This window comes from Chiroxiphia lanceolata, chromosome 10 (genome assembly GCF_009829145.1).
Source record: "Chiroxiphia lanceolata isolate bChiLan1 chromosome 10, bChiLan1.pri, whole genome shotgun sequence".
In the NCBI taxonomy this organism is placed as follows: domain Eukaryota; kingdom Metazoa; phylum Chordata; class Aves; order Passeriformes; family Pipridae; genus Chiroxiphia; species Chiroxiphia lanceolata.
The window spans coordinates 12,406,143-12,521,274 of NC_045646.1; the positions used below are offsets into that span (position 1 = coordinate 12,406,143).

Here is a 115,132-nt window from a genome sequence, read left to right on the forward strand (position 1 = left end):
TGCCTAACATCACGACACAGACAACAACAAGACCACCCACATCACCACCTGGGACGACCTCAGGTACTGCCCTGGGTCTCTTGAGTCAGAATGTTGGGTTTTTCAGGAAGGGTGGACAAGCTGCATGCAACAAAACGCCCATGCTGACACTGCCCATTTCTTCCTCTGTCTCTTCATAGGTCCACTTCCTTCTACACCCTCAACCCCACTGCCTAACATCACGACTCAGACAACAACAAGACCACCCACAACACCACCGGGGACGACCTCAGGTACTGCTACTATTGGTAGCACCTCACTGGTCTGGTGTGCCAGGCCTCGGGTGAAGAGACTCTTTGGGACGGGGACACTGAGGAATCCCTGTCCTACAGTTCTTTTGCCATGGTGTGGTGGTGTTTGGGAAGGGTGCAACATTCCCATTTGAGAACAGATCCCCTTACAAAACACGCCTTCTCCACCTCTGGTTCACTCTCTTTCATTCATCAGCTCCTACACCCTCGCCCCCCTTGCCAGACACTACAACACTGCCTCCACATACAACAACCTCACCGGCACCTGGGACAAGCACAGGTACGGTTGTCTCCCATCCATGTTTTTTACTGGCTGTGCTAAGCCTTTCCCCTTGGCTGGCCGCCCTCACCTGGCCACGGGCATACCATGGGCGTGTATGCGGCTGTACGTGAGCACTGTGTGACAGTGGGAAAAGGTGGCCCCACCTTCACTGTACAACCTCTGCTTTCCTTTCTGCACCACATCCAGCTCCCCCGACAGACTGCAATTTCACCTGCACATTCGACAAGGACTTCTGTGGCTGGGTCCAGGCAGACTACAGCAGCATTGACTGGATAAGGAACAAAGGTCCAACGCCCACACCAAATACCGGCCCCTCCTCTGACCACACAACTGGAGGTAAGAACAGCAATCAGGACACAGGTTGGGGAGTGTCCCTGGGAAGATACCCCTAAACTTCTGCTAACAGCAAACGCAGGCCACATCTTTCCTGGTCTTGATCCAGAGAAATTTAAAGCAGTGTCTCCCAGAGACGGAGGCTTCCTTTGGGAAGATTTCCAGCCCTGGGAATCAGTCTGTGGTAGCCGCAGGGCAGGCCAGGGCCTGCCATGCGGGGGAGAAAGTAATGCAGAGCTTGATGAGCCGTTTGTCTCTGGGGAACAGGAATGGGTCTATCTCTCTGTTAGACAGAGAGGCTGGCTTCTCCAAACAACAAGGTGAGGACTGAGTCTCCAAAGCTGCAGAGCCGCGCAAGGGCTGTGGCAATGCTTTGGAGGTGGTGCCGTTGCTCAAGCCAAGGCATGCAGCTGCCGTGGCCCAGAGAGCACCTTTGTAGGGGCACTCGGGTCCAGGGAAGCTTGTGGCTCGTGAAGGACCTGTGTTTACTCCCCCCTCCTTTTGCCTGCCTGAAACTGCAGCTTCGGCACTCCCAGGACTGGGCTTGGGTTGTCCCTGGCTGCTTTGTCTAGATTCGATGTGTGTGTGACAGTGTGGCCCATGCTTGGTTTCAGACGGCTACTACATCTACCTGCAAGGGACTGATGATGCTCTCTCCGGGTTTGTGGCTGTCCTGGTCGGTCCGGGGTGCAGCTGGGAAGGAACGCACTGCTTCCGCTTCTGGTACCACATGTACGGAAACTCTGAAATGGCCCTGCGGGTGTACGTGGCAAAGGACTCTGAGCAAGTGGAGGTGTGGAATCAAGAAGGGAACCATGGGGACATGTGGCATTTGGGAGAGGTGACGGTGCACATCACAGGAAATACGCAGGTAAGGGCACAGGCTCTCACTGCCACCTAAGAGGAACCGTCCTTTCTAACGGCGCTTCACACGTGCGGCCAGAGCTAATGCTGGGAACAATTCCTTCCCTTAGATTTTGCTGGAGGGACAGTGGGGCGAAGACGCCCGGAGCAACGTAGCATTGGATGATCTGTCCATTGAAAAGGGATCCTGTGCAGGTACAAGGCTTGGCTTGGGAAAGGGCAGCTTGAGACATGTCACCAACTGAGCTGGCAGGCTGTGCTAGAGGCAGGAGCACAGGTTGTCTCTGCAGTGCCCTGTAGGGCACTGATGCCCCTGTGCCCAAGCCGGCTTTCTCCTGGGAGACTGGAGCACTGGCAATGCCTGTTTTAGTTCGTGTGTTACAAGGCCCACAGATAGGACATTGACCGTGGGACTGAAGTGCCTTACTTGCTTTTGTCACCCAGCTGTGCTGCTGGCTGAGCCCTTGGGTGGGAGGGTTCTTCCTGAGATGACACGCTTCACTGTCTCTTCTGGGCATGCCTGGTAATGGAGTTGGGTGCTTCAGAAGGGTGAAGGATGCAGCTGCCTGCAAGAAAACTCCCATGTTGGTGCACATCTCCTCTAACTGTCCCTTCTGCTAGGTGAACCAACAGCAACACCCACGATCCCACAGCCAGGTACTACAACGCAGACAACATTAAGACCACCAACAACACCATCGGGGACGACCTCAGGTACTGCCCTGGGTCTCTTGAGTCAGAATGTTGGGTTTTTCGGGAAGGGTGGACCAGCTGCATGCAACAAAACGCCCCTGCTGACACTGCCCATTTCTTCCTCTGTCTCTTCATAGGTCCACTTCCTTCTACACCCTCAACCCCACTGCCTAACATCACGACTCAGACAACAACAAGACCACCCACAACACCACCGGGGACGTCCTCAGGTACTGCCCTGGGTCTCTTGAGTCAGAATGTTTTTCGGGAAGGGTGGACAAGCTGCATGCAACAAAACACCCCTGCTGACACTGCCCATTTCTTCCTCTGTCTCTTCATAGGTCCACTTCCTTCTACACCCTCAACCCCACTGCCTAATATCACGACGCAGACAACAACAAGACCACCCACATCACCACCTGGGACGTCCTCAGGTACTGCCCTGGGTCTCTTGAATCAGAATGTTGGGTTTTTCGGGAAGGGTGGACAAGCTGCATGCAACAAAACACCCCTGCTGACACTGCCCATTTCTTCCTCTGTCTCTTCATAGGTCCACTTCCTTCTACACCCTCAACCCCACTGCCTAACATCACGACGCAGACAACAACAAGACCACCCACATCACCACCTGGGACGACCTCAGGTACTGCCCTGGGTCTCTTGAGTCAGAATGTTGGGTTTTTCAGGAAGGGTGGACAAGCTGCATGCAACAAAACGCCCATGCTGACACTGCCCATTTCTTCCTCTGTCTCTTCATAGGTCCACTTCCTTCTACACCCTCAACCCCACTGCCTAACATCACGACTCAGACAACAACAAGACCACCCACAACACCACCGGGGACGACCTCAGGTACTGCTACTATTGGTAGCACCTCACTGGTCTGGTGTGCCAGGCCTCGGGTGAAGAGACTCTTTGGGACGGGGACACTGAGGAATCCCTGTCCTACAGTTCTTTTGCCATGGTGTGGTGGTGTTTGGGAAGGGTGCAACATTCCCATTTGAGAACAGATCCCCTTACAAAACACGCCTTCTCCACCTCTGGTTCACTCTCTTTCATTCATCAGCTCCTACACCCTCGCCCCCCTTGCCAGACACTACAACACTGCCTCCACATACAACAACCTCACCGGCACCTGGGACAAGCACAGGTACGGTGGTCTCCCATCCATGTTTTTTACTGGCTGTGCTAAGCCTTTCCCCTTGGCTGGCCGCCCTCACCTGGCCACGGGCATACCATGGGCGTGTATGCGGCTGTACGTGAGCACTGTGTGACAGTGGGAAAAGGTGGCCCCACCTTCACTGTACAACCTCTGCTTTCCTTTCTGCACCACATCCAGCTCCCCCGACAGACTGCAATTTCACCTGCACATTCGACAAGGACTTCTGTGGCTGGGTCCAGGCAGACTACAGCAGCATTGACTGGATAAGGAACAAAGGTCCAACGCCCACACCAAATACCGGCCCCTCCTCTGACCACACAACTGGAGGTAAGAACAGCAATCAGGACACAGGTTGGGGAGTGTCCCTGGGAAGATACCCCTAAACTTCTGCTAACAGCAAACGCAGGCCACATCTTTCCTGGTCTTGATCCAGAGAAATTTAAAGCAGTGTCTCCCAGCAACGGAGGCTTCCTTTGGGAAGATTTCCAGCCCTGGGAATCAGTCTGTGGTAGCCGCAGGGCAGGCCAGGGCCTGCCATGCGGGGGAGAAAGTAATGCAGAGCTTGATGAGCCGTTTGTCTCTGGGGAACAGGAATGGGTCTATCTCTCTGTTAGACAGAGAGGCTGGCTTCTCCAAACAACAAGGTGAGGACTGAGTCTCCAAAGCTGCAGAGCCGCGCAAGGGCTGTGGCAATGCTTTGGAGGTGGTGCCGTTGCTCAAGCCAAGGCATGCAGCTGCCGTGGCCCAGAGAGCACCTTTGTAGGGGCACTCGGGTCCAGGGAAGCTTGTGGCTCGTGAAGGACCTGTGTTTACTCCCCCCTCCTTTTGCCTGCCTGAAACTGCAGCTTCGGCACTCCCAGGACTGGGCTTGGGTTGTCCCTGGCTGCTTTGTCTAGATTCGATGTGTGTGTGACAGTGTGGCCCATGCTTGGTTTCAGACGGCTACTACATCTACCTGCAAGGGACTGATGATGCTCTCTCCGGGTTTGTGGCTGTCCTGGTCGGTCCGGTGTGCAGCTGGGAAGGAACGCACTGCTTCCGCTTCTGGTACCACATGTACGGAAACTCTGAAATGGCCCTGCGGGTGTACGTGGCAAAGGACTCTGAGCAAGTGGAGGTGTGGAATCAAGAAGGGAACCATGGGGACATGTGGCATTTGGGAGAGGTGACGGTGCACATCACAGGAAATACGCAGGTAAGGGCACAGGCTCTCACTGCCACCTAAGAGGAACCGTCCTTTCTAACTGGCGCTTCACACGTGCGGCCAGAGCTAATGCTGGGAACAATTCCTTCCCTTAGATTTTGCTGGAGGGACAGTGGGGCGAAGACGCCCGGAGCAACGTAGCATTGGATGATCTGTCCATTGAAAAGGGATCCTGTGCAGGTACAAGGCTTGGCTTGGGAAAGGGCAGCTTGAGACATGTCACCAACTGAGCTGGCAGGCTGTGCTAGAGGCAGGAGCACAGGTTGTCTCTGCAGTGCCCTGTAGGGCACTGATGCCCCTGTGCCCAAGCCGGCTTTCTCCTGGGAGACTGGAGCACTGGCAATGCCTGTTTTAGTTCGTGTGTTACAAGGCCCACAGACAGGACATTGACCGTGGGACTGAAGTGCCTTACTTGCTTTTGTCACCCAGCTGTGCTGCTGGCTGAGCCCTTGGGTGGGAGGGTTCTTCCTGAGATGACACGCTTCACTGTCTCTTCTGGGCATGCCTGGTAATGGAGTTGAGTGCTTCAGAAGGGTGAAGGATGCAGCTGCCTGCAAGAAAACTCCCATGTTGGTGCACATCTCCTCTAACTGTCCCTTCTGCTAGGTGAACCAACAGCAACACCCACGATCCCACAGCCAGGCACTACAACGCAGACAACATTAAGACCAACAACAACACCACCAGGGACGACCTCAGGTACTGCCCTGGGTCTCTTGAGTCAGAATGTTGGGTTTTTCGGGAAGGGTGGACCAGCTGCATGCAACAAAACGCCCCTGCTGACACTGCCCATTTCTTCCTCTGTCTCTTCATAGGTCCACTTCCTTCTACACCCTCAACCCCACTGCCTAACATCACGACGCAGACAACAACAAGACCACCAACAACACCACCTGGGACAACCTCAGGTACTGCCCTGGGTCTCTTGAGTCAGAATGTTGGGTTTTTCGGGAAGGGTGGACAAGCTGCATGCAACAAAACGCCCCTGCTGACACTGCCCATTTCTTCCTCTGTCTCTTCATAGGTCCACTTCCTTCTACACCCTCAACCCCACTGCCTAACATCACGACGCAGACAACAACAAGACCACCCACAACACCACCGGGGACGTCCTCAGGTACTGCTATGATTGGTAGCATTCTGAGTCATCTTCAAAACCCGCGCTGGCTACTAGTTGCATTTACGTTTGAGTGCTGTTATTTGCCTTATGTCTGTCTCCCTCCATAATAAGGCACGCATTCTAAGTTGGTGTGGGTCATGTGTGCTTCTGCAATGAACGTGTTTGAGTAGGTTTGAACAGCATGCCTGGGAAAATGAATCCTATTTTGACAGAGATGTTTAATGACTCTATCTCTTTGTAAAAGCAGTAGACCAGTCCTGGGGCCACAGTCCTTTGTAGGCTGGGGAGAAGAGACAGCAGGAGGTGCTCAACTTAACTTGCCCTCTGGTCTTTCCACTGTCAGAGACCTGTGTGGTGGAAGGAGACCCTCACTACCACACATTCGACAAGCAGCTACACAACTTCATGGGCACCTGCACCTACACCCTCTCCAAGCTGTGTGAGAGCAACAGCTCCCTGCCCTACTTCAATGTGGAAGCAGCCAACGAGCACAGGAGAGGCAACACTCGTGTGTCCTACGTCCGATACGTGGATGTCGATGTGGCTGACCAGCGGATAAGGCTGGGGCAGGGTGGAGTGGTGACGGTAAGCTCGAGGGGACAGCCTGTGGGGCTGTGCAAGAGGAAAGAGCTGTGCCAAATGGGTTACTTCAATCCTGTCTTGCTTCCTGTCCCTCCAGGTGAATGGAGTGGCAGAGATCCTGCCTTGCAGCCCATCCGCAGGTGTGCAGGTCTTGTCCAGTGGGTTCTACACTATGGTCATGACAGACTTTGGCTTGAGAGTGAAGTTTGATGGGGTCCATCGGGTGGAGGTGACACTTCCAAGCACCTTTGGGCAGAAGGTTTGTGGCATGTGTGGGAACTACAACGGGATGGCAGCAGATGACTTCCTGAACCCGGAAGGGATGCTGGAGCCAGACTCTACCAGCCTGGGCAACAGCTGGGAGGTGTCCAAAAACAGCAGGTGGGTGTGCCTCCCCAGCAGGTCTGGGGACACATCAGGCAAGGGGAGGAGGAGGCACCAGGAGAAGCCCAGAGATGACCCAGGGGCCCTTCTCCCTGTCTTTCCACAGCTGCTCAGCCGGACCGCTCCCCACCCCAGCCTGCAATGACACGGACGAGCAGGTGGTCGCCAGCAACCGCTTCTGTGGGCTCCTCATTGACACCAGTGGCCCCTTTCAGATCTGCCACGCTGTGCTGAGCCCCAGCAGTTACTTTGAGACCTGCTCGTATGACCTGTGTGAGCTGGGGCTGGACCAGGAGACCCTGTGCAAGAGCTTACAGTCCTATGCGGATGCCTGTCAGGCACTTGGGGTCCAGATACCCGTGTGGAGGAACACAACCTTCTGCCGTAAGTCCACATGTGGTAGCACAGATCGTTACTCTCAGGAAAACGCAGGACAGGAAGGAAAAAGTGAGGCGGAGAAATATTCTCACTGTGAGCTGAGGGGATTTACAGGCAGTTGTCTGCATTAGAGGTACCATCACATTTGCTGTTTCATTTGATCGGGTAGGACTGAGAACACACATGGAGCCAAGTAGACCAGCGGGAAAACAGAGACCGTTACTTTTTCAAAGGGGAAAATACCTCAAAAGAAGTGTTGAGTTATGTTCTGCAAGTAATTGCCACGTCTTCTGTTTCTGCAGCGATCACCTGTCCGGCCAACAGTCACTATGAGCCCTGTGCTGCTGCCTGCCCTGCCACCTGTGTTGACCCAGTGGCTCCTGACACCTGCAGCCTGCCGTGCGTGGAGGGCTGTGTGTGTGACAGTGGGTACCTGCTCTACCACGACCAATGTGTGCCCAGCCAGCAGTGTGGGTGTTGGCACAACGGGCAGCACTACCCCGTGGGCTCTGAGTTCTGGACGGACAACAGCTGCTCCTCCAAGTGCACGTGTCCCGCACGGGGAAGCAAAGTCCAGTGTTTCGAAGCCTCATGCCCTGCGGGCCAGTACTGCGGGGTGCAGGGTGGGAAACCCGTGTGCCTCGAACACTCCTACGGCATCTGTCACGTCCACGGGGACCCTCACTACAACACCTTTGACAAGGTGACGCACAACTTCATGGGCAACTGCACCTACACCCTGGCCAAAGTGTGCTCCAACACCACCTCCCTGCCCTACTTCAATGTGGAGGCCAAGAACGAGCATCGTGGCAACAGCAGGGTGTCCTATGTGCGCGAAGTGCTGGTTGAGGTGTACGGACAGCGCATTGCCATCCTCAAGCAGGAGAAGAGCCAAGTGCTGGTAGGCAGCGGGGCTGGCACGGGCGTGGTGTGGGTGCAAGGCAGGGCTGGCTGTTCTTGGCAGGGCCTGGCATGTACCAGCTGCCTCCACTGTTCCAGGCCTGGGGGGGTTCCCCTGAAGCCACTGGGTTCCTCTGTTTTTCCCTTCCAGAGGGGTTGGAGGAGGAAGAGGCAACCGGGGAATGTGCTCTCTGTTGAGCAGAGGCCCCTGCAGAGCGCAGGACACAGACACGGCTCTGTGGGCCCCAGGGGTGTGGGGTGTGAGGGTATCCAAGGCAACTGTTTGCCGTGCCTGGCCTGGCAGCTGCTTTCCCCAGGCGGGAGACCCCGGGGAGGCCAGGGACAAGTCCAGGGCCCATGGTGCTGTGTCTGCCCTAGGTGAACGGCGTGCGCCAGACCCTGCCGGTGAGGGCAGCGGGAGGTGCGATCACAGTGAGCAAGAGCGGCCGCTACGTCGTCCTGGAGACAGACTTCAGCCTCACAGTGTCCTATGACACTGACCACTCGGTGGAGGTGAAGGTGCCCACCACCTACTTCAACCTGACCTGTGGCATGTGCGGGAACTTCAACAACAGGAGAGACGACGAATACATGATGCCCAACGGGCAGCAAGCCGCAGACTCCAATGCGCTGGGGGAGAGCTGGCAGGTCCCAGACAGTGACCCCTCTTGCGGTGTCCCCGTCCCCTCCCCACTCTGCAGTGCAGAGGAGGAGGAGCTCTACAAGTCGGACCACTTCTGTGGCATACTGACCAGCAGGCCCAGCTCTTTTGAGACGTGCCACAGTGTGATCAACCCCCAGAGCTACTTTGACACCTGCCTCTACGACCTTTGTGCCCTGAATGGTGGCCAGGAGTTTCTGTGTGCTGCTCTGGAGGCCTACGCTGACGCGTGCCAGGCAGCCGGCGTGACTCTTCTGCCCTGGAGGAATGCTACCTTCTGCCGTGAGTACCTGCCTTGCCGTTGCCAGAAGGGAAATGTGCCGCTCCCCTTGCCCAAAATCTCTGGCCAAAGACAGTCTTTGGTCTTCCCCCTCCCAGAAGGCCTTCCTTGCTTGAAGTCTTGCTGGTCCTGATTGTCCCCTCCCCATTGCAGCCCTGAAGTGTCCTTCCAACAGCTCCTATGACCCTTGCATGACCGGCTGTCCTGCCACCTGTGTTGACCGACAAGCCCCACAGAACTGCTCCAAGCCCTGCGTGGAGGGCTGTGCGTGTACCTCTGGCTTCCTCCTCAGCGGAGACACCTGTGTGCCCGAGGCCCAGTGTGGCTGCCTCTTTGAGGACAACTACTACAGCGTGAGTGAAACCCCTGCCCTGGTTTGCACCCCTCCCAGGGACTCCTTTCCCTCAATTTTCCTGCATCCTACACTGATGTTTGGCATTTCCCTGCCTGCAGGAAGGCGAGTACTCCGTGAACGAGAATTGCACTCGCCGGTGCCGGTGTGAAGCCAACGGCCAGATGGTTTGCTCTGCCTTGTCCTGTGGCGAGGAGGAGGTCTGCAAGATCCAGAACGGCCAGAGGGACTGTTACCCAGCCAGCACTGCGCTCTGCCACATCTACGGTGACCCGCATTACAGCACCTTTGATGGGAAGCTTCACCACTTCCAGGGCTCCTGCAACTACACCGTTGTGACAGGCTGTGACAACTCCTCCATCGGGTTCAGTGTCACCACCCGCAACGAACATCGTGGCAGCCAGAGCTGGACAGCTCTGAACTCTGTGGCACTGTCCCTGGAAGGCCTCCACGTTGCACTGCGCGAGCGCAAGGCCGTCTACGTAAGCCCCTCACTTTTACACCTGGGAACCACAGATGCACTAAGCACCCCTAAATACCACTCTGTCCTCAGGGAGAGCTTGCTATTCCCTCCGCCTGCTGTGTGCTTGCAGAAGAGCCTGGCAAGGCTCTGAGTGAGGCAGATGTGGCTGCTCGTGCAGCCGCAAATTTTTGGCTGGTGTCCTGACTTTTGGGTGGGCCGTGTGTAGAGCTGCTGGTGTCCTCATAGGCCTGGGCAGGGTTTCTCATGCCATCAGTGCTTCCGACTCACTGGGCCCTGGCACCACCCCAGTGAGGAACAGGGACCTCTCAGCAGAGGGCACCTCTTTATGCTTCCCTCTTTCCCCCTACTCCAGGTCAACGGTGCTCTGGTCTCCCTGCCTGCTTCTCCTGCCCCCGGTGTGACCATTTCCCTGAGCGGCTCCTACGTGCATGTTTCCACCAAGCTGGGCCTGCAGCTGCAGTTCGACGGGGACCACGAGCTCCTCGTGAAGGTGTCTGAGAAGCACAAGGGCAAGCTCTGTGGGCTGTGTGGGACGTACACTGGGAGCCAGCAGGACGACTTCATGCGCCCCGATGGAGTTGTCGTGCCTGACTTCAATGACTTTGGAGCCAGCTGGATGGTGCCGGATGATGAGTGGCTGTGAGTCCCTGATCTGTCCTGCAGATGGAGGACAAGAGGGACTTTGGGAGAGGGGAGCTATGAGGGCCATCAGGAGGAAGGGTTGGTGATGGCAGGCATGGGCCTAGGGAGAAGAGGCAGTTTCTTGACCTCCGGGAGAGTGGTCCAGGGCCTGGGCATGACACTTTTCCCAAGTTGTTGGGATCGCAACAGCCTGAGGCATTTTCTCTCTGTCCACCTGATTCCAGGGGTGGGACTGGTGACTGTGGGCCATGCGTTCCACCCTTGCAAGCGACGCCGTTGGTGCCTGTCTTAGGGGGGGATCTGGGCTCCGGAAGCTGAGGTTTTGTCTGGGGAGTAGGTGAGGAAATGGTGTGGCTGCGGTGAGCTCAGGGCTGTCTGTCTGCTGTGTAGGTGTGACCCAGCCATCGGCCCACCTGTGTCCTGCTCCCCTGCCGAGGAGGAGGCAGCTAACGAGCAGTGTTCAATCCTCACGCATCTGGGTGGCCCGTTCCAGCCATGCCATGCAGTTCTGTCACCCCAGACCTACTTTGAGAGCTGTGTCTATGACCAGTGTGCCACGGGCAACAGCACGGAGCAGCTCTGCAATGACCTGGGGGCCTATGCCACAGGCTGTGCGGAGGCAGGCATTGCCCTGGGAGACTGGAGTGCTGGCACTGTCTGTGGTAAGTCTTCTGTCCATCTCCTTTGATTTCCCTGACTCTCTCCCTGATTCAAGGAATGGGGAAGCTGTGCTGCAGGTTTCCCCACCTGTCACCTCACTGGCCTGGTGTGCCAGGCCTCGGGTGAAGAGACTCTTTGGGACGGGGACACTGTGGAATCCCTGTCCTACAGTTCTTTTGCCATGGTGTGGTGGTGTTTGGGAAGGGTGCACCATTCCCATTTTGGAACATATCCCCTTACAAAACACACCTTCTCCACCTCTGGTTCACTCTCTTTCATTCATCAGCTCCTACACCCTCGCCCCCCTTGCCAGACACTACAACACTGCTTCCACATACAACAACCTCACCGGCACCTGGGACAAGCACAGGTACGGTTGTCTCCCATCCATGTTTTTTACTGGCTGTGCTAAGCCTTTCCCCTTGGCTGGCCGCCCTCACCTGGCCACGGGCATACCATGGGTGTGTATGCGGCTGTACGTGAGCACTGTGTGACAGTGGGAAAGGTGGCCCCACCTTCACTCTAACACTCTAACGCTCTAACACTCACGTTTTACTTAACTGGTCTGGTACTTGGCTTGCTGCACATCTCCTCTAACTGTCTGTTGCCCTAGGTCCATCAACACCAACATCCACGATTCCCTTGCCGGGCACTACAACGCAGCCTGCCCACACAACATCACCAACAACACCAATACCCAGCTCAGGTACTGTTGTTTCCCATCTTGTTCTCTTACTGGCTCTCAGAACTTTCCTATTTTCTGAATTGAAGTGTCAGAGCTAAGTGACAGAGTTTTTATACTGGAGGGTCAGAGTTTTCCTTGCTCCCCCAGTTACACTTGCATAATATTTCTTTATGTGTGGGACTCCTTCTGAGTTCTGACTACGTACACTCTCCTCTAGGTCTCTTTTGCCAGCCTTTTTGGTAAGAGTAGACCAGCCATCTAATAGTTATCTCACATACTCTTTATTTCCATGTCCATATTACTCTTTTCTATGGCAGGTTTTCACCTATTATACATATGTTATTTTTTGTATATTTTGAAATTTAATTTAGTTTCCAAATTTTATTTTTGGGGTGTGATATAAGCCAATTGTATTTTCCTGTCAAAGTCTGATTCAGTGCAATTAGTGTTAGTTTAATATTTAGGATATATACTAAAATACCCCTTGATAAATTTTAATTGTTTCTTTCCTCCAATTTTAAGCAGTTATATCTGCATATGTCAGCTTGTTAAATACAGGGGAGTCCTAGCTCACCTAATCAGTTTAGATTTCTTCTGCTTTTTTTGTTGGTAACTGTTAAGTATGTCATTCTGGGAGCATTAATACTTTCTGTGTAAGGAGTTAAGCTTCACATGTAGACAACAACCATAAGTGTAGCTACATTTTAACATGCCATTGAAAAACAAAGAGGAAAGGATCTCAAATTTCTTTATCTTTTTTTGTTATTGGGAAGCACCATGAAGAACCTTCAATCTCAACTCTGTTAAGAGTTGATGGGAATTTTTTTTTCTTCAAAATGGGAATTTCTTATTAACATTCAAAATCTTCTCCACATTACACACTTCAATGAATGCACAGTGTACTTCCATTTGTACATATTATCACTGGCTAGTTAACTTTGATATTTTTTAAAAATGTGTAAAGGATATCTTGTGTATGCAATGTTCAGTATAAGTTCCATAAATGATGTGAGTACAGAAACCCAGACAGCTGGTAGTGCAGCTATTCTGGCTAACCAACACTGTAAAGATCTTATGGAAATTCTTCCTATTTAGTCAGAAATAGCCTTTCAGATATCAACACTAAAAACTCACTGCTACAGTTTGTATAATGATGTCTTAACAGCAGTGCCTTTTTTTTTATTTCATATCAAAGCCTTTTGCTCACATTTGTTCCTCAACCTCTAGCATAGATTTCTGATACACAAGAGTATAGTTTCTTTTATGGGTCCAAAGATAGAAGACTGGGTTGGCCTTTGGAGTGCTGTTGCTGTCAATATTATATCAGAGCAACAAATACAAAGTAAAACAAAGTGGAAACCAAGCAACTGCAAAAGTCTGATGAAGATTCAGAGGGAATTAGTCTGTCTTTTTGTCTTCACAGACCGTGCTTCCTGCAGTGCCTCTGGAGATCCACATTATAACACTTTTGACCACAGAGTCCATAATTTCATGGGAAATTGCACTTACACCCTCTCCAAAGTGTGCAATGTCTCTGAGAAGCTTCCATACTTCGATGTGTCCACAACAAATGAGCACAGAGGAGCCAACACCAAAGTCTCTTATGTGAAGTCAGTGCAAGTGGAAGTCTATGACAACCAGATTTCTCTACTGAAAAACAAGAAAGTGAATGTAAGAAAAGACTTGATTAAAAGAGATATATAACATATTTGTAACTGACATACAAATAATAAAATATTTCCTCTGTAGAGTTTATAGGAGACTTTCTCTTTTTATTAATGACATGTACCTCTTTTAATGAGATCTCCAACAAACTTGCTCAGATTAAATGTTCTTTAATTATTTCCAGTTCCTTTGTGCACAAGATCATATCTTTCAGTAATCTGTACAAGCTGCTGGTAGTTGTAGGAGTCCCAGCAGTCATGCACTAACTTTTACAATTTACTGTACAGGTGAATGGTCGCAGAATGAACCTGCCTGTATTTATTGAGAAGAAAATCAGTATTCAAAGCAGTGGTGGATATGTTCTCTTGGAAACTGACTTTGGACTGTGGGTGAGATATGATGGAAACCACTATGCAGAAGTCTCCGTGCCCTCTAATTACAGTCATCTGCTCTGTGGCCTCTGTGGTAAGTTGTAGACTTAGTCATTTTTTAGTGAGTTGTGGAGGCCAGTGATTACTTCAGGTTTTTTTTTAGGATGTCTTAGTTGTTCTACACAAAACTAGTCCCTGTCAAATGGACTAGAATTTACAGCACTGAAAAAAACTTGCTAGACTTTTTCAGTTTCTAAGAGGAACCTTAAAATTTCCTGGTAACATACTATCCATTTGGAATGTTGTGAGGTATAATTAAAAATAACATTTTTAGCCAAATAAAAAAGCTGCCTTAAGTTCTACAGTTTAAAATTAAGGAGAGTCATTTTTTGCATGGAGCTATTAAAGAATTCTACAAATACATTTTTATGTTATTTACATTCTGATGTATTTGTCTTTTGTTCGGTGTGGAAATGATATACCATTTCATTCTGTGAATTATAAAAACCTGAGGCTCTTTGCTCAGCAGAGAGAAATCTTTAACAGCTTACTGTCAGCATCCTCAAGTTTTCCTGCTTCTCTTTTTCTGTGCTCTTAGAAGGCATTTATACAACCTGAATGATCATGTTTAAACAATCAAAACAATGAGAAAAGAAGGAAAAGAAGAAACATTAGACTACTACGTTTCTGATTATTCTTTGGTTTGGATCATCTAGAACTTCCTAGTTCTATTATCTCTCCATAGGTTTTTCATGCTTTCAATGCAGGAAATCTACCTAAGAATATAGTGGTGCAAATAGCACTGTGTAATTTTTAGTCCAACATTCTACACGTAGGAAACAAGAAAATGAGCTGGGATTTTTTTTTTAAGCTAAGAAGTTCTTTCTTGGATGCAATGTAATCTGGTTACACAGGAGCTTGCAGACTTCCTGCTTCAAGTCCACAAGTGTCTGAACAGCAGCTCAGTCAAAGCCTAAAACACAATTCTGCTCTTCTTATTTTGCCCAGTACACATTGTTGTTGCTGATATACTCTCCCTATAATATTTTACTTTATTTTACAGCCTAAAACCTAGTATTGTTCTACAGGTTTGAACTTCATGTTTTCCATAAATCTCCTTTTACCTTCACAGGTAATTATAATGGTGATCCAAATGATGACAATATAAAACCCAATGGTGATATTGCCAGTAGTTCCACTGATCTTGGAGAAAGCTGGCTTGTGCCTGAGAATAACACCATGTATGTATAATAATTTAATCACATGGCATTTGTTAACCAAACTCTTTAAAATCAAATAGCCATCCACTTGCTTGCTGGCTTTATCATCTGGTACCATTCCACATCTTCCAGCTGCCCATTAGAAGTAGGGAGCTGTACCTTTATGTAAGCCAGAGAATGATAAGAGGGTTATGTCCTTTAAGTCTTGTTTTCCAAAGCAGGAACTGTCTGTTGAGTGTGAGGGAGGATGGGACTTCAGTCCAGTTCCCTAATTGGAAACCATAACTGAGGATTTGGATTCCATAACTGTTTCTTTTCAGCTAAGAATAAGCCTGTGAATAGCCCAGAAGGGATCAAAAAAATGAGCCCATTCAGTGAGAGGGCTGACATCAGCTTTTCAAAGAAGCTGGATAAAGTCTTGTGACTGACATAAAGTACACTGTGTTGTGCAGGGTTGTCATGTGTCAATCTTACACTGAAAATCTTATAGTAAATTATGAGAAACACACATTTGATTCTGCTTGCTTTCCCCAGATGCTCCAGTGGTGGGACAGAAGAGCAGTGTGATTCTGTGTTGGAGAGTGAAGCAAAGAAGAACACAGCATGTGGCATGATCACAGACCCAACAGGTAATATGCTGGTAGTTTTCTGTGAGCCATATGATGGACCATGTTACAGTTTGTCTTGTCCCTTCTTTATAGTCTGTTTTCCTGAGCTCACACTGGAAGCATATAAAACCTCCAGTGTAAATGGCCAATGTAAAACTCATAGGTGCTCGGTCAGGATATGTCATCTGTTCAGACAGTGCCCATGTGTCCATGAAGGTTATCTCAGGACATGTTCAGGGAGCTGCTCTTTTCTTTATAGTGACTTGCACTCTGCTTGCTAAAAGAGTAGTTCAGAGGGCACTGTCAGTGTATGTATTACAGATACTTTAACGAAAATTCTGTACATGTTCCTTGCATTGGACAGTCCCTGTAGTTGTCTAGAATTAGTGGTTTTCCTAGGCAGCAACACTTAGTTTATGTAAGCTGTGTAGTATCAATTTTGCAAAAAGAAGAAAACCTGATCCAGAGGGCTCACTCTGATTCTGCCTTGTGCGTCCATTTCAAGTACTGGTTTAATTTACTAAACAAACTTAGCCTGGAGCACTCACAGTACATTTGCTGTGACAAAAAAATAGATGGTGGTTATGATCTTATCATTCCAGTTGTTTTTTTCTATCCTTCTATATATTTTTTTTTATTTACACAGGAATCTTCAAGGACTGTCATACCAAAGTGCCTCCAGAGAATTTCTTTGAAAATTGTGTTTATGACATGTGTTTCACTGGTGGACAGGCAATATCTTTATGCTACGGACTACAGGCCTATGCTGAGTCATGTATCAATGCTGGCATATGCATAGAGTGGAGGAATGCTACTCTTTGCCGTGAGTGTTGTGATATAAACATCTATTCTGGATTTTAACTTCATTGTCCTCTACCCTCTTCATGCACGTTATTTCATTTTATGTAATGTTCTGAGTATGGACAAGATAAAAGAGAATCATGTGTAGTGATTTATCACAGAATCTAGCCAGAAACAATTTTTCTGTGTTTTTTTAGATGACAGAAACAGAGAAATGCTTCTAGATTTCTGTAAATTGTAATGTTATCCCTGGGGACAATGCTTTGAGTGATAGAAACCCAATTCTACCATGAGCAGCAGGGGTGTGAAAATATAATATATTTTCCTCAAGTGTTCTCAGTGAAAGACAGAGTGTCATTTTTAGTTCTATTTTAAAATACATGGCAGATGTTCAAATAGTAACAACAGTAATGGGGACATATCAGCTGGTATGGGTAGAGATTTTTCTATTCCCTTTATGGAGTGACTTTCTGCCTTCAAACCAGCAGAAAAAGGTTTACTGAACCAAACACAATTGATCGTTGTGTATGATGACATCAGACCTATCCTTGACACGGGCCTGCCTCATTTTGTTGTGAGGTGAAGTGCAAGGGTGGCCTACGTGTCTTGCCCACCTTTATTGAAAGCCACCCATCTCACATAGAAAGAGAATCCTTTGTACGCAGCACTGTCCTGTGTCAGGCTTTCTAACAGCAATTTTGTGTATTTTCAGGAGCAAACAGTGAAAGCATCAGGAAAACTTTTGCCACAATTTTGCCCTTTAGAGTGATCTTATTTTTCCTCTTTATCTAGCAATGTCCTGTCCTGGAGGCAGCATCTACAAGAGCTGTGGTACTAGGTGTCCCTCTACCTGTTTGAACATGTCAGCAGCTGATTCCTGCAGTTCTTTACCAGTGGAAGGTTGCTTCTGTAAGGAAGGTTATGTTTTGAGTGGAGATAAATGTGTGCCGGAAAGCAGCTGTGGTTGTGTTGATAAAAAGAACCAGTATCACCAGGCAAGTTACCTCAAGCATTTAAGTAAATAAATAAATAAAGTAAAAAAAGGCAGAGGGGGAGAATCTCATTCCTTATCATTGTGAGAGAAAAAGCATGTTAATAACACTACACAATTAATATTTACACCACTAATAATTTCAAAATAGAATTACTTTGCCAGTCTTCTTGATACATGAGCTGCGTGGCTACAATTGCCCAAATGATCACATATCATGCACATTCAAATATTGATAACTTTATTTCCTTACAGTTTTACATTCTTATTTATCTTATAGTATATAATTCTACACACTTTTTTCCACTCAGCTGGATGAAAGCTGGTTCACCCATTATCCCTGCACTGAACGCTGCACCTGCAAGGCTAATAACACCATTGAATGCACATCCTGGGAGTGTGGAGTCCAAGAGGAATGCAGTATTCAGGATGGTGTGCTGGGCTGTCATTCCAATGGTAAGTCCTGCCTGAAAATCATTCCAATGTCAGTTCTATAATTAGATCCTCTTCTCCTTCTAACTTCATTATAAATGTCTCTTCCCATGTGATAGTAAAGAAGTCCCAACTGACTGCTGCCATTGCTAAGAGTTGGAAATATGATGTTCTGTCTTGCAAGCACAAAGGCCCTTCCTTTGTAGTGAATATCAGCAAAAACTGATGATGCCCAAAAGTTTGCAAGGTCACTTGGGTTCTGTTTGTCCTGATCATGAAAATTCATGTCCCACATCACCAGTACTGCAAGCTATAAATATGAGAATAATTGAAAATTGCATTTCTGTGGGTCTGGGTTATGATGAGTGCACTATATATTGATATATACAGATGCAATTTTATTCACTTTTACACCCATATTTATACAGATAATTCTATATCTTTGCATAGATAATTAGAAAAGCTCTGTATTACTCTCAAATACCATAAATTGTAGCTGCAAAAGCATATAGAAATATATACAAAAGTTCATTTGATGCCAGTTTGTCATTTTGTATGTAATTTGCAAATTAAATTTAGGAGGTGCTCTCTAGAAATTTCTTATTTTCAAATAAATGTCATTGGCATGAACCTGAGATGCCTCTGTGAAAGTTTGCTCAAATAATATTTCTCAGGATTAGGTTGTTACACTTATGCAAACTCCTTTATCAGCTGACTCCATGATTAAGTCCAGTACAAAGTTCTTAGATATTTTTTTTCACATTCAGGTCAAGCAACATGTCAAGTGGTAGGAGATCCCCATTATTTCACTTTTGATGGAATGAAGTACACTTTCATGGGAACCTGCACCTACACTTTGGTTGAGGTTGTCAACACTTCCACCAATGTCATTCCTATAACCATACTGGGCAAGAATGAAGACAGAGGACTGAGAGGGGCCACATACCTGAAAGAAGTCTATATAGATGTGCATGATGTACGAATCACCCTTCAGAAAAACCAAGGAATCCTGGTAGGTGGTGGTGCTCTTTACTCTGGCAAGAAGTATCTTAAAATTAGCTCACTTACAGTAGCTGTAGGAAAAAGGATCTTCATGTTTCCTAAGGAATATGTATGCATATGCTTAATACTTGTGGGCACCTCCATTAAGTGGATATCACAAGCAGATATAATTTCTCAGCAGTTCCCAAGGCTTCTGGTTTGGGTTTACTGTTTTATTGGTCATATCTTGGAGATGGAGCCCAGAGCCTCCAGATTGGAGAACTGTTGCTTGAATTAAAGTATGGGACTCCCGACTTCAACAGTTCTTGTCAAGCCAATCACCTATAGTGAGCTAACAAGAGCAGAGGAAAGGCAAGTCATACTGTATCAGTTTAGAATAACATGTGGATCCATGGCAGTCCTGGAGGCAGGGAGTCTACCCTAAGGGTGAGTAAGAGCTTGCTTACTACCAGTGATCTTTTCAGCTCCCTGTTCAAGACACAGGATATGAGTCCTGCCCATCTCTCCTCAGCTAAAAGGCTTATTTCTGCAACCCGTAGTTGGAATATGCAATGGTGGAAGTGTAAACAGCTAAAACTGTCACAGAGAAATCTTCAGCACTGCTAGAACTATAGATTGTGAGCAGAAAAGCTTTCATGGAACAATGTCCATACTGACAAAATGACATGTCTCTCCAGCTGAACAATGAGAGAGTTTACACCCCAGTGGAGAACCGACTGCAAGGCGTGTCCATTGGAAATGTTGGCAGATTTATAGTCGTGGAAACTGACTTTGGTGTGATAGTGAAATACGACGGCAATCACCATCTGGAAATCACCCTCCCACAATCTTATTTCTCACAGGTAAGATTTAGTGTGCAAACATCTGGCTCTTCAAAACTACTGCTTTCTGCATTTACTTCTAATTCCTTTTATTCTTGCGTTTTGCTATTGCACCTTTCTTTGTAGTTGTATTGTAACATATGACAATTTTTTCCTTTGTATTTTTTTCTCTTCACAACAATTTCCTTGTGTTCTGAGGGGGTAGTTAAAGAAAATTACCTGTCTAGAGGAATACATCTAACTTAGAGAAATAAATACCTTGAAGCCTTAGGGAATCACAGATTTACTGCAATATCTGTTTTATTTCTCCATGGGTGCAGTTGGAATGTCTAACATGTCTAGTACAAGATTGGTTGTTGATTTGGTCACATTATTTCATAGGCAATGAATAAGAAGTTATTGGGAAAGTTGATGTGAACAGGTCATGCTTAGCATATGGTTCTTTTTTGTTTGCAGGTGCATGGCATGTGTGGTAATCTCAATGATAATCGTGAAGATGATCTGTCCTTGCCCAATGGAACAGTCGTCAGTGCCACACAGTTTGGAAATAGCTGGAAAGTGGAGATAGACAGTGATAAGGGGTAACTTTTAATGTCTTTTCATACCTTCCAGAAAACAGTCAATTGTTTTCAGTTGTTTTGATTGTCTGCTACTTTATAACATGTAAGCAGCGTGTGTAAGACTTTTCTCTTCTTGAATTTGAAGCCCAAAAAAAGGCCATCCCCACAGGAAACTGCTGCACAGGCCAGAGGGAACTCACAGCCGTTCTATCAATCAACATACACACTTGGGGAATTAGTCTTTGGGGCACTCCATAGTGTGTACACAGCCTCTGTCTATTTTACACTTATAACACCCAGAGCCAGATGATGGTGCTGGGGAATGGTGAGGGCCAGCTGCTCCCTAGGTGGCAGGAAGTCATATTTGATAACACAGCTGAGAAAACAGTGGCCTCAGGCCCGCAGTGGAAGCTGGAGACAGCCTGGCTCAGTCCGGATCACCACACGAATTTGCAGTGATGAGACAGATCCAAGATCAAGCTGTGCATCAATCCTCTAGTCAGGGTCAAGTTTAGTGAGAGTAACAAGTGTCAGACACAGCATGGTGGTTGTCAGGCAGGTCTAATTCTGCTAGTCTTTCACTCAGGCAGAAGGAAGACTGTAGTCTCTAGCCTTTTCTACCTCACAGTAGAAAAAACTTTTCAATTTTCATGTCTTCAGCATGCCTTTGGAACTTAGGTGCCTGTGTCTGTGCCTTCTTGCAGTTGCTTACCAGACTTAAGAGAAGATGATAACCCCCCTTGCACTGCTGAAAATAAACAAGTCATTGAAAGCCAGTGTAACGTCCTAAAATCAGACAAATTCAAAGTATGCCATAATCTAGTCAACCCTGAAGACTTTGTAGAGATCTGCATCTATGACATGTGCCAGTATGATGGCATGAAGTCTGCTCTCTGTGACATAGTTCAAGCCTATGTGGAGACCTGCAAGAACCATGGAATCACCATTAAATGGAGGAATAACACATTCTGTCGTAAGTGCACAAGCAAGGGAAAAAACTGAAACTTGGATGGCTGATAGTATGAAAACAAATAAGCAGAATTATGTGAACAAGTTATGTCAAAGGAAAATAAATCCAAATTCTCACAAAACACAATTCTACTACTATGATTCCATTGCTGTCCTGAATTGTGTTCAGGTTCATATAAACCCACTGATAACTCAGGACTAGGCAAGCTATGGATACTAATGTGGAGTTAGAATGGTTTTAGTAGCCACATGAGTGCCAGGAGATATTGCAGTGAGCCTAAAATGGAGAAATAATAGAACCAGAAGACTAAAAGAAAGTTGGATACTGTGATAGGACACAGGGCTCAATGACACTCACTGTGATTTGAATGAAAACTGTCAGTTTACCCAGTTGTTTATTACAGGCCATATTCTCGGATTAATTTCCAGGGTATGTGCCTCACTCCACCAATTCAACAAAGCTACAAACTAATTATGCAAAAATAAATAAAGATCAGGTGGTGGGGGGTTTATTTGTGGGGGATTTTTCACAATTTAGTATCATATTGTGGGATTATCACATAATGTTGTGGAGGACCAAACAATTAACTGGTTAAAAAACAAGCCAGATGAATGTTGAATAGGTCTATCAGAAATCCCTAGTTGCCTCTTTGCCACAAGTAGAGGAAAATACTAGACTAACAAACCTTTTGTCATGTTAGCCCATTTCTTGAACTGCCCCCTTATGTGTCCCTAGTCACTGGCAGAAATGTGGTATGGAGCTGGATCAATCTGCAGTCTGAAAGTGCAGTATCTTGCATGTGTTTATGTCTGTGGTTAAGCTAAATTTACACCTGGTTTGCATCAATGGAGGGTGGAACATTCTAAGATATTTGCCCTTAAGATTTACATTTCCAGAAGTGCCCAAAGAGGCATTTGCAGCATAACTGGAACACTGAACCTGAATGATTTAGTGCCAGGTGCCACCAGTTCAGGCATACCTGTAATAAAACTGCATGAGCAGCTCCGGAAAGGGTTCTTTGCTTTGTTTCAGTTTGTTTGGGTTTTTTTGAGTAAAATACAAAAATAAAAATTGGTTGATCATCAAAAGCAGCTATTAAAAGGTAACTCCATACTACCATTTCATAGGCCAATGTGTAGCTTTCAGTGTTTGCAGTGCACTTTGTAAATATATTTAATAACACTGCTCCTATTCTCCCACACAGCATTGTCCTGCCCATCCCGGAGCCATTACAAAGACTGTGTCTCTGCCTGCCCATCAACATGCAATGACATTTTTGCCTCTTCCCTTTGTGACAAGACAGAAGAGTGTACAGAGGGATGTGAGTGTGATGATAATTATGTGCTCAGTAATGGCAACTGTGTACCTCTGAGCAGTTGTGGCTGCAGGGATGATGACAACAATTACTACAGTGTAAGTAGTTTGTAGAGCAAATCTGTGGCTTCAAAATCTGTGGCTTTTCTGCAGAAAGTTGGTCTCCTGACAATCTTAATATGAGAAAGAGAGAGAGAAAGATCAAAGTCTTCAGGGTCTACCTCTTAAATACCTCTCATCTGATGAGTAAAAGCTTCAGGCTTGGGTATTAGGAGATGCAGAAGCTTGCTTTGTACTTTGCACCTGAGGCCAAAACTCAGGCATATTTGAAAACAGTCAGTTGATCAGAGATATACAGGCAGTCTCTCCTATCCTGTGTTCAAATTCTCATGTCAAAGACAATAAGATAAATGGACTGAGATCCCCACTCCCACACTCTTGGTGAGACTACGCTTGGATTGAGCCTTTGTGGAATCACCAACTGGACAGGCTGCACCTAACCTGTCCCCACACCCTTAGGTATTGAACTCTTATTGCATTGCAAAGCTGAACACCTTGATAACATCTTATCACCATAACTTGTGTTTAGGCTGGGGAGACATGGATAACTCCACACTGCGCCAGAAGATGCCAGTGTCAGAAGAACGGTGTCATCAGTTGTAACAGCTATAGCTGTGATTCTAGAGAAACCTGTGTGATCAAAAATGGAAAATACAAGTGCCAGCCAACAGGTACGTGCAAGCAAGTCTTCATTTGGTGTTTCATGAGGGTTGGAGAAGAAGGGAGAATGTGTGTGTCCATTCTTTCTTCCATGGCAACTCCAGACTTTCAAGGGGAAAGAAGGAAACTCTGACCATGTTATTGACACATTATTGAATATAAAAAGCCTCAGTTCTCATAATAAAAGGTTCCAGCTCCATACAGAGAATTGGTAGAGGGAAATGGATACTCGGGTATGAAAATTTACTTATATCTAGAATTCTAGTTCGATCTGACTAGTTTAAATAAATAAATAAATTTAAGAAAAAATTCACTGCAAGTTGATTTGAGAACAGGAAAAAAAAACAAAACAAAACAAAATCCAAGACAGAGTAGATCTGAACAGATACATAATAGGCCAGTCAGACAACTTTGTACTTTTGTTCAATATTGCTTTGGCTAAGCAAAGTTAATCCCATATTCTCTAGGTAAGTTGGGTTGTTTGGGAGACAGCTTATTGCCTAATGCCTCTGCACTTCAGTTTTGAAGAATAGTATGTCATCAGTCATAGTGTATTGAGTATCAGCACAAAAGCATAATGCAAATCCAGTGTCCCCCTGCTACATTTTGGCAAAATACCAGAGCAGAGGCACCCCAGCAGTCTTAAGGATAGCCTTGCTCCTGGTATAATGGTTTACTCACTCTGTGCTCAGTGGTCAAGGAGAACACAGAGATGATAGTCACTGCATCTGATTGTTAGGTCTGGTGAACCAAATCATCCATTTTAGTAACCTCAGAGGAAATCAGTGACAGCAGTGAGCAAGCCAAAGTTAGACATTGCTTTTCAATTTTGTAGCAATGCACGGCTGAGGTTTATGAAATCAACATCTCTGAGAGCCCACTGCAAGCTATGCTGTGTGGTAGCAGTGGGCCAATATGCACAACTTAGTCTCTATAATGTCTATAAACTCTAATGTTCTGCTTCAGCTCATCTGGCTCACAGTGGTTCTCAGCAGAGGAATGAGTTTCTCTGCCTATCTCTCTATTTCAGTGTTCATTCACTAGGGTGATGCCTGAGCACCCACCTTTACTTTCAGACCTGCATGCTAGCAGCAATAATTTTTACCTAGCATTTTGAACCAATCTATGCATGGGATCTGACACACGCACATTTAAACTGGAGAGTAAAGAAGCTCTTCCTTTTTAGGTTTTGGAAAATGCCAGATCCTGGGCGACCCACACTACATCACCTTCGACGGTCTGGTGCACCACTTCCAAGGGAAATACACGTATATTTTGGCTCAGACCATCCCTGACCTACCTGATACTCTCACGCAGTTCAGCATTGAAGGCACTAACTCTCCTTTATTCCTATTTCGACACCTTACCTACCTGAAAGAGATTCTCATCAATGTTTACAACCACACAGTGCGATTCAGGCAGAACAAGCAGGTTCTGGTAAGTTTCTCCCTGACAGCAGAGCATGGAGAAAGACTCTCCCTTGGAGTAAAACACCTCTGGGTAATAAATGTTTGTTTTGAAGAATTAAAGTACCAAAGTACTAAACTGTATTATTACAGCAGTGCTATGAGACAACCACAAATGAGATTTTCTGTTGTGTTGAGTCTTTTTTGCTCCATAGCTATGAAGGATATGATTCTACTTCAAACAAATAAATGTATAAATAGAGTTTTGGGAATAAAACACCAAATATCCCAAGGCTTAAAATAAAGCCACACAAATTTTTATCAGTGGTAGGGAAAAGTGTGAATTATGCTAGGATAATTTAATTTCCTTCCCTTTTATTGGTGTGTAAGAATATACATAGCCCCTATATTCGCTTTAGCTCAATAATAGAAATCTCTTATGATGATATGAAAGTACTGTGTCCAGATCACTTTCCTCAATATATGATTTTGTTAACTTTAAAAAATTAAATACTGAGTTTTTTACTGGTTAAATTATCTGATACATTTATCATGAAAAGCAAGAAATGTTGATATGTAGCATTGACCTGTACTGAAGCCAGATTTTAATTTGGCCTACATATAATGAATTTTATTTCCCTGTTAGTTGGATGGTGTCCGTGTGAGACCCCCTCTTCGACCTCATGACGGTATTCATATATATCAGAGGATAACAAGAATTTACCTAGAGACAGATTTTGGCTTATATGTGAGCTTTGATGGCAATGAAAATGCAGGTAAGTGCTGAAATGTGCTGTCTCAAAAAATGTCATTCCAAAGTTAATCCTGATTTACAACAGCACATAGCTATTTTATTTCCAAGTGTATGGTGAAAGGGTCAGGCAGTTTATTTACATGACCCTCATTCTCAACCCTAAAATTCCAATTGCAGAAAGAAACAGTCTGCTGTAGGAATTCTGTTTCTCAGTGGTCAAGTAGATTGTCAGTGAAGGGCAAAAAGTGGGTGATGCATTCAATTTGTTGCAAAGCAGTAAGCAACATGCACTAAGAGCATTTGGGCAATGATGTTGTGTTATATAATAACATATTATAAGAAATTACTGCAAGAAATTCTTTTTTTCATGGTCCATGTTGCAGAGCACAGAAACAGTCCTGTGACTACATGTATGAACATGTATGTTCAGGGCTGTGCTCACATGCTACATGTGAAGCCCATGTCATGTTACGAACTTCAATGTGAGTCATAAAATGTGGCACTTGGTATTGTTTTCCACTTCTTCCTACACTCAGAGACAATGATTTCTGTGTAACAGCTTCTTTTTTCTTCTGACCTTCCCTAGATATAAAGCTGGCCAACACCTATGGAAGCAGAGTGGAAGGCTTGTGTGGTGACTTTGATGGGAGATATAGAAATGACTTCACAAATCCAGATGGTGTTTGGGTGAAGAACGTGAATGTATTTGGTGAAAGTTGGAAAGTTCCTTTAAAAAGAAGCTCTCGTTTCAGGTACTTGATTTTCTACTTAATATCCATGGCAAGTACTGCCTCTAGAAGTGAGTGAATTAAGCCACAGTTAACCTCCAGGAATAATTACACTGTCTTATTTCTGGTTTTTCTTCTTCCCTTTGTTTGCATGTAGGGACTTTTCCTGCTCATCACTAAGGTGAGCTATCAGTGCCCTTCTATCTAGCCAAAAGAGGCCTGAATTACTGCATTACTGTGGTTCAGTATCCCTCTTTGGAGTCACAGCCATTACAACTGCTGGGGCAGAGGAATAAAAAACATCTTTGCCAAGCTCACAGTTGCTGGCAAAAATAAGTACATGCTATACCAGATGGGCCTGAGCAAGTGTAAATCCTGATTTAATGTCAGTCCTTCCCCTGGAACAGGGGTTTATTTCAGCTGTATCCTTCTGACTAATGTTCCAATTTTGTTGAATAGATTGGATGGAGGCGTTCTGTGTCATGCAGAATTTCCAAAGAGAGAACTACAGACATCCCTTTTAATTTAAATACCATAAATCTCTGAGATCATGGGAAGTGTTCCAGCGTGTCTTTGATTTGCTACATCTATGTCCTTCCCATTCAGGATAAATCATGAGAGATAAATAAGCTTACATTTACACTATGTGGCAGAAGTATTCCTGCAGTGTTACTTAGAGATTAGTACCATGAATACTGGATGTACACAGAACACTGATGGTTTCATAATGACTTCATTTATAGACGAGATGTCAACTCAGGAAACGAGTCTGAGGAGGAGCCAGATCCAGGACTTTTCCAAGGTTGCAACGAAAATCAGCTGGAGCAGCAAAATGCAACTTCAAGATGCCAAATCCTGACTGACTTGAATGGTCCTTTTGCAAAGTGTCATTCTACAGTCCTACCGGATTTCTATTTCACGTAAGTGTTTACTGCAGACAGTTGTTCTCCCCATTTGCAAAATCATTTTGGTGATAGTTTCTGACAAGAACTTTGCATCTTCGGTTTCCAGGGCATTAATAGGAGCTGAGGATAATAAGTGTCTTTGGGCCCAGTGATTCCATTATTGATATATTTACATCCCCTTATTTATTTTTACATAAATGTGATGGCCTTTCTTTCATCTATTTAGAGTTTACTTCTCTCTTAGCTATATATATATATAAAAATATATATATTTGCACACAGATAAAGCAGCAGTGTTAAGCATTATACCTGTAGCCCGGGATTTCCAGTGTGCATACAGTTCTCATCTACATTCAGTGAGAATTTAGCACCTAGGTCTATTGGCTTCCTTTAAGCAATTCTAGCTTCATAAAATCTATATCATGCTGTAGCCAAAAGCTGAAGCTGTCAGTGATGCTTCTTGAATTTTTCATGGAGAAGTACAAAAACCAGAGTAGTGAAGAGTAACTAACGCGGTATCTTTAAGAAAGTTCCCTCTGCTGTGTTTCAGGGTTGCTCTGCCTCCTACCTATACAATTCCTACATACTAAATTTTGAGCTGTATTCATCCCCACATTCATCATTCATCCGTCATTAGTCACAAATATGCCAAGTAGCTGCCAGTTTTCTTTAGTTACATGCTTGTACCTAGTGTTTAAAGACAGACAATGCCCATCTCTTATCTGTGAGAAGAATATTACAGTATCTTAAGCCAAATAAAGTGGATCACTGTGTATATGCTGATTCTTAACATAACTTTTCTCCTCACTCTAGAATTTGGTTGGGCAGCCTGTTCTAACTGCCTAGCGGTGCCCTGATCTTACCGAGGCACTGCATATTTTCAGATTCCATTCATCTTGGGTCTCAGTGCCTCTGAAAATCAGGCCACAGATATTCAAATGATGAGCAAAACTGAGAAAATAGCACTGGCAAACAAACACTGGGTAAAACATCATTCTGTGTCAATATTCAAGGCACACAGACATGGGGAGGGTACCCATGTATTGAAAGAAGTGTGTAGGCCAGCTGTAAGACTTAGCAGTGCTAAAAAGTGCTCTACAAGCAAGATGTAGCTCAAAACAGAAGCAGATAGCAAAGAATAATTGATTGTGTTAAGTCAGGTAACAGTTTATTGCTCGTTCCAAGGGAGGTCTAGATTGCACATTAGGAAAATTTTTAATTTAGGGACATGGTTTAGTGGTGGACCTGGCAGTGCTAGGTTAAAGGTTGGACCTGATGATCTTAGAGGTCTTTTCTAGACTTAATGATCTATGATTCTATATGAACACCTCACAGATTAGCAGCAGCTGCACAACAAATGACCTGATCTTCCAATTATGTGTCTGGGGTGCTTTTTATTCCTCTGTTTCCTATCAGGCAGATACTGGAACACAGAACTAACTCAGAGTCAGGCAGAAAAGCAAATGAAAATAAGCAATAACAAATGTACTGGAAATTAATGTTTTCTCATGTTGCACATAGGAGCTGCCTGTTTGATATGTGTGTGCAAGGAGATGAGGTCACTACCTTGTGTCGCAGTCTGGAGGAATATGTGCTGGCCTGTCAGCAGCAAGGAGTCAGTATGGATGGCTGGAGACAACAGACAGTTTGTGGTAAGCATGGGAAGAAATGGGAAGTATGGATTCTGCCTACAGGACTCTCAAAATATCAGGTTTAAGGCTTTTCCTAGACATACCATGTATCAAAACTTCTCAGGGAGTAAAAACATGTTGATTCTCACTTTGCTCAGCCTTCACAGTTTAACATGCACATTTGCCTTTCTGGCCTCTCTTCTGTGTCCTATGCTGACTTTCACATTTAGCCTCCAGCTTACAAAGTCACTTTGGAAATCAGAGCTGTCAGCTCCCTGTCATCAGAAGTTCTGTGAGAGAAAAAATGTCCCTCGTCCCAGTGGGACAAAAAAAAAAAAAATTTGGAGACCATCACAAGCTAGAAATCTGAAGGAAAAACAATTAGTTTCAATCTCCTTTAAAATCTACAAAATATACTATCTTTTTTGCCTGAAATTTCAAGATTAAAAAAAAGATTCAACTGAAACCACTAAATTTTTCAGACTAAAAAATGCTGAAATAAAACTTATAATCATCTCAAACTTTTTTTTTTACTAAATTTTTTGGAGGTTGGGAGATTAATCAAACCATATTTTCCCTGTGTTTCCTATGACTCTGTATTTCTGGTGAAACACAGTTCCTAAAGTTGTGAAACAGGCCTGGCACTTGCAAGGATGGCTACCCTGAATGTGTGGGAAGCTGTTTTGAGATCAGTGTATATCAGGAATGAGAGCACATTATACAAGTAGCTTAGATGATGCATTTCCTGACTTTGGAGTGCTTTACTTACAACTTCAGCACTATCATATGTGTATGCACATCTCTGTGTATGTATATTCATCATACATAATTATATGATCCTACAAAGTTATGCCTTCTGGATCTGAAAGAGAATTCTATATTTAAGTAATGCACAGCATCCTGGTATAACTGGACTGTCCTTATTTTTATAGGTATATCATGTCCTGCCAACAGCAACTACAGCTCATGCACGTCTGCATGCCCAGCATCCTGCAACGACCTGACCAGCCCTTCTGAGTGTGAATCACCTTGTGTGGAAGGCTGTGAATGTCTCCCTGGCTATGTTCTTAGTGGTTTTGACTGTGTGCCTTACAAAGAGTGTGGCTGCACCTACCTGAACAAATACTATGAGGTACATACAGTCTCTCTGTGGCTCAGACAGCTCCTGCAGCACTAAACAGTATTTTCTTCCATTAGTTGTTTTAACAATCTCCCCGTAATGCTCAGCATGTAATTTTGCATTAGAAACAAAGAGCAATTGTTTAATAAAATTCTGGTTTCTGGAGAAAGGGAAGAGAGAGGAGATCCCTTGGTCTCCCTCTGAAACTCTGTCTGCCAGAATACTCAAGGCAGGCACTTGGAGAAAGTATATGATTGCACTCTGACCTCCATGTTAATGCCTCAGCTTTATTAGGCTAAATAATAGCCTCATAGCCACTAAAGTTTACAACATACCAGTTACAGAGAAATTCTGTGGGTCACTGTGGTCCCAGTCATCTCAGTGAAGAGTGATATAGGCAGTGTTGAGAGACTGTACAGCTGGGGAGGACATGAAGAGAGCCCTGAGCAAGGCTGGATCTGAGGAGAATCCTTCATTGTCGTTGCAGGATAGAACAACTTCATTATCTCATATATTTCTGCATTAACACTAGAGATTTGGTACAGAAACGGCCTAAACCAGTAAACATTTTTTTATTGGAGGAGGGAGACACTATTAGCAGGAGGCACTTTTAATTAATACGGTAGATAGCATTTCCACATTGCCTTGGAGGTATGATGTGATGCATGTGCCACTCTTATCTCCAGCAACAGCTAGATACTGTTGGTTGCATATGTAGCCCACCTGGGACTAGGATCTCATACCACAAACTCTTCTTTTGCCTTCTTTCTTCGGCCATCCTCTAGTTTCAAAGAGCTGGATTAGCAAACTGCTTATTTTATTTGTACAAACTAATTAATAAAAAAATCTGCCCTGTTGCTATTCATCAGGAAAGCGTTGGAGAGACTATAATGGGACCCCGTGCTCTATTCATGCTTTTTTCCATCTGATTTTATTTGATATTCTTAAGTCTCACTGCTGTCTTCCAGATTGGAGAAATATTCACCACTGATGACTGCTCTCAGACATGCCAGTGCACAGAAAGCTCCACTGTTTTCTGCTCTGACAAAGCATGTGGGTCTGATGAAATCTGTGGCATCTCCAACTACACTCGTGGATGCTACAGGAGTGAGTCAACCACTATCATATTTTCTTTGATGCTATGAAGTCTTGACTTATTTTATAAGACATCACTGGGTTGGGGATAGTTTCAAGGGAGTGTGTACAGAAGAAAAGCATGTAGGGGATCTTGCTCTGATGTTTCATTGCAGAAACAGAGTTTCCTTCCATTATTCCTGTTGTCAGATACAAGTAACTGCCTTAGAAAATACAGGGGATGTGCAGCATTAGGAGTCAGTGTAACCTAAGCAAGAACAGTTCTCTGTGTTGAATTATCTGAGAATCAAGTATTTCCCCTTCCTTTTCACTAGGTGGACCATGTATGCCAAACCCTTGTCAGAATGATGGTGTTTGCTCTGAAACTACCAATGACACCTCTCTCCTCTTCTATTGTGAATGTTCAGAGCTGTACACAGGACCAACGTGTGAGGCTGAAAACATAGGTAATAAAACTATTTTGGATTTCCCTGTCTGCACTACTCACACCACTTTCAAAAATGGATGTTATTATGGAGAAAACTGAGCTTGGTCTTCATTTTCATTATGTAAATTAGTAACCCAGTGTGTGAGAGCCTGTGGTCATCCAAGCAGAAAGAATTGTCAGATGCCCAGTGGAGAGGTGCCAGAAATCATGACAGCAGGGCTCTGTAGAGCATACAGGATCGGGGTCTGACACCACTCCAGAAAGCCACATTCATCAGAGAACACAGTGTAAACCAAACACATAGGCAAGGATTGAGAAATAAAAATCTGTTCATAGTATGGTCAGCTTTCAGTGACAGGGCTCTTATTTCTTCTTCAGCTGAAGACCCTGACACAGAGGATCCCAAGGACTATACGTATGCCATCGTCATCGGAGTCGTGGCAGGTGTAATTGTTATTGTCATTCTCATCTCATCTACAGTGTACTTGTACAGGTAAGGCTTTTTCCCAGCTTTGCTACATTCAAAAGAGTCAAAACACATACACCCCTTTTAGCACCTGTAAACCTCAAAACTCCCATCAGTCAAATACCTGCAAGGACCAGAAAGGAACCACAGCACTTGGGATCTCTTTTGACCATTGTTTGACTTCTCACTATAGATAAGAACAGAAATTAAAATTGGTTGTTCTTTTTTTTTTTTTTTCATTGTACAGGAGAAAGAGAAATGTGGATACACATACAGTAACAAGGGATTCTTCTTTGAAGTGGTCCAGGGATGAACTGGATGCCAGAGTACACGAGCAAGATTATGGCTGCATCGTGAACAGTGCATTTGATCAAAATGAATCCCAAAATACACAGCTATAGTTAACAATATTTTTCCAATTCATTTATCATACTTTCTGCTCTTGTATTTTAATTATATTTCTACTACTTTGAGAAGAAATAACAATAAATTTATCATTGCATTTGTTGAAAACCTTTGAAATTGTGAATTTAAAATATCTCTCGGATCTCATTTGTAGACCCAAACTGGAATATGCTCTAACTGACATGAGAGACTGTGTTGTCTTCAAAGGCTGTTTGAAAAACACAAAGTCCAGACAGAATTTGACAGCCCAAGTGTGCTGCACACCATTACCTACTCACCCCTGAGAGATGTACAAAACTGATGTGGTAAACTGTGGTAGATGTGTAGACTGATGTGGTCAGAATTCAAACTGAAAGAGAGTATGTTTATATTAGATATTAGGAAGTAGGTTTAGATTATATTTAAGAAAGAGATTCTTTACTGTGAGGGTGATAAGGCACTGGAAGAGGTTGCCCAGAGAAGTTGTGGCTGCCTCATCCCTGGAAGTGTTCAAGGCCAGGTTGGATAAAGCTCTGAGCAACCCGATCTGGTGAAAGGTGTCCCTCCCCACAGCAGGGGGTTTGAAACTGGATGATCTTTAAAGTCTTTTCCAACCCAAACCATTTTATCATTCTATGAACTAATTATAGCATCCCAGGCAGGTCTTCATGAGATCATCCTACCCAAGTCCTTCCATGGGACACAGGAAAGGACTGACGTGGACACAGTTCTTACTCCTTTTCTGGCAAGGCATATCCAACTGGGGAGAGAAATAATAAAGAAGACACTGAGCTCACCTCAGGACAGACATAGTAAAACAAATAACCCCCATTGTCCCCCTTGGGAGTGCTGGACTGAAAGAAGTGATTGTTTGAAGAAGTGCCTCCTTGCTATTAGGGTGGAAGGGATAAGGGGGAAAAGAAATAGGGTTGTAATCAGTCCCTGTGGGGGATAAGCAAGACCATAACTTCACAAAAACTTTCTGAAGAATGAGGTCCTGTCATAAACTCTCCTTGGGGGTCTTTGCCAAAATGGTAAATGTGAGAGTAGATTTGCATCTGCTCAGCCCCAGACCACGCTAAGGACCCCCCTACATCAGGAGAGCAAAGGCATTTGCAACAAGGTCTGGTAACATGCCATGTGTGAGACACCCACCCCATAACAGACCAGTCACAAAGCTCAGGGACTGAAGCACTGCCTGAGCCTTGTACAAGGCCAGAATGAATTTCCAGTGCTATGAGTGAAGCTTTGAGACATAAGTACTACAAAAGTTTTACTGATGTTTTTCCAGTTCACTGCAGGTTACCTTCTGATTGTTTAGGAATATATATAGTGCTTGAAGCTCAGTGTGCAGCTGCAGTGCGAGAGGCAAAGGGCCCTGAACTGGTGCCAGCCTTTTACATAACAAAGGGTACAGGGACCTGTGGCACCAGCCAGGTAAACAGACACTCAGAGACACAGCAGGAGCCAGGGACAGCAGACTTTCACACTTAGACTGTGAGGGTATAAAAACCGAAGGGTTTCTTTTTCTGGGGTCCCTCCTTGAAGGCACCCAGCTCAAGCTGCTCTTTTGTTGTTGCAATTTATTTTAAGGGTCCGGGTGTCTGAGACTCTGCTAGGGGAAACCTTGTCTGACTGTGTGAGTGTGGGGTGTACAGGGAGTCGAGCAGGGCACCCATTGGCTCACTGGGGCCACCTGCCCCAATGGGCAGTCCCAGCTCAGGTGGTGTGAGTGTGCCTGCCAGAGGGGCTCCTGGGTGGTCAGACAGGAGGGTTTCCTTAACAATCATTACAGTGAGGAACAGTGTGGGCCTCCTGTTGTTTCTGCCATAATGCCGGTTATTATTTACTTACCCTTTCTCCTTTCCTTTTTATCCATAAACTCATGTGTATTGTTAGCCAGAGAAGTATTTGTAGTCTCCATGGTGAGTTAGGTTATTCTGGTCCATTCAAGGACACACCAGCCTGCTCATGTGGCCTGTTCATACACACAGGCCACAGTTATTTTGGAGAGTGTGTGAATAGAACGGGCCTTTCAACCTCATTACATAATGAAAATGAATCAACGAGAGAGACCTACTTGTGCACAAATGAACTGTCAACCCTATGATGGAATTTTACTGTGATTATAATGCCATCTGTCCTGCCTCTTCAGCGGCAGCTTCCTATTGCACTGTGTGCCTGCTACAGCACGATTCTGTGACTGCTGAGCAGTGCTGACCACACTCACCTCCCCTTGCACTGGTGGGAGCACAGGCCAGTCCCTGCCCTGCCAGGCTCCCCCAGGCAACAGAACCCTGCTGTGCCCAGGTAAAGCAGATTTCTGGGTTTCTACATATATGTATATATTTTGGTCAATACCACAAGAATGGCCCTGGCTTTCCACTGCAAAGCTTTGCAAATAGTTCAGACTTGAAGTAGGGGGTGATACAGAAAGAACTGCCACTCAGTGATCCACTAAATTAACTAATCCATGTCACTAGAAGCCAGAAAGTCGACAAATCTCCCACTGCTCTCATCTTTTAAATAAACCAGCTTGCTCACCTAACTTTTTAAATGCCAGGCTTTAAATACACTGCTGAGTTCAACTCACCCAGAAGACAGTTTTAGTGTTAGTGAACCTTCTTTTTTAGCACACTGTGCAGGCAACAGCCAAGGAGATGGCCGTACAGGATCAGGATCCCTCTTGGAGCAAGACTCTTGCTGAGCACAATCATCAGATTCCGCTGATGTCCCGAAAGAAATGCCTGGGCTGCGTCAAAAAATAAAAATGCATCCTAAAAATCTCTTTGCCATAAAACGACTACATTCTGAGCTCCATCGCTGTTGTTTCTCCTGATAGTGAAGAATTGGAACGGCAGCATACCCTTTCCCTTTCGGAAGGTTTCCTGGTGACGGATGCTCACTCACCGCAAGGCCGCGTAGAATCGGAACCCCTTCGCGGCTGCAGAAGACGGCAAGGCGGCGGTGGCCCGTCTTGGTCGGGAACAGGACCAAATTTTCCACCCAGCGAGCGGATTAGCCAACACCCTCGGGAGTGGAGCCTCGGGAGGGGCGGGACGGGGAGGGGGGGCTCCGGGATAGCCCTGGCAGTGATCCCGGCAGGATCTGCGCAAGCGCCTTCTCCTCGCTATTTATAGCGTGTCAGCGGGTCAGGAGCCTGGTCGTGACAGCAGCGGGACGGGCGGTGCGGTGAGCTGGGGGATGCGAGCGGGCGTCTGCCAGCAGGATGCGGCCCCGTCGGGGGCTGGCGGCAGGCGCGGCTCTGGCAAGAGGCCGGAGGTGCCCCGGAGCCTGGGGATGGGCTGGGCACCGCAGGCACCCCCGGGGAGCTGCGTCCCGCCAGCGGAGCGGGCCCGGCCGCGGCACAAGCCGAGCCCCGAAGGGAGCGCGGGCGGGACGGGAGCGCAGGGACCGGGCGGCGGCGGGGGGAGACGGAGCCGGGGACGGCGGCGGAGGAGCCGACCTCATCCTCTGGGAGGGAGGGGCGGCCCTTCCGTGCCTTGCCCTGCGCCAGCGGGAGGGAGCGGCTGCCCCGAGCCGGGTCCGGCGCGGAGGGGCCGCCGCTCCGGCAGCTCATGCCCTCGGTGCCCGGCACTAACGCCCTCCGTGCCTGCCGTCCCGGCAGGTGCCTCTGCACACCCCACACCTCCCCGCTCCGCTGGGCCCTGCGCTGAGCCAGACCAGCTGCACCGCCGTGTCCTGACCAAAGGCTCCAGGGATGGCGTATGGCAAGCAGCACCCCGAGCCTGGCGACCTGATCGAGATCAAGCGACAACTTTACCAGCACTGGGCCCTCTACTTGGGGGATGGATATGTCCTCAACGTGACACCTGTAGGTAAGGCTGGTGCAGCCTGGCAGGGTGTAGAGGGGATCTTAATGTGCTTCAAGAGCTCTGTCTCCCTCTGTGGGCTGGTGGTGGATCCACCCTGTGTGTGGAGATAGATGGCCTTTCAACAAGCAGCCAGAAACCCATCTGAGGTCTTGGAGGGGCCGAACAGGTTCTGCCTGGCTTATCTCCTTCCTGCCTTTCCCAGATGAAGGGGCCCCATCCCTGTTGGTGAGCACTGCCTCAATATTTACAAGAAAGGCCAAGGTGAAGAAGCAGCTCCTGAAAGAGGTGGTGGGAAATAATGACTGGGAGGTCAACAACAAGTATGACCGCTCCCGCACTCCCCTCCCAGTGAAGGAGATCATCGAGCGTGCTGAGAGCTACGTTGACATGGAGGTGACCTATGATGTGCTCGGCAAAAACTGTGAGCACTTTGTGACAATGCTCCGCTACGGCGAGAGTGTCTCTGACCAGGTAAGTAACATGAGATAAGCCCCTGTGTGCCTCACACAGCACCTCCTTGCTGCTCCCTGTGAGCCCCTGGACTGGGACACAGCCCACAGACTGCCTGGGGACAGCCAAGTCCCAGGTGTGGGGTCCAAACCAGCACTGCCTCTGACCTCACCAGACACCCTGGAGCAGGAAGGTCACTGTGATCTGTCTGCACCCTGGCAGTGCCCTCTTAACTGAATGCCACAGCCTAAGGCTAAAACCCAGGCTGTAACCTCTTCTGCTTATGGAACAGATGTTTCTCATTCTTTTAATTGCCCTGATTATCCCTGCCTGCTTTTCATTAGCATGCCTGGGGGTAAATATTGCTTACCATGATTCTAGCCTATGTTTTCCTTTCCCTTTACAGGCCAAGATAGCAATTGGTAGCATGCTGGCAGTAGGAGCTGCTGCTGTTGTCTCCACTGTCTTGGTGGGCTTGCTCAGGGGCAAATCCAGAGAGAAGGAGTACTGACGGCTTGTCAGGAAGAGCTCAGAGCAAGGCAGGGAGCCTCTGGGCATGGAGGGTCACTGCCCAGCCTCTGCCAAAACTGCCATTGGGCCTACTAACAACAGCCACTCTGAAATAACCGAATCAAAGCCTTAATAAAATCTATAAAACCACCAAAATAATATTACCATAAAATCCTCTTCTATGCATTTGAGTGTAGCTTTGTGTGTGAGTTAAATACTTCAGCCTTCCTTCTCCTGTCCCCTTAGAAAGAGTAAGTTGAGCATCACCATTCAATGTGACCCCAGCAGCACCAGCCTGTTTGCCATATCTGCTTGTTTTTTCATTGCTTATGATGATGTTTTGGTAGTTTGGGAGCACTTGCAAGCAAAGTATCCCTTCCTTCCCTGCCACTTCCCCTCCAGTGCTTTGCTGAGGACTGGTGCAGGCTTTCCACCCACATCCTCTTTTTCTCAGCTGACTCCTGTGGGCTCTTTCTGTGTATAAGGGATTTTAACCTTAACTTTCTGACAAAATAAAATAAAAGTATTGCTGAGCGTATACTATGTGTCCTCCAGCTGAGGGCCTGTGTAAGTGGAAAACCCCTGGTTCCCAGGCCTACCAAAGGGCAAGCAAGGCATGTAAAGTGTCTTAGAGCTGGTGCCTGTAGTGCCTAAACTGAGCAGCTCCTGGGAGGGTGGGAGGTAGGAAGGAAGGGCAGGTGTTGCAGGCTCTGTGATGGTGTTTTGCTCATTTTTTACCTGCCTGGAAAGTGCCCCTTTCTCTGGCTCCTAGTATCACCCCACCCCCCCCAGTCTGGGTAAGTCTGATCCAAAAAAAACACAGCTGGCTCTCTCTCAGTCAGTTGTTTGTTCCACCAAAATTTCCCTCGTCACCCCTGTAAGCCCAGGGATTGTCAGCATTGGACCTGAGCAAGCTTACTAGATGATTTTTAAGGACCCTTCCAACCAACCCATTCTGTGGTACTATTCTTTGAACCACAGAAGCACTGAGGTTTAGAGAAAGACCACAGGAGATGGCAAGGGCAGCCAGGAGCCTTTGTCTCCCAGATCTGGGACCATTGTCTCTTCAGTGACCACAAGTGGGTTTTAAGCAGTTCATAGTCAGCACATCAATTTTTTCCCCAACCAGCAGAAAGGCAAAGCTGGGATCCCTGCAGTGCTGGGGGTGATGTCTGTGCAGAATGAGCTGTGAGGCACCTATTGCTCATCTCCCAGTGTCCTGAGCCCTGCTGTTTCCTTGTCACAAAGCTGATGTGTGAATTATCTGAGAAGAAAGCTTCTGGGAAAGTCTGGTTTGCTTCTGTTTACCTGGAGTATCTGGCCTAAGTGTTCCCTGCAGCCCACCTGCAAGAAATAGACTCCTGTGTTGCTTTTATTTCAGGCAAATGCCTGGCCTGTAAGGAGAGAGGAGAGCAAAACAGCTGTCTCTAAGAGGCTTGCTGGTTTTATTTGCTCTTAACATCTTGTCAAGGTTTAACCCCAGCCAGCAACTAAGCTCATTCCCCTACCAGCAGGACTTGAAGTCAAAAAACTTCCTATGCACACAAGCAAAGTAAAACAAGGACTTAATTCACTAGTTTTTTTCAGTGTCAGTTTTTTAATGTTTGAAATAACAAAGGTAAAACTTCTGGTCGTATTTTGTACTGTTGTCTTATTACCTTTAAATAAAGTTCTTATTTTTCATACAGGAAAACATATTCTCATAAAAGTGAAACTGAAACTCCTTTTTTGATTCCTGCAGTTGCCATGGAGTAGAGTCAAGGCTGTTAATTTACAAACAGTCAAGAGATTAATCCTTACCTGTGCTCCAGGACACAGCCAGCCTGCCCCTAAATGGGTGGGTTTGTGTAGGGATTTCATGTATCTGAATCTGTTGCAAACCACCTTCCCCACATCCCTCCCTCTTTCCTGGGCTCTACCTCCTCCCTCCCAATGGCACAGGGAGATGGGGAATGGGGGTTATGGTCAGCTCATCACGGATTGTTTCTGCCACTGCTTCCTCCTCAGGGAGAGGAGTCCTTCCCCTGCTCCAGTGTGGGGTCCCTCTCATGGGAGACAGTCCTTCATGAGTTTCTCCAAAGTGAGTCCTTCCCACAGGCTACAGTTCTTCACAAACTGCTCCAACATGGGTCACTTTTCCATGAGGTGCAGTCCTTCAGGAACAGGCTGCTCCAGCGTGGGCTCTTCCCTCCACGGGTCCCTGCCAGGAGCCTGCTCCAGCATGGGCTTCCCACGGGGTCACAGACTTCTTTCTGGTCATCCATCTGCTCTGGCATAGGTCTCCTCCATGGGCTGCAGGGGGATCTCTACTCAACTGCAGACCTCCATGAGCTGCAGGGGGACAGCCTGTGTCACCATGGTCTTCCCCACAGGCTGCAGGGCAATCTCAGCTCTGCTGGGGATCTCAGCTCTGGCACCTGGAGCACCTCATTCCCTCCTTCTGCACTGACCTTGTTGTCTGCAGAGTTATTCCTCTTACATATTCTCATTCCTCTTCTCTTTGAGCTCAATTACATCTGTGCAATAACTTATTTTTCCTTCTTAAACACATTATCACAGAGGCACTACTACCATCCCTGATTGGCTTGGCCTTGGCCAGGGGTGGGTCCATCCCAAAACTGGCTGGCATTGGATCTGTCAGACACAGGGGAAGCTCCAAGCAGCTTCTCACAGAAGCCACTCCTATAGCCCCCCTCTGCTACCAAAACCTGGCCATGCAACACAAAGGGCTGCCCAATCAGCACCGGATCAGCAAATTCATTCCCAAGTTGGCTTCTGCTCCATATGCTTAACTGAAGAGCCAGCTAAATACATGACATGGAAAGGAAGTGCACATTTTGTTTGTGATTACCTGCATGTCACTGTGCACAGTATCAATACCAGCAAAGAAGAGGAAGAGGCAGATTGCAGCTGGAGGGCCAGGAGGACTGAAAATACATCTAGGGACAGAAGAGTAATTGTGACTCTGGGAAGGAGGGGGGTTGGTGCCCAAAGTCTGCAAGTGTACTGTGAGCAGCCCCAAATACTAATGCTGTACAACTGCCTCCAAGTCAAATCCCTTCCTTTTCTCCCTGCTGCTAAAAGAAGAGCTGGGGAATCAAAACTGCAGGAGCTACTTCCCAGCAGCCTGTTGCAAAGCTCACCATCTACACTTTTTTCTTGCACAAGTGATTTGGCACATTCTGATTCCTATATGGCCACAGAAAAACTGTGCAGCATATCATCTTACGCAGAGCTTTTTGAAATGGAGAAGTAGGAGCTCACACAGAACAATTATTTTACATGCCAGAAACTGCTATGGGGACAGAAAAATGCATAGCATCCCTTTCCTAGCAGCCTCTCCAGCCAGGGTTATTTTGAGGCAGGAACAGGCATCTGCAGAGTATATGTTGCTTCAGCTCTACTCACAGTTTGTATAGATGGAATTCCAGAAGGGCTTTCCCTTGGAAAAGACACAGGGCCACAGTGATGCAGCTGATAGAAGAGAGTGGTCACAGCTGTAATGTCTTTGTAACTGAGGACTGTGCTCTGGGCACATACTGGTGATACATAATGATAATTTCTCCTTAACTACTGTCTTGGTTTACTGACAATATGTTTTAGGAGGTGGGACCTCTGATCAAGTCAAACCCTCTCCTTATTTATTTCCCTCCCTCTCAATCACTGATTTTTTTTGAAACCACGAGGTGTCGCAGTGAAGTAGGAAAATTAATAACAGTTTTACTAAAAACTGAGAACAAAACAGAACAAAACAAAAAACGCCCCAAACAAATAGCAGAAAAAAACATGACCTAAACCACCCTCTCAGTTCTGTGCTACCGAGACGGCAGCGCCGTCCCGACTGAGGTCACGCGATCGCGATGTACCCGGAGCAGAGCCGTGGCTGAGCGAGCGGGCGACACGTGAAGTTCACAGAGGGGAGCTCTCACGAGTGCGGCTGCAGCCGCAGCCGTCGAGGGCCAGCAGTTCTCAGGGCAGGGCAGTCGCCGTGGCAACGGGAGAGCTCCCGTCCAACACGGGAAGCACGAAGCTGGAGCGCGGAACAGCTCCGAGAGCAGGCGACCGGGCACCACCCACAACATACAATATGGAAAGGGAGATTCCCGGATTCCTGTCAACACGGTTACCACAGTGAAGGGGAGAGCCCCTGCCCAGCAAGGGAACCGCGACCCTGGAACGTGGGGCAGGTCTGGAGGCAAGCAACCCAAATCCCTCTGAGGTACAGCCCCAGGAACCATGGAGCGAGTTCGGGACGTGCTAACAAGTTTTATTCCCCTAAGTTCTCCTGACATTTCCTACAGGGACCCCTCATCCCTCCCTGCCCCCGGCCTGCATTGAGAGAGGGGGGATGTGTCCCTTGCGCTTTCCAAGACTATATGATCATATGAAAAAGTTAAAAAAAAATTGCTACGTTTAACTAACCTATAAAAACTACCCTCCTTCACCTGCCTGAGACATTCACTCATTTTTCAAGTTGGTTTTTTTTTGTCCCAACAGAGGGAAGCAGCTGCTCTCCCAAAGCCCCAGTTTTACAGCAAGTCCTGCTCCTGTGCCTCCATCACCCAGCTAGAAAGGACTCAGCCTCCTCTAATTCCCTTTATTCTTTTGGAAGAGTTAAAGTTATGTCATGGGATTTTTTTCCCCAGCTCTGGAGTCCCTACAACCAATCTACCCTCTGACAGGAATTACAGCTTTTCACATCTTTGTTAAACTTGAAGCCCAGTGTGACCTTTCTCCCCACTAAGTGATACCACAAAGGATAAAACTCTGTGGTGAGCACAGCGTATGATAAGCAATGGGTATGCAGCACTTACCCAAAACAGCAGAGTGGAACCAACAAACTGAATCAGGACAGGTGTTTAACCACAGTTGAGCAACCAAAACATCTCAACCTTCCCTGCTCAAAACCTAAAACATAAACCCAAGCAGCTCCCATACTGCAAGTTTAGTGCTGCAGGTGGTTTCTGCTTTCAGGTCCTGGGTTTAGGCTCTATAAGAAGAATAGAAAACAGGTCAAATTCCATAGACAAACTTTTTTTTCCTTAAGATACTGCAGAGCCACTTTACTACCCTTCATCTACAGTGGCTTGTTTCCTTTGTTTCATTCTGTAGCTACGATTTTTATACCCAGCTTAAGCTGCTGTTGCTTTTTCATTACTAATTTGCTCAGCGGTCCTGGGAATCAAGCACATTTCTACACAAACAGATAATTATCTTCACATACATTTCATTAAACAGCATTATTACTGGCTCCTCCATACCTGTTTTCAGCTTATGAATAAACATTTTTTTAAGTAATGGCAAGCAAGTCTATTCTGTGGTCACTGTTATATTCTGCCCTTTCATGTGACTCTACTCCTGTACCTGTTCCAGAAATGCCAGCTACCATAAGCAAAGACCTCCTAACACCACAAAAAACCTCCCAGCATTGGAGTTTGAGGATGAAAACCAATTCAAACTCCTTCTGTATTTTATACAGTTACTGGGGAATGAAGTTTGGTTTATCAGCAACTTTGAGAGAAGTGCACTCCCAACCACAACCCTTCACATCGACCTTCGAGCAGGCAGCAACATCCCATGACTGCACCCAGCAAACCCACCTGATCAACTCTGGCACACACTGGATGTTGGGAATATTTGGGAGGTGAAGGCCATGCGGAGGCCATGGATACCTCCTGCTCTGACAGTGATATCACTGCGTGGACCATTTTCAAAGCCTGGACTGTAAGGAGAGATGAGAGCAAAACAGCTGTCTGTAAAGAGGCTTGCTGGTTTTGTCTGCTCTTCACATGCTGTCAAGGTTTAACCCCAGCCAGCAACTAAGCACCAGGCAGCTGCTCAGTCTCTCCCCTACCAGTTGGACTGGGGAGAAAACTGGAAGGGCTGAAGTGAAAAAACTTGTGAGTTGCGAGAAACACAATTTAGCAGGTAAACCAAAAGCCACGCATGCAAGCAAAGTAAAACGAGGAATTATTTCATTGTGTTTTTTCAACATCAGTTTTTCAATGTTTGAAATAGCAAAGCCAAGACCTCTAGTCATGTTTTGTAGTGCCCTTTGTTATTACATTTAAATAAAGATCTTGTTTTTAATACAAGAAAACATATTTTCTTAAAACCGAAACTGAAATCCTTTCTTGATTCCTGGAAATGTAATCGTAACTTCTTTAACAGATAAACTAATTAGGAGGTTGTACAGCAATCTGTGAGCTTTAACCTTTCTGTACTCAGAGAATTGCAAGGGAGTGCTGTGTGAGGACAGCACATGCACCTCTTGCATCTCCAATTCATCCTGTAAAGGACAAGAACACTGGAATTACTTTATCTGGTGAACTTTCTTTTAGTTCTTGAAAGCTGTAGCATTTCACTGAATGCAGGGGTTTGCACCTGTACTGTGCTTGTCTGTGCAGTCAACCTTAAGGTGATTATTATGGGTTACCATTCCATCAAGTCTGGTGGTGCATTAGCAGGATTTGGTTGAACATTGCCTGAACCCCAAAGCGGGTGTGTGAGGAGGAGCAGCAGAATCCATCACTTGCTGTATTCAGTTATTTTTGAGCCTTTGTAGCAGATGTTAGCAAGACCTGAGTGTTACGACCTACCCCAGAAAAAGGGGAGGGGGGTAACCCAGGTTCTTATCAATAATTCCCTTGGGGTGGATTAGAGTGAAATGACACTGAATAATCGGTGTCTGAAAACATATATAGGAAAGGTTTATTTTAACAATTTTGTATCAACAGATGCGCTAGCATTTTGGGTGTTATCATATAACAATGTGACATAGAGATAATCTTTGGGGTGGGGAGAAAATGCATAGGGGAGAGAAAGACAGGATAGAAAAGATGAGAGTGGAAAAAACATATATAGTCACTGCCCACTGGATCCAGCGATGCAACTTAGTAATCCTGAAAGCACATCACACTTTCCCTCTTCACCTCTATAAGCCCAGTGATTGCTGGCATTAGGCCTGAGCAAGCTAACTAGGTGATTTTAGAGATTGTAGGACAACTTTTACAAAGCAAGCAACTGCATGTTTATTATTATAGCGTTATATTATTATGTTATATGTAATTGACTGGTTAGATTATCATAAATATTAAAATACTGTAATAGATTAAAAATTGTGTAAGGAATGTGTAAGAAAAAGTCACTTGCCCCTATTTCTGAGGGGGGAAACCAAAAGGATAATCCTGTGTGATTGTGTATGTCAGGATTTTAAAAGCCTCTAGACAGAATTTTACAGCCACACGAGATGGAGTGTACCCATCAGCCAACTTGGGAAATGCTGCTGACAAAGGCACTGGGCAGCCCCTCGTCCCAGCACTCCACAGGCTGAAAGAGAGGAGATTAACAAGAGCAGGAGAGGAGCTCCTATGTACCCACAGTCATTGGTGCCACCACCACACCTGCCCACGCAGTAACTGATGGAGGGAGAATCAGGAAAACACAAGCCTTGCATGTAGCTGATCCCGTGGTGGAGCACAGCCAGCTTAGCATTTGAGGGTACCTCAGAGCAGGGACTTGTGTTGGCCCTGGAGAAGGCAGTGGCTGTTTCCAGAGGACACTGTACATGGAGAGGGGTTAGGGCAGAGTACACAGAGCAAAATGAGGATGAAGTTTTGAAAGAGACTGTAATGGAAAAGGAAATGCTGTCACTTTATTGCAGACAGTGTTTTCCCGTCGGTACCGGGGGCCACAGAGAGGGAGCAGGATGTGAACATTGGCAGCACCTCCTGTGGCTGCAGCTTGGCTTTTCCCGGCGTTTTCTTCTTCACGGTGTATGGGGACAGAAAGACACAGAAATTGTTGAAACAGTACAGCAGCTCCCAAGCCAGGCTTTAATCAGCAGCCAGGGGTTCTTGTTCTGCAAGACAACGTCCTGCGGAGTGACAGGGCACAGAGTCAGCGCTGTGGAGGGGAGTACTAGGAAGCACCACTGGAACGTAGAGGCTCCCTGCAGGGTGGCAGTGCACGCCATCCTGGGTGGCAGGACCACAATTCCCACTCAACGGGTGGTTTTGGCAACACTCTCGGGAGCGGAGACCCGAAGGGAGGGGCGGGAAAGGACGGGACGGTTCCCAGGCAGAGGCGGCAGTGACCCCGGGAACGATCATGCCCTTCTCACCTCCCCGGGGCGTGCCCAGCCAATTTCCATTTAGAGCGGACCGGCAGCGCGGTGGCGGCAGCAGCGGGACAGGGCGAGGGTGAGCGGGGCGATGTGAAAGGGCAGAGAGCGGAGCTCGGAGGATGCGAGCGGGCATCTGCCAGCAGGATGCGGCCCCGTCGGGGGCTGGCGGCAGGCGCGGCTCTGGCAAGAGGCCGGAGGTGCCCCGGAGCCTGGGGATGGGCTGGGCACCGCGGGCACCCCCGGGGAGCTGCGTCCCGCCAGCGGAGCGGGCCCGGCCGCGGCACAAGCCGAGCCCCGAAGGGAGCGCGGGCGGGACGGGAGCGCAGGGACCGGGCGGCGGCGGAGTCGGGAACGGCGGCGGGGGAGCCGACCTCATCCTCTGGGAGGGAGGGGCGGCCCTTCCGTGCCTTGTCCTGCGCCAGCGGGAGGGAGCGGCCGCCCCGAGCCGGGTCCGGCGCGGAGGGGCCGCCGCTCCGGCAGCTCATGCCCTCGGTGCCCGGCACTAACGCCCTCCGTGCCTGCCGTCCCGGCAGGTGCCTCTGCACACCCCACACCTCCCCGCTCCGCTGGGCCCTGCGCTGAGCCAGACCAGCTGCACCGCCGTGTCCTGACCAAAGGCTCCTAGGATGTCACGCCGCAGGCATCAACCCAAGCCTGGGGACCTGATCGAGATCAAGCGACCACTTTACCAGCACTGGGCCCTCTACTTGGGGAATGGATATGTTATTCATGTGACGGCTGAAGGTAAGGCTGGTGCAACCTGGCAGGGTGCAGAGGGTGGTGCTTCAGGAGCCCTGTCTCCCTCTGTGGGCTGGTGGTGGACCCACCTTGTGCGTGTAGATGGCTTTTCCAGGAGCAGCCAGAAAGCCATCTGAGGTCTTGGAGGGGTCGGACAGGTTCTGCCTGGCTTGTCTCCTTCTTGCTTTCCCCCAGATGAAAGCATCCCACCCCTGTCAGCTGGCAGTGTGACAATATTGACCAAAAAGGCCAAGGCGAAGAAGCAGCTCCTGGAGGAAGTGGTGGGAAATAATGACTGGGAGGTCAACAACAAGTATGACCGCTCCCGCACTCCCCTCCCAGTGGAGGAGATCATCCGGCGTGCGAAGGGTTGCATTGACAAGGAGGTGACCTATGATTTGCTTGAGAGCAACTGTGAGCACTTTGTGACATGGCTCCGCTATGGTGAAGCAGACTGCAGTCAGGTAAGTAACATGAGATAAGCCCCTGTGTGCCTCACACAGCACCTCCTTGCTGCTCCCTGTGAGCCCCTGGACAGGGACACAGCCCACAGACTGCCTGGGGACAGCCAAGTCCCAGGTGTGGGGTCCAAACCAGCACTGCCTCTGGCCTCACCAGAGACCCTGGAGCAGGAGGGTCACTGTGGTCTGTCTGCACCCTGGCAGTGCCTTCTTACTGAATGACACAGCCTAAGGGTAAAACCCTGGGTGTTACCCCTTCTGGAACAGATGTCCCTCATTCTTTTAATTGCCCTTATTATCCCTACCTGCTCTTTGTTAGCATGCTTGAGGGTAAATATAATTGCTTCTTTTGATTCCAGCCTGTATTTTCCTTTCACTTTACAGGTCAGGAGAGCAATTCGACGTGGGAGCTCTTTCGCTGGGAAGGTGTTCACGGTTTTACTTGTTGGTGGTGCAGCTGTGGCTGCTGCTCCTGCTGGTCCTGTTGCTGTTGTTGTTGCTGCTGGTGGTGCTGCTTTGGCTGACAGAATTCTGAAGGCCTTTTTCTGATAGGCATTCAGGAAAAAGAGGAAGAGCTACTAATAGGCCATTTGAAAGACCTCCAAGCAAGGCAGGGAGCCCCTGGCTGTGGGTGGTCATTCCCCAGTATTTGCTGCACCTGATACCAAAGCCTACAAGCAACTTTGCTACCCTTCCTGCGATAATTAATAATTAAAATGTAGTCTAAAGAAACTCATGTTGACCTAAATTCCTCTACTATCTGAGTATAGTCTTGTGTGCAAGTGCAACAATTCAGCCTTGCTTCTCTCTTCCTTTACATTAAGAAATAACAAGTCAAGAGTGTAAGGGGATGGCCAGCAACATTAACCTATTTCCCACATTTGCTTTTATGGGATGATTTTATGCCTGGGATAATTTTTGTGACAGTCTGAGAGCACTTGAAAGAAAATTTTCTGTTCTCCCCCCCCCAAACCTCCAGTGTTTTGCTGAGCAGTTCTCTGATTTGGACAGGATGGTGTTCTGTTCACTTTTTCCCTACCTGGAAAGTACCCCTTTCCCTGGCTATTCTAACTCCCTTTGGGAGCAACAGACCCCCAAATCTGGGGAGGTCTGACAAAAAAACCCAGCTGGCTCCTTCTCAGACAGCTGTTTGTTCCACTGTGACATCACACTTTCCCTCTTCACCTCTATAAGCTCAGTGATTATTGGCATTAGGCCTGAGCAAGCTTCCTAGATGATTTTTAAGGTCCCTTTCAATCGACCCATTCTATGGTTCTACTCTTTGGGCTGCCAAAACAGTGGAGCTTAGAGAAAGACCACTGGAGATGGCAAGGGCAGCCAGGACCCTTTGTCCCCCAGATCCAGGACCATTGTCTCTTCGATGACCACAAGTGGTTTTAAGCAGTTCATAGTCAGCACATCAATTTTTCGCCAGCCAGTAGAAAGGCAAAGCTGGGATCCTTGCAGTGCTGGGGGTGATGTCTGTGCAGAATGAGCTGTGAGGCACCTATTGCTCATTTCCAAATGTCCTGAGCCCTGCTGTTTCCTTGTCACAAAGCTGATGTGTGGATTGTCTGAGAATAAAATTCTTTTGGAAAAGTCTGGTTTGCTTCTGTTTACCTGGAGTATCTGGCCTAAGTGTTCCCTACAGCCCACCTGCAAGAAATAGACTCCTGTGTTGCTTTTACTTCAGGCAAGTGCCTGGCCTGTAAGGAGAGATGAGAGCTAAACAGCTTCTGTAAGAGGCTTGCTGGTTTTGTCTGCTCTTCACATCTTGGCGTGTTTTAATCCAGCCAGCAACTAAGGACCAGAGAGCCACTCGCTCACTCTCTTACCAGTAGGACTGGGGAGAGAACCAGAAGAGCTGAAGTGAAAAAACTTGTGGGTTGAAACAAACATGGCTCAGGAACTAAATCAAAAGCCACACACACAAGCAAAGCAAAACAAGGATTAAGTCACCAGTTTTTTCAGTGTCAGTTTTTTAAGGTTTGAAACAACAAAGCCAAGACTTCAGGTTGTGTTTTGTAAAGCCCCTTGTTATTACATTCGAATAAAGTTCTTTCTTTTAACACAGGAAAACATATTCTCTTAAAACTGAAACTGAAAGTCCTTTCTTGATTCCTGGAAATGTAATTGAAACTGTTTTCCTGTTTAAACTATTTAAGTGGTTTTACAGCAATCCCTGAGCTTTAAGCTTTCTGTATTCAGAACATTGTCTGCAACACCTGGCAAGGGAGCACTGTGTGAGAGCAGCACATGCACCTCTCCCATGTCTGATTCAGCCTGGAAAGGGCAAGAATACTGCCATTACTTCAGCTGGTGTATTTTCTTGTACTTCTTGGAAGCTGTAGCATTTCACTGAATGCAAGGGTTTGCTCCTGTACCGTGATTATCTGTGCAGTCAGGCTCAGGTTGATTTTTATTTGGTTCCCTTTCCATCAAGCCTGGTGAGTGCACTGACAGGATTTGGTTGAACACTGCCTGAACCACGAGGTGAGTGTGTGAGGAGGAGCAGCAGAATCCATCACTTGCCATAGAGTTGGTTTTGCTCAAGATGACCTCAGAGCTGGAAGATCCTAAGAATATTCAGTGTGGGAATATTCACGCACTGTGCTTGCTTTGGGCTGTTTTCTGTCTGCCTTGAGAAGTGGAGTTCCTGCAGGAGATGACAATGTTGCAAAAAAGACTTAAAACCCATCCTTCAGAGGCCTGGGCTTCCCGGTGTGGGGGGAAGAGGGATAAGGGGCTTGGAGATTCTAAGAAAACTTTTACAAAGCAAGCTACTGCATTGTAAAATTATATTATGATAACATGTTTATTATTATAGTATTATATTATTATGTTTTATGTAATTGACTGGCTAGATTATCATAAATATTAAAATAATGTAATAGATTAAAAATTGTGTAAGGAATGTGTAAGAAAGTCTCTTGCCTCTATTTCTGAGGTGGAAAACCAAAAAGATAATCCTGTGTGATTGTGTATGTTAGGATTTTAAAAGCCTCTAGACAGGATTTTACAGCCACACGAGATGGAGTGTACCCATGGGCCAACTTGGGAAATGCTGCTGACAAAGGCACTGGGCAGCCCCTCGTCCCAGCACTCCACAGGCTGAAAGAGAGGAGATTAACAAGAGCAGGAGAGGAGCTCCTATGTACCCACAGTCAGTGGTGCCACCACAGCACCTACCCATGCAGTAACCAATGCAGGGAGAATCAGGAAAACACAAGCCTTGCATGTAGCTGATCCCGTGGTGGAGCACAGCCAGCTTAGCACTTGAGGGTATCTCGGAGCAGGGACTTGTGTTGGCCCTGGAGAAGGCAGCAGCTGTTTCCAGAAGACACTGTACATGGAGAGGGGTTAGGGCAGAGTACACAGAGTAAAATTAGGATGAAGTTTTGAAAGAGACTGTAATGGAAAAGGAAATGCTGTCACTTTATTGCAGACAGTGTTTTCCCCTCGGTACTGGGGGCCACAGAGAGGGAGCCAGGTGTGAACATCAGCAGCACCTCCTGTGGCTGCAGCTTGGCTTGTCCTGGCATTTTCTCCTCCGTGGTGTGTGTGGACAGAAAGACACAGAAATTGTTGAAACAGTACAGCAGCTCCCAAGCCAGGCTTTAATCAGCAGCCAGAGATTCTTGTTCTGCAGTCAATGCTGTTGCCTTCACTGGAAGGGAGGACAACTCGGACGTAGAGGCTCCCTGCAGGGCGGCAGTGCACGCCATCCTGGGTGGCAGGACCACAATTCCCACCCAACGGGTGGTTTTGGCAACACCCTCGGGAGCGGAGCCCCGAATGGAGGGGCGGGACGGTTCCTGGGCAGAGGTGGCAGTGACGCCAGGAAGGACCCTGTCTTTATCGCCTGCCCGGGGCGTGCCTGGCCCATCACCCTTTCGAGCGGGTCGGCAGCGCGGTGGCGGCAGCAGCGGGACAGGGCGAGGGTGAGCGGGGCGATGTGAAAGGGCAGAGAGCGGAGCTCGGAGGATGCGAGCGGGCATCTGCCAGCAGGTTGCGGCCCCGTCGGGGGCTGGCGGCAGGCGCGGCTCTGGCAAGAGGCCGGGGGTGCCCCGGAGCCTGGGGATGGGCTGGGCACCGCGGGCACCCCCGGGGAGCTGCGTCCCGCCAGCGGAGTGGGATCGGTCGCGACACAATTCGAGCCCCGAAGGGAGCGCGGGCGGGACGGGAGCGCAGGGACCGGGCGGCGGCGGCGGGGGGAGACGGAGCCGGGGACGGCGGCGGGGGAGCCGACCTCATCCTCTGGGAGGGAGCGGCGGCCCTTCCGTGCTTTGTCCTGCACCAGCGGGCGGGAGCGGCCGCCCCGAGCCGGGTCCGGCACGGAGGGGCCGCCGCTCCGGCAGCTCATGCCCTCGGTGCCCGGCACTAACGCCCTCCGTGCCTGCCGTCCCGGCAGGTGCCTCTGCACACCCCACACCTCCCCGCTCCACTGGGCCCTGCGCTGAGCCAGACCAGCTGTAACTCCGTGTCCTGACCGAAGGCTCCTAGGATGGCGAGTGGCAAACGGGACCCCGAGCCTGGCGACCTGATCGAGATCAAGCGACAACTTTACCAGCACTGGGCCCTCTACTTGGGGGATGGGTATGTCATCCACGTGACGTCCGAAGGTAAGGCTAGTGTAGCCTGGCAGGGTGCAGAGGGGGTGCTGGGTCAACTTGGGAACCCTGTCTCCCTCTTTGAGCTGGTGGTTAACCAAAACTGTGCCTGTAGATGGCTTTTCCAGGAACAGCGAGAAACCCATCTGAGGTCTTGGAGGGGCCAGATAAGTTCTGCCTGGCTTATCTCCTTCCTGCTTTCCCCCAGATGAAAGCATCCCACCCTTGTCAGCTGGCAGTGTGACAATATTGACCAAAAAGGCCAAGGTGAAGAAGCAGCTCCTGGAGGAAGTGGTGGGAACTGATGACTGGGAGGTCAACAACAAGTATGACCACTCTCGCACCCCCCTCCCAGTGGAGGAGATCATTGAGCATGCTGAGAGCTACATTGACAAGGAGGTGACCTATCGTTTGCTTCGTGGAAACTGTGAACACTTTGTGACAATGCTCCGCTATGGCAAGGGGGACTCCAAACAGGTAAGTAACATGAGATAAGCCCCTGTGTGCCTCACACAGCACCTCCTTGCTGCTCCCTGTGAGCCCCTGGACAGGGACACAGCCCACAGACTGCCTGGGGACAACTAAGTCCCAGGTGTGGGGTCCAAACCTCTGCTGCCTCTGGCCTCACCAGAGACCCTGGAGCAGGAGGGTCACTGTGGTCTGTCTGCACCCTGACAGTGCCCTCTTACTGAATGACACAGCCTAAGGCTAAAACCCTGGGTGTTACCCCTTCTGCTTACGGGGCAAATATCCCTCATTCTTTTAATTGCCCTTATTATCCCTACCTGCTTTTCATTAGCATGCCGGGGGGGGGAAATATAATTGCTTCTTTTGTTTCCAGCCTGTGTTTTCCTCTCACTTTACAGGTCAAGAGAGCAATTAAACAGATGATCGTGTCCGCTGGCGAAATGGTCGCTTCTGCAGTTGTCGTTGGTGCGGCTGTGGCTGCTGTCGTTGCTGTTGCTCCTGTTGGTGCTGCTGTTGGTGCTGTTGTTGCTCCTGCTTCAGGTGCTGCTGTTGCTGGTATTACTTTGGGTGTCAAAGTTGTGAAGGCCTTGTCAAAGGCATTTGGGAAAAAGAGAAAGAGCAACTGATGGACCATTTTTAAGACCTGCAAGCAAGGCAGGGAGCCCCTGGCTGTGGATGGTCATTGCCCACACCTGATACCAAAGACTACCAGCAACTTTGCTGCCCTTCCTGCGATACTTAATAATTACAAACAAACTCATGTTGACCTAAGTTCCTCTCCTATCTATCTGAGTATAGTCTTGTGTGCAGTGAGTTTTAAGCAGTTCATAGTCAGCTCATCAATCTTTTCCCCAACCAGCAGAAAGGCAAAGCCGGGGGCACTGCAGTGCTGGGGGTGATGTCTGTGGAGAATGAGCTGTGAGGCACCTATTGCTTATCTCCCAATGTCCTGAGCCCTGCTATTTCCTTGTCACAAAGCTGATGTGTGGATTGTCTGAGAATAAAATTCTTTTGGAAAAGTCTGGTTTGCTTCTGTTTACCTGGAGTATCTGACCTAAGTGTTTGGAAGCCTGTTCCCTACAGCCCACCTGTAAGAAATAGACTCCTGTGTTGCTTTTATTTCAGGCAAATGCCTGGCCTGTAAGGAGAGATGAGAGCAAAACAGCTGTCTGTAAGAGGCTTGCTGGTTTTATCTGCTCTTCACATCTTGTCAAGGTTTAACCCCAGCCAACAACTAAGCTCACTCCCCTACCAGCAGGACTTGAAGTCAAAAAACTTCCTATGCACACAAGCAAAGTAAAACAAGGACTTAATTCACTAGTTTTTTTCAGTGTCAGTTTTTTAATGTTTGAAATAACAAAGGTAAAACTTCTGGTCGTATTTTGTACTGTTGTCTTATTACCTTTAAATAAAGTTCTTATTTTTCATACAGGAAAACATATTCTCATAAAAGTGAAACTGAAACTCCTTTTTTGATTCCTGCAGTTGCCATGGAGTAGAGTCAAGGCTGTTAATTTACAAACAGTCAAGAGATTAATCCTTACCTGTGCTCCAGGACACAGCCAGCCTGCCCCTAAATGGGTGGGTTTGTGTAGGGATTTCATGTATCTGAATCTGTTGCACACCAGAGGATGAAAACATGGGCTATTGAGTGTAAGATGGGGAAGCCCCAGCACTGTGCAGTCCCACATGTGACTGCAGGGTCTCACCTAGTGCCCATCACTGTGATTGCAGGTGGGACTAATCTCATCCCTGCTCTTTGCTGCAAGGTCTTTTGCATTTGTTTGAGGCCAGTTGGGATCTGCCTGCAGCATTCTTTGCCATTTTTGGTACCAGCCCACGGGACCCTTCAGGGATTAATCATTACTGCAATATCCAAGACACAACCCAGCACAGTCTCTAGCCTGGTCAATTGTAGGACAAAAGGGAAACGGTCGTTTCAAAATCACTGCCAAGCAGTGCTGACCCATGCTGTGAGCTGGGCAGCGTGCTCCTCCCAGGCAGCTGCACTACAGCTCCCTCTCTAAAGGCTTAAGGGTTGTGATCTGAATCATCCCCAAGGCTGCATAAAATGGATTTGACTAGCATACATTGAGTCTTAAGGGAAAAAAAAAAGGCTTGAGGGTTTATGCTATGACAGGAGGAGAGCATGGCTGCAGGTAGGGCTAGAAAGACCCAACCCCTGTTTGCTCTAGGGAATGGTTGGTAAATAGATGCACTCACCTCTGTAAAAAAAGGTATACAAAAGGTGACCAAGAGCACCAGCCACACATAAACTCTCCAGATCACAGGAGTGCAAAGAGACTGTTGGAAAAGTCATGGAGAGCCATTAGATTTAAATCCCTTGCCAAGATGTGCATCTATTCCTAATGATTTCAGAAGATGTCTACCAAGTGGCAAGCATGGAGGAGGCACTTGAAGGTGACATCAATTCTTTGCCACAGAGATCTGGGAAGTTTTGATGCCAGATTCCCCATGGCATGGATCTGCCTATCTTACTTAGGCTACTGCTGAAAGTTGCAGGTCAGGTGCCTGGGGCAGAACCTGGAGCCCAATTACTTTTGGGCAGCCACAGCTGATGCACATGTGTGCTTCCCCTCCCTCTGTGCTGGCCCTAGTGCCAGGCCTCCACCCAAATGCATCCTGTGCATGAAGGCCAGAGAGGAGCCGCAGGGCTTGGCCATTCCCAGCCTGGGCAGCACAGCTGGCAGCAGCTGTCTGTCTGCACCATGCCCTGGATGAGTGCCTGGCAGGGCTGAGGAGGCCCAGGCCTGTGTGAGCTCATGGTGCTCCAGGGGGACGTGAGAGGAGGCAACAGCAATCCCTGCTCACTCACTTCTCCAGCCAACAAGTCTCCTCCAACATGCAAATCCACAATCCACCTTATTGTGCTTCTTTTTTTCTGTGAGGAAGAAAAGCTCAGCAAGCTGCAAGTGCTTTTTTTTTTCTCCTGGTTGCTGCTCAGTCTTTAAAGGAGAGGAGGACAGCCTCACTACTCACGTTCTTGTCAGCAGGTTTTAAGAGAAGTTTGAAAGGCTGTGGTGGGCTGGCCCTGGCTGAATGCCAGGTACCCACCAAAACCTCTCCATCATTCCCCTCTGGAACTAGACAAGGGAGAGAAAATATAACAAAAGGCTCATGAGTTAAGGACAGGGAGAGATCACTCACCAATTTACAATCATGGACAAAACAGACTTGACTTGCCAAAATTAGCTGAATTTATTACCAAACAAAATCAGAGTAGGATAATAAGAAGCAAAACAAATCTTAAAACCACCTTCCCCACATCCCTCCCTCTTTCCTGGGCTCTACCTCCTCCCTCCCAATGGCACAGGGAGATGGGGAATGGGGGTTATGGTCAGCTCATCACGGATTGTTTCTGCCACTGCTTCCTCCTCAGGGAGAGGAGTCCTTCCCCTGCTCCAGTGTGGGGTCCCTCTCATGGGAGACAGTCCTTCATGAGTTTCTCCAAAGTGAGTCCTTCCCACAGGCTACAGTTCTTCACAAACTGCTCCAACATGGGTCACTTTTCCATGAGGTGCAGTCCTTCAGGAACAGGCTGCTCCAGCGTGGGCTCTTCCCTCCACGGGTCCCTGCCAGGAGCCTGCTCCAGCATGGGCTTCCCACGGGGTCACAGGCTTCTTTCTGGTCATCCATCTGCTCTGGCATAGGTCTCCTCCATGGGCTGCAGGTGGATCTCTACTCAACTGCAGACTTCCATGAGCTGCAGGGGGACAGCCTGTGTCACCATGGTCTTCCCCACAGGCTGCAGGGCAATCTCAGCTCTGCTGGGGATCTCAGCTCTAGCACCTGGAGCACCTCATTCCCTCCTTCTGCACTGACCTTGTTGTCTGCAGAGTTATTCCTCTCACATATTCTCATTCCTCTTCTCTTTGAGCTCAATTACATCTGTGCAATAACTTATTTTTCCTTCTTAAACACATTATCACAGAGGCACTACTACCATCCCTGATTAGCTTGGCCTTGGCCAGGGGTGGGTCCATCCCAAAACTGGCTGATATTGGATCTGTCAGACACAGGGGAAGCTCCAAGCAGCTTCTCACAGAAGCCACTCCTATAGCCCCCCTCTGCTACCAAAACCTGGCCATGCAACACAAAGGGCTGCCCAATCAGCACCGGATCAGCAAATTCATTCCCAAGTTGGCTTCTGCTCCATATGCTTAACTGAAGAGCCAGCTAAATACATGACACAGAAAGGAAGTGCACATTTTGTTTGTGATTACCTGCATGTCACTGTGCACAGTATCAATACCAGCAAGGAAGAGGAAGAGGCAGATTGCAGCTGGAGGGCCAGGAGGACTGAAAATACATCTAGGGACAGAAGAGTAATTGTGACTCTGGGAAGGAGGGGGGTCGGTGACCAAAGTCTGCAAGTGTGCTGTAAGCAGCCCTAAATACTAATGCTGTACAACTGCCTCCAAGTCAGTTCGAGGGATAGCGACTCTCGCTAGCAAAGCGGTCACTTCTGCAGTTCACACTAGTGCAACTGTGGCTGTGAGTGCTGCTGGTGCTGGTCCTGTTGCTGCTGCTGTTACTTCTGCTGGTGCTGCACTGACTGACAGAACAGTCAAGACCTTTTTCTCTTCGGCATTTGGGAAAAAGAGAAAGAGCAACTGATGGGCCATTTCAAAGACCTCCAAGCAAGGCAGGGAGCCCCTGGCTGTGGGTGGTCATTGCCCAGTATTTGCCACACCTGATACCAAAGATTACCAGCAACTTTGCTGCCCTTCCTGAGATAATTCATAATTACGAACAAACTCCTGTTGCCCTAAATTCCTCTCCTATCTATCTGAGTATAGTCTTGTGTGCAAGTGCAACAATTCAGCCTTGCTTCTCTCTTCCTTTACATTAAGAAATAACAAGAGTGGAAGGTGATTGCCAGCAGCACTAGCCTGGTTGCCACATTTACTTTTATTTCATTGCCTGCGATGATTTTTGTGGCAATCTGGGAGCACCTGAAAGCAAATTATCCCTTCCTTCCCTCCACCCTGTCTCCAGTGTTTTGCTGAGGACTGGTGCAGGCTTTCTATCCAACCATCCTGTTTTTATCAGCTACAGAATGGGGGTTGTTCCTGTGAATATCTGATTTTCAACTTAACTTCCTGAAAAAGTAAAATAAAAGTATTGCTTAGGGTTTACTATGTGTCCTTCAGCTGAGGGCCTGTGTGGGTGGAAAACTACCAGTTCCCAGGCCTGCAAAGGGGCAGACAAGGTATGTGCAGTGTCTTGGAGCCTGTGCTGCCTGCGGGATCTAAAGTGAGCAGCTCCTGGGAGGGTGGAGGTACGAAGGAAGGGCAGGTAATGTAGGCTGTATCCCTCAGTGTTTTCAAGTAGTGATCTGATTTGGACAGGATGGTGTTCTGTTTATTTTTTCCCTGCCTGGAAAGTACCCCTTTCCCTGGCTCCTCTGACTCCTTTTGGGAGCAACAGACCCCCAAATCTGGGAAGGTCTGACAAAAAACCCAGTTGGCTCCTTCTCAGACAGCTGTTTGTTCCACTGTGACATCACACTTTCCCTCTTCACCTCTATAAGCCCACTGATTGTTGGCATTAGGCCTGAGCAAGCTTACTAGATGATTTTTAAGGACACTTCCAACCAACCCATTCTGTGGTACTACTCTTTGGGCTGCCAAAACACTGGAGCTTAGAGAAAGACCACTGGAGATGGCAAGGGCAGCCAGGAACCTTTGTCCCCCAGATCTGGAACCATTGTCTCTTCAGTGACCACAAGTGGATTTCAAGCAGTTCATAGTCAGCACATCGATCTTTCCCCAACCAGCAGAAAGGCAAAGCTGGGATCCCTGCAGTGCTGGGGGTGATGTCTGTGGAGAATGAGCTGTGAGGCACCTATTGCTCATCTCCCAATGTCCTGAGCCCTGCTATTTCCTTGTCACAAAGCTGATGTGTGGATTGTCTGAGAATAAAATTCTTTTGGAAAAGTCTGGTTTGCTTCTGTTTACCTGGAGTATCTGACCTAAGTGTTTGGAAGCCTGTTCCCTACAGCCCACCTGTAAGAAATAGACTCCTGTGTTGCTTTAATTTCAGGCAAGTGCCTGGCCTGTAAGGAGAGATGAGAGCAAAACAGCTGTCTCTAAGAGGCTTGCTGGTTCGGTTCTATCTGCTCTTCACATCTTCTTGAGGTTTAATCCCAGCAAACAACTAAGGACCAGAGAGCCACTTGCTCACTCCTAACCCCATGGAGAGGGGTTAGGGCAGAGTACACAGAGCAAAATTAGGATGAAGTTTTGAAAGAGGCTGTAATGGAAAAGGAAATGCTGCCACTTTATTGCAGACAGTGTTTTCCCCTCGGTACTGGGGGCCACAGAGAGGGAGCAGGGTGTGAACATTGGCAGCACCTCCTGTGGCTGCAACTTGGCTTGTCCTGGCATTTTCTTCTCCACGGTGTATGTGGACGGAAGGACATAGAAATTGGTGAAACAGTACAGCAGCTCCCAAGCCAAGCTTTAATCAGCAGCCAGAGGTTCTTGTTCTGCAGTCAGTGCTGTTGCCCTTCACTGGAAGGGAGGACCACTCGGACGTAGAGGCTCCCTGCAGGGTGGCGGTGCACGCCATCCTGGGTGGCAGGACCACAATTCCCACCCAACGGGTGGTTTTTGGCAACACCCTCGGGAGCGGAGCCCCGAACGGAGGGGGCGGGACAGGACGGGACGGTTCCCAGGCAGAGGCGGCAGTGACGCCAGGAAGGACTCTGCCCTTCTGGCATCCGCGGGGCGTGCCCGGCCCGTTTCCCTTTCGAGCGGACCGGCAGCGCGGTGGCGGCAGCAGCGGGACAGGGGCGAGGGTGAGCGGGGCGATGTGAAAGGGCAGAGAGCGGAGCTCGGGGGATGCGAGCGGGCATCTGCCAGCAGGATGCGGCCCCGTCGGGGGCTGGCGGCAGGCGCGGCTCTGGCAAGAGGCCGGAGGTGCCCCGGAGCCTGGGGACGGGCTGGGCACCGCGGGCACCCCCGGGGACCAGAGTCCCGCCAGCGGAGCGGAATCGGCCGCGGCACAAGCCGAGCCCCAAAGGGAGCGCGGGCGGGACGGGAGCGCAGGGACCGGGCGGCGGCGGCGGGGGGAGCCGGGGACGGCGGCGGAGGAGCCGACCTCATTCTCTGGGAGGGAGCGGCGGCCCTTCCGTGCCTTGTCCTGCGCCAGCGGGCGGGAGCGGCCGCCCCGAGCTGGGTCCGGCACGGAGGGGCCGCCGCTCCGGCAGCTCATGCCCTCGGTGCCCGGCACTAACGCCCTCCGTGCCTGCCGTCCCGGCAGGTGCCTCTGCACACCCCACACCTCCCCGCTCCGCTGGGCCCTGCGCTGAGCCAGACCAGCTGCACCGTCGTGTCCTGACCGAAGGCTCCTGGGATGGCGTGTGGCAAGCGGGACCCCGAGCCTGGCGACCTGATCGAGATCAAGCGACCACTTTACCAGCACTGGGCCCTCTACTTGGGGGATGGGTATGTCATCCACCTGACGTCTGCAGGTAAGTCTGGTGCAACCTGGCAGGGTGCAGAGGAGGTGCTGTGGTGCCCCAGGAGCGCTGTTTCCCTCTGTGAGCTGGTGGTTGACCAAAACTGTGTATGTAGATGGCCTTTCCAAGAGCAGTCAGAAACCCATTTGAGGTCTTGGAGGGTCCAGATAGGTTCTACCTGTCTTATCTCCTTCCTGCCTTTCCCAGATGAAGGGATGCGATGCCTGTCAGCCAGTAGTGACGCAACATTGAGCAAAAAGGCCAAGGTGAAGAAGCAGCTCCTGAAGGAGGTGGTGGGAACTGATGACTGGGAGGTCAACAACAAGTATGACCGCTCCCGCACTCCCCTCCCAGTGAAGGAGATCATCAAGCGTGCTGAGAGCTACGTTGGCAAGGAGATGACCTATAATGTGCTCTGTGAAAACTGTGAGCACTTTGTGACAATGCTCCGCTATGGTGAGGGGGTCTCTGACCAGGTAAGTAACATGAGATAAGCCCCTGTGTGCCTCACACAGCACCTCCTTGCTGCTCCCTGTGAGCCCCTGGGCTGGGACACAGCCCACAGACTGCCTGGGGACAGCCAAGTCCCAGGTGTGGGGTCCAAACCAGCACTGCCTCTGGCCTCCCCGGAGACCCTGAAGCAGGAGAGTCACTGTGGTCTGTCTGCACCCTGGCAGTGCCCTCTTACTGAATGACACAGCCTAAGGGTAAAAACCTGGGTGTTAGCCGTTCTATTTATGGGGTAGATATCTGTCATTCATTTAATTGCCCTGATTATCCCTGCCTGCTCTTTATTATCATGCTTGAGGGTAAATATAATTGCTTCTTTTGTTTCCAGCCTGTGTTTTCCTTTCCCTTTACAGGCCAGTATTGGAATTCAAGAGATGATGGATTTCAGTCGTGAAGTGTTCACTTATCTATTTGTCGGTGGTGCAGCTCTGGTTTTGACTAGTATTGGTGTTAGTCCTGTTGCTGCTATTGTTGCTGCTACTGTTGGTGCTACTGCTGTTACTGGTTTCCTTAAGCTGTTTTTAAGGTCTTCTTCTAGACAGTCCTGGAATGAGAAAAAGAGCAACTGATGGGCCATTTGTAGGACCTCCAGGCAAGGCAGAGAGCCCCTGGCTATGGGTGGTCATTGCCCAGTATTTGCCAAAGACTTTAGTTTTTGGCAAACTGATACCAAAGACTACCAGCAACTTTGCTGCCCTTCCTGAGATAATTAATAATTACAGGAAAATCTAAACAAACAAACTCATGTTGACCTAAATTCCTCTTCTATCTGAGTATAGTTTTGTGTGCAAGTGCAACAATTCAGCCTTGCTTCTCTCTTCCATTCCATTAAGAAATAACAAGTCAAGAGCGGAAGGTGAATACCAGCAGCACTAGCCTGGTTGCCACATTTGCTTTTATTTCAATGCCTGCGATGATTTTTGTGGCAATCTGGGAGCACCTGAAAGCAAATTATCCCTTCCTTCCCTCCGTCTTGCCTCCAGTGTTTTGCTGAGGACTGGTGCAGGCTTTCTATCCAACCATCCTGTTTTTATCAGCTGAATCCTGTGGTCTGTTCCTGTGAATATCTGATTTTAACGTTTCCTTTCCGAAAAAGTAAAATAAAAGTATTGCTTAGGGTTTACTATGTGTCCTCCACCTGAGGGCTAGTTCCCAGGCCTGCAAAAGGGCAGACAAGGTATGTGCAGTGTCTTGGAGCCTGTGCTGCCTGCGGGATCTAAAGTGAGCAGCTCCTGGGAGGGTGGAGGTACGAAGGAAGGGCAGGTAATGTAGGCTGTATCCCTCAGTGTTTTCAAGTAGTGATCTGATTTGGACAGGATGGTGTTCTGTTCATTTTTTCCCTGCCTGGAAAGTACCCCTTTCCCTGGCTCCTCTGACTCCCTTTGGGAGCAACAGACCCCCAAATCTGGGGAGGTCTGACAAAAAAACCCAGTTGGCTCCTTCTCAGACAGCTGTTTGTTCCACTGTGACATCACACTTTCCCTCTTCACCTCTATAAGCTCAGTGATTGTTGGCATTAGGCCTGAGCAAGCTTACTAGATGATTTTTAAGGACACTTCCAACCAACCCATTCTATGGTTCTACTCTTTGGGCTGCCAAAACACTGGAGCTTAGAGAAAGACCACTGGAGATGGCAAGGGCAGCCAGGACCCTTTGTCCCCCAGAGCTGGAACCATTGTCTCTTCAGTGACCACAAGTGGGTTTTAAGCAGTTCATAGTCAGCACATCAATCTTTTCCCCACCCAGCAGAAAGGCAAAGCTGGGATCCCTGGGGGTGATGTCTGTGGAGAATGAGCTGTGAGGCACCTATTGCTCATCTCCCAATGTCCTGAGCCCTGCTGTTTCCTTGTCACAAAGCTGATGTGTGGATTGTCTGAGAATAAAACTCTTTTGGGAAAGTCTAGTTTATTGCTCTTTACTTGGAGTATCTGGCCTAAGTGTTTGGAAGCCTGTGACCTGTAAGGAGAGATGAGAGCAAAACAGCTGTCTCTAAGAGGCTTGCTGGTTTTATCTGCTCTTCACATCTTCTCGAGGTTTAATCCCAGCCAGCAACTAAGGACCAGAGAGCCACTCGCTCACTCCTCTACCAGAAGAACTGGGGAGAGAACCAGAAGAGCTGAAATGAAAAAATTTATGGGTTGAAACAAACATGGCTCAGGAACTAAATCAAAAGCCACGCACACAAGCAAAGCAAAGCAATTTTGAAATAACAAAGCCAAGAATTCTGGTTGTGTTTTGTAAAGCCTCTTGTTATTACATTCGAATAAAGTTCTTTCTTTTAACACAGGAAAACATATTCTCTTAAAACTGAAAGTCCTTTCTTGATTCCTGGAAATGTGATCAAAACTGCTTTCCTGGCTAAACTATCTAAGTGGTTTGACAGCAATCCCTGAGCTTTAAGCTTTCTGTATTCAGAACATTGTCTGCAACACCTGGCAACAGAGCACTGTGTGAGAGCAGCACAGGCACCTCTCCCATGTCTAATTCAGCCTGGAAAGGGCAAGAATACTGCCATTACTTCAGCTGGTGTATTTTCTTGTACTTCTTGGAAGCTGTAGCATTTCACTGAATGCAAGAGTTTGCACCTGTACTGTGCTTATCTGTGCAGTCAGGCTGAGATTGATTATTATTTGGTTCCCTTTCCATCAAGCCTGGTGAGTGCACTGACAGGATTTGGTTGAACACTGCCTTAACCACGAGGTGAGTGTGTGAGGAGGAGCAGCAGAATCCATCACTTGCCATAGAGTTGGTTTTGCTCAAGATGACCTCAGAGCTGGAAGATCCTAAGAATATTCAGTGTGGGAATATTCATGCACTCTGCTTGCTTTGGGCTGTTTTCTGTCTGCCTTGAGAAGTGGAGTTCCTGCAGGAGATGACAATGTTGCAAAAAAGACTTAAAACCCATCCTTCAGAGGCCTGGGCTTCCTGGTGGGGGAGAAGAGGGATAAGAGGCTCAGAGATTGTAGGACAACTTTTACAAAGCAAGCTACTGCATTATAAAATTATGATAACATGTTTATTATTATAGCATTATATTATTATGCTTATGTAATTGACTGGCTAGATTATCATAAATATTAAAATAGTGTAATAGATTAAAAATTGTGTAAGGAATGTGTAAGAAAAAGTCACTTGCCCCTATTTCTGAGGGGGGAAAACCAAAAGGATAATCCTGTGTGATTGTGTATGTCAGGATTTTAAAAGCCTCTAGACAGGATTTTACAGCCACACGAGATGGAGTGTACCCATGGGCCAACTTGGGAAATGCTGCTGACAATGGCACTGGGCAGCCCCACGTCCCAGCACTCCATGGGCTGAAAGAGAGGAGACTAACAAGAGCAGGAGAGGAGCTCCTATGTACCCACAGTCATTGGTGCCACCACCACACCTACCCACGCAGTAACTGATGGAGGGAGAATCAGGAAAACACAAGCCTTGCATGTAGCTGAGCCCATGGTGGAGCACAGCCAGCTTAGCATTTGAGGGTACCTCAGAGCAGGGACTTGTGTTGGCCCTGGAGAAGGCAGTGGCTGTTTCCAGAGGACACTGTACATGGAGAGGGGTTAGGGCAGAGTACACAGAGCAAAATGAGGATGAAGTTTTGAAAGAGGCTGTAATGGAAAAGGAAATGCTACCACTTTATTGTAGACAGTGTTTTCCCCTCGGTACCGGGGGCCACAGAGAGGGAGCAGGGTGTGAACATTGGCAGCACCTCCTGTGGCTGCAACTTGGCTTGTCCTGGCATTTTCTTCTCCACGGTGTAAGTGGACGGAAGGACACAGAAATTGGTGAAACAATACAGCAGCTCCCAAGCCAAGCTTTAATCAGCAGCCAGAGGTTCTTGTTCTGCAGTCAGTGCTGTTGCCCTTCACTGGAAGGGAGGACCACTCGGACGTAGAGGCTCCCTGCAGGGTGGCGGTGCACGCCATCCTGGGTGGCAGGACCACAATTCCCACCCAACGGGTGGTTTTTGGCAACACCCTCGGGAGCGGAGCCCCGAACGGAGGGGCGGGACAGGACGGGACGGTTCCCAGGCAGAGGCGGCAGTGACGCCAGGAAGGACCCTGCCCTTCTGGCATCCCCGGGGCGTGCTCGGCCCGTTTCCCTTTCGAGCGGGTCGGCAGCGCGGTGGCGGCAGCAGCGGGACAGGGCGAGGGTGAGTGGGGCGATTTGAAAGGGCAGAGAGCGGAGCTCGGGGGATGCGAGCGGGCATCTGCCAGCAGGATGCGGCCCCGTCGGGGGCTGGCGGCAGGCGCGGCTCTGGCAAGAGGCCGGAGGTGCCCCGGAGCCTGGGGATGGGCTGGGCACCGCGGGCACCCCCGGGGAGCTGCGTCCCGCCAGCGGAGCGGAATCGGCCGCGGCACAAGCCGAGCCCCGAAGGGAGCGCGGGCGGGACGGGAGCGCAGGGACCGGGCGGCGGCGGCGGGGGGAGCGGGGAACGGCGGCGGAGGAGCCGACCTCATCCTGTGGGAGGGAGGGGCGGCCCTTCCGTGCCTTGTCCTGCGCCAGCGGGCGGGAGCGGCCGCCCCGAGCTGGGTCCGGCACGGAGGGGCCGTCGCTCCGGCAGCTCATGCCCTCGGTGCCCGGCACTAACGCCCTCCGTGCCTGCCGTCCCGGCAGGTGCCTCTGCACACCCCACACCTCCCCGCTCCGCTGGGCCCTGCGCTGAGCCAGACCAGCTGTAACTCCGTGTCCTGACCGAAGGCTCCTAGGATGTCACGCCGCAGGCACCAACCTGAGCCTGGGGACCTGATCAAGGTCAAGCGACCACTTTACCAGCACTGGGCCCTCTACTTGGGGGATGGATATGTCATCCACCTGACGTCTGCAGGTAAGGCTGGTGCAACCTGGCAGGGTGCAGAGGAGGTGCTGGGGTCCACCAGGAGCCCTGTCTCCCTCTGTGAGCTGGTGGTTGACCAAAACTGTGTATGTAGATGGCCTTTCCAAGAGCAGCCAGAAGCCCATTTGAGGTCTTGGAGGGTCCAGATAGGTTCTACCTGTCTTATCTCCTTCCTGCCTTTCCCAGATGAAGGGATGCGATGCCTGTCAGCCAGTAGTGACGCAACATTGAGCAAAAAGGCCAAGGTGAAGAAGCAGCTCCTGAAGGAGGTGGTGGGAACTGATGACTGGGAGGTCAACAACAAGTATGACCGCTCCCGCACTCCCCTCCCAGTGAAGGAGATCATCAAGCGTGCTGAGAGCTACATTGGCAAGGAGATGACCTATAATGTGCTCTGTGAAAACTGTGAGCACTTTGTGACAATGCTCCGCTATGGTGAGGGGGTCTCTGACCAGGTAAGTAACATGAGATAAGCCCCTGTGTGCCTCACACAGCACCTCCTTGCTGCTCCCTGTGAGCCCCTGGGCTGGGACACAGCCCACAGACTGCCTGGGGACAGCCAAGTCCCAGGTGTGGGGTCCAAACCAGCACTGCCTCTGGCCTCCCCGGAGACCCTGAAGCAGGAGAGTCACTGTGGTCTGTCTGCACCCTGGCAGTGCCCTCTTACTGAATGACACAGCCTAAGGGCAAAAAACCCTTCCATTTATGGGGTAGATGTCTCTCATTCTTTTAATTGCCCTGATTATCCCTGCCTGCTTTTCATTAGCATGCCTGGGGGTAAATATAATTGCTTCTTTTGTTTCCAGCCTGTGTTTTCCTTTCCCTTTACAGGCCAAGGTAGGAATTGGTAGCATGGTGGCACTAGGAACTGGTCTTGTTGTGTCCGCTGGTATTGCCTGTGCTGCCTTTGGCTTGTCCGGGGGCAAATCCAGAGAGAAGAAGTACTGACGGCTTGTCAGGAAGAGCTCAGAGCAAGGCAGGAAGCCTGTGGCTGTGGAGGGTCACTGCCCAGCCTCTGCCAAAACTGCCATTGGGCCTACTAACAACAGCCACTCTTGCCGAAATAACCGAATCAAAGCCTTAATAAAATCTAAAAAACCCAAAATAATATTACCATAAAATCCTCTTCTATGCATTTGAGTGTAGCTTTGTGTGCGAGTTAAATACTTCAGCCTTCCTTCTCCCATCCCTTTAGAAAGAGTAAGTTGAGCATCACCATTCAATGTGACCCCAGCAGCACCAGCCTGTTTGCCATATCTGCTTTTTTTTTCATTGCTTATGATGATGTTTTGGTAGTTTGGGAGCACTTGCAAGCAAAGTATCCCTTCCTTCCCTGCCACCTCCCCTCCAGTGCTTTGCTGAGGACTGGTGCAGGCTTTCCACCCACATCCTCTTTTTCTCAGCTGACTCCTGTGGGCTCTTTCTGTGTATAAGGGATTTTAACCTTAACTTTCTGACAAAATAAAATAAAAGTATTGCTGAGCGTATACTATGTGTCCTCCAGCTGAGGGCCTGTGTAAGTGGAAAACCCCTGGTTCCTAGGCCTACCAAAGGGCAAGCAAGGCATGTAAAGTGTCTTAGAGCTGGTGCCTGCAGTGCCTAAACTGAGCAGCTCCTGGGAGGATGGGAGGTAGGAAGGAAGGGCAGGTCTTATAGGCTGTATCCCTCAGTGTTTTCAAGGAGTGCTCTGATTTGGACATCATAGTGTTTTGCTTGAGTTTGCCTGCCTGGAGAGTGTCCCTCACAGAAAGAAACTTCTTTCTTTTTCTTTCTTTTCTCTTTCATCTCAACCTTCAGATTTTTTCCTTTGTTGGCACTGCAGTACAGACTGAACACATGTGAGGCTGGGCTGGGCGAAGACTCTATCATTTCATCATGAAAGTTATTTATCGGAGTCCTCTATTCTCACTCACAGACACACACACAGTCTCACATATTCCCCTCTAAGAAGATGATGGCTGACAAGATATGTCTGCCAGACCACAGCACAGCCCATTACCATTTAGTCTGGCATGTTAAGAAGACTTTAAACAGATTTATTTACCTTTGATCACCAGTAGCATCCCCTGTTACCAACACAGGCACACAAAATGAATCTGGAAGCGAGCAGCCCTATTATAAAGCACAATGAATCCAGGACCTGTTGTCCCTCTGGTCCTTCAAAGACTGTTCTGTGTCTAGCACATTATACCTTGTTCTCAGCCTGATCATAATTGGCTTATTAATTAATTAATACTTGAGAGACACCGTGAAATTGCTAAGCATCACTTAAAAGCAACAAACATTTATATCTTATTAAACATACCATAGGATATTTTGTAAGTAGAATTAAATTCCCTTACTGTCACCGCCTTACAGCATCCAGCTCAGCTGACAGTTAGGGTTATAATACATTTAAAAATGTGAACATTTAAGAAAGAGTAATTATGCAAATAGGCAAATGACATGCATGCAGACAGCAATGGTTCCTCCTCGCGTTTTGGCTAATCAACAGCATATTCCCAGCTGGGTGCACATTGGACACATCTACAGAAAGAGTTTTACATTGTTATACCTTACAGAGCTTTTTTTAATTACATGAATTTATTCTGTTATATGCATCCAGGTTTGTTCTGCCACTTATTTGAGCAGACACTGCCTGTAAGGGTACCTTGGTGGAAATCACTCTGGCACTGCTGTGAGCTGCCTGCCTTTTGGTGGGCTCCAAGCCTCTTCAACATGCACCTATTCAGTGGGGCCTCCCTGAAGCACTGGAGGAGGGCCAAGAAGACATTTTACTATGTGCCTGTGGTTGGTCCCACTGGAGGAGTATTTTATTTGTTGATACTCATTAATTTCATCTCATTAATTTGCATCGGATAGTAATTTTCTCTCTGTCCTTTGAGGAGGTATTGGGAATGTGATTCTTCTCCTCTTGCAATGAATTCCTTCTTTCATTCATTATGGCATGATTATCTCTGTGGTGCTGAAATATCTGATGTATTAACAACTACTAATGAAACCTGGGGGTTGATATGGGGTGTCTGACTTGTCCTGGCATCTGCAAAAGATTAACATTTTGAGCTTGGCATCACATGCAGTGCAGAGCTGAAGTCTCTTATTGTATTACAGTAATATGAATTAAATAGTATAATTCTGAATATAGTCAACTTTAATGTTTACATAGAGGTTATTCATTTAGGATTTCCAGGATCTTTAGGCTTGGAACTGAGATGTAGCCTGACGGGGTTTGAAGGAGTCCCTAAAGACATATGAGTGTTGTAGCTCTGATCATGGATTTTGCTTCACGTCATTTACAGAACATAGGTGAGATTTGATAAGCACCTAAGTCAGCAACGCTTAATTCCAACAGAAGGAGCATTATCCTAACATTTACATGATTAAAGGTTTATTGACTAGATTAAGAATATTTATTGAACTGTGCTGAGAATGACATAATTGAAAATCCCTGTGAACATTCTCCTAACACCCTCAGGGTAATTAAGAGCACTCAGGATGCTGCTGACTTCTGTTTGCCTTGAATTAGCAGTGACCTCTGTGGCTACCCCTACCACAACAGTGGCCAGGTGCCTTCCCCAGAGGGAAGGAGCTGAGCAGGAAGCAGGGACACCCATTGCACTCTGCCTCCCCAAACACACCAAATGTCTCTCTTGAGCAAAAGGTTGAAGGAGAAAAGATGACAAGATAGTTAAATGTAGAGAACCAGAACCCCTCCAGGCTAGGACATGGCAGCAAGAAGAGCAGCCCCTTTCCTTCTCATGTCTCCTCCCACCCATGGTATGGTATGTTTCTCTGAACATTAAGTATGAGGAGCTTGGGTCAACTTTTGTCCCTGAACCAAGGTCATGCCTTGCAGTGGCTTGATGTTTAGGGCTAACACTAACTTCTGTGCTCATACACTGCCTGCTTGAACTCAAGTGATGCAAGATCAGAATCCAAAAAATAAAAAAAATACATATTCAGTGTATCTGAGTATTTTCACTTTCTACTCCTGACAGTACATTAATCCTACTTGTTTTTAATGTGGATAAGAAATGCACATTACACAATGGCAGTGTTCAAAAGCCCAAGACAACTGTGAATTATTCAACCCACAGTTTTTCTACCTCCTGCTGCAAACTACTCTAATAAATAGTGAACAACTTGCTATCAGAACAGATAGAGACATCTCCCTGTCAAGGAACCCGCACAGGACCTTGGCGTGTCCAAGTCCAGTGCTGCACCTGGGAGCATCCCTTCATTTACAAAGCAGCTTACATCAATCAGGACAGCATCGCAGAGGAGAGAGAACTTTTTTCCATCTAAAAGAAGCGCTTCTCCAGGGACTAAGCAAAAAGATTCCAGATTTTTGCAACCTGTAGAAATATAAAAAAAAAAATTACCTTTACTTGTGCACGTGTCCTGGGCAGTCAAATTAAGTTTCAAGGCACACACAACATCACTGATCTTCTACGCTGCATTATTTGAAATCAGTCCTTCTTAGAAATAATACTGGCTGAAAAACAACAGCACACAGATCAGCCCTTTGAACATCTCTCTCCGAGTGGTTTTCTTCAGTTTCATTTTCCTAGTGTCCTTAAAACACTTTGACCAAGAAAACCTATGCAAGGCCTTTATATCTCCCATCACCCTAGCAATTGCTCACCTCAGTGTCTTTTGGGGGGCAAAAGTAGCTGTAACTCCTATTTTATGGGCAAGGAACTGAGTCTGGCAAAGAAAGCACATACCTCGATGGGAGTCATATGTCTAGACACCTTAAAAATCACTCACAAGCTTCTTGACAAGCTTGTGGAAGCAACCTATAGCAGAGCCGGGAAGCAGGTCTCAGAAGGCCAGACTTGTTATCTAGGTGCTCGTTAGTGAAATCCAGGCTGTTCTTGACTTTTAACACAAATTACTGGGTTCACCTGCATCATTACAGATGCTGCAGATACAGATGCATCATTACTACACCATACAGGCTGTGCCTGCACTTTTTGCTGCCCAGCCACCTCACCTCCCTCTGCCCCATTCTTCCTTTGCTGTGCAATTCCAGATACATTTCAACATGTTATTTCATTCTACAGGCTGGTGAGGAAAATGAGATGCAGATGACTCACCCTTGCTCTTGGTGCAGATGGTAACCTGAACTTTGTTATGCTCCTCAGTGTGGTTGTGCAGCTTGGTTGGCTGCTGTGGATGGGAAAGCAATTGCAGTATTGAGACACCAGTACTCAAGTGAAGCAGGAGGTTACAATTCAGTGGTCACACTAACAGCACAGAAACTGAACTTCACTGAGTTGTCCAGTGAGGTTTCACATCACTTGTTAGAAGTCAGGATGTGAGTTCATTGAGTTAATGTAGAACAAGCTGCTGTGGGAACATGGACCTAATTTTCTGTTTTATTCCAATTCACGCCACTATATCTTCTTGGACCTTCAAAAGGCAGTTCCTGTTTCATGCCACAGTCAGCTCCCTTAACTGCAGCATTGCTATCTGCAGTCCCTTAATAGAGGGCTTATTTGTGCTCAACAATTTTCCCCTCACTTGGAGAACATCAACAGGACAACCAAGTTATGAAGACTAAGATTACAAAAATGCCATTGCAATAAGAAATACAGAAATTCTAATTTAGCTGGGTGTCTGTGCTTTGCCAGTTATTGCCATCTAATTCACACAATTAAATATCCTGAGATGAAGTCAATTGTCATTGCAAGGCCATTAGAGAGAATGCTTTATCCTGATTTAAAAATTGCAATTGCAAAATGATTGACATGAACACTGAGTACAAAGGTACACTTGCATCTCTGAGCACTAGTTCAGCATGGGAGTGCTAGTCATCCTACAGATGTTAGAGATACAAAAATGTGATGTGCAGCCACCACACCTGTGCAGGCAAAAGTCCCAGTTATTCACAAAGCCCTTTCTGTGACCAGTGAGAGGCAGCAATACAAATGTTCCTGGACAGCACTTCACCTTCTCAAGGAACCTTTCAAAGGGCTGAATCTTGCCCTTTTCCAGTAATTTAATGCATGAACAATGATTTTAGCAGTTAGTTTGGAAGCAATGTGAACTGTGCCTGGCTCTGAAGCAGCATGGGATTAAGACAAAGAGGTCAGCGAACCTCAGAGCTGCCACCCCTTCACCCTCACCACCACCTCTATCACATCACACCATCTGCATGAACTGCGGTTCTCAGTGCTGACCTCTAACTCTTATCCTCAGTTTATTTTTACTTTTACATTTTAACAGTACAGAAGAACATGATGTCTAATATCCACACCCAGGAGACTAAACTGTTGCCTGCCAGACTCCTATCATTCCTTTCCATCTCTACTTTCATTCACATAGTTTCACTTTCTTTCCCCTGTTATATCCTTTCTCCGTGTGATTTTTGCCTTCACTGGGTATTTTTAAAGCAAGTTCAGAAATCAAGGAAATGTTTTCCAACTTCTCAGCATGAACATTCTGCAATGTCAACCGGAAGCACCAGGAAGGTCATCTAGCTGCATGAGGATCATTTTGCTGCCAAGACCTGTTACTTGGCAAACCTTAGGAGGACTAAATCCTCCTGAAACTACAGTAGGAGGCAGACTCACTGATAAAGTACCCCTTCATAAAGTCCTACAAACCCCAGGTATCAGTATTCAGTCTTCTTTAATTCTTGGAATGTCAAGACCCCCAGGTATGAGTCTTAACTCTTCTATAGAAATACATCTGCAGTAATACGGCAGAATACACAGCAACTAAAAATAACCAGAAAGAACATATAAATAACTATTTGTGTCTGTGACAGGTGGAATTGCTGGCAGAGTTCAGGACGGGGGGCTGGCAGGCTGTATAGCAGATTCACCCGTCTCTGGGCATACACAGTTAAGCCAACAGAAATGATCAACAGGCATATTGAATGTAGCCTTGGCTCAGCAACAGTGTGAGGGTGAAGACTTAGAACACACAAAGGGGGTTTAAAGTCTGCAAACTTGACTGGAACGGAACACATGTCAGGGGATGGACATAACACATGTAAGGAGAGACTGATGTGTGTGGGAACATTTCACTATAGTGTCCAGGAACCTTAAGAACCCATTTAAAGGGCTGGTTTTCTATTCTAAGGCTTTTCCATGGTTGTTTTAGAGCATCAGTAACCTCCAACTCTGAACTTGGCAGCTTATAATTAGAAGCTGCTGCTAACCAATTCCTTTAGGCAGCAACTACTCTGGAAACCGAAAGTCCGAGTTGAGGGACTGTAAGTCATGTGATTTCTCAGCACAGCCATCTAACAGAGCTGACGTGTTTTGTAGGGTTTTGAACATACTCCACTGAAAGTTCAGACACATACTAGCTTAGAGTCCCAGCATTCATAGCTCTTTTCCCTTTTAAGGACATTCATGTAGCATCCATAGTCCACTAACGTGAACACAGATGACATGATGGTATCCTGCATGCAAAACCTCTGCTTACGGTCTGGCAGAAATACATGTAAAGCATTTATCTATGCAAACTCAGCAAGTAACCATCCATAACTGTTTCCCCTCTTATCCACAGGATGTAATTGTTCTGTCCTCTGTAGAGGAAGATCAGTCCTGCAGTGTGTCCCTATTTATGCAGGAAAAAACTTGTGTCTATGTCATAGGAGAATAAAGCAATTAAAAATAACAATTTTGCAAGTATTTTCCCCTGTTCTAAAGCACACTCATGCTTTACACTGCTGTTGAGGCCACAGGTAAGCCCAGGAACAGCAGCATTTCTCTGGTGCTTTGTACTACCTTTAGACTAGTAAACCAAGGCTATTAAAGCAAAACGAGTGTGCCTTAGCTGTACCAATAAAATTTCTCTGGGCAGTTATGATGTGTCTGTGGTCAGTCCTAGAAGTTGCAAAAAGCATGAGCACGCCAGGCGTGTGCTGCTGCTCAGTCAGGAGGTAAGATATCCCTGTCCACAGCTGTTCTGTCAGGAATGAGGGCCAAGAGCAGAGCCATTCAGTCTTTGAAACAACTGCTCTCCAAGAAGGGACACAGTCATCACAAGGGAAATATTCAGCTCTTCTAAGCATGCAGCACCTCTTAGCTTCATATTCTTCCCTGCAACCATCTGCCAGGAATGTCTGCTAATAGCCAAAAAGGAGGTTCACCAGCTTTCCCCCGTGGCTTATGTCTATGAAGCATCAGTCACTCCATCCCAAAGCACCCAGGGAAAGCCTTCAAAAAACTTCATACCTGTCCCACAGATGCTAGGCTGACTTACTGATCTCTTCAAAAAAAAGAACTGCAGTTAAAATGTCAGAGATGGCTAGGGTTGTTGGAGTGACAGGGGTAAAGCATCATCTAGTGTCTGAATTTTGTTCTCTTGCAGGTAAGGATATACTTCAGCAGCAGGCAAGCAGGTCTTTATAATGTCAACCCAACAATTGCCACAGGTTTGCCATGAGTTTATACTTTCATACTGTCAGTGGTGGCATAAACATAAATTACATGCCCAGTGTGCAATGCTACTGCAGTTGTCCTACTGGACAACAATATGTGTCATATTGCAGCAACTTATTTGTTGTGTGTGGGAGTCCATAAATAGGACACTGAATTTTGTCTCCAAGGAAAATGTTACTGTATCCAAAGAGAGGATGGCAGGAGTAACTCCACCAACCTGCTCTTTGGTGCCTCAAGGAGTAAGGAGAGCATAGAGCACCTAACCTTCACTTTCCAGAGGATTTTGCTGTGAACTGGGAACTCTTGAAAACTTTCTAGATACTTTTAGGAATAAATGTGAAACATTTCTGGTTTGTGTCAATACTTTTGTGGCAGGTATTTACCATTAGGTAAACTGTGTTAGGTAGGCAGGTATTACTCATTTGCTTATGTCAAACTTGTCATAAGCAGGTAACGCAGAAATATGCAGTGTTGTTGCATTTATGTATAGCAGACACAGCACAGCAGAGTGAGTAGAAGTCACCACCAAAATTTCATAGGCGAGGAATACAAGCTGATGAATGAATTGCATCTGCAATTATGGTTGAAAAGCAGAGCCAAAACCTCAGATGGCTCAACTTAAAAGCATGTCACAGAATTTAATAAAATTATTCTGAGACCTAGCTGGCTCCCCATCTCTATTTCAGGCCTTAGGTCCTAGGGGGTAATAACCCCTTCAACGTGGGTTTCTTTTGGCACTTGTAAAGCAGGAGCTGATGCCTGGTGGCAGCTCAGCTGTGCAGCACCTGCCCTAGCAGAGGAAGTTCACACCACAAGGGCGGCATGTTTTTGAAAACCCTCAGAATGAGATCACAATTTGCAGTTATCATGTTTCAGTGTATGTTTTTTAAATGAATATCCCAAACAAATACCTCTCTCCAAAAAGAATTGTTAAATAATTAAATCATTCTGCTTTGCAGGTCAATAGATTTTTCACCCAGAAAATGCAGGTATCACAAGTCTTAAACCAAGAGGACAAACAGGCTGCCTGGTAACAATGAGCTAAGCAAGAGAACTCTGCTTTGTTCCCATCACAGGAAGAGCACAACGGTGCTGGGAGTGGATGCTTCCAGAAATCTTCGTCTATTTGCAGCTCCTTCAAGCTCTGAAAGCCAAGTATTACCAGAAGGGTTAAAATCTCCGACAAAAGACAGACACCAGGTAACGGTATCTGAAACCCTCTGAGGAACCCCAGCACCTGCCTATGTTCAGCAGCCTCTATCAGGAGGACGTTCTACTTGTTTCCTCAAAGGGGATCTCCCCAGAAAAGTGGTGGTATCTCAATTAGCTACTTTTCACCTGGAACAGCTCCCAGCTGTATGGACTGCATAATGCAGTTCAAGAGAGGGATGCAGCAGTGGGGTGCTTCAACCACGAACACTTTGCCAATATTCAGCAAGCTATTCAATTGCAGCTGCCAGCAATTTATACATGGGCAAGGGGACAGAGGAAAAGTTGTGGCTTTATCTTACTGCGACCAGCTTTTCTGCTTCCAGTCAATTTAAAGATAAGTAAGAGCTGATTAGTCCTAGAGCGGTGAAGCAGTGATGAGACAGTCTTGCCTCTTTTTTAAGTCTCCCAGAGAGTCCTTTTACAGCCACCTGCAACAGTCCTGGACACGCGTCCACTGCAGTTTCCTTCAGAGTGAGTCCTCACTACTGTCAAATGTTGGATTGTTGTGGCCTCCCATATTTCCCTCTACTGTTATTGTCACAGAATCTGAGAAGAAGGTTTCATTCAGAGGTGGCCAGGCTGAGTCCTGCTCCAACATGTGCTGCAGCCTCTTGTAGTGGCTCTTTGAGTGGTACCGGAAGGTCTTTTTCAGAAGCAGCCACAGGGGTCTGTTCTCAATGACAGCTTCCTGTAAAGGCAAAAGCAAAAGGAAGATTTTAGAGGATCTGGACAGTTTTCCCTTTTCATCCATGCTACACAGACAGGGCAAACAGTGGAGACCTAGGTTTCCCACCCTGCCCTGCTCATCCACATGCCTTAAACAGGCTTTTACTGACCACTTCTCACACCAGCTTTACCAGAGCTCTCCACCAGAAAGCTGTAACGAGCTCCTTCTGACAGTTTTCAGGATCAGAGTAGAAAACACCAAAGACTGCCCATATTTTCTTAGCCTGGGGCAGGGTCCAATAGATCTCGCTCACCAGAGGAAAGAAAAGGTGACCTGGCCTTGCATTCCCTTCTATCTGATCATCCAGATGAGACGCTTTGAGGAAGAGGAGTAAGGGTGAGGTAGCAGGAATTACTCCTGTTTTACTAGGTATTCCCAAAACTGGACTGAGGAGGAGGGAGAAAGAACAAGACCTGACCCTTTCATCTCTCCAGTTAGTGCTGACCAGTTCACTCAAGGAGGCACACTCACCTCGACAAGGAAGGACACAGCAAGTGTGACTGCAAGCATTATCACCATGGAGATCCGCCACGTGGTAGGGGTGCAAACGAGCTGGGAAAAAAGCAGGAGCTGTTCAGTAACATGTGCCCACAGTAGACACTGGTGGGTACTTGTGTCATAGAACATAGAATTATTTAGGTTGGAAAAGACCCTTAAGATCATCTCGTCCAATCATTAACCTGGCACTGTAAAGTCTACCGTGTCCCTAAGTGCCACAACTACACCTCTTTTAAATATTTCCAGGGATGATGACTCAACCACTTCCCTGAGCAGTCTGTTCCAGTCTGTAACCCTTTCAGTTAAGATTTTTTTCTTAATCTCCAGTTTAAACATCCCTTGGCACAACCTGAGGCCATTTCCCCTCTATGACTTGTTACATGGGGAAAAAAAGAGTGACACCCACCTTGCTACAGCCTCCTGTCAGGTAGTTATAAAAAAATTAAGGTTTCCCCTGAGCCTTCTTTTCCTCAGACTAAACAAACCCAGCTCCCTCAGCCACTCCTCACACGACTTGTGCTCCAGGCCCTTCATCAGCTTCATGTAATGAAAAGCCAGAATTCCACACTGGCTGTACACTGTACACTAGCTGATGAACTAATATTGCTACTTGTCTTCAGGAATTATTGATAAAGATGATTTTAAACCTACGATGCAGTACAGAAAACAGAGAAAACCATACCATACAACTGCAATAAGAAATCTAACTGCCTCCTTTCTAACATAAGAAATAGTTCAAAGTCTGAGTATTTCCTCTCCAAACCTGGTTCCAGCTTCCCACAGCTGAAAGCACCAGCTTTCTGGCTGTAGTTCAATTTCTTTTGGAGATGAAGCTCTGATCCAAAATTTTTATCAGCAGTTTCTTCAGGCCAGGCTATTGAAGAGTTTTTTATTGCCACTCCACCCTTTTCTCAGCAAATCCAGTTTATTCCAGTGTATTCCCTCCAGACTGCCTGGGATGGGAGTTTTGCAGTTCTCCCCAAAAGCATTTTAGCCCCTCACAGCTGCAGTGCTGACAATATCTTGTGCCACCACTGTCCACAACAGGACTAAGACTTGCTTTAAAGTGCCATCTCGTGGCAGATTCTCTAACTGGCTCTGCCCTCTGAGCCGCTGGCCTGGAAGTCGTTACACGGTGAGGCAGCTTTTGCTGGGCTTTCTGGCGTTTAAAATCGAGGCCCACAGCCTTTGATTATGTTCCTTTTTCCGTGTTTCATTACTTCCATTTCTAAATCGACTTGCTGACTGTCATGCAAACATACAGGACTGGAAGCAGCACCATGTTCAGCACCTGTTATTCAAAGCCACCACACTTCATCTCTCTGATTACAAATGTACAGAAAAAGTAGCTGTGAGTTACTTTTGTTGTTTTGTTCCTGTCACACCTGCAGCAAGACCGTGAGAGTGTCACAGTGGTGAAGTTTAACATCTCCCCGTCTCGACATAGCAATTGTCATGTCCATTGACAACCCTGTCCTACAGCTGATGTAGATCTTGTCCTTCCCTCATATTTCCCTTAGGATGGATTTGCACAAGACAACTCCAGCTTGCATTCTGACAGACAAAATAAATCAAGCCCTTATTGGCATTTATTAATCAAGGATCAAGATAGATTGTCTATTGTCATGCAAGCCCACACTAGCCTTTCTCTACCACCGTTCTAAACCCAAATAATGCTTTGGGAAACTGCAGGCTCTCTGAGATTTAAATAGGGAACCTGAAGAGATTCATGACTGAGAAATGAGAGCTTCTGTGAGCACCAACTGGTAGATCTTCATTTCAAGAGGACCTTTGCTCAGAATAGCACAGCTTGAGAAACACAAGTACATGGTGCTGTACTTTAAATTTGCAGAGCTTAGCCCCACTCTTGTCCTGGCTTCACAACTATCAAGCCACCAACACACCAAGCATTTTAAGCTCAGTGATGCCGTCTTCTATTGCATAGACAATGTGCTGAAACAATCAAAAGTACATGTGTAGCTGTCCAGCTGTCACAGTGCTTAGATCTTAGTTTGGAGTCATCCAGAAGGTTCTACAATACCATCATCTAAAATCCATCTCTTTAAATTCCATTTTTCTTTAGAGGTGCCATGTATCCCTGGAAAAGTCTGTACCATTTGTTAAAACAATCTCACTGCACTTATGATGGGATTGGTAGTAGGAAGAAACTTTCCCCCTTGCCTTAGGATAATACTCACATCCATCTTAGAGTAGAGATCATCAATATCAGCAAACATCAAGAAGAGGCAAATGCCCAGCTGCCCTATGAGCACCAGTATGAACACATCTGAAGGGAGAAAAACAGACAAATAAAGCCACAGATTTGTGAGCAATCTCAGCTTCTTGCTTTTATTATAGAAGATAGTAATAATTTTCTGTGTTACACAGTCATCAAAAGAATCCACAAGATAGGAAGAAACTTTCAGCAAAAGAAAAATGAACAGAGTAAAACCCCAGCTTTACTCAGTCATGTATCTATACATGAGGGTGGGACAAGCCTCGTAGCCACAGATTTAAAACACCAAAGGGGTATTTTGAACGTTTTATGTGACCTCTCACATCTGAGAAGCTTTACAGCCTTCCAGTGAGTCTCTCTCTGAGCTCAGTATCTCCTGTCATTCAGAAAAATATCCAGAATTGTGTCTCGATCTTGTTAGTATGGTTAGGGATTCTGTCTTCAATTTCAGTGATACTGAAACTTTGCTCTTGATCAGGATCTAAAGAGTCTAAGTAATGGAGAATCTATTGCTCTCTCCATCTGTGACCTGTAGCCAAAGCTTCCAATAATGAGTAAATTCATTTTCCGTTCAGCTGGCATGCATCAAATTTCACTTTCCACCCAGTCTTTTTTGTTTTGCCTTGTTCTGGGAGACTGATGAGCCACTTTTCTGCTATCTGGGAGAAATATCCCCTCCTCACTATTACTATATCAAAACAGCAACGCCATGAAACCTGCAGCATTAATGTAAATGTTTATTTTTAAAAAAAAGGCAACTGAAGAGAGCTTTGCCTGAGAGACTGCTGCCAAGATTTGTCCCACACAGAAAAAGAACAACTCTTCAATGCCACACTGAAACTTCTGGAACTGCCTCATCTTCCTTTCACATGACAGTCTTTCAGATGCAGAAAAAAACCTATTAGACCTCACTACAGCCCCTTCATATTTTTGCATCCTTTGATGTTTCCTCTTTGCAGAAATTACTGGTCTTAAGAGTTAGCAAATGCTAAATATCTCTGGTTCTGGAAAATGGGACTCTGCAAACATGTAGATGTCATCGAATGTTTTCTTCTGAGATGGGCCCAAAAGAATGCCCCGAATGTGAATTTGCTCAAATACTGCTCACCCAGCATGCTCTGGGGAGAGAGACATGGGGCTCTTCCAGAATTATTCTGAAGATTAAAATGAGACCATCTAATCTCTCCTTGAGATGTCTCATTTAGGCTGCCTTAAATAACATGATGCTTTTGCCGGCAAACACCACTTTCCTGCTACTTCTTTTGTCTGTTTCAGAAATCCAAGTGCCAGGTCCAGGATTTTAGCATTACAGAAGAGAGCTGCTGGTCACTGGATGCCACTGGCACTAAAAAGGTACCTGAACAGGTAGATTTTAGTCATTTAAAAATATAATATCAGTCTCCTGATTTTTTGATTGGCATCTTTTTGATCAAGTTTTAGTTTTTCCGTGGTGAATTGACCTCCTGATTTGAATTATATCCCTTCCTCTCTCCCCATACTTACAGTTTGTGTAGATGGGTTTCCTGAAAGGCTTTCCCTTGGAAAACACTAATGCTACAATGAGGCAGTTGATGGTACTCAGCAGCCACACTGTGGTGTTTTCATAGCTCTTATAGCCATTGTCTGTTTGTTCATGGGCTCCATCTCCCACCCCATGGAGCCCCAGGCTGTAGGAAGAATTCTCCATGTGATTCTTCATTGAGAGGCAGGCACTGAAAAAGAGTGTCACACTGGTCAGTGAATAATTATTGTTCTGGTTATTTCCCCCAACTTCTCCTATAACTGACAGGAATCCTCCCTCACAGCCATGATGTCAGTTGTTGGCAATGCCCCCAGTCTCACCCTCTGGTTTCAGCTTGCTCAGTAGCTCAAACCTACTCAGACACCCTGGCCTCTCTTGCAATCAAGTCCTCCTCTTTGTGCTCAGCAGAAGCATTCTCACCATATGCACTGTGCTACATGGCAGATTGCTGGAGAGCTTAGGGACCTGCAGACAACAGTGGCTAAAATGTTTGCACCCTGTGGGGAGCAGAGGGTCTGCCTGCAGCTGCTGATCAGGCCTGCAGTTAAGCTGATCAATAGTATCATCCACTAGGTCAACCCTGTGTAACTAATAGTCCCAAGAAGGCGACCTACCGGTGTATATCAGTCTTGGAATACCAAGGCTGCTCCTGGACCACCACAAACCCGAAAATCTGCATGCTGAGGCTGAAGAGGATGTTAAGTACAACAGAGAGCAGCAATGGGGGTGAGATAAGCTGGCTTGGAGGCCTGTAGGGAACCAGCTTTGGGTAGGCACCTGTGAAACTCACTGAAACATGCACAGAAATATTTACTAGCGTGTCCAAAATACAAGCAGTGCTGCTGTATAATACTGTTATCAATGGCCACTCTATAATATTCATTATAAAACGTATGAAGTTTGTACAAAATACAATATATCAAGTACAAAATACAGAGTTGTTTTCTTACAAAATCATATTGACACAGAAAAGGCTAATTAATGGTATATGACTATCATGAGGTATATTTTGAAAATAAAATATTGGATTTTTCTTTTATTTTGCTACTGTCAGGACCAAGGATATAAACATACTCATGCTCTCCTATTCTCTTTCTGTCACTTGTCACCTGTGGCTTGGGATTTTCTGCTGCCCATGTTTTGTGCATCCTCCTGGACTAAATGCCTAATGCCTGGTTATTTGAGATGGAGGAAGACTACATTAGCTGACGAAACAGGTTTTCCTCTCTTCTTAGAGTTATCCAGACTGTACATGATGCAATATTGTACATTGATGCAATATTCCAGATGTGCTACTTACAGCAATGTAGCTTTTGGCACCCAGTACTGCGGCTGACTCTTTTAGGCTTGATTTAATCAAAGTCTTTTCCTATTGTCTGTGTTCCAGCAAGGATGGAACACACCAGGATGTGGTTTTGCTGTATGCTCTTCATGGCCCTGTCCTTGCCATTCCTGCTTCTGAACCTCTCCCTGCATTTATTCTGTCTCAACAACATTGTCTTTCTGCCTCAACACTGGTTCCCTCTCATTCTTTGCTTACAGCTTCCTGCTCTATAATGTCTGACATCTATAATTTCTTTCTTCTCCATTTCCACCTCTCTTTCCTTTTGTGGCTCTTACCTACACAGCTTCAAGGGTGAGATGGTCTCCAAACAGTCAATCCTTGCACTTTTTCATTTGGGCATGGAGCCTTAGGTATCCCCTTAATCTGCCTTCCTAAGTCAACTGGAAAAAGCCTGAATAGACTTTCCAGTGCATAAGGTGTGATTTTACTCCTTCTAGAGATAACATCCCAGTTAGCAACAACCTACACGCTCAGCAAATGCACCACTAAGAATTACCTCTTACTTCAGAGCTTTTCTCAAACAAGATCCCTCTTCTACTAATCCAAACATCCTATACTCTACAGAGAGGATTACTCTGCAGGATGTCTAGTCGCCCTTTTCTTCTTTTCTGTATATAGAATTATGCATTCCCAAGGAGTGAAAAATATTTGAGATCATTCTCTCATTAACACATATAATGACTAAGGGGCTTACTTGTCATGCCAATGACAGTGGTAATAGCCAGATCTTGAAACAAAAATTGGTAATTCCCAAAGGAGTTTAGTTGCTGAAAAGAGGAACACAAAGAAAAAATATCACAAATCAGATATTTGCCATGGGCTTGTTTATATCATCTCCAGAAAGCCACACTATATCCATGGAGCTAATGCTCTGCTGTTTGTTTGGAAATGCTACTCTGCAGATAAGGGGACCACACATTCACCAACCACCCCGCCGATAGATTTGTCACCACTGGGCCTGCAGTGAATATTCTCATTTTGCACATTGCTTGACCTAACTGTGCTTCCAGTTCACTCCATGCAATAGAAAAGAAGACTATTTGAAGTGACGTGCTTTCTCACTGCTGGGTAACTTCTGAATGCAAAGCCCTTCTCTCCATCTGGGAAGAAGTCATGCAAAAGTAGTTTAAGGCACTCCAGGGGATTTGCTTACTGTCAAGTTAAGTCATGGTTTAAATGCTGAGCAAATTGCAACAGCATAGGCTTACACCAGATTCTTCCTTTTCACAGACATATGCCCTCATCCAAAACACCATTCAGTATCTCAGCCTTCTTTTTGCCCAGCTTGGGTCTTGAGCCCAATGGCTGAAGTTAATGGGAAGAATCTTTCTGATTTTCGTGTGAGAGTACGGGAGGACCATATGATCACACCACAGAAGTCTGCAGCTCACATAAAGCTAAAGCTCCATACCCTAGTTTTATAGTGGCTTTTATGCCCTGTTTCTCCTACAAGGGAGTATTACTCATCCAGTTCTAGCCAACATGTTCCCAGTACATACCCAGTAAAGTAGGAGAACACCAAGGTACTGAATTGTGCTGTACAGTGCCATGTACTTGAACATGCAGAAGGAAGTGACAAGAGCAGCACGGCCTTCCCTGTGTGAAGACATGAATAAAAGACAGCAGTTAGGTGAGGGGTGCTCCTGTTGCTAGTCCTCTCGAAGGGCTGCTGAAAAACAAGGCACGTGTCACAAGCAGAGAAGTCTGCCAGTATCTTGCTGGGAGGTGAAACAAATAAAATCTGACCTGAATGAAAGTGAAATCTTCACTTGCAGATGTCTTGTTGCAAGGAAACAGGCTTGATTCTAGTCACCTATGTTCTGTAGAATACAATTTACCCCAGCAACTTTTTGTGCTGATATTAATAGTACAGATAACAATTTTGTATGAGGAAAAAAATTCAAAGCCAAGCAGCTGCTCAGTGAGTTCAAGCTAACAAGTCCTCTCCTCCCGCAGTGAACATATGGTATCCGATGAGGGTAACACAATCCCCCTGCCCCAGTAAGCAAAACCAGGATCCTGGAATAACAGATGCCAAGTTTTTCTTGCATAGGGTATCAGAGGCAGGGCCCAACAGTAGTGTACAGGTTGGTTTGTGGACATTTGATTCAGCTTCATGGAGCATTGCTCATTTTGCTATGTTTTTGCATTTAAAATACTGTTGATGATATAAAGCTCAACTCTAAATGCCCTCCTCTTGTAGTTTGCAGGTAATTAATGTAAAGGAATTTCAGAAAGAGACTAGGCAAATGGCAATTTCAAGATCAAAGACATTTATTTTTCTCTAAGATACACGTTGTGGCTTGCTGCGAACACCCAACACTAATATTTGGGAGGAGTGGAACTGTCTTCTTTATGAAATAGGGAACAAAATTCTGTGCTTACCTGATTAGCTCTGGCACACAGGCTATGCTGGGGGTTCGGGATGTGAAAGGTGAAGCCACAGATGCCTCCTGCTCTGACAGTGATATCCCTGCATGTGCCACTTTCAAAGCCTGAAAGTCACATTCTTCTTCAACACTCACAAACCAGGAAGACACAGCAACTCACATGTCTGCCAAGCAGTGATCCCTTATTACAGGATATGTACTGTGAACAGCAGTCCCTCTTTACTCCTTATGTGTGCTCCACCCAGGGCATTCCTCCAGTGGGATGTGGTGAGGCATTGGGACCAGGAAAAGAATGGGGATGAGAGCATTGGCAAGTTCATTTTCCACAGACCCCAGAGCCATCCACTACCACCTGCAGAAGACAGGTTTGGCTCTGCCTCCTTTGTCAGCGCTTACTTGCTGTCACACCTCATGCAGATAGACTAGGTTCTCTGCTTGCTTCCCCCAGGAGAATCCTTGGGACTTTGTGTTAGGACAAGCAAGAGCTGCACTGCTGAGGTGGCATTGCTCTCACTGCCACAAGGATGCATGAAGTCATAGAGAGATATGAACCTGCCCAGAAGGGAGTTGTGGGTGCCTCCTGAACATAAACACTTCCTTTTGGAAAAAGAAAAACCAAAGCTTTCCTGCTCTTCTAAAATGTTCTTTTACAAAAACCTTGTAGGACTACAGCTGTTTCCCATGAAAGCTCCTCACCTGTCTTCTCCAACCACAAACACTGAAGATATTGACATAAACCCCAGTGGAGGATTTGGAGAACCTTCTGGTGGCTTTTTGCAAAGAAAATGCGTCAGTCCTTGAGACCACACACTGCAAAAATCTCTACCTAGGACAGCTCTTGAATGGTAAGGACTGCACTGTAGGATCAGGTCTAAATCAATACTGGTGACAGCACAGCTGCTCTGTGAAGAAGCAGTGCACTCCCATCCCCAGCATGTGCTCAGTTTGGAATATTCCACTGACATTACATTCATTTCTCATTTTTAAAATAAATATGTTTTAAAGAATTTTCACTTACCCCACAGTCATTGGCTCCATCTCCACACATGCCCACAAAGTAACTAAAAAAATAAAGTGACCTAGAGTTCAGTTCCAAGTAAAGTGAGGGATCAGAGCCTAGACCCTGCAAGTTATTTGTGCAAGTCATGCAAGATTTTTGTTAAAAACTTTTCTGGAAAGCTGAAAGACCAAAATATAATCCCAGGGCTCTGAATTGTGCATGGGCCTTGGGCTTGCACCTCAGGTCTGACTACAGTAAAGAGTTTCTGCTGTGACGGAATAAAGAACATATAAGCATGAAGCTTTACATTTACTACAATGGACTTGGTCTCCCTGATTTTAAGGTCAATCACACCAGAGGACAGGGCTAATGGGGACAGTCCTGTTCAGAAAGGAAGGACTGTAGGCACAGGTACCTCGTGTTCACTGAGAATAGACATGAATGGAGACTCTGGGGTCCAGTACTGCCAGAATCTCCTGGGACAGACAGGGAGTGACAGAGACAGCTGGAGTAGATGGAAAAGGAGAACATGAGTTTAACAGGGTATCTAGAGACAGCTCTCCACTCTGAGGCTGAAATAACCTTGTGGAATGATGAGCTGAGGTGCTCACAACTGTGCACACCAGGTTGTTAATCCAAAACAGCCTAAAACTCATCTTGCTGTAGAGCAAGGCCTGGGTCCTGGTGAGGTGAGGGTGAGGGTCTTCAAAAGACTTGGGAAACAGCTGAACAACAGGCAACAAGAAGCCTGGGACTCAGGAATATATATACACCTCTGTGACTGTGAGCAGCACAGGGCATACCAATCCAGATTGCCCTGCCACGTTTTCTAACCCATCCCATTGAGCCAGCAGTAGTACAGTAAAAAGACTGCAAGCATCAGAGAAGCTACAGTGCTGGGAGATATTCCTAAAAAATCTTAGGGACACAAGTGGCCCTCCTTCAGGCCCAGAGGGAAGAATGAAGGATGATGTGAACAAAAAAAAGCCAGAATTATGGGAGTGTTAGATCTTCCACAGGTTGCCAAACCAGCATGGTGTTCAGCATCTTTTTTTAACAGGCTTTTGGATTTTAATTGCAAAGTTGGTTATCTGTGGAAGTTTCAGTTTTGTGCACTTCCATGAAATGCTATGCTAGACAAAAGCTAGCTCCTACTAGACGTCTTTCAAGCCTGGAAATTCAACAAATACTTTCAACTTCATTATGAACTTACTCCAGCTTTTGAAACTCTTCTACCAGGCTGGATTTCTGACCAGGAGACATTCTAGCAAAAACTGTTCCATTCAGCAGGAGCTATAAGGAGAAAAAAGGAAATTATTTTTTAAACACTTGAAGCAAGTGATTTCAGTGATGATCTGGAATAGAAATCACAAAAAAATCATATTTATAAACAATATGATTCTAGACTCTGAAGTAGGAAATGCTGATAATCAAAGATACAATGGTTCTTAATCAATATTTTGAAAAAATAACAATCACAATAAGGACAAGAGGCCTGATATGTCATTTGAGTTACCTGATGAAAACAAATTACCAGGCAGGCAATTACAAGAAGAGAATTCATGAGATTATCCTCTCCATGAAACAGACAAGCCATGCTGAAGTGCATAATGTGTAATACCATGTTTTCTCCTGTTCTCCAAAACAGGATAGAATCAGTGCTGTGCAAGGGCCAGATATATGGGCACAAATGTTTTAAGTCACATCCTCACATCACGAGACAGATCTGCTCCTCTCATGTGCAGAAAAAAATCTAGGGATTTTTAACATATGTTAATGTCAGAGTTTCATCCATTAAGGATTTCAGGGTTAGAATTGTTCCCAAAAGATGTCCTAGTACAGATCGCTTCAGCTAATTATACCAGAACAATTGGAATCTCCTGAAAGGCAAGCCCACACCAGTTAAAAAATCCACATCTTACCTTTGGAAGTAAGTCCCTGAAATGCTGTGCTACGATTTGGTAAGATTTTCCACTCATGGCAAAATGATACTGGCCGTGTCCCAATGCCAGATTGATTCTTCGCTCAGTCTGACCATCATCCTCCTATAAAATAAGACAGAATCAATGCTGTGTCTAGGCCTTCAAAAGCTGCTCTGTACATTTACACAGGCACTACTACAGACAAAGTAAAGGGTATACCATGGGGAGGGCACCCTTGAAGACTCTGGGAGCCTTGGGTTCAAGGCTAATTGCCTTTGCTTGAATTTGTAAAGGGATTGAGGCATACAGTGCCATTAATTTCAGTGTTAACTGGATGCTTCTTAAGTTTTAAAAGCTGACCCTCAGCATTGCTGCATTTGATAAAACTCATCCAACAGTACCAATCTGGTGGGCTGCACTCTGAGTGAGAGGGGCTAGAGAGACAGTATCTGGGAACCACGTCTAGCCAAGTCTTTCTACAGTGAAATACAGAGCAGATACAACTCAGGATGAGCTTTGGTAGCAAGAAGCCACTCAATAGCCTCTGCAGGTATTCCCTACTATCTACCTGACTTTTACCACTTATCAGAGAAGGGTCAGCACCTTCAGACTTACTCTTCAGGGAGAAAGTAACTGGTTTTCAGCCCAGCTTCTCTGAGGAGACGCTTGATGAAAGAAATTTCTTAGTGTAGCTTGCCTATGTTTAATTGTGTACACGCAATTTCTCAACACTTAGTCTGTGTTTTAATTCTGCATGTATGGTAAAGTGCTAACTCTCTACCTGATTGAGCAGGGCTGGTTCAGTGCACCTCCACTGGTTTTATGTCCACACCTGTACAATCAAATTTGTCTTGCAGGGAAAGGAAGCACGCTTTAAACAGACATCAGCTAAGCATGAGGGCTAGGAACAAATCTTTCCTGGATTTCTGCAAAGCTGTTCTCAAACCTAGCTAGACAGTTAGCAAAAACTTGTTTATGAGATAATATACCAGGAACTAAGCTCTAGGGGAGTACCTTTTTATAAAGATTCCTTCTTTTTAAACACTTTTCTAGCACATATTTTGACATGCAAACAATGGTGAATGACAGGTCTCTTTATTCTAGTGTAATTCCACTGTCTTATTTAAAGCGTTACAGCTTAGTTTGTTTCCCTACTCCAAAACATCTGCTTCTTATGCTTATGCTCACCAGGCTTCTGTAATCTTCAGTTTTGTTTTCTCCTAGGGGTTTCCAGGTTATAGATGCTGAAACAGATCCAGGCGCTTTGTTTGCTTCCACAAGAATTACTCTGTGTGTTGGAGAGATCATCCCAGCATTTTTTGCAACAGTTATAGCTGTCTGAATATTGTCACCTATAAAAATCAAGAGGTGTGTTATCTAAAAATTTCTGGTTTAGACTAAAACCAAAAAGGGATTAACTGCTAAATTGCTGCAAGTATCACTAATTCTCATAGATTGGCCTCAGGTGGCTTTGGTGTATGTGTGCTGAAAGGGGTGAGGCCCAAGAAGACGTATTGTGCTACTCATGAAAAAATATCTTCAGACCATGGAAAAGCTGGAGGTTATTCTATCCAAATCCTGATTTGGATTTGGATGGAATAGCCCTTCAAGAAAAAAAAAAAAAAGGATAAACAGGGACTGGTAGGCATACCAGATATCTTAAGGTTCTGTGATTTGTCCTGGCACTGATGCTCCATCTCTGCTCATTTATAACAACAGGATTTCAGGAGGCCTTATAAAGAAGGGATCTTGCGTGATGTACCTTTATTAGGTGTCTAACACAGCCTAGTGAAATTACCAGGGACAACACGGTTCAGCTCATGTCATTACTAAAACAGAGATTCTTCTTGGACTAAATATCTGTGCCTTCCTACCAGTGGTGGTGACAACAACAGACTGTTCACTTAAACACTGTTGAACTCCCTGTCTTGGCCAGTGGCCACATAAATAATCCACCCAATTTAGATACCTGTGGCCATAACACTCCTGATGCAGGCAGCACTGAGCTCTTCCAGGACAGGCTTTGTCTCCCTCTTTAATCGATTCTCCATTATCAGCAGACCCAGGAATGTCAGATCAGATTCTACCTCCTCCCTTATATTGAAAGAGAGAGAGACAGATTTAGTTCTTCTTCTTGCCTTTGGCCTGTTTTTGTATTGAATTTGATAACAGCCAGTTATATACCTAACTCAAACCAATTAAAATAATTTCTGTGTTTTCAGCAGTCCCAGGTTGTCTATTTTTTGTGGTGCTATTTCAACACCAGCAGGGCTTGCTTCCCACTGGCAGCAATTGGTGCTGGTTGTGTATGGAGAATCTTCAGTTAATTTTTCATCCTTCTTTTTTCTTTGTTCCTTGTTCTGAAGAAGGAGTTCAGTACCTAGTCAGCTTCCAGCTTGTATCTACTTAATTATCAAATCAAAAGAGCCAATTTCAAACTACCTGCTCCACATACCAACATAAAGTCTGATGGATAAGTTAGACTGTTTTCCATTCACCCACTATCATTAGCCAGCATGAAAAAGCACTCTGAATTTCCTGCAGGATTCCTAAATTGTGGTGGTCTGATTTGGAAAGTTTATGTGCACTAGTCATTCTCATTTGAGGACTGTACAACAAAGAAAGACACCTTAGTAAATGTATCTGCTCCTCTTTACAGTGGGGTCTGAGCAAACAGTATGTGGGAACTCCAATACTGTCTTGGTCTACTATTTTCTTTACATCTATGATACTGCTTTTTTACAGTTGAACACAAGCAGTAGAGAAGAGAATTTGGTAAACACCCCAACCCTGAGTCATGAACTAGAGGTCTTCCAGGGACACAGGTTGACTCTGAAGAATCTGAAAAGAAAAGCTTTCGAACACTTATTTTAGCCACTGTAGTAAGTTAGTTAGCCTAACACTTGCATGGCAGAGTAGCCAAGTCAGGTGGGGGCTGAACTGCTTTCATTGCAGATCTTGCGTTTGACCACCAGCCTTCTCTTTTCTCCAGGTAGTATATATATCACACATGCTGTAACTGCACACACAACTTCAAAAGCTGGGCCCTATCACACACATTTGCTCATTGGGTTGGATGGGTCTGTTATAACACCTGCCACAAGACTGAAATAACCACTTGAACTCTGCCTCAGTGTTATTGGCTCCTTCAGCAAAGCAAAAAGCCCTGTGAAAAAGCAAGTGAGCTCCTGCAAGTGAGCAGGTCCTGGATTAGGAACTGCAGCTAGCAAAGAGAGAGGACAGAAGATCCTCAGTAACTGCAGATATTTCAGAAGTGGAGTTTCTGGAGGATCACAGCCAAAAGCCAGAGGGATTTGGGAAAAACTATATGGATCCATGTGAGGCTTGTGAAAAAGTAATACCATGAGCATAGTAGAAGACTTTGCTGACTTCTCCAGAACCTAAAGAGAGCTAAAGCTCAAAAGCTAAAGGATTGGACCAAGACAACAGCAGAAGAATTGCTGACTTTGACTGGGCTAGAGAACAGTATTGGGGGTCATTTGCTGTCTTTGCTTAATCAAGGAGTCTGGATAACTGGAAAAAAAAAAGGGGGGGGTAAAAAAATACTTCTCTTGAACTGAAAGCCTGGATAAGTCTGCAAGGAGACTGGTAGAAATGAGGGAATGATGGAGGGGTGTACTAGTCTTCAGAATGTACTAGAGTTATGCTTCCTGTGTTACTCCAAAGTTGAGAAAGTTAAGAAATGTGCAAGGATTCTGGGCATGTGTTATAAGAGTGCTCTCTACCCATTCTCAGACCTCTGTAAATCAGATTCTCTCTGGCCTGAATGTAACTCTGTACTACAACCCTGCTCTTGGCAGGCTGTGGTGATGGTACTATGCGAGGCACCACTAGCCCATGGTTGAATGTGGCCAGAAGCAGCAGCCTATGGCTTACCTCGTTAGAGCAGTAGGTGGCTTCCCTGCCTGTAGAGATTTCCATGCCAGTCCGATGACCCTAAAGCCCTGTGCTGTGTAGAGCAGGAGCTCACTTTCAAAGTTCAATGGGACTGTGCAAAAGAGGAAAAGACAGTTCATCAGGGCATTTGACTGCTTTCTAATGGAAGGAAGCCTTGGAGCAGGGAAGGTTTATGTCCCAAAGGGCAGGAAGACCTAGAGTTTACCAGTAGGCCAAGGACATCAAGGAAAGGTGCTGAACTGAACTTTACTCAATAAGAAATTAGTTGTGTCTCTGTCATGTCGCACTTAGGTCCTAAACTATTCTCCAAAGACTTACCTTCTTCCAGCGTGTTGTGAAGGATCTGTGCTCCTCTTGTTTCCCTCCCAAGGTTTGGAGAAAAAACAAAACTTTTTTTTGGTGTCTACTGGGCTAGTAGACAACTTTTCCAAATAGCTATTCTGGCAGAGACTGTACACCTTGTACAAGAGTTGGTAATTACATATATCTCTTATAAGTCGTCCTTTGCTGAGAAGGGCTGTATGAGAGCCTAACCTTAGACTTGGAGCAAAACAGAGAGACTTTCCGGACTGAAGTATCAAGTCTTAGACACAGAAATCTCATTTGGACCTTCCACTTCATTTCACCATCAAAAGTCACTTACATATATGTGTTTCTAGGAAGCATTCATAAATGTTAGTTACCTGTTTCTGCTCTACATAGCATGGCTACTATTTCTGGAGCCCCTTTTGTGAAGACCTGTTGATCCCCACCAATTTCCTGAGCAATGACAGACATTCTTTGCAAGGATGAAGAAAATGGAAACTGGTGTAAAATGGTAACTCCTTCCACTGGGGCCTAGGAGAAAAGCAAGTGGATTACATACTGCAGCAAGGTTTTAAATTCAGGCCAAAGGATTTTAGGATTGTCCTTTGGGCCATGGTAAGAAGCTAACCATGTATAATGGGCTGATTTGTCACACTTACAAATGACAGGTATATAAAGAGGAAATTAACTTTGTACAGAAATAGTTACCTTAAGCAGTAGGAAAAGTTCACTGACAGTTTTAGCAGATAATTCAACGTAATTTACTGAAAGAAACTCACTAGTCCACTTTTTTTAACAAGATTCTGTTTACACTGGTCTTGCAAAGGGAAAATGGATGTCTGAAAGCATCCCCCTTGGTGTATGTCACCAGTAAGGGTCTGACATCAGCTACCAGACTCCACTGCATTCCCAAATGCTTTTGGAGATCTTCACTGCTCAGCTGAGTTTGGATTGAGTCTTGAGCCACCAGGACAGGTAAATCCCTGAGCTGGACAATCTATCATCCAGCATCCCCCTGCTTCTGGTGTGAGCAGCAAGCTTTCCCTGGCATCTGTAATCAGAGAGAGCAAGGCAATCTCTCTGCAGGCAGGACAGGAAAGATGAAATGTGGAAGAGCTCTCTTGGACTAGGAAAACCAAGCATTTCTATTCTGAAAGGTAAGTCTTACACTGACAGTTTAACTTGATCATTAATGTGAATCTCACAAATAGCTTACAGTGGTGGCTTTAGGTCCAGGCCTAACAACTGTGGCATGTGTGGATCCTTGACCTTCAATTTGGTGTCCATTGGAATCATCTATCACCTGCGTATTGAAAGACAAAAATATTTCAGATCACAACACCATTACAGCTGAAAGGAACCTCAAGGATCCATTTAGAGCATGGGATTTCAAACCTGAAGATGGTAGAAATACCTCCACATTGACAGAGCTCTAACAAATGTCAAAGTCTTGTACCTAGTTCAGAGCTGGCAGAAATCTTTTACATGCTCTGTAAAAGTGGTCTTAATCTGCATGTGAGACACATCTGGGAATTCCTGTTGTCTGGCAGCAGCCGAAGACAGAGTTGTTGTGCCAGTGTGGTTTGCATGACATCCACCACTTCCAGCCAAATGAGCTGAGTACTCATATACTTCTAGGTGAAAGCTCTAGGCAGAAGCAAGGAACGTTTCTTCAAAAACCTGAATATGCAGTATCTCTTCTGGGTTTTACTTGTGTGGGAAGTAGCTATTTGCATGAGAGGGCTTGGGACATTTCTCTTTTTCGAGACCACCAAAACACCCTGCCACTGTTTGCATAAAAACAAAGCACAGCTTTACCCAGTTAGTGGCCTCAAACATTTTCACATCCAGCGGGTCTCCTTGGATCTTGCCCTCCCACACAATCAGTGAATGACAAACTGCCATTGCTCTGAACACTGGGCCCCAAGGCAGGTTGCCGTCTGCAGGGAAGCTGTGAATGTCCTGGAAGCTAACACAAAAGAGAACATAAAAATTACTATCAGAGAACACCAAACAACAGATGACTTACAGGGGAAAAAAAATCCTAATTTGAGGGCAGTTAAAATCCCATCCTGAGGTCAGACCACGAGCATATTCTAGGGACTTGTACTCCCCCATGAGCTATTTCTTGTGCATCTATTAAGTCTGGGATACACATGTTCAAAACAGGTGTATTCTGCCTGGTTAAGGAGTCTGTTGAGATGGAGAGGAACAGATTATTATAAAATACTTTTCTTGAGGCTTGTGCAAGGACTCTGGAGTTCTGAAGCTGACATAAGTTTGAGCATCTTTGTGCATGTACATTTCTAGAAATGTAAGTGGGTAAAATCACAGCCACTGAAGGAACTGAATGTCAATCTCGCGGTTAACAGTGACTTCCTGTCACAAAGGGTTGGGGCAACACTGCAGCTCTGAGATCTAACTCAGCATGTCTACTGAGACTACCTGCCTGGACAGGCTATGCCAAATGCTGACAACAGTGGTTGCATCTTTTCATGTGGAGCAGGACCCCTGGGATGAAGCAAACCACTCATTTTCCAGAGGCTATAGAAATAAAATTTGAAAATCTAAACATGGGGAGCTTCAAACTGCTCTTTAGCATTAACTGTCTTTCAGATTTGTTCATATGTCTAGGAGGAGAATCCAGTCACCATCCCACCAAATTTAAATACCATTGGCGTGTCAAGGAGCCTTACCAGTTTCTCTCAGAGGGCAGCAAGCCCCAAAGATCCAGGCCATCTTCTGTTAAGGTGCCAGTCTAAGTTAAAATGTACATTTAAATTAAGTTCCCACATGAGAGCTCCAAGAGGAATAAAAATCAAGACTTATTTTAAGAAGTCCAGAAAATGCCAGTACAATGTGGAGCAAAAGGGCTATCAGGCAATTCCTAGATTCCAAGAAAAACAAGAATTTGCAACAGCTTCTGTTCAGTCAACAAAAACTTAAGTATACAGGGTTGGTCAGTGTGTTTCTAAAATACAGTGGAAACCAAACCCCATACTCTCCCACCCCTAGCACAGCTTCCATCACCAATAAGAGCATAACCACCCCACAGCCATTACTTTGTCAAAGCAGATGAGGTTCAGCTGTCCACACATGTTGATCCTCTGTGGGCTGATGCAGAAGATGCCCTTTTTCTTCAACCTCTGCTGGGTATAAATGATCCCAGTTGTCAAGGCAGCTGGCAGAGCTGGCGGGACAGCAATAGTGATAACATCCAAAGCCTTCTTTACCACCTCTCCTGCCTCCTCCTGACATAATAACAAAGGCAGTTACCAGGAAGAGAGCGTCAAGGAGTGCTGCTTGCATCGAGTGTAGACCTCTTCACCCTCCTCCCCTCCATTGCAGGTGCTTCAGGCTGCACTCTTTTCTGGCCGTGGTACATTATGTATTACTCTCCATAAGAAATTAATCAGCTTGATTTAACCAGAGGCTTTAAGGCCTCACCACTGCTAAAGAGCAGCCTCCAGGTCTTCATTCATTCTCCATACAAACAAACCTGCCACAGTCTCCTCCAAAGCACCAGCTCAAACATGCCAACTAGATTATTGCACCCTCAGTCGAACTCGGTTTCCCATGACACAACACACAGGAATCTGCTGTTTGCATTGGCATTCATCCAGCTGCCTATAGGCATAGCTCTGGACTGCATGTTAGGATGACAGGTGAGACACATGGGATAGAGCTGAAAAGGAGGGCAGAATGTGTGAGCTAATGATTTCTTCTGATCTTACATTCTAGGAGATGCGAAAGGGAATTGCTTTTACCTGCAGTAAGAGACATGGAAGTAACAGTTACATTCTAAAACCAATCTCTGATTTGGGAGTTTAGAGGTCAGTGTAAAACTGACTGCCAGTATGCTCAGTGTCGGCATCGTCACTCTTGGCAGTTGGTATCACTGCTAAAGAATTGAATGGGTTTCAATTCAGGCCCCAGAACTGAGACACTGCAAACTAAAGCCAATTTGCAATTCAGAAAGACTCACAAACCATCACAGAGATCTACTGTTACTACTTCTGAGCTTGAGACTTGGACCACAAATCATGTCGCATTTGACGTGCTGAATTGCCATCATGTTCTGATTATCTCCACACTGATATTGTCTCTGCCCACAGAAGGCACAAGTTTGATAATATTTTTATCTATTTTATGTTAGAATGAAGCACTTACCACCCACCTGATTGCTAAATTGTAGATAAGGCATGCAGGGCTTGCACAGGATTTGCCAACAGTGGGTTTGGCACCTTGGAATTGAATATGTGAGAGCTTGTGTACTGTCACCAATTAATTGTAAAATGGCCTCATATACTAAGGTAAAAGGGGGAGCGACAAGGGCTATGTTTTTATATATAAATGCTTATGAAGTCACTCAAGTTTCAAATCTCTTTAAAACTAAGTGTGACCATTTCTCCTGCATTTAGTAACTCACCCCATTAAGTGCAAATACACACACTGTGTAGATCATTCCAATGGCTGCAAATGCTATGAGGCACATCAGGAACCGGAGGGCATCTCTGTACAACTTGAAGTTCATGGGTTTAGGGTAGAGAATGGACCTCACTAGATCTCCTTTGGCTGTATTGAAACCTAGAAAGACAAACTAAAATCACTCCAAGGAGAAAACATTTCCAAAAATTCTCTGCAAAGAATGGAGGGCTTCAAAGTTACTCAATATCTGCAACTTATGAAAGAAGACCCAGATCTTCCATTTTGGTCTATGTGATCTAATCTACAGAGTATAGAAAAAAGTTATTTTTGTCCTAATGAGAGGATTATTTTAATGTCTTGGAAGCAAAGCAAAATTCTCATTTTTAATCATAAGCTGGTAGTTTTTGTAAAAGTTATGCCAAGCAAACAGAAACAACGCGTTCTGGCTTAGCCCAGCCCAGGATAATGATTTCTGTCTGACTGTTGTGAATTTAGATTTATGTCTTTAACTAAATGTGACTGGATACATTAAATAAGACTGTTCCAGCAAGAAAAATCATGAAAGGAAAAGCAAACTGAAGTGTTGACTGACCAGTCCGCAGCACCACAGCTCTCACTGCTCCTCTGTCATCTGCCTTGGTCTGTATGACCTCTGTCCCACAGAAGAGGACATGTTTTTTGTAATCCTCTGCACAGTACGTTCTCCAGGGCTTGAAGTCATCAGCTTGGGGTAAGTGGGTCTTTGTTACTGGAATACTTTCCCCTAGGGAAGATTAGCTCAGATAAGGAAAACTGCAGTACACTTAAAACCAGCCTGCAGAGGTTCAAATAAGTACAGTACCTAGATATCTAGGTTGCAAGTCAGAGGTATTTACTAGAGAAGCCAACTTAGAGAAATTTTACTTTTACATTTTGACATCTCCAGAGTGAATGGAGTTTGAAGCCTAGCAAACAAACAGACTGCCAGACAAGAGCTCTCCTTTGAATCAGTACAACAGGTTCCTGTAAGTCTGAGAAAAAGCATTGCAAGGATGCCAAATCCTGGCTGTAGATATACAGACTTGAAAAGAGGCCTGAACTTCTGTTGCATGGCTGCACTTGATGGTCACAAGTTGTTTACCTGGTTTGAACCTCATGTGCAGGTCACTAACTATTCCCTCAAGGAGATTAAACATGACATTCCCAATTTTCCCTCTCTAGTAAAAAGGAGAGCCTTTAGCTCAATGCTTGACAGGTGACAAATATCCTGTTTATGTCAAAGCAGATACTAATGTTTCGAAGATTAATTATTTTCTGACAGCTGAAGTTTTCTGAATGCAAGGGGTTTCTGGAATTTGTCATTTATATGAACTTTCAGAACTGTTGGTTTCAGTTTGATTCCGACTAGGACCAAATTTAAAGACAAGAAACTATGAATACCTCCTGCACTAAAAATCCTGCTTTGCAGTGAACTCTCCCACCTGGTATGCCCCCCACTGCTATCCATGGATGTGGAGCTAAGTGTCTGGAGGGCTAAACAGACACTCCCACAGGCTGAAGATGCTGCAGCAATGAGACATTCAGGGTGAGTGCCAGGAACCCCAACAGCCTGAGCGGACTGTGGGCCCTGTGTGGGAAACACTTTGCTTCACATCTACTGTTTCTTCTCCTGTCCTGCTCACTCCTCTTCACTGTCCACTCTCTCCTTTCTAATTAGAGGATCTCTTCCTAAATTCTGCACCCCAGAAGGGTAGAAAAGGATGAATTGCCCTTCTTAAAGTCTATCTTGTCTATTTAGACAACCGACTACAATTTAGGCTTTATTACAGCAAACAACTGAGAATCCCCTTTTAGGCCATAGTAAGGGTGTCTCATTGTAAGGATGATACATGATAACACCGTGTGCCCTGTGTCACTGGCTGAAACCATGGGGCTATGATGATGTTTAGATGGCAAACCTGGAAGGGATGAGCTGTACCTGTCAGCATGCTTTCATTTACAATGCACTGCCCGCTGATCAGGATGGCATCACAAGGCAAAAGGGTTTTGCCCTCTTTCAAAACCAGCATATCTCCAGGAACAAGATGATGTGATTCCAGCTCTTGGAAACCTGTAAGTGACATGTTATGCAAACTTTGTGCTTCACGTATTTTCCTGTGGTAAGGGAAAAAAAAATACAAGGAACTACCTGCTGAATAGATTCTTAATTCTTTATAATGGCTGATAAACAAAGGACCACAGTAGGACCTAAGCATATAACCTCCAATATTTAGGAAAGCCTAGGCATCAGTTCCAACTGTAGAATTCCTTCTTATCTCCCCAGGAGCCCAACCAATTGTTCCAACACACTGACCTAACTGAACAAGCCTGGATCAACTTTTCTTAGTTTGACTCCACCTTTTTGGATTGTGCTTTAGATACCTTGACAATGAACAGACTTTGCATGGAGCAATTAGGTGGACTCACAGCCATTCAAAGGCTATGTGCTTGGCTGTGTCAGCACTGCTTTAAGAAAAATTACTTAGTTTTCCAGACAATTTTTTGCTAAGGGTGCACTCAATTATTAATGTTTAATGTGCCACAACATACTTCTGTCAAATTAACTTTATGTGCAGAAACAAGTTAATTGAGGTGAGAAACAGAACAGGAAATCGTTCTAGAAGAAAATTGATACTATACATGCTTGTGTTTGATATAAATTGCTATAGAAATAAAACATATTGAAGAAAGAAGTGTACAGGAATCACCTTCCTTATTTCTGCAGACAGTGACCGTGACGTTGTTGTGAGACTCAACCAGACTGTGAAGTTTAACCGATTGCTATAAATTAAAGAACACACAAAAGTGTTACATCTTACATGATGCAATTTATCCACTAACAATTATTTCCATTTGTTATTTGTGGTTATGAGAGGCCTCAAACTGGGGTCTGGCCCTACCAGGAATTATACAATCACACTGAGAAAGAAGTTCCCCACCCTAATTATGGAGAAGGTGTAACAAAAGGTCACAAGGGGAAACACTGGAATGGGGAAAGAGGATGTGGGTAAAGTACCTCACAGAGATTATTATGACTAGGAGCCCAGGTCACTGCACCTGGTACTACACAATGTCATGGAACGAAACCTCTGAGTAACTCTCATAGCACTGTGTGCATATTGCAACATCCCGGCCTTTTCCAGACACTAGAAATAAATCGTCCTTGTGGAAAAAGGTGAGGTGTCTCACCTGTCTGAGATCATATACAGTCAAAAATACTGAGAGGAGAGACATGATTATGATGGCAGTAGCATACTCCATGTAATCTTCAGCAAACCACAGGCACACACTGAACAGCTGGAACACGTAAAATGGATTTAGGACCTATTTGGAGAGACAGCAATAGGAAAGGGCAGGTCACATTTAAGTGGTCCCAGTATACCTAAACAGTCCATCGTGTTAGAAAAGGGTGGGAATAAAAGATATTAAGTGATGTGTCTCCTGGCCCCCTTTCTAATTTTCTTAGCAGTGGCTTCAGTCTAATCAGATTAGACCATTTCCATCTGACAGAAGCACTAGATAATCTGGACCAATAGGATGTTACTTGAGATGTGAACGACTCAGCCCAATCCTTGCTTTGTTTGCTTCTCACAAGAAATGTAACGAAGGTGAGAGAAGAGCAGGTTGTGCTGTGAGCATGGAGCTCACATACCATAGGCACACTTCACAAACACCCTGTTTAGGCCACATATAACCAGTTTCTGTCTGAAAATATGTTGCTTTATATGGTGCTGTTCCCAGAGTCATGAGTTCATTGGATCTCTCTGCAGCTGTGGGCATGCACCAGGTACTGCCATTCACTTAATCTCTGCTGATTAAGAGACAGCCCTGGCCTGGAAGGTTTGATTTTCAGTGCAGCTTGTAAACATTCACTGGCCCTCGTAAGGACCATAAAATGAGCTCCCAGGACACAGATACATACAAATACCAATCAGTCATACAGGCATGGGGATGGAGGATAGGGAACAATGGAGAATAAATGAATTTATGGTGATTTCACGGAACAGCTTTAAACAGGATTTGAAAAAGGAGTATGCCTGAAGAGTGAGTGGTGGGAAGCTAATTCAGATATAGAATCAATTATATGCATGCTCTGCCTCCCCAGGCAGCTTAGAATAAAAGCAACAGAAATGCTTAACCTCTTTGATGAGTAGTTTCCAAACAGGGATCACTGGAACATCAATAGTGTTTGGCCCACATATAGCTCTCCTGTATGGAAGAAAGACACATCACTTACAGGTAAAATAGTGACAATATCACTCAAGAAATATTCCTGAGAGCTTGCACTGATCCCGGTTTAAAGGCTGTGAGGGTCTTTCTTCAAGAAAACTAAATAATCTAAAACCAAATAATTCTGCAAAAAGTTAAAGCTGATTTGAATGCAAGATTTAACATGAGCTAAGGTCAGGAGCTGGATTTTCCATATTCAATCAACTGAAGATCATTTCTCTATTCAGCAGTTTTAAGAATACATATTCTGTAACTTGTTTAAAGATACAGTAGTTTATGACAATAAATTCAATTCCCAGGACTAGCTGATTTAGAAGTTCAACACAATTACATGGAGCCCCACTGAAGAAGCAAACATACAACTTATCTGCACTGTTTCACAGAGACTTTCTCTTACTCCAAATAAGAACTACTTAAAGTTATTTGTAGGACATAGTTATTTCCTGATTGAGAACACTAACAGTAACAATGATGAATACTGAGACATTTCAAAAACTTTGACAAGGAATACACAAAATTCTCTAGCCCTTTTCATTCAGTGTGTTCATACATGGCTATTTCATCTAAAATTACGTGCATACTACTAAATACAGAAGAAAATCCTGGAAAGTGCACCAAGAGCAGTGAATTTACATTTTGAAATCCATATGTTGAGTCGTCATGTTTTAAAATATGTACCTGACATCCTGTTCATTGCAGGTGAGACCAGAACCAAATTTTGCATGTATAGCTGAACAAGTGTGGTGGTCTTCTAGGACTCTAAAATACAAAGGGAGTGTCTTCCTTAGGACATTATTCACAAAGAAGTTTGACTTCCTCAGAGACTTGTGCAACCAGTGCAGTGCACTCACCCAACTTTCTGGAACTGTTTTGTATGGATATTCCAGACATAGCGGATTTTTTGTACTTGGATAGTTTTCACCTGCAAAACAAGACAGGGACAACAATACATGCAACATAGCAAACAAAAATTCTCCCAGGCCTGCTCACATGTCTCAGCTAGGCACTCTCACTGGGGTCAAGTACAGATAAGGCAAATTATATGGGGGCAAGAAGGGGAAGAAGACAGGATTGCATACACTAACTCTCTAGTTAAATTATAGGGTGGGATCCCCACCTCAGTCAGGTTCCACTAAGCTTTAGAAATCTTTAGGTCAATCAAGTACAAAGCAGTGTTCATCTCTCCCACTTTTCTGAAGAAAGAAATAGAGTCTTCACTCATTTCATAGCACGAATGGAAGAGATCACTGATGCCATGGTGGGTACACAGACAGTTGGCAAATCCTGTCTTCAGCCAACAACTCCCTTATCTTCTATCTGGCTTTGAGGAAAGCAGGGGGCTTTGGGCCATTTCCAGGCACGGTGCTGTGCCCTTCAGCTGAACAGATATGACAAGAGATAAGAAAGGCCATCCCAGGATACTGAGTCACTGCTAATGGTAAGCTCTTGCAGAGCAGTTATCCATTAGGAACACCCACTGTCATTTATAACTTGCAAAAGGAGTCTGTCCTGTCCTGTGCAAGAGTAACAAAGCCTATTAGAGATAATGGTACTTCCTATCAGCTGGCAGAAGGCAGGGCCATACACTGTACACATTAATGATAAAGAAATCAGCTCCGGGGGACTCTCAGTGCAATACCAGGGGACTACCCAGCGCAATAAGCATTATTACAGGCCAATGAAATCTGTACTCAACTCACACAGCATCTCAAAATGGAGCTATAACCACAGTCATTAACTTAACAAGAGGTCTGGAGTCAGGATTTCGTGCAATAGGAGCTGCAATGTTTGCAATGTTAAAAACCGGAGTGGGAAATGAGGGACTCAGCTCTGTCAGAACAGGTCCTTGGACAGTTCTTGGGCACTACACATAACTCTGTGGACTTAGGTAGCTTAAATGGCAAAAATGTTTTATAATTGACTTGTAAGTAGGGGCTTTTGAATTGCTAGTGAAGGATTAAACTGTTTGCTCTTTGCTGCTTTGAAATCTAGTTATTTCTATCAAGATATTTTGATTGATATGAATTCAAAGGGCCTATTATTTGAGTTTATTTGGCTTTTTTATGCTACTAATTCAATCCTCTGAAAAGTGTTACAGACCAGTCTCCACTTTCTTCATACTGTGCCCATTGATTAAACTAATTGAAACTAAACTTTTTTATGTACATTAATACATGTCCATACAAACAGCTGCAGCATCTTTGTTCAGCTAAAATTAGGTTCATAATAAAAATATTTACTAAAAATTGTTGTAGAAATAAAAATAAATGCTGGTAAGTTAGAAATTTATTTCCTGAAAGGGAAAATAGATCTTTTATGGATTCCTCAGTGCAGTGATCTAGTATCTATAATCAAGAGCCAGATATTAACAAACATATCATTGTGTTCCTATTGCTCACACCAATTTAACACGTAATGCTAAGCAAGACACATAACTGAACTGTCTGGTACTTATTCTAAACAGGAGATAATTATGTTTACTCAACTCATGAGGGACCTTGTCATCTAGTTGGATCAATTAATTGTCTGCCTTCTCCCCAGTGCCTAATTGGGATCTCAAAGCTACGGAACTGACAGAGATCAGGATACATTTTTACAAGAACAGTTAACAGCACAAGACCTGATTCCAAAAAATGTACTTTAGAGCCCAAATTGGTGCATACAAAGGCAAAGAAGCAAAATGTGTTAATGAAACACTTCTGGAAATACTGATGCAGTTCTGCGTAGGCACTTTTCTGTTCTAATCCCCACCAGCTGCATTCATCCTTGTTTTCATGTTACTGTGGCAGCTGGTTTTGGTTCTGCACAGTTTCTCTTCAGACACAGTCACCCCTAAATTCCTTGATTCTTATGCCAGGAATGAGGTTTTGATCTGGAGTTCTGATTCTTCACTGCCAACCCTAGTGTCCTGAAGCTCTCTTACTTGTAATGTAGGTTTTCTCTCAGAAATAGTGAGGATTCTTTTTTCATGACCCACCTCAGAATGAGTACAGTCCTTACAGAGGTGAGTACAGTTCTACAGAATCTCTATCTTGTTTTTCAACAGCTCACTGTGTTTCTCAAGCTGCAAGTTTCTTAGGGTAGGTTTCACAACTCAGTTTCACTCCATGAAGTGTGGCTGAGATTTGCCATCATTTCCCAGATGCTGCAGGGAATACTTTACTTACTTGAAAACTTGGTTTCATTATGGCTTTGCTGAAGATTGAGTCTTCCTCAGCAGTGGCTGGATAATCTGATCTACTTTTGATAAGTGCAGACACAGAGATCCATGTCACAGTCTCACGAGAATAAATTCGAAATTCATCCTAAATGAGTATAAAATAGAAGTGTCACAATTTCCCCCAAAACCAGAACAAACTCACTATCACCTTGGAGAGAATGATTACAGTAGGCATTTCTAGAGCACTGCCATAGCTTTTTGAAAGGATTAACCAACAGGAGACTCACCACACCTGTGACTGATAGAAAAATCAGCAGAATGGGAACAGAACCACCGTCCTGTCAAAATGTGAGTATTGCAAATAATTCAATGACCACAGATCTGGTGCTTGGCTGATAAGGGTGGAATGTGAACACCCAGGTCATGATCTAGGACAGGCAAACAGGACAGGGCAATCTGAGATGCAGTGACCGTACTGTAAAAGGAAGATCAAAAGGAACACAGCGCTGGGCTGAAAAACAGATGTTTAGTGCCAATACCTTCTCACAGTCACTCCTGAGTTAACACTTCACTGGAAGAAGTGTGTTAGCACCATGCCTCCCTTATGGTACCTTAGACAGGCCTTTAACACAAACTGAGTTCATAATCTTCCAATATTTTATAAAATAAGTTTAACTTTGGAACTGCCTGATAGCAATTATTGGTAGAAATTGCTGATGAAATTTTCAAATGCAAAGAGAATAATTTAAGAAAGCTTCTTGATAACAAGACCATATAATATGACTCAATTCTTGTTTAATTACATGAAGGATCATTTAAAAACTCATTTATTTGAAAAGTGCTTTTTAAAATGACACACGAGATTAGGTAATTAAAAATGCAAACCGAATTGAAGATGAAAAAGGGATATTAAACCAAATATGCTCTTTTAAAAAAAAGAAAAACATACCCCCAGCCTTTTAGGATGCAGATTGTTTCATTATAAAATATTCAACAGGCAGATCTATGAGGTTCAAAACCTGGGATTTTAACTGCATGCTGCCCTGCTCATTTAAGAAGGCAGCTCAAACACAGTGGTACCAAGTGATCCATTTTTGAATTGCAAACGTCGAAAATGCCATTGTTCAGGAATCTTTGAAGCAGAACAAATCAAACTTCTGGAAGTAAAGCAACCCTGCCAGCTCCTGGAATATTCAGGCTCAGCTGGGATTCAGAATCGAGTCTCAGTTTGCTTCCTTTAGTGTCGCAGTAGCTTCCATGAAATAAAATCAGGGTTTGCTTATGTTGCAGTGCTTCCTTACAGTCCTCAGCAGAGAGAAACCTGTATTAGGAATCTACTAGCAAAACATAACAGCTCTGAAAGCATTAACTGCAGGACTGTGAGCTTACTGGACACAGGGAAGGACCAATGGAAAACGGATACATACAGTAAAGAAAACAATCTAAGCTTGCCCTCTTCCTTATACTGATCCCTCATGACACACTGTTGGACACTGCTGGGGACAGAGATAGACAAACCTTTAGTTTGGCTCACTAGATAAATTTGGGCAGAGAGGGGCATCTTCGCTGGGACAGCCAAGTCCAGGAAAAAGGAGGGAGAAAGGATCTGCTGGACCTTGCCAATCAAACAGATGCTTTAGAATCTGGAGCACAGATCTACAAGGTAGAAAGCACAGGGGTGGCAGAAGGGAGGAGGAAGGACTGAGAATAAATGACACGGTCTTGAAAGCACAGATATTACAAGCTGTATCACCCCAATTTCTTTCAGCTTGTCTGATCAGCTGTTATCATCCATTCCAATCATCATCATACACATAATTTGTGGAATACTTGAGAATTCTTTAGATCAACGATGGTGCACATAAAATATTATTGCAGGAAAACAACAATGTAAGAGATTTCAGCCAACCGGATTCCTTTCAATTAACTTATCTTACAAATAACTACATACGAGGGACTAATCTAAAGATTAAACGAGGCACTTACTGTTGTTCTAAGGAGAACAATATCCGCTTCTTCCAAGCTGCAGCGGATGCAGTTCACCCACACATCCCACTCTGGCTTCCAGTAAAACAGTAGCCACAGAGCCCCACAGGACAAGATGTATCCAGCAATGCACAAGGCCTTTCGGCAGCTTTGAGTTTTGTAGCCAAATATATCCTGTACAGCAGAAACAAGGGGAAAATACTATTACTTAAATTACTATTAAATTCCTTAAAATACTATTTGTGCTAAAGAAATGCCTGGAATACTATACCTTCCCATCATTCACTGCTCTCCCGTAGGTACTGTTTGTTACACATGGCACTGTGAAAAAACAAATCCTGGAATATGTATTTGGCTTCTTTATGTGTCTTAAACAGACTACAAAAAATTCCCCTCTTCCACAAAACTTTTCATTCACCTTCATAAAATCTAGATTGCTGTAGCCTGACCAATATTTTTATCTAGTTGTGAAACTTGGTATGAAACACCATTATGTGTATGCATGAGCAGGAATGATACAAAAATATAGAGGTCCTAACACTTTAGACCTCAAGTTAGGAATGAAGATTTGTCTGATCAGCTTTTTTAAGGTCGCTGGGTGAGACGGTTGAAGAACTTAAGTACATCTGCACTAGGGGAAGATGAGTGATGGGTGCAGACCCACTGCAGCAGATGAGGCAGCTTCAGCATCAGAAGCACTGCTGCTGCCCTGCATTAATGCACCTACACTTAAGGGAAGCAGCCAGTATCTCTGCTTGGTGCTGAATGACACCATGTGCCTGCACCAGCTGGAGCTGCTGTGCACAACTTGGCACAGACATAGCCTTTGTAGCTGTTACCATCTTCCATAATAACTCCAGTATGGGGAATTTGGGGTTTGACAATGTACCATTGGCCCAACATCACAAAATAATAACAACTGTTAGTAAGAACAACTAATGAATACTTGCAGAATGCTTTACATGTTCAGAGGGACAAAAGAAGCTACTCATTGTAGCTGTATGAGTGGGTATTATTATTATTCCATTTTTAAAGCTGAGGAAATGGTTACAGTGAGGCAAGGCGACTTGCCCAAAACTTCAAAGGGTTGACTGTCAGCATTACAGTGTAAGAGCTGCAGGTCTTGGTACCAGGGCCAAATTTCTTCTCAGGACTGCTAGCAGGGACCTGGTAAACAAGAAATGAAATGTATACAAGGAATTTATAGAGGAGACCCAGCCTGTGCTAAGATGGGAGATTGCAAGGCTGCAATTAAATCAGCTGACCAGGAGAATTTGCTAACATAAGGATTAAAATTCCTGCATCTCCTTCTTCCTAGTATATCTGCAGCAACTGTGCAATCTGCTTCTGAAGATCAGATATCTGCAGCCACAGATATTGCAAGATCCATTTATAAGGTGAGAAGAAAAGGCAACATAATTGCAAGGATGAGTAATGCATAATTCCTGGTTCTGTGCTGGTGTCTTTGCTTGTTATGTGAAATTCAGGCCCTGCCCAGTGGTTCCACATGCTGCCTCGGCACACCTGCTCTATGACATTCTCCAAAAGTCACACTGTCATCCTAGGTAATCTCCAAGAGGTTTCTAAAGGGAAGTTGGCAACTGTGGGGGAAAACATACAGTAAACTACACTGGGAAGTGGCCTGCACTGCACAGGACCTGGTTATACCACCTGTGAGATGCACACAGAGAATTTTCAAAGGCTTCTATCATCTCTGAGCAGACCAAGTGAATAAGGCAGCTCTGCAGCAGACAGAAGGAAGCCCACAGAGGACAGTAGACAGGCAAGGTTGCTAGAAGGTAGTTTGTGTGGCAGTCGTGCTATTTATATTCATATTCCTATAAAGAGGTAAAGGGTCTCCATTCCCCTCTCTAGTTGTATCCTTAAGAAAAAAGTTGCAGAATCCGTGTCAGCACCAGCATAGAGAATAGTACACAGAACAGTGTGAATTTACTGTTCACGGCAATACTAGCAAGATCCACGTGCTTGGATCCAGACTTTACAGCTTGTCAGCAAGGCAAAGGAACTCCCAAGAAGACAGAGATGCCTAAGGGAAGAACTGTTAAAAGACATGCCTTTGGACTTCCTCCAATATATAGCTGGACCTGGAATAACAGGAACAATATTTTCAAATTGGGATGGGCATGAATATCAGGGTGGGGAAGAACAAGATTGCTGCCATGTGCATCTTGCTTCTGCCAGTGAATCATTCCTTTAATTTTCAGCTTCTGTGTCTTACACCGAATGTCTGAGAAGTCTGACACAGAAGGCTGTAGCTAATACAATTAAGAAGGGGAGACTGGGTGCTCTGCATGTGATTGGCAGTCATTGGGATCATCTTCTGTTGTCAGTATTCTTCTCCACTGAAATGCTCAATGATTCCCCAGGCGAGGTATGTCAACACAACCACAGAGCTAGTACAGACTCTGTATTTTTCTGCCTAGGAAACCATGCACCGATATATGAAATACGTAACCAAGTCCACCTAAGCCTGCATACATTTTAAAGCCTTTTCATTCCAGAACAGTTTCCACTCAAAAAGGGATTTGAATCCAAAACCAAGCATGCATCAGTATTCCTTATCTTGAAAAATAGGAGAGGGGCAAACAAGGCAAACAGCTCATCTGGGAAAAAAAGGCCATGGTCTTTAAGATATCAGTTATACTGCGTGATGGATCTTGCTGCTTCTCACAAGGGACTTTCCTGAGACAGACAGATAGATAGACAGGTAGATAGATAGATAGATAGATAGATAGATAGATAGATAGATAGATAGATAGATAGATACCACTGAGCTGTTCTGCCCCTTCAAGGACATGACCTGCTGTATAAACACAGGAGTTTGTTCAAGTTTGTTTTTTCATGTCTTGATGAATGTGACATTTCAGAACATAGTTGTTCAGGAGCTCTAAAAGGAGTAAGCTGGGAAAGAATAAACTTCAGATGTTAACTGCTGTGAGTGTTCATGAAGGAATCTAAAGCCAAAGCCAAAGAAAAGTGTTTGCCATGGTTTGGAAATGTCTGGAGCAGGCAACCTGGGCCACATCATTCAGAAGTAAAGTTAGGCAGGGAAGTAGACTGAGTTCCAAACCTCTCTTGTGACAAAGTTCCTTGAGCCAGAACCTTTCAGTACTTAATTTCAGAACAGAATGTTCTGTTGAGAAGTTTTTCCTGACCCTGTTCTTTCAGTTGAAAGGATTATAGCAATGAATGCTGCATTCATAAAAAAAATTTAATACATGAATAACTCGTTGTTGAAACAGAAACTTCTCACTTGTTGAATAAGTCAACAGTGAAATTCTTTAGAAGAATTCTCAAAACTATTGTCTTCTCCAAAAAAAGGTGAATATTAGACCCACAACAGAGGTACCCACAATGTCCATGAAGAAGAGAGGAACAGGCACACACATGGTGCAGGTTTATTCAGCCACACGGATGATTTAGAGTAATTAGCATTTAGAAATTCTTCAAGCTTATTCACAATTCACTTGGAGTGTATTACAAAGATTTCCAACTATGGCAAACAATAATTTCAAGACTGGCAGAAGTCCTGGTGTTGATGTCACCAATAAGAACATGTCTGTCAGGTTAGTTTTATGTTGTTAAGGAAATAACTTTTGTCGCATTTTATGCGCATTTTTTGTCGCATTTTATGAGCAAGTTTTTAGAGTTCAATGACTGCATTTGGCATATATAAAATTGCACAGTCAAATAATCTGGGTTCTCGAGTGCATCAGACTAAGATATGATGCAAAACAAAGCAAAGATTAACTATGTGTAAGACTCCAAATGACTTCTCATTATCTGATAGGAGGTGATAATATCTACAAAATAGGCTGGTATACAGTGCTCATCTCATCTCTATAGAATAATTTTTAATAAATTGTAGTGTACTGTAAAACTTTGTTTCCTCATCTGTAAACATCCTTTTTTCTCTTGAGGTTCCCAACAGTCAGAAGAGTGACTGTAACAAAATGGTTTGACTAGTGAGTGAAGGGTCTAGGGAGGGACCTTGGATTATTGGACAGAAAAAGCTGCCAGACCTGCTCAGTTGGCAAGAAAGGTTCTTACCTGCTTTTACAATCATACAAAGCCAGCATTCAAGGGCTTATCACTCTAGTGTCCAGCAAGTCTGTTACTTTGTTAAAAAGAAAAATGCCTCTAGCTGCCAGGTCATCTTCACAGCAGAATTTAAATGCAAAATCAAACAAATTCAGGCACTCTCTTCTCTGGTGAAAACAAAGCCTGTAGCTACCAGCAGGGAGCCTAAACAATGGCTGTGAACGATCATATTTCCTGTAACCCAAATGCCAGGTGCCCTACTACAAACAACCTGTTTCTATAACAACAGGTAATAGGATTAGACTTGAAAGACTGGTTAAAATTCACAAGGAATTTAATAACTGAATCTCATTCTTACCAACCAGAACCTGTTTCATTAGAGGATTTTTTCTGATCCCTCTGAAAGCAGTAGCAACATTCACTATTGTCCCATTAGAAACAAGGTTGTACCCTTCATATTCTATTTTAATTTTTTCCACTCAAAATATTTAAAGTTCCTGTATCAGATTTCCTTCAGAATTTTGGCATCCCACAGGAGGCAGACAGTTGCCAATATGCAGCAGTAAACTGGGGGTCACCAGCAAACTGACTGCAGTTCTCCCTTTCCTTCAGCCACAAGCTACAGGGGAACACATGCTTTAGACAGGCTTCTGGCAAATCCTTCCTGAAGCAGTAGCCTGTCAAAGTCTATCACAAACTTTTGCATTGCAAACTTAAGCTACACACTTAAGGGTCTGTGCAAAGGGAATGATTATTCCCAAGCTGTACAGAGAAGAGCATCAAATTGTCAGAGAGCATAAAGCTGTGTTTTTCCTTCCTCTTCCTATACCACCAAAAATTTATTTCTTCTCAAAAACACCTTCAAGTAGATTTTTCTGAAGGGTAGCTTATTGTTAGAACTCCCTGAGGCAAGCTGCTGTGCCCAGAGTGCTCTCACATTACTAAGATCTTTCTGGTACTACAAATGGTTATGGAGAGAGAGAGAGAGAGAGAGAGATTCTCTCATGCTGTGAATATACTTTGCTAAGTTTTAGTTGCATACCAGAAGAGTGAACTTCTATTCAAGTAAATGTTCTCCAGCCATGTAAGGTAACCCCAAAGACATACACAAGGATATATAGGGTAGATTTCCTACCCAGTCAGAGTGATTACTCTTAAATCCAGGACTACCTAGCATCTCAGCTGTAACAAGAAATGGAAATACAGAAGAAAACTTAGAATCATAGAATCGTAGAATCAACCGGGCTAGAAAAAACCTCCAAGATCATCAAGTCCAACCCTTGATCCAACACTGCCATGGTCACTAGACCATGGCACTAAGTGCCACATCCAGTCTCATCTTAAAAACCTCCAGGGTCGGTGAATCCACCACCTCCCTGGGCATTCTAATGGCTGATTACTCTCTCTGTAAAAAATTTCTTCCTAATATTCAACCTAAACCTCCTCTGGCATAGTTTAAGACCATGCCCTCTTGACCGAAAGCATTTCTTCCCATTAAAGCTCCCCAACTTGCCTCAGCAAATTGGACAGCTAGTTTAACACAGGGAAGCACCGCATGTCCAGGGTTCAAATGAACTCCTTGTTTGCTCTCAAAATTACTTGAACTATTCCACTCTGGAAGAACTGGCACCCACACAATATCAGCTGTTACATTGTTACACCAAGTGATCTGATTTTGTTTGAGAAGAACTGCTTGTAAATAATTTGGTTCTGGTGGATTAAACTGTTGAAACAATGTCAAAAATATTTTTCATGGCTTTGAATTTAAAAAAAAGATGTTGCAGGGTCACTGAGACATTACATGCCACTGCCAGTTGCTGTGTTGCCAGTAACTTAAAATACACTACTTTAACAAAGAAAGAATGTCTGCACATAATTCTCTTTACCTCATGTATTCTCCTTTACTCCTCTGCTTAAACAGAGCCTTCTTTGTCTCTTACTTCACAACTGTTCTCACCTACATATTAATTTCTTTTTTTCTTTCACACAAATACACACACCAGCTGTTCTCTTTTTCTATAGACACACTGATTTTTTTTCTGCATCCTCTTACAGTACCTCATACACCTTCATGGATATCTTCCTCTATCTCATACTCATACCTTTTTTCTCTCTTACATATATGTAGTGAACACCTGTGCATTCCTGCCTAATCTAGCATAATTTGGCTATAGTTTTAATTCCACTTACTACTCAAGTTCTTTATCAGTCTTTTTCTTTGATTTTCATTTGGGGATCCCAGGTGAATGAGCACTGATCATGTTCACTGCAGGCATGGAGAGCATGGCAACTGTGAGACACTCATGATCACAGTGGAGACGAACTCAAACGTCAGATTCACAGTGCAGATCCCTGAGCACAGGGCACATGGGCTCAGTATGATACTGGTGAGAAACAAGAACATTGGGATAACTGGCTCCGTGCAAGCACAGCTTGAGTGTCCCAATAGTGCACAGCTGGAAGTGGACATGCAGAGTTCAATAATGTGACTGTACACAGCACCAGACAATCCACTTAAACCTAATTAGCTCAAGCTCAGTTCTGGCACTGCTAGTGACAGTGCCAATAGTGGTGAGAGCACGACAGAGTGTTTATGGTCCTAGAAGGATAGGGGAGGGTGGAGCACAGACATAGACTCAGCAGCTGTTTGGAGCTGTGGAGCAGTGGCACATCAGCACCAGGGCTAGAGCCAGGAGCAAGGTGCCGCCAGCAGGTTTAGTAACTGGGCGGCAGAGCCAGTTGGGTTCTGCATTGTACTGAGCTAATTAGTCCCCACCCTCAGAGCCAGTGCCTTGTGCTTCCTGCACTGCTCAGTTCACGCTGCTGGGTGACCCTGTACTACATTCTCCAGCACATCCCAGATTACCCAGGTTTGCATTACACAAAATGTGGCATCTCCCCTTCCCTGTATGGCTGGGAGAGCTGTCTGAAAATCTACATTCATATCTAGAGATAACAAATGTCCATGTTTTTCCATGGCACAGTCTCTTTTTCACTAAAACAGAATTCTCAGTAAGGAGATTTTGAAGATTTCTCCAGGGTTTCTTAAAGTGAAGTCATATCTATTTGTAAGTGACTGTGTTTCAGTAGCTTTGCTGGGGCTGTTTTATACCCAGAAATACTGCAGGCACTTACAGCAGAACTACAGTGGCTTTGCAGCAAAGGAATTTTGAAAAGTGCTGCATTTACCCTGTATGAGAATTGTTGTTGTACAGCTGCATTATGGATCTGATATCTCCAACAGAACCTGTTAGATGGACAGAATCCATGTGAATAGCTGATTCGTAACACACTGTAGTGCCAAAGCAGCTAAGAAACACTGAATTCACTTCAATCACGTACTGGGATTATTATTTAAGAGAAGTGCCAGGAGATCAGATATTTTGTGTAAGCATAAGACTTAGTTCCACATGTTACAGAATGCATGCAGACATATCCCTCCTGGGAAACTCTGGAAAGAAATATGGTAGATCTGTGCTTAGGAATCCAGCTTTATAAAGGTGCTTAGGCTGGAATAGTGTTGCCAATTCAACAGACCATATTTGCCAGTAATTTATGCAAACATAGCATATGTGTTTTTATATTCTAGAGAAAGCCAAGGTTTCCAGTTCTCTAAGTGGAGCTGACCCTGGACATTCAGCTGTCAAATGTTTTGGGACGCCACTCTGGCCCATCCCTAAAGCTCATATTAGACCACTTCCACCTAGATTTGTAACAACACGTCAATAATCTGTTGAGGCATCCCCTGTTGGAGGAGATAAGCAGTTAAATCCAGTGGACACAACCAACCTTATTTTCTTTCTGCTAAAAAAAAATGGTATCTCTTTCTAACTGTTTGTTTCTTCTACGGGAACACCTCAACCAGCCGTAATTCAATTACAGTCTGTAGCATTTTATTGCAGAACACATGCCACCTTCTACTTCAAGCTGAGAAAGACCTAGACATAGATAAAACTCACCATCTCATTCTCTTCTCCCTGGTTAAGCTGTGCATAATGGTTCCTGGCAGGATTTTCCCCCATGAAATGACCCTCTGGAGACTTTCTAGAGCACCCTCAGGACAGGTCTTCAGCATAGTGTGCTTGAAATTCTACATTGAGGAAGTGCTCTAAGTACACACCTTCCTCATAACTCTGCTGATGTTTGAAGTATGGAGCTCCTCCCTCTCTGGGGTTAGCAGGTAACATTTATCCCTCCTCCCTCCATTCTATTGTTGGAGTTTTGCAATTCTGAGAGTATGTGCAGAATTCACTCAAAATCACTGTAAGATAGAAAAAGTTCAATCTCACAAGCGTTTGCTACAATATGACTCTGGGTCATAATTCTAACAGGTGTAAGCAAGTACTGTTGGTATGAAACTTTTAGGGGAGGGCAAGAGGGGAGTATTTTTTCTTCAAGAGATTATGGAATCACTGGAAACCAGGAGTGTGTCCAAATAAGAAGAAAATAGGCAATGCTATTGTTAACACTCTTAGCAACCAGTCTGAACTAAGTGTCCAGCAGTGTTCCCCACATATGCCCTGGAAAAAAAACCAAGCTCTAGAATTGTAAACAAGGGCCCCAGTTTGTGCAGGTGGATTTATGCACTGACTCTGTGTCAGGATCCAGCTATGCAGGATCTGTAACCAGGTTGTCTATTCATTATCAAGAATATCATCATGGAATGCCTTCTGAACTCACCATATAGTTTTGGGAGACATACTGAGGTTATTTACTCACTCCTGGGGGAACTGGAGTTTCTCACTGATGTCAGTGAGCTGGATATAGATGTCTCTGACCTTCAAATCAGAGCCAAAAGGAAGCTGGCAGGAAAATAACACTGAGGGGTTTACCAACTCCTTTTTTTTTTTTTTCTGCTACTATTGGCCTGCATTTGTTTATTAGTCTTGTGATTCATTCCCATTTCGCTACTATTTCCTTGTACTTTGCTACTTTTTAAGAAGTTACACAACAAATATTTTAGGAATGAGGTCAGGAAAGGAAAACCTGTTCTTCCAACATTAAATATGTTAAGAAAACTAAAATATTATTTATAGGGAAACTGAAACAGATCAAGAGGTACGGATTTAGTTCCTATTCCTTATGCATGTGGCATGGGCTTGTACAAGTCCCAGATAACTCAAGCACCAGGAAAGACCACTGCCTATCCTTCAGTGGGCAGGCTCAGAGAAACTGAAATGGGAGAAATGCAGGGAAAAGAGAAGGCAAAACAAGGGAGTTAGGTCAGTTAATATAATAAAAGCTGCTTACTGCTAATAATATGAGCTGGGCACAGACCTGCAAACCAGATGTGCACAGCACAGGGATAGATGTGTTTGAAAATACTGCCAATGAGCAGGTGGCATTGGAGCCAAGTTATTTGGCCTTGACACCTACCACACTTCCAAAAGGAGCCCAGAGCAGAGGCTGGACTGAAAAGGATACAACCGTACTAAGCTGTGTTAAGGATGACTTATTGCATAAGATCAAGGGGGAACAAGGTGCTCTCCATACCCCAGCTACAGTGTTACCTCTTCCTTCCTCCCATTGCAACTCTGAGGCTCGATCTGAGCCTCTCAACTTTTCATTTTGTTCTTCTGAGACCAAGCAAAGGGAATTCCAGATAGTATACGAGTCACAATTTCCAAATAAAACTTAAAAAAACCCAGTGCATTAAAGTTCATTTCTGATAAACCTGATTACATGGGAAAATGAGCATTGCTATCTAGAAGCTATAACAGGCAGGAAACAACTGCAAAGGTACCTTTTCTAAGGCAGGCTGATGATTTTGGGAAATTACTCATTATTTTGGGAGGTGCTAGGGATGGAAAAGAGGAATGTCACACACGCTTTTTCTGCCTGGTCAGCTTTTGCTGCTTTCCCAAACATCAGCCCTGCTCCTTCTGGTGTCTGTAGCAGACTAAGGTGCAGGAGGGATCCTTGGCTGCCCCGTCACATGAGAGATGAGCTGCATGCAGAGTATCCCAGCAAACCAGGTTCTCCAAGAAAGAACTTACAATCTTTCACTATTTAAAGGTTTATTCCAGCTCCAACTGACAATCTGTGCTCCTACAGAACACCCTTATAAGGGTATTTATCTTTGCAACTGAAAACCAAGAAAAAACAGATTAAAGATGTAAAATTTTCATCATTTCCACAGTTTGACAACCTCTCATAATATTTCATCAAAATCTGGTAATCCAGATCCAAAGATGGTGACATTTGCTCATTACCTTAAGCAGGTTCACCATCTCCTAGAGAAAACACTTCTAAAGCATTCAATTCTCCTGAATTGAAACATTTAGTTGTATGACGCTCTCTACTGTTCAGAGTAAGAATTACTCTCTATTTATGTTTATTTATAAAAAGTTATTTGTAACGTGTCCAATGAAGTATAATCATTCTTATTTTTCAATTGAAACTTGCCTTAAAAAAATCAGGTATAAATAACAAGTAAAACTGGTGAAGCCAAAAGCAAAGGTTTAAAATAGTCTCTTAAACTTATAAATACATAAATAGTTGAAAAGTAGGGAAGTAAGAGGCAAAAACATGTGCCTCACCTCATCCCAATAACTTTTATCTCAGTCCTGAAAATACACATATGTAGCATGTCATCCTTGTGCAATTTATTTTTCTTTGAAAAATCCCACAATATAAACAGAAGCCTGACTTTTACAACACCTCAAACCTCATTTTTGGTTTCTCAGCATGTGACACACAGTTCTGGCCACATTACAGAAAGGAAGCTGTGAATCAACTGGCCAGTCCACAGGAGAGCACTGAGAAGAATGACAAATGACTCCTAAAATATGGAAGAGCAACTTAGGGTTGTTTTATTTAGAGGGAAGGAGGGGAAAAAAAAAAAAAAAAGGAGACTGAGAAGAGATATGGCAACAGTTTTCAAACGCATCATTGGAGAAAATATCCATGTTCACTGTTGATAGAGTTAACTTGCTGCAGGAAAGATTCAAATGAGGCAGGAGGGAATACTTTCAGCAGTGGCATTGCCAGGTGAACTCAGACACCTGTGGTCTTTAGGGACAGGTGTGGCATGCAGTGCTAAGAAATTACCTAACCAGAGCTGATCCTGTGTGAGGGCAGATGGACAGATCTGATGAACTCTCCCAGTGCATCCTCCGCCTCCCTCTTCATTGTGGTCCCTCCGGGAAAAAAACCCAACAGCCCACAAAAGCCCTCTAGGAAACACCTTGTGTTTTCCAGCTTTCTAGACAGCACTGCCGCTCATGTCAAGCACTCTCCAAGGTCAACAACTGGGGACCCGTATGAGACTTTTATTTAAACAGGGTCTAAGACGCTGGTACCACCAGATGCCTGTACCGAGGGCTGGGCTTCCCACCACCACCCTCCCCAACCCGGCCCACCGCGGCCTTGGCGGTGCTGGGGGTGCC

At 45.5% G+C, this 115,132-nt stretch overlaps 7 protein-coding genes and 1 long non-coding RNA gene across 11 annotated transcripts; 6 read left to right on the forward strand and 2 right to left on the reverse strand.

The window, feature by feature from the left end:
• The first annotated feature begins 2,749 nt into the window (after positions 1–2,749).
• Positions 2,750–32,365, forward strand: LOC116791734 (zonadhesin-like). Its single transcript, XM_032698019.1, has 35 exons — positions 2,750–2,897; positions 3,014–3,106; positions 3,223–3,315; positions 3,530–3,613; positions 3,803–3,952; positions 4,564–4,820; positions 4,925–5,009; positions 5,436–5,528; positions 5,645–5,737; positions 5,854–5,946; positions 11,559–11,642; positions 11,886–11,978; positions 13,381–13,628; positions 13,910–14,087; positions 15,126–15,234; positions 15,748–15,842; positions 16,468–16,644; positions 17,415–17,617; positions 17,925–18,069; positions 18,813–19,057; positions 19,725–19,889; positions 20,325–20,449; positions 21,133–21,401; positions 22,603–22,811; positions 23,302–23,443; positions 24,619–24,869; positions 25,485–25,614; positions 26,179–26,344; positions 27,064–27,240; positions 28,747–28,877; positions 29,789–29,988; positions 30,945–31,083; positions 31,386–31,517; positions 31,877–31,991; positions 32,212–32,365. The coding sequence occupies exons 1-35, from the start codon at positions 2,750–2,752 to the stop codon at positions 32,363–32,365; spliced, it is 5,271 nt and encodes a 1,756-aa protein (XP_032553910.1).
• A 3,083-nt stretch (positions 32,366–35,448) lies between these two features.
• Positions 35,449–37,321, forward strand: LOC116791385 (phospholipase A and acyltransferase 1-like). The gene is made up of 4 exons (XM_032697283.1): positions 35,449–35,540; positions 35,977–36,187; positions 36,387–36,655; positions 37,041–37,321. The coding sequence occupies exons 2-4, from the start codon at positions 36,070–36,072 to the stop codon at positions 37,143–37,145; spliced, it is 492 nt and encodes a 163-aa protein (XP_032553174.1). The 5' UTR covers positions 35,449–35,540; positions 35,977–36,069; the 3' UTR covers positions 37,146–37,321.
• A 7,971-nt stretch (positions 37,322–45,292) lies between these two features.
• Positions 45,293–46,796, forward strand: LOC116791736 (phospholipase A and acyltransferase 1-like). The gene is made up of 4 exons (XM_032698028.1): positions 45,293–45,345; positions 45,803–46,013; positions 46,203–46,471; positions 46,788–46,796. The coding sequence occupies exons 2-4, from the start codon at positions 45,896–45,898 to the stop codon at positions 46,794–46,796; spliced, it is 396 nt and encodes a 131-aa protein (XP_032553919.1). The 5' UTR covers positions 45,293–45,345; positions 45,803–45,895.
• Positions 46,797–50,370: 3,574 nt separating this feature from the next.
• On the forward strand, positions 50,371–61,752 carry LOC116791382 (phospholipase A and acyltransferase 1-like). 3 transcript variants are annotated; one of them, XM_032697280.1, is made up of 4 exons: positions 50,371–50,409; positions 58,834–59,044; positions 59,240–59,508; positions 59,896–61,752. In XM_032697280.1, exons 2-4 carry the CDS (start codon positions 58,927–58,929, stop codon positions 60,109–60,111), a joined length of 603 nt encoding a protein of 200 aa, XP_032553171.1. In that variant the 5' UTR covers positions 50,371–50,409; positions 58,834–58,926; the 3' UTR covers positions 60,112–61,752. The 3 variants fall into 3 exon arrangements, with proteins under 3 accessions (XP_032553171.1, XP_032553170.1, XP_032553172.1); XM_032697279.1 differs by lacking the exon at positions 50,371–50,409 and adding an exon at positions 58,242–58,369; XM_032697281.1 differs by lacking the exon at positions 50,371–50,409 and adding an exon at positions 58,242–58,369 and having other exon boundaries at positions 59,240–59,513; positions 59,904–60,663.
• LOC116791386 (phospholipase A and acyltransferase 1-like) lies at positions 50,973–51,855 on the forward strand. Its single transcript, XM_032697284.1, has 2 exons — positions 50,973–51,090; positions 51,287–51,855. The coding sequence occupies exons 1-2, from the start codon at positions 50,973–50,975 to the stop codon at positions 51,571–51,573; spliced, it is 405 nt and encodes a 134-aa protein (XP_032553175.1). The 3' UTR covers positions 51,574–51,855.
• Positions 61,753–63,570: 1,818 nt separating the features above from the next.
• LOC116791383 (phospholipase A and acyltransferase 1-like) lies at positions 63,571–65,869 on the forward strand. The gene is made up of 4 exons (XM_032697282.1): positions 63,571–63,698; positions 64,163–64,373; positions 64,569–64,837; positions 65,214–65,869. Exons 2-4 carry the CDS (start codon positions 64,256–64,258, stop codon positions 65,328–65,330), a joined length of 504 nt encoding a protein of 167 aa, XP_032553173.1. The 5' UTR covers positions 63,571–63,698; positions 64,163–64,255; the 3' UTR covers positions 65,331–65,869.
• Positions 65,870–69,213: 3,344 nt separating this feature from the next.
• Positions 69,214–70,429, reverse strand: LOC116791388. 2 transcript variants are annotated; one of them, XR_004358731.1, is made up of 3 exons: positions 70,338–70,429; positions 69,482–69,554; positions 69,214–69,306 (listed from the first exon to the last, which is right to left on the reverse strand). It is a non-coding gene; the product is annotated as an uncharacterized LOC116791388 (long non-coding RNA). The 2 variants fall into 2 exon arrangements; XR_004358730.1 differs by having other exon boundaries at positions 70,249–70,429.
• Positions 70,430–74,018: 3,589 nt separating this feature from the next.
• On the reverse strand, positions 74,019–111,771 carry LOC116791381 (probable cation-transporting ATPase 13A4). Its single transcript, XM_032697278.1, has 30 exons — positions 111,704–111,771; positions 103,683–103,856; positions 101,704–101,841; positions 99,388–99,458; positions 99,215–99,295; positions 98,446–98,515; positions 97,496–97,630; positions 97,015–97,087; positions 96,246–96,377; positions 94,881–95,051; positions 94,290–94,447; positions 92,923–93,111; positions 92,557–92,618; positions 91,679–91,829; positions 91,077–91,163; positions 90,238–90,391; positions 89,534–89,645; positions 87,606–87,730; positions 86,825–86,988; positions 85,637–85,759; positions 84,928–85,007; positions 83,733–83,775; positions 82,710–82,819; positions 81,824–81,920; positions 81,019–81,091; positions 79,594–79,768; positions 78,961–79,169; positions 77,420–77,508; positions 75,195–75,275; positions 74,019–74,684 (listed from the first exon to the last, which is right to left on the reverse strand). The coding sequence occupies exons 1-30, from the start codon at positions 111,764–111,766 to the stop codon at positions 74,463–74,465; spliced, it is 3,612 nt and encodes a 1,203-aa protein (XP_032553169.1). The 5' UTR covers positions 111,767–111,771; the 3' UTR covers positions 74,019–74,462.
• Positions 111,772–115,132: the final 3,361 nt, after the last annotated feature.

Excerpts from the sequence above, each read along its gene's own strand:
- LOC116791734 (XM_032698019.1), top strand. The coding sequence starts at position 2,750 with ATGCAACAAAACACCCCTGCTGACACTGCCCATTTCTTCCTCTGTCTC. Across the intron at positions 2,898-3,013 it reads ACCACCTGGGACGTCCTCAG|GTCCACTTCCTTCTACACCC; the intron begins GTACTGCCCTGG and ends GTCTCTTCATAG. Across the intron at positions 16,645-17,414 it reads GAGGAATGCTACTCTTTGCC|CAATGTCCTGTCCTGGAGGC; the intron begins GTGAGTGTTGTG and ends CTCTTTATCTAG.
- LOC116791385 (XM_032697283.1), top strand. The coding sequence starts at position 36,070 with ATGGCGTATGGCAAGCAGCACCCCGAGCCTGGCGACCTGATCGAGATC. Across the intron at positions 36,188-36,386 it reads CCTCAACGTGACACCTGTAG|ATGAAGGGGCCCCATCCCTG; the intron begins GTAAGGCTGGTG and ends TGCCTTTCCCAG. Across the intron at positions 36,656-37,040 it reads GCGAGAGTGTCTCTGACCAG|GCCAAGATAGCAATTGGTAG; the intron begins GTAAGTAACATG and ends TTCCCTTTACAG.
- LOC116791736 (XM_032698028.1), top strand. The coding sequence starts at position 45,896 with ATGTCACGCCGCAGGCATCAACCCAAGCCTGGGGACCTGATCGAGATC. Across the intron at positions 46,014-46,202 it reads TATTCATGTGACGGCTGAAG|ATGAAAGCATCCCACCCCTG; the intron begins GTAAGGCTGGTG and ends GCTTTCCCCCAG.
- LOC116791386 (XM_032697284.1), top strand. The coding sequence starts at position 50,973 with ATGGCGAGTGGCAAACGGGACCCCGAGCCTGGCGACCTGATCGAGATC. Across the intron at positions 51,091-51,286 it reads CATCCACGTGACGTCCGAAG|ATGAAAGCATCCCACCCTTG; the intron begins GTAAGGCTAGTG and ends GCTTTCCCCCAG.
- LOC116791382 (XM_032697280.1), top strand. The coding sequence starts at position 58,927 with ATGGCGTGTGGCAAGCGGGACCCCGAGCCTGGCGACCTGATCGAGATC. Across the intron at positions 59,045-59,239 it reads CATCCACCTGACGTCTGCAG|ATGAAGGGATGCGATGCCTG; the intron begins GTAAGTCTGGTG and ends TGCCTTTCCCAG. Across the intron at positions 59,509-59,895 it reads GTGAGGGGGTCTCTGACCAG|GCCAGTATTGGAATTCAAGA; the intron begins GTAAGTAACATG and ends TTCCCTTTACAG.
- LOC116791383 (XM_032697282.1), top strand. The coding sequence starts at position 64,256 with ATGTCACGCCGCAGGCACCAACCTGAGCCTGGGGACCTGATCAAGGTC. Across the intron at positions 64,374-64,568 it reads CATCCACCTGACGTCTGCAG|ATGAAGGGATGCGATGCCTG; the intron begins GTAAGGCTGGTG and ends TGCCTTTCCCAG. Across the intron at positions 64,838-65,213 it reads GTGAGGGGGTCTCTGACCAG|GCCAAGGTAGGAATTGGTAG; the intron begins GTAAGTAACATG and ends TTCCCTTTACAG.
- LOC116791381 (XM_032697278.1), bottom strand. The coding sequence starts at position 111,766 with ATGGGGGAAAATCCTGCCAGGAACCATTATGCACAGCTTAACCAGGGA. Across the intron at positions 91,164-91,678 it reads TGTTTGAGGCCACTAACTGG|GTGATAGATGATTCCAATGG; the intron begins GTAAAGCTGTGC and ends TTCAATACGCAG. Across the intron at positions 77,509-78,960 it reads GAAACCCATCTACACAAACT|ATGTGTTCATACTGGTGCTC; the intron begins GTAAGTATGGGG and ends TTCTCCCTTCAG.